This window comes from Onychomys torridus, chromosome 2 (genome assembly GCF_903995425.1).
Source record: "Onychomys torridus chromosome 2, mOncTor1.1, whole genome shotgun sequence".
Taxonomy (NCBI): domain Eukaryota; kingdom Metazoa; phylum Chordata; class Mammalia; order Rodentia; family Cricetidae; genus Onychomys; species Onychomys torridus.
Window position 1 is genome coordinate 143,658,604 of NC_050444.1, and position 138,784 is coordinate 143,797,387.

The window sequence follows — 138,784 nt, forward strand, 5'->3', positions numbered from 1 at the left end:
AACATCTCTGGCCCCTACTTTAGATGCCAGTGGCATTTCTTCTATTAAGACAGTGTCTTCATACATTATCCATGTGTGTCTGGAGGGGTGGTGCAAAACTGCCCCTCTGCTGAGACCCACGAGCAGTTAGGCAAGGTTCTTTTCTTTTCTTTTTTTTCTTTCTTTCTTTTTTTAAGATTTATTTATTTTATGTATCTGGTGTTCTATCTGCATGTGTCCCTGAAAGCCAGAAGAGGGCATCAGATCCCATTACAGATGGCTGTGAGCCACCACATGGTTGCTGGGAATTGAACTCAGGACCTCTGGAAGAGCTGCCAGTGCTCTTAACTGCTGAGCCATCTGCCTAGCCCCTAGGTAAGGTTCTTTTAGCTGCTTTCACACCAGGCATGGTGGGTCAAGCTGGGAATGACAGTTTAACCTTCTGTTACAATGGGGACTGAGGACTAGGGTTGCAGAATAAGTAGAGGTGAAATGTTTGCAACTGCCATTTCTCCATGGTTCATTCAAAAGAAGTAGGAAGAGCCCACAGGGCCAGCAGGGCTAGGGCCCAGGAAACCTCAAGGGTCTCCCTTTCCCAGCATCCATTTGCACTGGCCATCACCATGTCTACAGCTTAGCCTCCTGGGATCCAAGCTCACCTTTCTAGAACATCCAAGGTAGCCATATTGAGCAAAAGCCTGGTAATATGAGCAACCTGAAGTAAAATGCCCTGACCAGGTCTGGGTGGCAGGACCATTGCCAGTCCTTGGTCTGCTGTGGCTCTGCGAGACAGGTGGGCATTATCAGAGTGGAGCACTGGCCCTCCCCACAGGACCATAAAACTGACAGCCGGTGGTAAAAGATGGGTCCCCTGCCACAGGAACACAGGCAGTGTGAGGACATGCTGTGGCTGATTTAGGGCAGGGAGGAGCGTGGAAAAGGAAAGACAGAAACAGTCAAAGATAGAAACAGAGCAATGGCTGCACATGGTGGTGCAGGAGGAGGCACACTGAGGTGGGAGGGTCATGAGTTCAAAGATAGCCTTGGCTACAGAGTAAGACCCTGGTGAGGGTGAGGGTGGGGAGAACACGGTAGGCAGATATACTGGAGCCAGAGAGAGGCGCTTAGTGACAGAGACGAGAGGAGAGACCAAGAGGCAGAGAAACCCCAGCATGAAAGTCTGCGGCAGCGACAGGAGCTGGGGACCAAAGCTCAAAGGGACCCTGAGAAAAAGACAGAGAGAACCAGAGACGTAAGAGAGAACTGCGGATTTAGACACAGATCTGAAGGCAGAGAGACACGGAGGGTTTGAAATAGAGGTGACAGTGAGAGAGAGACAAGGAAAAGGTCACAGTGAAGGAGGAAAGAGATGACAGACACCATGACACAGGACAGAGACACCAGAGCCGCGGAAGGATGAAGAAGAGAGAATCCTGTCTGACTCAGGAGCTGTGTGTGCGTGCGTGCGTGCGTGTGTGTGTGTGTGTGTGTGTGTGTGTGTGGTGTGCCTCCTGAAAGTGCAGCTGCAGTCTATCTGGGTGCAGGGTGGACAGGATACAAGTATAACTCTCTCAATCGCTAGTGAATATCTGCAAGACACCAGGCTCAGCCGTGGTGTCCTAGGAATGGCCGACAGGATGAGTTGGAAAGCTAACATGCAGACACACACCAAAGCCCTTCAGAGCTTCCCACTTCCATGTGACAAAGACCCACGGGGACTCCTCCACCCTGGGAAGTCAGGAAGGCACTCAGTAGAGACCTGGGTATCAAAGAGCCAGCCTGCAAAGACTAGGGGCAGACCCCTCTAAGAAGAGAGAGGAACAGGTAGAAAATCCCTGTGCCAAGCCACTGTGGTGGGTCATGGTTTGGAAAGAACGTGGGAGGAAGCTCGTGGGGTAAGGTGAGGGCTGGCAGTAGAGGTTAGATCATGAAGGACTTGGTAAGGCTGGAGGGACAAAGCTTGGGGTCTTAATTTTTAAAAACTATTTATTATTATTCTATGTGTAAGAATGTTTCGCCTGCATGTGTATCTGTGTGCCTGGTTCCCATGGAGGTGTAAAAAGGACATTTGATCCCCAGGAACTATAGTTACTGATGGTTGTGAGCCACCATGTGGGTTCCAGGAATTAAACTCAGGTCCTCGGGAGAGCAGCCAGTGCTCTTAACTGCTGAGCCATCTCTCCAGCCTTCAAGATTGGGGTGTTACTCTAGGTGTAATGAGAGCTGAATGGCAGCTGACAGGCTGGGAAGCAGCTTCCTGTCTGCAGGGCTAGGGCCCAGGGTGGGGGTAATGAGCAGCAGGCAGAGCACTTGAAAGCTTTTGCTGTGGTTCTGGTAGAAGGTGCTGGTTGGTGGCTTGAGCAAAGGTGGGGACAGCAGAAGTGGATGGATGTGGTCTGTACTGTGGGGGTAGAGGTGACAGGCATGGGGGCAGGGAGGGGAGGCGGGGGCCAAGTGTAGTCTTCAGCCCGAGCATCAGAATGAATTATGGTGGCATTTACTGAGAGGAAGCAGCAGAAGCAGATCTCTGATGAGCAATCCATCAGGTGTGATATGTCTCAGGGTGTGTATGCATCTGTGCTCATCTATGCCAAAACCTAGGTGTGCATGTGTGGTCCAGGATCCCTGAGCAAACCAAAGACATCTGGGTCACTTCTGCTTGGATATGTGGGGGCTCCCAGGTCTGTCCTGGGACCAGGCTCTATGTTGGCCCTGACCCCTCCCCCAGCTCAAGGGTTGCCCCTGCCATGTGGGGAGTCCCAGTGGCAAGCTGGGGTAACAGAAAGGCCCCTGAACTTCGCCAACATCTGTGCACATTACCCCAGGCCCAGGAGGCTTTGGGAGCCCCACCCGGCAGCGTCAAGCAGGCTCCAGGGCAGCTGGTGGCGATTAGCAGCATTGATTACCTCGTGGCGATGCCATCTGGGGCGAGGGCATTGAGCCCAGTCCCATGGGATACCCTACTTGCTGATGTGTGGGGCTTTCTGGGGCTGAGTACATATAAACATGTCGGCATAACTGCATATGCATCTGACTGTAAGCGTGGTAGTGTGTGCATACGTGTGTGTGCCAAGATTCTGCAGGTATCTCTACTTGTATAGCGGACATATCTGTGTTATGTGCATGTCTGTGTGCACACATGTACACATGTCTAATGTCTACGTACATACACGTGCTTGTATATGCACACACAAATCTATACAGTTTTGTTTCTGGTTTTTTTTTTTTTTTTTAGTACTGGGGAGCGAGTCTAATCTTGTATATGAAACTACCACTGATCCAACATTCCTATTCCCAGGATATATTCTGAGAAGATAGACCTGTCGATGTTTGGATATATCCAGGAATCTAGTTCTGTAGGGGTCACATCCGTCCTACAAAGAGGTGTGCTGTGTGTGTGCTCCCGTCTGTATGAACATGAGTGCCTATAGATGCATGTGGAGTGGGCACACACAGGGGCTGAAGCAGGGTCATGAGTACATCTCTTGACTGTTCCCTAGGTTTGACTGGTCTTATGTACCCCCCTAGGGTGCTATAGGATGGTCGCTGGGCATCACTTTCTCAGGCTACTGCATCTTCAACTCTGAGAGCTCTGGCATTGGGCATGAGTGAATGAAGAGTGGGTATGGCCAGAATGGTACAGGGTGTGATCACTTCTGCTTGCTGGCCATGGTCTCCACTCTGCTACCAGAGAGTTATGTGATGCTAGGCAACTTGTGTTGCTGCTGTACTCTGGGTTTCCCTACAGCAAGATGAGGTTAGAACACTGTCCCACCTCTGCTGTAAAGACTGCCAGAGTTAGCTTAGGTGGAGTTCTTGTGACAGGCCTGACCTGCCTGGGTTCCTTCCTTTTCCTGCCGGCTCCAGAGCTGGGCAGTACTCCATTAGCTTGCCCACCCCTCCCAACAAAGCTTCTGAAAGCCCCACCTCCTGCACTTCCTGCCTGCTGAGCTCAGCACTTCCCGGGCCCCACTACTGCTACCACACATCTGGGCCCAGGCTCAGTGCTGGACCACAATGGGGCGCCTCCATGGCGTAGCAGCAGCATGGTTAGGGATTCCACTGACTCAGCACCTCCAGGGGATGCAAGTGGGAAATCCCAGGGCTGTCATGGCTCTGCCTGGGTTAGATGGGGTCAGGGACTACAGCTATGCCACCTACCCCAAAGGGGAGCCCATCCTCACAGACTGAGGATCTTTAGTGGCCTCCTTCCTAACCCCAGCATCCACCATACTACTCACAGGCCTCTTCAACCATTTTTCCATGGTCCCCCGACTTAGTGCTAAGAAATTTTTTGCTACCTCCATGAAGAGTCTATTGTTCACCCAGCCTCAAATGTTTTTGCTTCTTCAGACTCTGGATAGAAAGCAACCCTCCCCACCACTTAACGCCCACCCCCAGCCCCTGCTCACCCTGTCTTCGGCTAAGGGTCCCAATAATGAAAATAGCAGTAAGTGTCTCTCTTGTGCCAGACCACGGACCACAGCTAAGCGTTTGCACAGATGTTAATGAATTTCCTTTGACAAAGCTGCGCCCAGGAGATGCAGTCATCTCATCTCCAGATGTGCAAGTGGGATTAGAGATAAAAAGTAGATTTGAAACAGCCCTGCTGCACTCAGCTACTCAGGAGGCTGAGGCAGGAGGGTTGTAAGATCTGGGCTTGGTTGGGTGTCCCAGCATTCTGTAAGCCGAGGCAATGGGGCTCTCTGTGAGTTCAAGGCCAGCATGGTCTGCAAAGGGAGTTCTAGGACAGTGGGAAACTATCGGAAGGAAGGAAGGAAAGAAGGGAGGGAGGGAGGGAGGAAGGAAGGAAGGAAGGAAGGAAGGAAGGAAGGAAGAGAGAAGAAAGGAAATAAGTTAGGTCTACGTCTGCTCCAGCTGCAGAGTAGTTCAAGGCCAGCCTGAACTTGTGTCAAACAACAAGGATGCTGAGGAAGGGAGGTTGCAGGGGTGACTCAGTGAGTAACATGCTTGCTCTACAGGCATGAAGACCTGAGTTCGAATCCCCAGCTGGCACAGCAGGGTTCACCTGCAATTCCATCTCTGGGGAGGTGGAGACAAGTGGATCCCTACAGTTCCTTGGCCAATAATGTAGCTGAATCAGTGAATTCCAGGCTCCGTGAGAAAGCCTGTCTCAAGAAATAAGGGAGCACGTGCCTGAGAAAGACACCTCTGTCCTCCACAGGCATGTGCATAGGCGTGTGCACACCTGAACAAATTTATACAGCACACATACACACCACAAAGGCTGGAGGCGTAGCTCAGTGGTAGAGCATTAGCCTAGAGTAGGCAAACTAGGTTCAATCTACAGTTAAAAAAAACAACAACAACAAAACTCAAGGGCCATGGAGATGGCTCAGCCGGTAAAGGTACTTGCCACCAAACCTGGCAATCTTAGAACCCATACAGTGGAAGGAGATAACTAACTCTACAAGTTATCCTCTGACTTCCACACATGCAACAAGGCACTTACGACTTTGCCTGTGCACGTTCCGCACATACACACACAAAATAAATTAAGTTTTAACAAAGCTGGAGCAGGGAACAGGGATCTGAGCCTTTCCAATCTCGTGGAGTCCAAGAGGAAAAAGATTATACTTCCATAGAAATGAGGGCAGAGCAGAAGGAGTTAATTTAGCACAGGGTTGGGGGGGGGGGGGGAGTGTTGCTTGGTCTCTCCTCCCAATGCAGACAGAGGCACTACAGCGTAGGAATGCTAGGCCCAGGCACTGGAAAAAGCTGACCACTGAGGCTTGGTCAGCAGCCACGTTGCGAGTTCCACGGCTATGGAGGAGGGTCCCTAGCCCTCTCCAGCTTTCTGGGGTCCCAGCCAAGGAAAAGGAAAGGGGGGCACAAAGGAGGTCCCTTAAACCCAAGGCCTGGCTCTGGGAACGCCTGACTTGGCCTCCTTCCCGCCAGCCCGCCGCAGGCGCCCCTTCCAGGGCAGCTCTGGGCACGCAGGGTCCCGCCTTGCCCCGCTCGCCCGCGGGCTCACCTGGCTGGGGAAGCGGGACGGGTGCGCCCCGGGCGCAGGGCCAGGCCAGGAGCGCGGTAGTGCAGCCCAGCAGCCAGCGTCCGCAGCCGCCGAGCCCTCGCGGCCTCCCTCCTCCTCCAGCCCGGCGGGCCGGCCCAGCTGTGTTCCATTAGCCTCTTGGCAGGGCCCCAGCCCCGCTGGAACCGCCCTCTTCCCCCTCCAGGAGCGGCCGGCAGTCCCGGCAGGCGTGCGCTGCGCGGCACTCAGCGGAAAGAACTCGGGACGCGGAGAAGCTGGGCACAGCGCAGACTGCCAGGGAGAGATCAAGGATCCCCCTGCGGGCCGGTGGACCCGGGACCCCGCTTCCCATAGCTGGCGGCCTTGGGGCCGCCAGGATTTCTCAGTGAGGGGTTTCCGGGCCATTGGTAAGTGGGCCAGTCCTGGGCTGCTTCTCGCTGTAGGCTGAAAGGGCATATTCTGCCACTGACTGGCTATGTGACCTGGGGCAAGTGGCATCCCCTCTCTGAAGGCCTTAGTGCTCTTCTCTGCGGCAGGGTGGTCTGGAAACTCCATGCTGGTCCTGCTGTCTCTGCCTCAATCTGTGTCTGTGTTGAAGGGGGCAGGGTCTCCTTAGAAGCGTCCCTCTAGCTATCTCTACAGCCCTCCACTCAGGCTGGGGCCTGGGAATGGAAGCCAGAACATGATGAGCACATCTATGTTCACGCCTCCACATTGCATCCACATGCTGCTCACAGCGGCTATCCTTCCATTGGCTGTCAGGAAGGGAAGGCCAGGGTAGGGTTTGCAGAGTGGGAGATGAACACCCTTAGAAATGGGAGAGACTAGGGTGGAGGGCACAGTTCCATCCCAGGGAGAAGGGAGGAAGAGTCCAGCCTACATAAATATTGGGGTATGGGGTCCTTTCTGTGGTTATTCTGTACCCAGCAACAAGGTAAGTAAGTTAGGATCGCCTGGGACGAAATCCTACTTGCCTAAGAAAGTACCAACAGGAAGGGAGGAGAGGTGCTCATGAGCTGGCTCTGGACAGGAGTGTGTATGTAAACTCTGGGCTTATCAGTTCTCATGCCTGTTGGCATCCCTGCGTGCAGCTAGGTTTGACTGCATAGTCCTGGTACCTATGTGCCTGTACGCCTGGGTGTATTGTATGGACACACATGGCTTTGTGAGCTCATGATCTGCCTGTCCTGGAAGAGGCCGGATGATATATGGCTCTGCTGGCCACTTGCTGAGCCTGCATTGATTTATCTAGGCCCATCCATCAGGGTTTAATAAAACCAAAAGACGAGCATCCATCAGCCTGGGAGGTTGGCAACAAGGTCCTGGGCCCTGGTGACCTGCTCTCCCGCCCCTTGTACCCACAAGGGGAAGCTTTCTTGGCCCATACACAGCCCTATGATCTCTGCCAAGAGACTCAGTCCAGTCTTAGGCCCCTGACCTTATAGACGCCTGGCAGGGCTACCTCTGCTCAGCTGAGCATGGCTCTCCAGGTACTGGGCTACTGTATGCCAGCACAGAACACAGCTGTGCAAGCCCTGGGATTCATCCAAGCATTTTGATAAATTGTCTCTGCTCAAGGCCCTCCACTCTCCCAGCCCCTGTGGTCTTTTAGGACCCTCTAGATCCCTTCTCAATCCTGACACAGCCAGAGGGTGCCTGGGCCCTGTTCCTGGGCTTTAGCCAGCCTTCTGCTCTGGCTGGTGGGTGTCTGAGCCATACCGGTAGCTAAATATTTGTATTATCACCTCTGCCCAGATTCTTATTCCAGGCCTGTGTGGGGCCCCTGAGAGGGATGGACACCAAGCCCTGACCACTGCAGTCCCTGGTGTGTGGGTCCCACAAGCTGCTGCCACTTACACACACATGCAGTTGTCCCTTGGGCATGTTGGAGCCCACCCTCCCTGTTTCTGGTTGTCAGGTGCCAAGGCTGCAGCTGATCTCTCTGGACCAGCATGTTGGCATCCTGGGCTCCTGGCTTGTGGCTGCTCGGGCTCTGGGCCACCTTCAGCCATGGAACAAATAGAGGTGAGCTGACACAGACCTGCATCTGGCTCCCTGCATGTAGGTGGCCACATATATCTCAGTCACGTGGGCATTTATGGGCAAGTGTAGGGGCTGAGCTCATGTTAGCTTCTGAGGTGTTTGCATACTTGAGCCTGTGTGAATGAGTTGGAGTGTGTGTGTGTGTGTGTGTGTGTGTGTGTGTGTGTGTGTGTGTGTGTTTATCTCTTGTCTCTGAGTATCTCTGGGTTTGCAACTTGAGAAGTGCGGTACATTTGTATGTACTCTTGGGTCTCTGCAGGGGAAGAGCAGCCCCTCTCCACAGCACATCCCTGCACTACTTGCTGGCTAGCCAGATGGGAAAGAGTGGGCATCACACTCTCCCTACAAAAGGCAACACTTCAGAAAGCTGCCCAGCCCCTCTGTCCTTCTTATGACAATGACTCCATCCTCTAGCCATAGGCTCCTCCTTTGCACCAGCCTGGATCTCTGATGACTGCCCACTCTATGGTCCAGGCTCTAGACAGGGAGACAGTACAGTTTTCCAGGGCCCAAAGCCAAGGGAAGTTGACCAGGCAATTTGCCTGGCCTTGCTGGGTGCCCTCTGGGCCCGGCAGTTGCACCACCTAGCCAGGAAGGAGCCTAACTACTAGGCCCAAGTCCAGGCATCCAGGGTGGGTGGGACTGCCTCTGTGTGTGTGTGTGTGTGTGTGTGTGTGTGTGTGTGTGTGTGTGTGTGTGTACAGGCACATGTGTGTTTTCAGCATGTGTATCAGAGTTTTGCTCTCCTCTCCCTCACCGGGTCCCCTAGAGGGGCTGGGGCAAAGGATTTCAACATCTGTAAAGAATCTGGGCCCTTTGCCAAGGGTGAGTCACCCAGTACCGAGGCGATGCTGAAGACAGTGATGGTCCTTCCGGCCAGACTTGGGGGTGGAGATTCCAGGGGGTCACTGTGCCCAGGGACACAGGGCTCTGTCTTTCAACTAGGCTGGACAGGAGGTTGGCTATATTCTGGGGGATGACTCGGCTGGCTTGGCCCAGCCTTGCCACTAGCTTTGCTGGGAAGGCTTGTTGATCTTAGCCCCTGTCTCTTTGATTCAGCACCTCCATCAACACAGCCCCCGGGAGAAGGAGGCTGTAGCCACCAGCCTGTTCCTTTGGGGCTTCAGAGACCTGTGCCCTTGTTCAAAGCTCATACCTCTTTCATTTGCCTCGTCTGGCCTAAGGTCTCGATGGTACCTTGAGCTTGTGGCCCCCTCAACCTCCTGGTTTCTTTCTGTTGATTCACTAGCTCGGTATGCAGGTGAAAAGTCATCCTGGTAGCTCAGACTAGTGTCTGCATTTCCTACTGTGAATATGGGAAGTAGAACATCACCAGGCCTAGGACATGAGTGCCAGTGCACGTGACAGCCCTGGGGACATGGATATGCATAGCTCATGCATGCATAGTCATGTACACACAGTTGCACGTAACACCCAGTGTGCATGGAGATAACATTTCCTCATCCCTGCTCTGTTCCTCTGCCCCCACTAGGCAGAACACATGGATGAACATGGACATATCCATGACTCCCCACTGTCTGGGCTCCGAACCACCTAGGGTCCCTTTCACTCCTCATTGGCCTAGCTCCAGCTGGGGGTATTGAAAGGTTGTGGTCCTGGGGGTCTGGTCCTGTTCTGATGTTGACACTCGTTCAATGGCTTTGGAATGGGCCTCAGTCTCCCTGGCTATATGCTGGGCTCTTCCTGAGCAGCCAGGGTCAGAAGGCAAGTGTGAGCACAGCCTCAAGGCAGACTAGGTTAAAGGTCCAGAAGGAAGACTATGGACTTGTTCCCTCCTGGGATTCCCAGGAACCCTCCACCCACGCCCAACAGCTGCCCTCCTGAGTTCCTAATTCTCCAGGCCAACTCTCTCCCAGGTGAGCAGTGCCCATCTTCACAGCAAGAAGGACTCAAGCTGGAACACAGTAGTGACCCATCAACCAATGTGACTGGTAAGTGTGGCCTCAACTATTCCCTACCCCTTCCCGGAGCAGCCCCCACTTCTCACCTGCCCTCCTCTGGTGTCCCTAAGGCTTCAACCTAATCCGCCGACTGAACCTCATGAAGACATCTGCCATCAAGAAGATCCGCAACCCCAAGGGGCCACTCATCTTACGACTGGGGGCTGTCGCGCTGACCCAACCCACGCGGTAAAGGACTCTGGGTGACCATTGGGAATCCATACTGACCTCAGCCACATCCTTGCAACTCTGGATGTGAGGCCCAAGTCCAGGGCCTCTCTGGAGGCTGTTTTGAGCATCCCCCTGCCAAAAGTCTGCCCGCTGTCCACCCTGGGCTTGCAGGGTGGGGTGTGTGTGTGTGTGTGTGTGTGTGTGTGTGTGTGTGTGGTGCCTGGCAATCCCAGCCTGGCTCTCACTGGCAATGGCAGGACCAGGTTTGTATCCCATGGTAGCCACAAGAACCCTAGGATGGTTTCAAGAGCCTGTGTCTATGTGAGTATGGCCTTGTGTGAAGCCCAACTCCCAGCAGCCCCTGGGTAGTCTGGCTCCTGCTGACCTCTTTCCCTTGCTGTTTATGCAGAACCTCTTGGTCTTTTCCTCAGGATCTCTCCCCAGGTCTACACACCATGCTGGCTTCCTTGGGAGCCCCCTTGCCAAAGTTGATTTATCTATGGGTGTTATGCCTGCATGTATGTGCACCATGTGTGTGCAGTGCCTATAGAGGCCAGAAGGGGGCATTCGATTCTTCATAGACTCCAGTTATAGATGGTTGTGAGATACTATATGGATGCTGGGAATCAAACCCTGGTCTTCTGGAAGAGCAGCCAGTGCTTTTAACTGCTGATCCGTCTCTCTGGTCCCCTGAGATGGTTTCAAGGATTCTCTGTTAATGTTCCTCTGCCCCATAGGGCCCCATGAGACTTCACAGGGACAGGCTCTTCCATATTTTCACCACTGGCTTTCCCAGCAGCCAGCAAACCCTCAGCACCCCTAAGGTGCTCAGTGAATGTGTCAAGATGAATGTGTACATGGTTTGTAGGTGTGTGCTGTGTTTGTCTCAGGCGGACTCATCACCTGAGTGCCAGTGTGCTCAGTGGCTGGTTGTCACCGAGCCTCAGAGCGCCCTCTCTTCTCCATTGCAGAAGAGTGTTCCCTCGGGGCCTCCCAGAGGAGTTTGCCCTGGTCCTGACAGTCCTGCTGAAGAAGCACACCTTCCGGAACACATGGTACTTGTTCCAAGTGACTGATGCAAATGGGTACCCACAGGTGAGCCCACTCTCTCCCATCTTCACTCCTTGGGCAACTGGTTGCATTAATCCAGCTCAGCTTCTACCCACATTTGTGGTTTCTGGGGCTTCTCTGCTCCATCCCAGCACCCACTCTCAGGACTGCCCCCAGTGCCCATCACATTCTTTTAGGATGTTCCTCTCTGTGACCCCAATTGGCTTTCTCCCTTCCTGTGAAATAAGCTTGAGGCCCTCGACGTTTCCATGCTATGCCTCTAGAACTCTGAATCCCTGTCTTTTTCTCCCCCCAATTTGTCACAGATCTCCTTGGAAGTCAACAGCCAGGAGCGGAGTCTAGAGCTCCGGGCACAGGGCCAAGATGGTGACTTTGTGTCCTGCATCTTCCCAGTGCCCCAGCTCTTCGATCTGCATTGGCACAAGCTGATGCTGAGCGTGGCAGGTCGTGTGGCCTCTGTGCATGTGGACTGCATCTCAGCCTCCTCCCAGCCCCTGGGGCCCTGGCAACCCATTCGGCCTGGGGGACATGTATTTCTGGGCTTGGATGCTGAGCAGGGCAAGCCCGTTTCGGTGAGTGCCAGGTCCTGGTCTCTGCTCCCACCTCTGGGGGAGCCTTGAGCTCCTGAGAATGTGTGTCTGTGTTCAGAGCTCCCTTTGGAGCCATTGCCTTCCATATGCAGTCTAACCACGTTACCCTGACATTCCAAACCCTCCAACATCTGAGTTCTAACTGTCTCCAGCATTTTCCTTACGTCTCTCTATTGACGGCTGGGGTCGATTCCCTCCTAGTCTGACAGATCACCTATGGAATTTGCATATTTGTGCCTTCTCATATGCTTTTCCCTTTACCTGCCATGCTTTGCCTTGCATATTCATGTACAGGATGGGCCCAGTTTGGATGGAGCTCCCTCTTTCTATCCCCCTCCATCTTCTTTCTCCCTCCCTATTTCTTCCTCCCTCCCTCCCTTCCTCTCTCCCTTCCTCCCTCCCTCCTCTATCTCTGCTTTTAGCGACAGCTCTATTCTTGATGGCCTCCCTGACCTGCCTAGAAAGACCCTAAAGTCAAATCCTGGGGCGAAGACGTCTTTGAGCTTTTGTGGGGACCAGGGCAGAGCTATTTGATTGTCTGAAATAAGATGAACTCATGTGTCCCCTGCAGTTTGACCTTCAACAGGCACACATCTACTGTGACCCAGAGCTGGTGCTGGAGGAGGGCTGCTGTGAGATCTTACCGGGAGGGGTGAGTAGCTGCCCCCCAGCACGTGCTGTGTTGGAGAGAGGGCAGCCTGCATGGGGATGGCAGAGGTCTGAGAATGTGTCTGCCTCTTTACTGACCCTGGCCTTTCCCCCACATTGAACAGTGTCCCCCAGAGACCTCCAAGGCCCGCCGGGATACCCAGAGTAATGAGCTCATTGAGATCAATCCTCAGACAGAGGGCAAGGTCTACACCCGCTGCTTCTGCTTGGAGGAGCCCCAGAACAGCAAGGTGGGTGAGCAGGGAAGGTATAAGGGAGACTGTTCCACTCCTGACCTGGCTGAGGCCTGCCCCCAGACTCAGCAGGCCATGTGCCTAAGCTGAGGGAGATCTCTGAACGTGGGCTCAACTTATGTCCTTACCTTATGGAACTCAGGGAGGCAGAGAGAGAACCCATGGGGTAACCCCATGCCTGCTGCTTGTTGGCATTGCAATTATGCCACTCTAGCTCTGACTTTGGCCAGTCCCCCACTAATGCCATCTAGACCCTCCTGTGGAGAGCAGGGCCCGGTTTGCAGTTTCTCCTGTACAGGGATTTCTGGGCCCAGAGGTCAGGCTGCACTGTTCTCCCGGAGGCTCTCTGTCTCTCCCAGCACCATGGCCAGCTGCCCTGTCCACTCCCAGGTCCTTTGGAGGTGGCAGGGAAGCCCCATCCTTCCCTCAGCCCCACCCTCTGGCTGGGCAGTGTCCCTGCCTACACAGGCACCATGCCCAGCCTTTGGCTGCAGAAACACAAGATCCCATTGATTCTCTGCCTCTTTTCTACGACATCCCATGGGGGAGTAGGGGGGAGAGAAGGGGCGCCTGTGGGGGCAGCCTCAGGGGTCTGAACAAGCCCTTGATGTCCTGGGAGGTGCCAGATGCCAAACTGAGGGGGTGCCTGGCATCCATGTGCTCTGTCTGAGTGCCCTTTTCCAGCATGGACCCCAGAATTGTCCCTCTGTCTGTCCAGGTGGATGCACAGTTGATGGGAAGAAGCAGCCAGAAGACAGAAAGGGGGACAAAGGTAGAGCTAGTGGGTGGAGGGAGAGCCCATGGTGCCCTCTGTCTGCCCCGCATGCCCTCTGTAAAGCCCTCAGAGAAGATGCCACACTCCCACTCTCTTCCTGCCCAGACAGAGCTTGGCTGTGTGGTGCCAGTTCTGAGAAGGGAAGACAGACTGGGCGGGACACAGTTCTGGGCGTTCTCTAGAGAGCTGGCTCCTGCCTGCTCTTGTACAGGGGCTTGGAGCAATGCTTGGTCTCAGGTTTCCCTCCCACTCCCATGCCTCCCTCTTCCCAGGCCCAGCGGGAGACGGAAGTCGATGAGGTGAGCCTTTTGTCAGGGCTGGGAGGTGTCAGCCAGAACTAACTCTTTGGATAAAGGTTTCGAGAGGCACAGAGCCTAGGTGTGGGGGTGATGAATAACTGTGAAATACCCAACCTTCCTGAGGACCCAGCACTAGGCCCTGTCTACTCTGGATTGTAGGGTAGAAGCCCTGGAAGCCATTCCTACTGAGTGGGAAGCCAGTGGCCATGGGCAAATTGGGGAAAGCCTAGGTCTTAGCCGTGAAGCCCTTCTCCAGTGACATGCTGTGTGGCCTTGGGCTTGTTACTATTCCTCTCTGGGCTTTAGTTCTTTCGTTTGAGAAGATGGCTGTAGGCTTGTGTTGGTGGGAGATAAGGGGCAAGGCTGGCTTTCTATGCTTCTGTCTCTGTGTCCATCTCAGGTCATGCTAAGGACATGTGAGGGGCTGTTTGGACTGAGAGAGAGAGAGAGAGAGAGAGAGAGAGAGAGAGAGAGAGAGAGAGAGAGAGAATGTGTGTGTGTGTGTGTGTGTGTTATTCAGGCTCATGTTGGGTAGGGCTAATCTCAGAGGCTCAGAACTGACCTGCAGGCCTGTTCTCTTTCAGTGCCCGCCCTGTGTCCACGGTGCCCGGGAGAGCAATGTGAGCAGATGAAGGGCTGTGGGTGGTGTGGCCACTGTCTGGGGGTGATTGTAGCCTAGGGAAGACTGGAGCTTCCTGGTTGAAGACAAGGGGGCTTTGTTGACTTCCCATGCTCCCTTGCCTGATTCCCAGAGATGTGCTTAGCCCCACCCTAAGCCCAGCAAGCCCTGAAATCTCAATGGGTGTCATGATCCAGGATGGTGGCCGCCCTAGCGGGTGGGAGGGGACTCAAGACCTTGGTTGCTGATTCTAGCTGTGTGGTTGCCTCCAGATCTCAGATCCACTTTGATTGGGAGGCACCACATGTCACCTTGGAGACCTGGGGGTGGGAGGGTGAGGGTGTGGGGGATGTGGGGAGGTGGGGAGGCAGGGGGACAGGGACAGGAAGAGGGGCACAGCCCAGGGACACACAGCTCAGAGCCTGAGCATTCTCCTGTCCCAGCCTAGCCCGGCCTTCCCACTGGGAGTCTGGAAGGACAGAATTCAGGGCTCAGTGTGAGCCATTTGGTATCTACTGGGCCCCTTCTGTGGGCAGCAAGAGTTACTGTGTTTTGAGCTGATGGGCTACATTGATTCACAAAGGGACCGAAACCCCTAACTTTGGGGGAACTTAGATGTATGTCCCCCCCCCCCCCCCCCCCCCCCGCTGCCTCTCCTTCTTTCCAGTCTCCCATCAAATCTGGTAAGGCCATGGTTCCCAGATGTGCTGGGGTTACCATGGCAACTGGGTGACCGTGTTAGCCTAACAGCTTGAGGTGGGGCTAGCCAAAGGCAGGCAGGGTGGAGAAAGTAGATTAGACCCCTCTGCTGGCTTTACAGCCTAGGGGAATAGAGTCAGCATGCTGATTGGCCTGGGAGGCCGATGAGTGGTTGGGCCTGCCAACATGCAGTGTGAGCCTAGATGACTTGCTTGTCCCCTCTGGGCCCCTGGTTCCCTCTCAATCCCTAGAGTTCAATGTTCTCTTCCCTCTTCTGTTCCCTTAGGTCACACTTGGTCCCTCTGGTCCCAAGGTAAGACCTAGCAGAGAACAGAATTCTCCTCTCTTCTTCGGTGGCCTTGGTCCTTTCCATCTCAAGTGGCCCTGTGGTCATGTGTTTGTACCACAACTACCCCAGTGTGTTTAAGTGTGTGTTGGGGTGAGTGGGTTGTGTGTACAGAGTCCAGAACTAACCTTTGCTGAGGCAAAGTACCTTAGTACATAGTAGCAAGCCCTGGGTCCTGGGTGCACAATATCCATCCCAGGAGGTGAGTGTTCTCATTTGGCTTGAGGGGAGACTGAGGGCTCACTATGTCAGGCATAGGCCTGGGATGTGTCAAGGTGATTGTGTGTGGGTGTACCTGTGTATTCTGGAACACGCATCTGTACCAATGTGGTCCACAGGCTGAGAGTTGAACCCCCTATGTACCTGGGGACCTAATGGGCCTCGGGCTTGTGAGTGATGGGGTGAATGTGGTTCATGCAGGCATGTGCTGTGCTTCTCTTGCTAGCTTGTGAGTGGGTGGGCTCTGCCCACCACGCTGCTTACAGCATCCCCTGTCTTCTCTGCATGGTAGCTGGAGATGGGTGTCGCCATGTCAATCCTATTTTGTTGACAAAGAACTTGAGGCTCAGGGAGGTGACATGGGGTGCACAAGGCTGGAGCTCAGGAAACTTGACTGTTAGCTGTCCTGGGTTTATGTTATCCTGCACGTCTATGCAGCATGTTCACATATTGTGGATCTGCTGTGTGTTTGCTAGTGTGCATGCCTGTGGGTGTGGGGGAAGGGTACTCTGTGTGAGGCTGTAGGTTTGCCGAACAGCCCTTTGGTGTATGTGGAATCCATATACTGTGGGTAGTGTGCATGGTGTGTGTGTGTGGGTGGGGGGCTTGGAACAGTGGGGGGGCTTGGGACGTGTGTGTGTGTGTGTGTGTGTGTGTGTGTGTGTGTGTGTGTGTGTGTCTGGTTTGGGACTGTGTGCGTGGGTGGGAGCTTGGGACTGTGTGTGTGTGTGTGTGTGTGTGTGTGTGTGTGTGTGTGTGTGTGTGGTTTGGGACTGTGTGTGTGTGTGGGAGCTTGGGACTGTGTGTGTGTGTGCAGAGTAGATGGATGGAGGCAACCAGGAGTGGGGAGGACTTCCTGGAGGCTCCCTTCAGGCACAACCATCACTCCGGTTTCACCCACAGGGAGGGAAAGGTGAGCGAGGCCTGACTGGACCATCAGGCCCCAAGGGAGAGAAGGGAGCCCGGGTGAGTGCCCTAACAAAATCCATATCAGGACCTCTCCTACTGTAAATGAACATCCCACCATGTCAGTGGAAAGCCTGGCCAAGTGGGCATTTGGACAGGGTTCTACAGGGATTGGCACATGGGAGCCTATTTTTTAGGGGCTCCTGGCCCTTTCCTAGCTGCAAGTTTTGGTGACTCTCCTGGAAGGCCTTAGCCTTGACCCCTGCTACTTACCCACAGGGCAACGACTGTGTCCGAGTCTCCCCAGATGCCCCACTTCAGGTAAGACTGGGAGGTGTGGCCTGCTTCAGGGCTGAGGCAGGGCCATTTGGGCCACTTAACCCCTTTTCTTCCTTGTCAGTGTGCCGAAGGCCCGAAAGGAGAGAAGGGAGAATCGGGAGACTTGGTAAGCTCGGGACCTACCACAGGGCAGAGATGATGGTCCTGGCCCAGTCTCACCCATTCGTCTGTGCTCCTTCCTCATCCTAGGGACCCTCAGGACTGCCAGGCTCAACAGGCCAGAAGGTAACAGGCTTATGTTTGGAGGGGTGGGTACCTGGATGGGCCACAGGCCCTATGCTCATGAGGAGGGAAATATCTAAGGTCTTCCTAGAGGATTGTGACAGTTGACAGAGTTGACTATCCCCTCCCATCCCTTCTAGTCCTCTGCCTTGATCAAACACCCACCACATCTAGAGGGCCATGCCATGTGCTTATGGAATGAGTGGTCTGGCTGGTTTGGAAGTCCTTTCTGTTGTCTGCCCTTCTGTGGAAGGCATTCCTTTTCTGAAGAGGCAGAGTTGGGGAGGGAGCTCTGGAAGGCACTTGGCCCTCCACTAGCTGGAACTGCCTTGCTTCTGCTCCTCAGTTCTTGTCTCTTGTCTCTTCCCTCCCCAGGGCCAGAAAGGCGAGAAGGGTGATGGAGGCCTCCATGGACTGCCAGGAAAGCCAGGTCGAGATGTATGTTGCTGGGGACCTCCTCCCTAGGCCCCAAAGTGCTAGATCTAACCCAGAGGTTCATCCCCCTCTTCCTGGCCAAGGAGGTGAGGTGCTGTGTCCCAGGAGGCATGGCACAGTGGCACAGGTCCTGAACCCAGGCCCCTTGACTCTAGGTCTGGTGATATTTGATCGTCATAGGGCGAGCGACAGGTTGGGGTCTGGCATGGGAGAAAGACAGTAAGGTTGAAAGAGGTGTATATTTACTTTCCTGTCTCGGTGGGGTAGAGGCCAGACCCCTGCCTGTTCCTACCTCGGCCCTCTTCCCACAGGGTCGGCCAGGAGAGATCTGTGTCATTGGGCCCAAAGGGCAGAAAGTGAGTTGCAGGCCTGGGTGTGGGAGGGGCTGGGAGGACTAAGGTGGTAATTCTCTCATGACCACTTGTGTGCTAGGGTGACCCTGGCTTTGTTGGGCCTGAGGGACTGGCAGGAGAGCCTGGGCCCCCGGGCCTCCCCGGGCTGCCTGGGATAGGACTGCCTGGGACTCCTGTAAGTATCCCTGTACCTCTTCTGCTATCCTCTCCTGAGGACTTTGTCCCCTGCCAACCCCTCCCCCAGGGTGGGGCTCAGTTAGGGATGACCCGGTCCCAGGGGTACAGCTTAGAGGAAGGCTTAAGACAAGACCCCCCATCATGCTGTGGAGAAGACACTTGTACCACTCTGTTTCTGTCATCAGGGAGATCCAGGTGGCCCACCAGGCCCTAAGGGAGACAAGGTAAGCGCAGAGGCCATGTGGACACAGGCCGGGGAGGGAAGTGTGGTCCTGCAGTGTGCATGTCCCAGGAGGTGGCCAGGCTTTGGCCTGAAGAGGCTCAGTTCAGTTGGCTTGCTAAAGGGGGTGTCTCTATTCCGGTACTAGCTGGGGTGGGATCCTTGGCTTTGGTGAGCAGCAAGCCCTGGAAATGTCTGCCTGTCTGTCACCTCCTCCTTGTTGTAGGGAAGGACACTCAGAGCCTTAGTCATCTTGTCCTTTTCCAGGGCTAGACACCCAGGAGGACAGGCAATAGGAAGAGAGAGTTTAGCCAGAACCAAATGGAGAGATGGGAGGTTTGGCCTAGAGGGCCGGCTGAAGGGACAAAGGAATAGAGGTCACATCAGTGGGAACCTCCTCTTTAACCTTTCTTCTGGTCACAGGGCAGCTCTGGGACACCAGGAAAGGAAGGCCCTGGAGGGAAGCCTGTGAGTGACCACAAACAGGGGAGGGGCCCTTGCCCACCATTCCTGGGTCTGCTCTTCTAGGGCCTCCAGGGGGAGGGGCCCTTGCCCACCATTCCTGGGTCTGCTCTTCCAGGGCCTCCAGGGGGAGGGGCTCTTGCCCACCATTCCTGGGTCTGCTCTTCCAGGGCCTCCAGGGGGAGGGGCTTGTGTCCTCAGCTCTTTCCTGGCATGCTGATCCCTCTGCCCTGGCATTAATGCCCCTGCCTCTCCCCCCTCTACAAACAGGGGAAGCCAGGAGTGCCAGGGAATAAGGGAGAGAAGGTGAGCTCCAGGCCTGGCTGCCCTGGGTTGGGTTGGGAACAGGATCCACTCTGAGCAGCAGGGACACTCTGCCCATGGGCCGGGCCTGCCTTGGGTGACCCTCTCTTTATTACTGGGGAAGCTGTGTGATTAGATCAGGAGCCTGCCTGGGGGGTCAGCCAGACTCAGACCCTGACTCTGGCACCTGCATGGTTTATGAGCGTGGGGGTGGGGGGTGGTCTCTAAGCTTTTCTCTCGGCCCATTTCATATCTGTCAGTGGAACATGTGTCTCCCCTGGTTTGCTTTGAGGACATAGTTAAAGGAAGACTGGGACTCCTTTCCTGAATGAATGAGTCACTTGGGCATAAAGGCCCTGCAGGGTTCTTGTCCACTTTGATGATGGGGTTACCTAAAGCGGGTGTGACAGACCGTCATCTTCCCCAAGGTCTCAGCCTCACCCTATCCTCCTGTGGTTGTTCGCTAGGGTGACCCCTGTGAAGTGTGTCCAACGCTGCCTGAAGGGTTCCAGAATTTTGTGGGACTCCCTGGAAAACCAGGTCCTAAAGGGGAGCCAGGCGATCCTGCTCCAGCTGGGGTGAGTGTCCAAGGGGCCACTCAGGGACATACACAGAACAGACCCTGAGGGGCTGGGTGGATCTCAAAGCCACAGAGAGATTACAGCAGAGTGCAGTCCAGAGGGGTTTGAACCATAGAGCTTAGGGCTGGCTAGAGTGTCATCCCAGGTTTCCATGGCAACCTTCCAGCACTCCCTTCAACCCCAAGAGACTCTAGGATATCTTTTGGGCAAGATAGGGTGGAGCCATCTCTTACTGTGAATGAAGCCTGGCTCTAGGCTTGGGTGTTGTCTAGAGACAATGGAAGAAAGTGGTCATGGCCAGGGTTAAGGTCCTGGCTCAGCCTCCTCAGCTTACTCTTCTATATACCCCTCTCTTCCAGGAGGGCCTAGGAATTGTTGGACTGAAAGGTGACCGGGTATGTAAGAAACTTTCTCATGGGGACATTTAGCCTAAGTTTATTTCCTTTGTTTGTTGTATAAGTTGATGGGCACTGCCTCCAAGGTGCCGGCTTTGAATCCCACAGGACGGGGGCAGTTCAAAGGGCGTCTATGTGGTGTGTCACACTGCTGTCCTTAAATATGGCTAGAGCGTTTGGGGTGTCCCAGCATGCCTGGTCTCAGCCCACAACCTCTTTTTGTTTTTCCTGCAGGGAGATCCAGGCATCCAAGGCATGAAAGGGGAAAAGGTAGGAAGCCCTCATGTCCTGCTCTGTGCCTTCTGCCCACTTGGGAGGTTTTAATTCTTCTCTTCCTTCCCTAGGGGGATCCCTGTTCATCCTGCAGCTCAGGTGTTGGGGCCCAGCACCTTGGGCCCTCTACAGAGGTCAATGAAGGCCTAGGCTCCTCTGGCCACGGTTTACCTGGCCTTCCGGTGAGTGGCCTGCCCTTGGCATACTAGTGGCTGTCCTGACTCTTCAGGATCGCATGCTTTGGGGCAGGGACCAGGAGGTAGGCCATGAAGCAGCCTGCATCCTGGCACTGTCCTCGTCTGTGCTAGGCTGCTACTTGTACAGTAGTAACTGTCTAGCAATTCTTCTCATTCCTTTCTCTTGCTCGTTGGACACTGAGACACTGGGGGCTTGGAGGGGTGTCAGGCAAAGGCGCTGTAATTCCATCTTGTTTTATTTGTTTTGTTTTAAGGGGAAATCTGGAGTTCCCGGGCCAAAAGGACTGAAAGGAGAGAAGGTGAGCCCCAGGCTGGGTGTCAGAGATAGGCAAGGCCAGGGAGACAGCCCGAGGGGAATGTGAGGCAGAGATCAAGCTGTAACTTCACAGCAGACCGCATTCATCAGGATTGTTTTGTTTTTGGGGTTTGAGACAGGGTTTCTGTATGTAGCTCTGGCTGTCCTGGATCTTGCTCTCTATAGACCAGGCTGGCCTCGAACTCATAGAGATTCGCTTGCCTCTGCCTCCTGAGTGCTGAGTTTAAAGGCATGCACCACCACCACCCACGCCCATCAGGGTTTTTTTTCTGAGCAGAATCAAGGAACTTATTTCCAAGAACTTCATATTCTTTAAGAGAATTCCTTGGTGTTGTATTTTTAATTTAACAATAATCTAAAACTATTAAGCACATCCAAGACTACCTTATAGCAAAATAATATTTAGCTCTTCCTTTCTACTCATTATGTGCCAGGCACGGTTCCAAGCCTTGTGCATGTTACATTCTTGTTTTATTCTCCCCAGATCTGATAGAGTACATTTCTTCTCCACTATTCCCATTTTATGGATAAGGGAGATGAGACATAAAAAGGCAAAGGGAATCTCCCAGTGCTCTGTGGGTGTTTGGATACAGAATTGTGATTTGAGCCCAGGAAGTCTGGCTCCAAAGTCTATAATCACCACCACTCAGCTGGGTCTCTAGATTTCGGTGCCCATGTTAACATTTGTATTTATGATTGTGTGAGAGATAAACAACAGCATTGAACTTCTAATAGAGGGTTGCTCAAATGAGGGGTTCTGTGGGTGCTCAAGCAGGGGACACATTAGGATGTGTGTTCAGACTCACCTCTAACAGGCAAATCACACTTGGCATTTCTCAAATGGGGTTTTAGTGCCCCTTCCCAAATCCTTCCATTTGTGTGTGTGTGTGTGTGTGTGTGTGTGTGTGTGTGTGTGTGGTCACTGAGATTGAACCAGAGTCTAGTACGTGCTTTGCAAGTACTCTACCACTGAGCTACATCCCCTACCCCACAGAGGCCTGAAGAATGTTTATTTTACCCTTTATTTTGAAATAGGGTCTCACTAAGTTGCCCAGGCTGGCTTTGAACTCACAATGTACCACAGACAGACCTTGACCTTGTGATTCTCCTTCCTACCCCTCCTTAGTACCTGGTTAGAGGCCAACAAGCATGACCAGCCTTTTCCATCACAGCAAATAGCATGTACTGAAATCCCTAAAGCTTGAAGCTGGTGTCACCCTTGACTCCTCCTCTTCCATCCATCCCAGATGCAAGTCCTGATGGTTCAGCCCGAAGCTCCCTCAACTCTCCCTGCTTCTCTCCCTCTGTTCCACTGGGTTTCCATGGTCTCACTCCTGATGGTGGCCACCCCTCTTCTGGCCCTCATGTGTCCCTTGCAGCCTTTCAGCAGCCCATTCATCACTGAGCAGTTAATGTGCCTTTGCAGAAAGTTTCCAATGACAGAACTTCCTGCTTACAGTCCTTTGGGGGCTTGACTTGGTGCCACAGTCCTGCTGGACCCCATGCTGGACGACCTTCCTTCTAGCTTCTCCTCCTCCTCCTCCTCTCTCTGCCTTCCTTTGCTTCAGTCATCTGACCCTCCTTTCATTCTGGAATATGTAGAGACTGTTCCCACCTCCAGACTTCCTCCAGGTGATTCCCATAGGAGCACAGAAGACTCCCACCTTCTTTCACTGTTGGGCGTCATTCCCATCTTTCTGATAACTGTAGTGCCGTGTCTCTGACCACCCTGTATAAATGGGATCGCCTCTTGGTCTGGGTCATTCATTACCTTGTTCCCTTCATGGCACTCACTATCACTTTCAAGGTTACTATTTTAAAAGCTCTGGTCATAAAGTGCTTGCCACGCAAGCTTGAGGACCTGAATTCGAATTCCCCGCATCCCACATAACAAGCCAGAAGCCCTGTAACGCCAGCACTGTGGGTGAGAAAACAGTGAAACCTTGGAGTTCTTTGACCAGTCAGACAAGCTGAATTGATGAGCTCCAGGGTCAGTGAGAGACCCAGTCTCAAAAATTTATGTGGAGAATGTTTGAGGAAGATGCCTGATGTCAACCTCTAGCCTACCCATATGTGTACATACATACACTATACAACACACACACACACACACACACACACACACACACACACACTCAAAAAGATAGCTCAACTGGTAGAGTGCTCTCCTAGCATGCACAAAGCCCTGAGTTTGATCCCTAATACCATATAAACTGGGCAAGGTGATACACACCCGAGGCAAGAGGATCAGAAGTTCAAGGTGATCCTTGACTACATAGCATAGGGTTACCTTTTTAAAAAAGCTTTTCAGTGTGAAAGATCCATGGGGCATTTTTGTCTGTGCTGTCCAGATATGCAGTACTATGCAGTACCTAGCCTGGTGCTCAGGGCCAAAGGCACTCAATGAACAGCTGTTGAAGAAATGACTTCATGATCTCTGCTAGAAGAGTCGCCGGGGCTGGGCTTAGCTTCAAGACTGTGGCTGGTCAGGGGTTCCCTGAGGAGTCTGGGGGAATCTCAGCCTCACTTTCCCTTGCCAGTAGACATCCCGAGAATCTGCTTCTGCGCCTGGCACCTCTACCCTGTTTCCCCTTTAACTCTATACTTTCTGCTTGGCCCTCAGGGTAATTTTGGTGATGCAGGGCCGGCTGGAGTTCCAGTAAGTATTCTTCAGACGGCAGTGGCTTAGGGGAGGGCAAGGTGGGAGGCACTGCCCTCCACAGAGAACTGACAGTCTGGGGCCAGGCCTCTGCCTAGCCTTGGCTGCTGCTGGGCACCATCTCACACGGTTTCTCACACAGGGGCCACCGGGACCAATGGGACCGGCAGGTACCAAAGGGGCAAAGGTGAGTCTGGGGCTCCTGGCATGCCACCAGGACATACCCCTGAAGAAGATGCCCTTGTTCTAGCCTGTTCTACTCCAGATCCTGGGCTCCCTGCAGTCTGTGGGGTGAATTCTAGCTCTTAGCAACATAGTCTTGCTTCCATCTCTGCTTCTTCCCGTGCTCCCAGTCTCTCTGAAAACATCGGTGCTGTGTTGGAGCTGGCTATGTTCCGCAGTCCCAGATCCCAAGCCCCAGCACCCAGGAAGCCTTTAACCCAGTATCTTTGCTCTGCAGGGGGAGCCCTGTGAGCCTTGTGCAGCCATGTCCAAGCTTCCAGATGGGGACAACCATGTGGTTCACGTGCCTGGACCAGCTGGAGAGAAGGGAGAGCCTGGTCCCCCAGGTTTTGGACTACCTGGGAAGCAGGTGAATTCTGGGATCTCTGGAGATAGATGTGGGCAGGATGCAAGAAAGAGCATAGTTCCCCCAGCAGCTCTTGACTTCCTGGGCAGAAGGACAAAGTGGGGTGGGGTCAACGTCTCTATCTAGTGCAAGCCGCTTGCATCCCTCACACAGGCCTCTGTCCTTCATCCTGGGACACAGAGTGGCAGAGCAAGTTCAAGGTACAACCTCAGCAGAGCTAGGTCCCAATTCTGGCCCCGATTTTTATAAGGTCTTTGACTTGAGCAAGTCACTCTTGTTCCCTGTCCCTCGGGGTCCTTGTGGTGAGGCTCGAGCTGTGACGTGCGTGGAGCGCTGAACAGCAGCACACAAGGGACGCTAGAGAGATGGCAGTCGCTGCCGTGGGCTGATGGTCCCGGCTTTCATGGTGGCGGCAAACCCTGGCCCAGCAGAATCATCTCACAAGAACCCTTGGTGCAGACGCCTACACCACGGTATCATCCCCATTTGACAGATGAGGAAGTTGAGGCCAGATGAGGAGCTAGATGAGGTACCTTGCTTAGGTCACACAGGCAGAAATGTCTCCAATGTTAGACTGGTTCCCGAACATGAGAACAGAGGTCCTCGAATCTCACTTTCTGCCACATCCCCTGGCTCTCACATAATGCTGGGTACCCAGGGGGTCAACTCTGAGTGAATGGGTGCTGGGACCATTTTCTCCTCAGGGCAGAGCTGGAGAGCCTGGACTCAAGGGCCAGAAGGTAAGAGGATGTGGATGGGCATGGAGGTGGTGGGTACCTGGTCATCTTGGAGGCTCTGTCTCCTTTCCTTTCTTTCTTTTTTAATCGAAAATACATTTTTAATGAAATGTATTCTGATTACGGTTTTCTCCCAACTCCTCCCCCAATCCTCCCCACATCCCCACCCATCCAATTCCATCCCACCCCCTTCTCAGGAACAATCTGACCCCCTTTCCTTGATTGCTGGTACTAACCTCCACTCCCTTCTTAGCCCCCAGCCCGGGGAAGAGACTGTGATTGCCCACAGGTCTCAAAGGGCAACCTGCTCCCACCATCCTCCTTAAACCCTACCTATTCCTCTCAGGGTGATGCTGGGAATCCCGGAGACCCTGGAACTCCAGGCACCACTGGGCAGCCTGGAATGTCTGGAGAGCCTGGAGTTCGGGGTCCTGCTGGGCCAAAAGGAGAAAAGGTAAGTCGACCAGGCTTGGAGGAGTTTGTTGCATGGGCAAATAGAAATCAAGGGGCCAGTTAATGAGGGGTGGGGACTTCAGGGAGCCTCAAGGAAGCCCGGCAGCACCAGATGCCTCGGACTTGGATTATCAGGGATCTATTTTTTTCTCGACTGAGGAGAGGCAGAAGAAGGATGAGGCTCTCAGAGGATGTAGTAGGCCCCTTCGCAATGCCCCCTGGCCTGGCTACCAGTCCTGGCTCACAGGCTCCCTTTGACTGTGTCTCTGACCAGGGTGATGGCTGCACTGCCTGCTCCAGCCTGCAGGGGGCGTTGACCGATGTATCGGGACTGCCTGGGAAGCCAGGCCCCAGGGGAGAGCCAGGTCCTGAAGGTGTGGGTCGGCCCGGGAAACCAGTAAGTGCCGGTGGCTCATCCTCCCATCTTCCTCTGCCTGTGTGATGCCTTCTCAATCCTCCCAACACACCAAGGGTCCCACGAGTTCCCTTGTGCCTTTTAGGGCAAGCCTGGTCTACCAGGGGTTCAAGGGCCCCCAGGACCGAAGGGCACGCAGGTATGTGCGGGAATGGTAGCCCTGGGAGGAGGAGCATGGGAACGTGGGACTGAGGGCTTGGAACGGGGATTGAGTCAGGAGCGGTGGAAGGTGAGTGTAGAGGACGTTTCAGAGTCGTTTTCCCTCTTCAGGGAGAGCCTGGACCTCCAGGCACTGGCGCTGAGGGACCCCAGGTGAGTATCTCACCTCACCCTTGCTTTCTTCCAACACTTCCATAGCTTTGCTTGTCACTAAATGCTAAGGGCACAGTTTTGTGTCTAGGGATCACAAGCAGCGTTGGCCTGATGTTGTTCTATACAGGATTTGGCTTTTTTTGTTTTGTTTTGTTTTGTTTTGTTTTTTGAGACAGTTTCTCTCTACATAGCCTTGGCTGTCCTAGAACTCACTATATAGACCAGGTCAGCCTTGAACTTACAGAGATCTGCTAGTCACTGCCTCTGCCTCCTGAGTGCTGGGATTAAAGGCATGTGCCACTCACTGTGCCCTGCCAGAATTTGGCCTTGACCTCCATTCCTCTAACCCTTGAGTTGAGGTTGCAGATACCCTCCCAGATCTGCCAGTGACACAGGTCCTAGAGGCAGGTGGCTTTGGCCGCTGTGCCACAGACTGCCCATTCTGACTTGCAGGGTGAGCCGGGAGCCCAGGGTTTGCCTGGTGTTCAGGTAGGTCTCCAACGGCCTGGAGGCGGCTGACAGGGAAGAGCCACTTTATGGTAAGAGATAACCCACTGTGCTTCCACCTGCAGGGACTTCCGGGACCTCGGGGACCACCTGGCTTGACTGGTGCCCAGGTGAGCCCCTTCCTCTGTGGTTGTTGGGGCTGCAGACATGGGGACCTGGGACTAGGTAATGCCGTGAAAGGGTCGCCTGAGATCCGATCACCTACGTCTCACTGCTGGATTGTGCCAGCTTCAAATCATGCCTCAGCAACCTATTTGTCCTTTCCTCACAGGGACCTCCAGGGCCCAAAGGAGCCACAGGACCCATGGGACCTCCTGGTGCCAGTGTCTCCGGGCCTCCGGTAAGAGCCTTTCCTACACATGACTAGTGCTGTTGTTGGGCCCTTGCCACTGCTGCTGGGGGAGGGAGTTGACCCTGCCTGTCTCAGCAGCCTGGGGTGGGAGGAGACAAGCATCCTGGGTCATCCTCAGGGAAGGAAGACACACTGGAACTGCCTTTAAATAATCCATCACCACCGTGTTTCTCTCTCTCTCTTTTTTGGTGTGTGTGTATGCATGTGTGTGCGCACGAGTACACCCACCTTTGAGTTCTGGGAACTGAACTCTGGTCCTCTGGAAGAGCTGGCAGCATGTACTCTTAACTGCTGAGTCTTCTCTCCAGTTGGCCTCTATTCTTTTCTTTTATTAAGATTTATTTATTTTTATTTTATGTGCATTGATGTTTTGCCTGCATGTATGTCTGTGAAGGTGCCAGATCCCCTGGAACTGGAGTTAAAGACAGCTGTGAGATGTCATAGGGGTGCTGGGAATTGAACCCAGGTCTTTTGGAAGAGCAGTCAGTGTTCTTAACTGCTGAGCCATCTCTCCAGCCCCCTCTGTTCTTTTTAGAAATATGTTTTCAAGGACTAGGGAGTTGGTTCCGTGCTTACTGCACAGACGTGAGTGCCCGAGTTTGGTCCTCTGGTCCCGCACATCCATGTAGAAAGTCAGAGGTGGCCAGGTATGGGGGTGCACGCCTTTAATCCCTACATTCAGAAGGCAGAGGCAGCTGGAGCTCTTCAAATTCAAGACCAGCTTGGTCTGCTTAGCCTGTTTCAGGGCAGCCAAGGCTACACAGAGAAACTGTCTCAAAAACAAACAACTTGGGAGGCAGAGGCAGGTGGATCTCTGTTCAAGGGCAGCCTGGGCTATAGAGAAAATTACTGGGCAGCCAGGGCTATACTTAGAAACCCTGTCTCAAAAAAGTGCTACTACCACCACCAATAACAACACCACACGAAAGTCAGATGTGTTTGCTTGTATCTGTAACCCAATATTGTAACCCTAGGGCTCACTGGCCAGTCAGTTTAGACTAACTGCAAAGTCCCAGGTACTCACAAGAGCCCATGTCTTAATCCAACAAATACAAACCAAGGCAGATGGTTCCTGAGGAATGACAGCCTAAGGTGACTTCTGACCATTCCACATGCAAGCATACATACATATGTACCCACACACATACCTGAAGATACACACACACACACACACACACACACACACACACACACACTATTTCCCTTTAAAATTGCTAAAAATTTTTATTTATATGAATGTTTTGCCTGCATGTGGATGCCCGGTACCCGTGGAGGTCAGAAGAGGGCACCAGATCCTTTGGGTCTGTAGTTGCAGATGGTTGTGAGCCACCATGTAGGTGCTGGGACTCTAACCCGGGTCCTTTGCAAGAGTAATAAGTGCTTTTAACTGCTGAGTCATCTTTCTAGCTCAATATTTTGCTTTCTCAAGTCAGCTTGTAGTAACTATCCATGTTTACAGAGCACATTCACACAGGGTATTGTGAACAAATCGGTGATTAGCATTTCATCTTCTGATCATTTCTTGGTGTCCTCTTTGCTGTTTGTAAACTGAGGTCACCTTCCTGTTCTGTAGAGGACTAGAAATTGTTTATCCAAACTAGTAGAGATTTGGTCGCCGTTACCCAGCCCCCTTGGTTTCTCCCTCCCCTCTGCTGCTAGGAATCACCCACTCACTCCCCTCTGCTTGAAGATGTATGTTTTTCAGCTTCTGAAGAGAGAGAACACAGTCATCCTCATTTTTAGATTAGTGGCCTGCTGAGTCAGAAATGTGCTTCCTCAAGACAGCCCTTTAGAGGCTGGCGTGGTGGGACACGCCTTCAATCCCAGCACTCCGAGGTAGAGGCAGGATCTCTGTGAATTCAAGGCCAGCCTAGTCTACAGAGCGAGTTCTAGGACAGCCAGGGCTACCGAGAGACCCTGTATCGAAACACCAAACAAGCAAACAAATTAAAAAGGACAGCCTGTAGAGGAACTGCTGTTATTATTATTAGTGGTGGTTTTTTTGTTTGTTTGTTTTTGTTTTTTGAGACAGGGTTTCTCTGTGTAGTTTTGCACCTTTCCTGGAACTCACTTGGTAGCCCAAGCTGGCCTCGAACTCACAGAAATCCACCTGGCTTTGCCTCCCAAGTGCTGGGATTAAAGGTGTGCGCCACCACTGCCCTATTATTGGTGTTTTTTTAGAGACAAGGCCTAACACTCTAAGCCAGACTTACCTGGAACTCAACTGTATAGCCCAGACTTGTACTGAAATCTTGGCACCCTTCCTCTCTCTGCTTCCTCAGTGTTGGGACTGCAAGTGTGAGGCACCAAAATGGGCTAGGAGCTGCTGTCCCTTTCCAGTTCCATCCACAGGGAGAGCAAAGACCAGAGAGCAGGGGGTGGAGCCAGGAGCTTGAAGCTCACCCCTTACCCCAAGCTGGAGCCCGTAGGGAGCATCCACTGAGTGTCTCAGGGGGATGAAGAGGTTCTATTCTGTGCTGCCCAAGACAATGACTCCCACACTTAAAAGACCTGTCTATTGAGCAAATTGCATAGATTAAGTAATAATAAGTGCATTTTCTCGTTTTAGTCATCAAAGACCTGTCTAATAGTCAGCTTCTACTCCACGTGAACCCACTAGAATTTTACAAGATGATAATTTTAGCTTGAATCAAAGAAATGCCACCTTTCAGCCAGCCTATGCCATGCTGGGCTGTGGGCAAATGTATAATTTTTCTTGAGCTTTTGGTAATGTTGAAAATAGCCTGGTGAGGCTTATCCTTTTCCCCATCCTTTGTAGATCCCTAGAGAAATTGTTGTTTGAGTTGGTAGAACATTGATAAATTCTTTCTGGTGGTGTGCCAAAGCCTAGAGGGACAGGGATTTCCCAGAGCCCATGTGGCTTTGCCCAGCAGACCTCGATAGTCGAATCCCTGCCCGTCTCCAGGCATAGGAAAGGTGGAATTGGGGATTTGTCCCAGGATAGCTTTGAACCCTGGATGCAAAGGTTGGGCAGCCCCCAGGAAGGCAGTCATGGGGATATCTGCTCTGCTTTAGCATATCTGTGTGCTTGCTCATGTGCTCCTTGTCAGAAGCAGACAGACCCCTCCTGTCCCAGTCCCATGGGTGGGGGAGGCTTCCTGGTTCCCCTGACCCCCCCCCCCCCACTCACTAGCTGTGTGTGTGACTTTAGGTAAGTGATAGTGTCTCAGAGTTGATACAAGGTCTGAAATAAGGTCTGAAATGCCATTCTCCCAGCTCAGTCCACAGAGCGACTAAATAGCAAGAGTGTGTGCAAAGAGAAAAAGAAGGAAGGGACCTTTTGGCCCTGCCCACCGATCCTCAGGACAGGCTTGGTCCTGTGACTCTGAAATTTCTTCAACCTCAGTTTCCTTGTTAGCAAAGCAGAACACTTTCCTGCAGGAGGCGGGAGTGGGGCCCCCATTCACTGTTCTCTGCTTTAGTGCAGGGCCTGGTGCTGGGGGCCATGCCCTCTCTCCTCCCTCCTGCCTTCCCCTTACCTCCTGGCCACAATCTCCCCTCTGGAACACGGGCACTGGAGAGCCTGGGGCTGCCTCTGTGCTGTTCCTCTCTAGCAAGCCAAATGACTCGCTGCTCTCCAGCTCCCCCTACTGACTCTGGGCCTTTTCCCTTTAGGGCCAAGATGGGCAGAAAGGACAGACTGGGCTTCCAGGAGCCAAAGGGACACCCGTGAGTATGGTGGCCCGGGCAGCAGGATTCCGTGGCTTGGACCTGTCTCCCACTCACACCTACTCACTTCCCGGTGTTTTTTCCTCTGCAGGGTGAAAAGGGATCTCGAGGAGAGAAGGTAAGTCTCAAGGGCCTGGGTCCACCGCTCTTTGGGAATGGGCTTCTAGAATCCCATAGCCCCATAATTGCTGCTCAGGCTGGAGGATGGGTGGGGTCGCCTTGCTGTTCACAAGCTTCCCAGTTCCAAGAACTCTGGGCACCACACTCACTTTGTGTAGGCTCAGAATCCAGCCATGATCTCAGGAGTCCAGAGAACTCCAGGGTCTCCACTTTAGTAGACAGCTGCACTTTCACATGGAAGCTGAGTCAGAAGATGAGTCAAGAAGAAAGGAGAGATGAGGGACCAGGATAGAAGGGCACAGAACCAGGCAGAGCCTTGGGGTGTAGGGCTGTTCAAGATGAAGCCATGACTGCTACAGTGAGGTTATATGGGTGCATGGTGAGGGGCTGATGGAGACCCTGAGAAGGATAGGACTGGGTTATTCTCCTGGTTCTCAGTTAACAGTGGCTTAACTAAATGGCCACCACACACTGCATACAACCCATCCCCTGGTAGATGAGGAGTCGGAGGCCCGTGGGTTGCCTGAAGACATGATGTAGGAGGCTGACCCAAACCTTTCCATCTCCAGAGCCCATGCCACCTCCCAGATGAGGTTTCCAGAGGACCCTCTGTCTTTGCCACTTCAAACCAAGGCTCTTGTCTTTCCAGGGTGAACCAGGAGAGTGTTCCTGTGCTTCTCGGGGAGAGCCCATCTTCTCTGGCATGCCGGTGAGTGGGGCTGAGCTGCTTTCCCACCTTCCCCACTGGGGGAGAGGTCTGGATCCTGGCCTCACCTGGTGCCAGTGGGCAAGAGCCCTTGCCAGGCTTTGTGTCCCAGCCAGCGCCCTTCCCATGCAGCTCTGTGCTTGGTGTAGACGTTGCCTGTAACCTCTCCCTTCTTTTGCGGCCCCCACTCCCACCCAGGGTGCTCCGGGACTGTGGATGGGCAGCTCTTCGCAGCCGGGCCCGCAGGTGTGTGTGGCTTGTCTCCTTTGTCTTGCCTCCTGTCGCGACTTTTCCCACCGGACCACTGCCGTCCATGTGGCAGGGAGCTCTCTTCCCCCTCTGATTTTTGTCTTCTCTCCCACAGGGTCCCCCAGGTGTCCCTGGACCACCAGGTCCTCCCGGAATGCCTGGACTGCAGGTAAAAGGTTGAGAAGAGAGTCTGGCATTTGGGGGGAGCAGGGCCCAAGCAGTCGGGGGACCTCCTCCATGCTGGACCCGAGTGCACTGTTTCCCTACTCACACCTCTGTCTTCTGTCATGATTTCTCTCTGCTATGGCTTCCCAGCCTGGCATGGGAGGCTCACAGGTCCCGGGCCAGGCTGGTGGACTCCTAGCCTTATTCTGAGGAATGTCCTGTTGTGTTTTAGCCCAAGCGCCCCACTATTAAGATTGAAGGCCAGGCCTAGCAGGAACCCAGGCTCCGAGGCAGAGCTTTATACTGGTACAGAGTATAAAGTACAGCCCCCTGTTGGGGCAGGGGGTCAGCATTTGTTGGTGTGACATGCGTTTCTGCCTGTATGATCTTTTCCAGGCTCTGTTTTAGATGCAATGGACCAAATGTTAGAATCCCTGCAAGAGAGACAGGCAATAAGCAAAGGAATATAAACTCTAACCTATTAGAGAGTGGTCTGTGCTAAGGAGGGAGATAAAGCTGGATGTGGGGATGGATAGCAGGAGAAGAACAGGGAAAACCCAAACCTTCAGTATTTTGTGAAAAATACTAAAGAAAAAAGGTGCATTTGAAGCTGGGAAGATGGCCTAGTTGGCAAAGGGCTGCTGTACAAGCCTAAGGACCTGAAGTCAGATCCCAGATCCATGTAAAGAGCCAGACATGGCGACCTGTGCCCATAACTCCAGTGCTGGGGAGGCAGAGACAAGAGGCTCTTTGGTCACCAGTCTAACGGGTGAGCTCCAGTTTAAGCAAGAGACTCTGTCTCAAAAATTAACGTAGAGTGCTAGTGAGATTGTTCTACCAATAAAGGTGCTCACATGTAGGCCTGCTGACTCGACCTCCATCCTCAGATTCCACAAGGTGGAGGCAGAGAATTAAATCCTCAGCTGTCCTCTGAACTCCATATCCTTGCTGTGGCAATTGTGTGCCTGTGTGTGTGTGCACACACACATACACACGCATTGACTCACACACATACACATGCACACATACACACATAAATGAAGTTAAATATAAGATGGAGAGGGGCTGGAGAGATTCATCACTCAGCAGTGAAGAGTACTAGCTGCTCTTCCAGAGGACCTGGGTTCAATTCCCAGCACCCACATGACAGCTCATAGCTGTCTGTAACTCTATTTCCAAGGGATCACACATAGTGTATACAGGCAAAACACCAGTGCACATAAAATAAATAAATAAATCTTTAAAAAAAATTAAGATGGAGAACAACTGAGAAAGACATCCAGTGTTAACATCTGTCCTTAACATACACATGCACACATAGGCACATGATTCTGCACACATATGCCAACATACACATGAACATGTATACACATACAAATAAAATAAAATGTGACTTAAATCAAAATGTAAAGAAATACAAGTGAGTCTGTTGGGAAGGGAACACTCCTAGGGAGGATCATCCCTGAGGAGGACCCCAGGAGGAGCATCCCTGGGGAGGAGCACCCCTGGGGAGATACATTCCTAGCAGGGAAGGCAGAAGGTACAAAGGCCTAGAATGTCCATGATATCCTTGGAAATAGCACAGAGGCCAGAGCTAGTAGGGAGAGAATATTAGGAGGAGCTGAGACCCATGTCCACTTCAGTTCCCACAGCCAGGGCAGCCTCAGTTTGAGACTCATCTCCGCCATGTGCTCTGTGATACTAGGCAAGTTATTTAATCTCGCAGTATCTCCATGCCTTTATGTATTCAATGTGGATAATTATAGCACCTGCCTCAGTGGGCTTCTTGTGGGTATTAAATAAGCTTGTGTGTGCAACGTATGTGCAATCTTTCCTGGCACACAGTGATGCCCTGGGGGCATTAGCTATTGCCACAGTGCTCACTATTATTATTTTATAGCCATTCTCTCATTCATGTGAACCCCAACCCCAGAAGGAAGGTGGTGTTACCCCTAAGTCACACCATCTTAAGCCCCGAGAGGTAAGATATCTTGTCCAAGGTCACCCAGCCAGCCAGGTATTAAAGAGCCAACTCGGAGCTTTCCCAAGTGGAGCCCTTTCTCCTCCTTCCCTCTGCTTTTCAGGACAATCCCCAGGGGTCCTCTCACCAGGAACCAGTCCTCACCACACATTTGGCAGTCTCTGCCTTTGAGGAAAGTGTCCGAGCTTCCCGCGCTGTGCCAGCATTCAGTGATCTGTCGGCAGGGGGGCATGTAGTTTGCTTGCGGTGGCTGAGTCATTCCAGAGTGACCCATTAACCAGGGAGAGCTAGCATAGTGTGAGCTGTGCCAAGCCACACTAGGGGAACAAGGGCAGGAAAAAGTGCTGAGTGTAATCCCAGGACCCAGAATCATATCTGATGGCCAGTACCCATGACCAACCTGAGGCTGCCACACACAGGCACCTGCCCTGCGCCAGGCTTCTCCATGCAGAGATGGGCTTAGAGGTGGATGGCGTTTATTCGCCCAAGGCTGCATCATCTGCAATGCCTGCAGGTGTCATTTTATCCTGATTCGTTTTCCAGATGAGGAGCCCAAGGCACAGAGGTCAAGAAATGGGCCCAAGGTTTTTATAACTGGAAGGTAGTAGTCAAGCTCAGGCTGCACCTCCCACTTGTAGAGGAGAACATGGATATGTAATTCTATCAGGGTAAGAAATAACGGTGCTCTCAGACTTGAAGTAACACAGCAGCACTGGAGAGTGGGGAACAGGAGTGAATTATAGGAACAGGGGGCGTGGTTCAGTTGGTAGGGTGCTTGCCTAGCACACAAGAAGCCCTGTGGATCCCCAACACCCCATAAATTGGGTGGGGTGGCATATGCTTGTAATCCCAGCCCTTAGGTGGTAGAGGCAGTGGGACCAGAGTTCAAGACCTACATAGTGAGTCTGAGACCAGCCTGGGCTGCATGAGACCATTTCTAAACAAAAACATTCAAAGCATTACCCACGTGTTCTGGACCCTGTGGTCACACTGGGTGGTGACCCAGGAGTGAGAGAGCCTGCTCCATATAGGAAGGAACTACTCAGAAGCAGTTGGCCTGTTCCAGTGCTGGGAGTTGGGTCACGAAGGGAGGCCAGATCTCAGGGTAAGCCCAGGAAATCCTGTACCAGGAGGAACAGGCTGTGCAGAGATGCATTCATCCAACACTAGTTAATGTGCACCTCCTCTTTGTGGAGTGTTGGGGGATGCAAAATGGAACATCCTCCCTTCCTCAGCAGGGTATTTAATATGCAAATGTGCATTGTGAATATGCAAGAAAGCCAGAGGCTGGGAGGCGCTTGTAACAGGAGTATCCTGCTACATCCCACATCCGGGCTCAGTGCTGTGTGCCTCACAGCATCACCTCCTCGAAGCCACACATGATGATTGTTTTACAGAGAAGGAAACTGAGGCGCAGAGTCGGACTTCCCACTCTTCCAGCAGTTGCTGGTGCATTTAGATGGTCTGATTACACTATAGGGATATTTTCAAGGCATGAGGTGCCATCAGTGGATTAAGGAGGGTGGGGGCCAGTGGTCCTCACTCTGAGTCTCAAGTCTGTCTTGTTTAACCTGTGACCTTTGGCAAATGAGCTTCCCTGAGTCCCTTTGTCTATAAGGTGACAATAAAATGCTTGTTGCCTCCAGGAAACTATGATGATGATTGATGAGAAAATACAGGGAAATGACTTAGTATAGACCACAGAGTTACCCTATAGAAGACCTATAGAAGGCATGGGGCCCACACTGTCAGTCCCAGCACTCAGGAGGCAGAGGCAGGCAGATCTCTGTGAGTTTGAGGCCAACCTTGGCTACAGAGCGAGTTCCAGGACAGCTGGGGCTACTCAGAGAAAACCCTGTCTCAAAAAAACCAAAATACATAAATAAGAAAGAAAGAAAGAGAGAGAGAGAGAGAGAGAGAGAGAGAGAGAAAGAAAGAAAGAAAGAAAGAAAGAAAGAAAGAAAGAAAGAAAGAAAGAGAAAGAAAAAGAAGACCCTCTGTCCAACTTCTGACCTGTGGTACAAGGAAATGCTCCCAGTAGAACTGCTTTTGAGGACACCCCCCCCCCCCCCGTGCCTCCTTGGCTCCCCCAGCCCCCAACTGTGTGAGACTTTCAGAGCTCTCACCCATGCAGGTGGGGGGAGGGGGAGGGGGGGACAGGTGGCAGGGCTTGAGCAGGGAGCCAAGGAGAGTGCTAGACCAGGAGAGGGGTCTGATCTGTTTCTTTTCTGCTTCAGGGAGTACCAGGACACAACGGTTTGCCAGGGCAGCCTGGGCTCACTGCCGAGCTGGTGGGTATCAGCCAGGACACACTGGCCATCGTCCTTCCTGTCCTTCTCAGGGCTGAGCTGGCCACCCAACCCCCGTTAGCTCTGGTGGGGGGTCCTCCTTCGCTCCCGATCGATCTTGAGGCTGGATGCTCCTCTAGGCTGTATAAACCTCCCCTCGCGGCCTGCTAGAGCTTACATTTGTCTCTTACAGGGATCCTTACCCATCGAGCAGCAGCTCCTCAAGGTAAGAGGGCACAGGGAGGTGCTGGCAGGTGTCGCCAAAGGGGATTCTCACAGCGGGTGCTCAGTTGCCTGCCACCTAACAGATAGCAGCAGATTGAGCCTGCTCGTTCCCTGCTCACAGGGGAAGGGTGTTCTAAGCATCTGCCTCAGAGGGTCTGGCTGGGCTCTGGCTTGTAACAACCCTCTAGGCAACATTTGCTGAATGAGTGCTTAAAGGGATGCTGGGAAGGTCCCCACCTGGTGCGTGCCTGGTGGCAGACTCCAGCCTAAAGCCAGCTTGCATCAGCTGGCAAAGAAGCACCATAGCTTCTCTGGATCATGCCAAGGCAGGGCCCCAAAGCTTCCACAGCAGAGTGCAGGGGTGACAGCACAGTGGTAAGGGGCTGGGGTGGGTCAGGTCAGTTTGAAAAGACTTGAGCAGGAGGAAGGACTTGAAAAGCAACTGTGGAGGAGAGTCAGCCTGCAGTTCTACCAAAGAGCTGTGTGGCCTGGTCTGGCTGACCAAGTTCTTGGGGACCTCTGGAAACCAAGGTTTCTGTACCCCTCCCATCCTGTGCCCCATTCCCTTGCTCAGTCACCTCCTGCAGTGACAATCCAGCTGGGTCATTCCTGCAGGCTGGCTGAACCTCTCTCCAGGAGCTAGCACATCCTCAGAGTTCCTTTCCCATCCTCCTCCTCCAGACACTCTCTTGAGCATTGGCTAGTCAGTGCCATGCACATCATGACACCCCAGTGAGCGTTGGTCAGAGCACAGTCTGAGAACTGCCGGCCCTGCCCCTCTCTGAGCCACAGATGTTTCCAGAAGCAGCTGGTGGAGGCAGTTGAGTTAACCTGGCAGCAGCCATGAGTTGGAGCACAGTGGGGTTGTGGCAATGAGACCCCGAGCTTTCCTAGACTCGGCGGAGCCTGAGTCCCCCCAGTCTGCCCTCCAGACAGTGACGAGGATGTGACTCTAACCCCAGATGGGACACACTTCCAACATTTCACAAGCTGGCTTTGTAATCATGTGTCCCACAAAAGGTTCCACCCGGGAACTGAATCAGCCTGTCGGAGGGGTCAAATGGCAGCCTGGAGAGCCTGCTGGGAGTCCTGGCAATCACCATGTCCACAGCTCAGAGGAAGTGCTGATTCCACATAGACAGGCAGGGACCAATCCAGGCTTACCTGGACAAATCACACCACCTCTTTTGAATACCAGCTTTCTCCACAATGCTCATAACATAATCGACCTCGTTGTACCCCGGGGGACTAAATGTGCTATGTACCAAGGCCCATTACAGTCTATGGCCTTGTGGGTGCTGAGAAACGATGGCCATTATCCTTGGGTGTTGCTGTGAATAGTGAAGGTGAGTGTGGGGCTCCTGTCTGGGGGACCCAGCTACCATGCCTGGTAACTCGGGAGACTCCAGGCTCCTGAGGCCCCTGAAATGAGAGGCTAGTTTCACTAGTTTTGAAGGAGAGGACCAACAGCTTCCATTGGTCCCTCAGACAGTCTGTGACCAAGAAGGGCAAAGCCTGAGTCACAGGAAACCTTTCCTGTAAGGACAGTTCAGACCCAGGGACCTGTGGAGCCTGTGGAGTCAGTGAGCTTCAGGCCCGCCCCGGGAGTGTCCACAGAGGGCCTGTTCCTCTGGCTTGCCCCTGGTATCCCTAGGCAGAGGTGCTGGCACTGGGGTCCAGTCATTTCATCCTGGATCCTTGGAGGTTGTCCTCACTGCGGGTGCAGGTTGCAGGAACAGCCGGGACAGATGGTCCCTCCGCGGGGTCCCTCCGCCTCCTCCCACACGCCTGTCTGGAAAGCGCTCTGGCTCGGCCCTACCTGAGTCTCTTCCTGGAGGAAGCGCAGAGCCAATTGCTGGGATCGGGGTCCCCTGAGGACAGAGCACTGCTGGGCAGGGTGCCCAGGCCTGGATTCTGAGAGGGCATCCCCCATAGGCCCTTCCTGCCCTTCTCTGACCCAGGTCCCTCTGTCCTTCCCATTGCCCCCATCAGAGCATCTGTGGAGACTGTGCCCAGAGCCAGACAGCCCATCCAGCCTTCCTCCTGGAGAAGGGAGAAAAGGGAGACCAGGGCATCCCCGGTGTGCCAGGCTTTGACAACTGTGCTAGGGTAGGAACTGGGCAGAGGCGGGCTGGTAGGGAGGTTTCCCTGGTGAAGGAGGGCTCCCTGGTGCTGGTCCTGACATCTCCATCTGGTAGAGGCTGGGCTGGGGTAGCTGGCAATCCTGGCGTGGTGCCATGTGCATACCAGAGGCCTCCTGACCAGCCTTACCCAACAGAGCCTCTCTTGTCTACCACAGTGCTTCACAGGAAGGGAGCGCCCACGAGCAGAGGAGGCCAGGGTGAGCGAGTCCTCACCTTCCCTGCACCAGTCCCTCTTGCCTTCTCCTCCTCCCACCCACACACTCACCCCTGCTGTCTCTATCCCCCACCCCAGGGAGACAACAGTGAGGGAGAACCTGGCTGTCCTGGGAACCCTGGCCTACCTGGTCCTCCAGGGCTGCCTGGCCAAAGAGGAGAAGAGGTAAGACCAAGGACCGGGCCCTCAGCCAGGTAGGCCTCAAAGATACAGGGGTCCACATCTGCCCAGAGCACTCCCTGCTCCTCTGGGTTTCCCATGGCCTGGAGCCCCTCACCACTCGACCTCCTCTGCTTCCCGGCCCCCAAGCATGCTGGTTCCTCCTAGCTGCCTCATCTCCTGGCACCCCTCTTCTCTAGGCCTGCTTTGGCCCTCAGCAATCAGGTCACATGTTTCCTTCTCAGTGGGGCCTTCCTGAATCACTCTTTCTAAAATGGAAGCTTCCCCGCAACCCCTCCCCAAGCTCCCACTAAGCCCTCCTGAAGCTTCCCCATACCCTCCCCCAAGCTCCCCTCACACCCTCCCCAAGCTCCCCTCACACCCTTCCCAAGCTCCCCCCACCCACACTTCCCAAGCTCTTTTGCCTTCATCATACTCACACCATCCAACATTCTGTGTGTCTACTTCCTTCTAGAATGTTCCACAGGTGTGGACTGAGCACCAACTATGTGCCAGCTGTGTTCTATTTGTTAGTGTTCACCTCGCCTCTAGGACATAAGCACCACGAAGCAGAGATTCTAATGTTTTGTTTATGGCTATGTTCCCAGCCCCTGGGCCTGTGCCCGGCACATAATAGCTGCTCAATAAATGTTTGTTGGATGACTGAATGAACTGCATGAAAGGCCATTTTAACATCAGCTAAATGGTTCTATTTTGACATCAGCAGTCTTGTCCGTCTGCAGCCTCGGGTACTGTAGCACAGCCTCAGACTCCCATCTTGTTCCTTTGGTTCTTCTGCAGGGTCCACCTGGCATGCGGGGCTCTCCAGGTCCTCCTGGCCCTATTGTAAGTATCTTTGATGTTCTGGTCTGTTTGAACGGATCTCAGGAAGTCCTAGCCCAGACACCGTTCTGGTGCCTTGTCCCGAAGAAGCCAGGCAGGGCACCCACTACACTTACCTGCCTGTCGTGAGAGCATCTTTTGGGACAGTGCCCCCCAACCCCCGCCTGGAATGCCCTGCTCTGCCCCCACTGTCTGTGGACCCACTTAGGGAAGGCCCTCAGGGGCACGCATCTGGGCCCCACTTCTTCCTTGCTGTATTTAATACCACACTAGGGACCCAGGTAGCCCCACAGCCGGCAAGGTGTATATGGTTGCCCAGGCAGATCTCTCTACTTAACTTAAGGGCCTGGGATGGTGTCCTCCATCGTTCTGTGGGGCCATCTCTGGGAAAGTCTACAAAGCCCAGGCTGGGGGGGGGGGGTCTCCACCCAGAATCCTCAGGGATATTGGTGAAGCAAGAAGGATGTGACTAGACAAACAGGAAGTGCTGGCAGTGTGTTCTTTGGAGAAAAAAAAAATGGCTGGTGGAAGCCTTGGAACTACTCACCTGAGGGATGTTGGTGGTCAGGTGGTGGGGGAGGAGGGCAGGATCAAAAGGAACAGGCTTTTTACTCCACTGAAAGCAGACTTGGGGAGCCCTGGGAAGGGTTTTCAGGCTGGGGAGGCTGCTGTTATTTGCCGGTGGAGGTCCCTTCTAGGGGAGCGGCGGCCATCTTCTGATAAGATTCCTTTCCAGTGACCTTGAAAAACTCCCAGGACCACTTCCCCCCAAAGCTCCCAACTGCAGACTGTGCCTCCAGGCCACCCCAGGGTGACTGTTCTTGTGAGATGTGACGTACCTGTTTCTCCCACCAGGGCCCCCCAGGTTTTCCTGGTACTGTTGGCTCCCCCGGATTGCCTGTAAGAACCTAGCACCACTCCGCCTCCCCCTCCTGGCAGCCAGGTCTCTGTGGCTTCGTTTGTCCCTCCTCCTGTGGTGCCCTGTCCTCCCGTGTTCTGGTGTTCTGTTCGTTCCCCTGCAGGCATGGTAGTAGCTAACGACACAGGTTCCCTTAAGTCCCAGTGGCTTGGAGACCATCCCAGCCTCTCTCTGACTTCTTTCTTGCTCCCTCATCCTGTCCTCCAGAGTTCTCTCTCCCTCTCACCTCCCTGTTTCCCTCTCCCTCCAAGCCCCTAGTCACTCCCCTTCTGCCCCCCCCCCCCAGGTCTCTTTTACCTTCTTCCTGGAAGCTGGGGCCTCTGTGAAGGAGCCCCTTTATCTCTCCCGGCTCACTCTGGCCTCCCGCTTCCCACCACTGCCGTGTGGACTGAAGATTTGCTGAAAGCAGTTCTTGGGACCCTGCCAGGCACCTGGCTCTGTGCCCGGCAGAGATGCCAAAGCTTTAGGGCTTCACACTGCAGGCTGGCACAGGTTGGCTGCCCTGCTGCCTGGTAGGACTGTCCAGAGGCATCCTGGGGATTTACAGGCAGCCCTGTGTGCACCCTTCCCCACAGCTAGAGGAAACCCATGGCCTCCTCTTCCTCCCTCTTCCTTGGCTCCCGGCCCAGGCTGCTCCAAGGCTGGGCATGCAGTCCCAGCCAGTTGGGTTTCTGGTGTTAGGGCCCTGCCCCTCTGTGCCCAGGGCCTTGGGCTCTCCCTTCTGCCAGGTGTCGTTAATTGCTCTGCCTCGTCATCGTCGTCTGTTGCTCACTCCTGGGTCATGGAAGCTAAACCTCTTGTCTGTTGGATCCGTGTTCCCGGGGCTGTCTCCTGCCCTCCCAGGCCTGGTGGTGGAGGCTCATGGACCAGGGCCTCTCCTTGTCGTATTTCCCATCTGTCCCCATGTTTTCAACCCTGGCCGGGCCATGTCTGTTTCTGCTTGCTTGGGTGAAGGGGCCTTCTGTCTGTCTAGCCATCTGTCTTGTGTCATGGAAAGGTTTGGGTGCCATTTCTAGAGGGCATGAGGGATAAGGGGGGCAGAAAAGATGTTTGTGATGGTGAGCTGGAGCTGTGGAGATCAGGGTGCGGAATGAGGGGCTTGGATTGTAACAGATGTCCCTCTCCATGCTACCGAGTGACATGGAATTGCTCTGGAGAGAGCCCTCTTGTGCCTGTCCCTTGCATCCCTGAAGATGGTGATTTGGGGCTTGGGTGGGGACTGGGGCAGGTAAGTAATGTGAGAACATCATTTGTGGGACCCCCTGCCCTAGCAGCCTCCCCCAAGAAGGAGGACGCATCTCGTAAAGGTGCATCCCAGACAGCCTCCAGTCACTCACTTGGAGGGGTGTGTCTCTGCTGCTGCTGCCTGTCTGGAAGCTGCCTCTTGAAAGGCACCACACGTTTGGATTTACACATTCACTCACTCTTCCAGAACACACTCACGACAGTCACTTCGCCAGGGACACTGGGTTGCCACTCGTGACCTTTGTCCAGAGTGCAAAGAGGCAGGCATGGAGCGGGGAAGAGTCCGGGCTAGGTAGGCTTACCCTCCTCTGCAGTTCCTCATGAGTTCTCTCTCTAAGGGCCTTCAAGGAGAGCGAGGCCTCACGGGCCTGACAGGCGACAAGGGGGAGCCGGTAAGAAGGGGCCCCAGGAGCCCAGTGGAGCTGGCTAAGGGGTGGCCACTGAGTGGGAGGCAGATGCTTTTGTTTGAACTCCTCAGCCACTCAGCCCTGACCCAGAAGGGCTGGGGGCTTCACAAGAAAGGACTTCACATCCCTCGGAGCTGGGTGTCCATGGGAACACGTCCAGCTCCGGCTCCTATCTGCCATTTTTTTGGGGGGTCCTCTCCTTCCCTCGTCCTCCAGCACTGTGCGCCCTCCTGCATGCCTGGCCCTCTCCACTCATGCTGGGCCTCCTTTCTCACTCTGCTCCCAGGGTTCTGGTGAGCCTGGGGCTTGTCACCTAGCCAAGAGAACCTGGGCTTGGGAAATGGCCCAGAATAGTAACTGTACCTGGAGGGGGGCGGAGGGTGGAGGGGGACATGGGCACCTGCTGGCTAGCCGAGCCAGGTGTTCAGGCTGGGGTCACTCTCACACAGGGAAGGGGTAACAGAAATGTTGAGGGCCAGTCCATCATCATGCCTGCCTTTCTTTGCAGGGTCCTCCAGGACAACCTGGCTACCCCGGTGCCATGGGACCCCCAGGACTACCTGTGAGTAAGAGGACTGTGTCTCTGGGGGTGCTGGAGGTACAGTCTGGTGGTGTGAACAGGGCCAGGCAGGGTGTCCCTCAACCACGTCCCCCCTTCCCCAACGTTCGGTCTCTGCCATGCCATCCCTGTAGACCCCCCCACACACACACTCTGCTTTGGCTCCCTTGGTAATATGGCTTGCCCCCACCATTGCAATGGAGGGAAGGGATAGTCTCTCAGAAGCCCCTATGAGTCCCAGACTCAGAAAGAACTGAGATTTGCTGCCCAAAGGGTTTCGATAGAGTGAGGGAGACATCTGAGAGTTGCTACTCCTTACAAAGGCATCCTCAGGCCTTTCCAGTGTGGGTCGCCCTAGGGTGGGTGGCCACACTGGCTATCGTCTCCCCCTCTAGTCCCCTGCTTTGGTGTCCTCAGCCTTCAAGTGCCCTTCTGGGCACCAGCTGCAGCCCAGCCTCCTGCATTAGCCCCCACCACAGGCGGCCCACAGAGCTAATTCTGCTGTCCTTTGTCAGGGCATCAAGGGAGAGCGAGGATACACCGGCCCTGCAGGGGAGAAGGGCGAGTCGGTAAGTTGTGGCGTGGCTATGGATGTGAGGGTCGCCCCCCAGCCACCTTCATCAGCAGGGCTGGAGACTTTCCTGTGAGGAGGAGCCTGTGACCCCTGCTGCCCCCGCCCCAGAGTCGCTCCAGCTGCGTCTCTGCACCAGCTGGGGGCTGCGGAGGCGGCTGAGGCTGTGAGGAGATCCCAGCAGGCTTCTTGCAGAGAAGGCAACTGAGGAGAGGAAGGGCCCAGTCAGCTGGCAGAATTCCCCAGTCCTGTCAGATCAGGGCCAGGAGCCTTTTTTTCTATCGAGGCCACCTTCCTGGGGGTCGTACACTGAAGGAGGGAGCTGGGACTGCTAGCACATGAGGTCACGGGCTCCCGAGTGACGTGACTCACCCAGTGTCCTGCAGCCAGCTAGGGAGTTGGTGGAGGCGCCTGGGCTGGAGCCCAAGTCTTTCTGGTGAGGAACCTCAACCCTCATGTCTGGGACCCGCCAAGCTCAAGCCGGAGCCTTACCACTCCCCCTCACAAATGTCAGCGAGGCCTCATGGGACTCAGCCAACACTGCCACACTTTTAATCCGCAACGAGATTGTCTCCTAGGCATGCTGCGTGCTGCGAGTCCTTCTGAGGCACCGAGCAAAGCAGGCCCTGGGTGCCTTGCCCTGCAGTGGGAAACAGCCAGAACATGAATAAATAGATATGATGAGAGCGGAGACCCCTGGGCAGGCAGAGTGGGGGTGGGGAGGGTCGGGAGTAGTATGAGGACCCTGTGTAGAAGGGAGAGAGGGGGTTCTCAGGGAGGACTCTGAGAGCTGAGCTGTGAATGGGGGTGGAAGGAGCTCTCTGGGTCACGGGAGGGTCCTGGCACGAGCAGCTCGGGGCCACGCATCGGTTCCGGAAGGGCTAAGGAAACAACACGGGAGGGATGAGCAATGGTCGGCATTCCAGATAGAGGGAACAGCGATGTCCAGGCCTGGGGATGTGAACCCACAGAGCGTGCTCAGGGAAGAGCAGTCTGGACTGAGCAAGACACAGCCGAGGGAAGAGGAGAGAGAAGAGAAGCAGGGAAGGGTGCCTGCTGACAGGTTACAGGATGCCTGTAAATCCAGCAGGAGTGGGAAGCACATGCCTCATTTATTAGACAGAGGGGAGCCATGGAAGGCTTTTGAGCAAGAGTCGGAGCTGTGCCTAAGAGAGATCAGCTGCTTTTTGTTGGCCGGGCTGGAGTGGACCAGGAGGTAGCAGGGATTAATTAGCAGGCTGGTTCCAGGGAACCGAGGGGCCCAGGCGGAGAATCCTATCAGCCCACCGCGGACCCTGCCCATCCCCAGGCCTCGTGTTTCTGAGTGATTGATTCTGTTCCTTTGAGTCCTCAGGGCCCACCAGGATCTGAAGGCCTTCCAGGTCCCCAAGGCCCAGCGGTGAGTGAGTGAGCAGGCCAAGGAGATGGGGGTGGGGAGAGGGAGGGGAAGGGCGCCTCCTGGCCCCTCCCTGTGGCCTGAGGACTGGAAGATTGGGTTTCAGTTACAGTCTTCTCTGTGGTGACAGGGTCCCCGAGGAGAGCGAGGCCCCCAAGGGAACTCTGGTGAGAAGGGTGATCAGGTGAGTGATGCCTGGGGGCAGGGCTGAAGGCGCTGATCACTAGGTCCAGTTTTTCTACCCCCTCTACCACCCTCCCACCTTCCACCTACTGGCCATCTCTGGAACATGAGGACAGAGCCTGGAGACTTGAGGCAGCCCTTCTTGTTCTTCTGTTCACCTGAGTGGCCAGGCAAAGGGGTGACCTCCTCACTTCTTCCCCTAGGGATTTCAAGGCCAGCCAGGCTTTCCAGGCCCACCGGTGAGTAAAGACAAAAGTTCCCTGTAATGTGGTCCCATTGGGAAGAGCAGGCCTGGATGGTTTCCCTGGATGAAAATGAACCTGGGGAGGGGGTCGAGAGATGGGAGCGGGGGGGGGGGGTGCGTGTTGATGGCCACCGCAGATTCTGGGAGCCAGGCCCGAAGAGCGGGCCTTGTGGGTGACCACAGAGGGCCAGACAGAGAGATGAAACACACATAGAAGGGAGATGGAGGCCTATTTTTATTTCTGCCTGCTTCTTTGTTGCTACAGGGTCCCCCAGGATTCCCAGGCAAAGCTGGAGCCCCTGGCCCACCTGGCCCCCAAGCAGAGAAGGTGAGTCGAAACCTACATCTGCCAGAAGCCCAGATCTGAGCCAGGAAGTTCTCATGACCTTTCAGGCCTTCAGAACATTCACAGACAACTCCATTGCTCTAAGGCTGGGCTCAGCAACCAATGGCTCTGTGGGTGGCCCCGCACCTTGCCCTCCCCTTGCCCTCCGGCAGCCTCTGCGTGTCCTGGGCTCCCATTTGCCAGGAGAGTTGGTGAAAGCAGTGTGGAGCAGGAGGCACGGGGCGGTAGAGGTGGACAACTAGACTGTGACAGGCCAGCTGCGGCCAGTTCATTTCTCAAGAGAAAGCAGAGAGGGCAAGGAGCCAAGGGAAAAGAAGGGATCCCCTGAATGAGGGCATACCTGGAGGAGGAGGGCGCCTCTCTCCTTTGGCTGTCTCCAGGGATAGGGACAGCAGCCTTGGAGCGCCACACTGGTTGACTCCGGGACTGCCTTGATAGATTGGACACACAGCCCTGCTGTGGTTTGGAGAGGACACCCCTGGCTCTGCAGAAGCCAGGGTTCCCTTGTGTACTGGGTGGGAGCTGTCAGAGACTCCAAGCTTGATTTCTAAGCTTTGGATGGAGGAGGGGATCCACAGGGAGCCGTGATGTTCTGTAGTCTCCGGGAGCCTCTTTCCTCTGAAGCCGCACATTAGCCTCTCACTGTGAGAAAAGCAAGTAAGGAAAAACCAGTTGGGCCCCCCCCCCAAAAGCAGGGAACCCTCAGAGCTGAGATGAACACCCACTGTGAGAGAGGACAAGTCCACTGTCCCAAGCCAGTACCCATCAGACATAGGATCTATGGTGGATCTATGATGGCTGACAGCTCCCACTTATCCCTTCCCTATGGAGTCCTCCTCAGGCTGATCATTGCAGAGAACCCCAAACTGCAGGCTGCTGCTCCATCACAATGCTCAGTGGGGCTGACATTGGCTAGAACTGTGCTGACCCCTCCTGGTGGATGGTGGTATTGCAACACCCCCTGGCTTTCCCGGCCTGTAGCTGTCTCCTCTCTTTCTGCAGCCCCTCCCCTTCCCCCCCAGACACTGATCCAGGACACTGCCTCTCCCCTGCCCAGGGGAAGTAGCAACCTTTTCTTAAGCTTCTTACCTCCCAATCCACAGTCTGTTCTCACCACTGCCCTGCTTTGGGCCTTCAGTGGCTGCCCAGGGACTATGGCTGTGTTTGTAGGCCATTTTACAATCCCTGAGCCTCTTATTAGACAGCAGTTCATGTAAAATCTCATATAATACAGACACAAGGGAAGGTGCTCTGTTTGAGACCTGGAAGAAGGTTCTGGAGTCCTGTCCTCTGGACCAGAAACCTACTTCATGCTCCCAGCTTCTAGGCTCCCCCAACAACCTCCCGGGACTCTGGGATGTGACTTAAAAGGCACTGGTCTGCTTGACAAAGAGCAGCATGTTATTCGGGGACCCTCCCGGTCAGGTGGCCACCTCTCCAGCCTCCTCTCCCAATCCATCTACCATAAGGGTCCCGACACCCAGGTCAGGCGGTCACGTGACCACGTCCACATCTTTGTGTCCATGGTTCCCTCTAGCCTCCTCCTGCCTCATCCCAGGCATTCTTCAGAGGTCACCATCTGGTGACACTTCTGTGACATCTTCCCTGAGCCCTGGTCTCCATGAACCTCTCCCCCTGCCCGTGAGCTCTGCAGCCCTATCCTTGCAAAGCAGATGGAGTGTTTGCAAAGCATTGACCCCAGCGGGCCTGCAGCACATGAGGGATCATGATCCCCTGGAGTACAGGAGTCTCTCCACCCTTTTCACCTCGAGGTTCAAAGCCCACATACATGGCATGTCATTAGAGTGACATAAATTAAACACATCCACCCACCCACATGCTGGCTTCCGAGAAGAGGCCAGTGCGAGAGAGTTCTACCTTTCTCCATAAGGCAGTGAGGAAAAGGGGGCCCTCAGCAGATGAGGGCATGTGCTCCCAGGGAGACAGCAAGTGGAATCCGTGAGGTCCAGACAAAACTAGGCCTGGAAGCCGAATACCTTGACTCCTGAGGGTCCCTAGTCTCCTGAGCCCTGATTTCATTGGGTGTTCTGGTTTCAGGGCAGTGAAGGGATTCGAGGTCCATCAGGCTTACCTGGTTCCCCTGGGCCACCAGGCCCTCCCGGGATTCAGGTGAGTGTGTGCCCTCAGGGCCTAGCAGGTCTGAGGGATGGAGTACCTGTGTGAGAAGTATATGCATGTATGGGTAAGGATGTGAGTTGGGTAAGAGGTGGAGAGAGCCAATGTGGGGCTGGGTCAGACTTCCAGAGATAGCATTCCGAAATGCCTTTTTCCTGTCTGCAGGGCCCTGCTGGGCTGGATGGACTGGATGGGAAGGATGGCAAGCCTGGCCTGAGAGTAAGATGGGGCTGTGTTTGTGTGTGTGTGGGAGGGGGTGGGTGGGCAGGAGCCCTCTCCTTCTCCTGATGACGTGAGCTGAAGAGTCAGCCTTTTATCCCTTCCTGGGCTGCTCCTCCTCCCAGCTGGCATCAGGCTCCCTGGGTCTCTCACTCCTTCTAATAGACTTAGCCAAGTTAGGCGAATTGGTCTTGGCAAAGACAGGATGGTGACAGAGATGCCATTTATATCCCAAAACTTGGGCAACTAGAGAAAGTAGGCTAGGTTCTGGGAAGAATCAGGCTGTAGCCATGACAGGCCTGAGCAGGCCCTGGTTTCTTGGTTGAGTTTTTTTCTGGGAAGTCTGAGAGATGTGGGAACATCATGGTATATGGAGAATATCAAGGTTAACCCCCATACTTAACCAAAAGAAAGAAAATGAAGGCCCACAGAGGGTCTGGGACCCATTCACAGTCCCCAGCCAGTCAGAGGCTGAGGCAGGCCGAGTTCCCTCTGCCCCACATGATGTCCCTACCTAGGATGAGAGACACAGAGAAGCAGAGGCAGTGGGGAAGGAGTTGGGTCGGAGCTGGACCAGACTTTCTCAACGTTCCTTCTCTTTCTCTAGGGGGACCCAGGCCCCATTGGCCCTCCTGGACTCATGGGACCCCCGGTAAGTTGAGCTGCAGGAAGGAGCTGGGAGCTCTGGGCCTTCTCTCAGCTCTCCCCCATCTCCAAGGCCTCACTCTATGACAGCAACAGACTCCATTGCTTTGGCCTGAGCAGGAAGGTGTGGGGAGCATCTCAGATGGAGGTGAGAGGAACATCTCCCTGCGTTTCCTTCCAGGGTTTCAAGGGGAAAACAGGGCATCCTGGCCTCCCTGGGCCCAAGGTAAGGGGGACTTCTGGAGAGCGGGCTTCCCTATTCTCCTCAGACATAGCAACCCAGCCTGGGTTTAGGGTGCCACCTGGCCTCTGGGTGAGATGTTACTCCAGCACCCTAGCTTCCTGAGGCCATTAGGGCCTACCAAACTAGGTCAGGACTCTGCCACCTACCAGCCAACTGGTGCCAGAGACCCTCTGATCAAAGCCATGACAAGGTGGCAGAGTCCCCTTGATCCAGGCTCAGTATGGGGGTGGAGACACTAAGATACACTGTCCCCTCTCTCTTTTAGGGAGATTGTGGAAAACCAGGTCCCCCTGGCAGCAGTGGCCGGCCAGGTGCAGAGGTAAGGACTGGGGTTCTGGGCATACCGCTGTCACGCAGCCTTGGCCTCCACTAAGTCCCACATGGTAGGTAACCTCTTCCTTCCTCTCAGTGGCAAAGTGGCTGCCTTCTCTCCTTGGCCTTCTGATGGGAAATTTTACTCCACACTACACATCTTGATCCTTCTTCATCTTGAGAGTTATAACTGGTCCCCTCCCTAGAAAGACAATTGGACAACCCAAAAGGCCCTGGAAGGCTGGGGTCTAAAGCTCAGAGCTCTGTCCATCCCTCTGGCCATTGCTCCATGCCAGTACCCACAGCTCTGGTCAGCCCTCTCCTCCCAAGCAGCCATACATATACAGGTCGGCTGGTTTCTGTGTCACCTCTTTCTTTCTGTGACTCCTGCAGGGTGAGCCTGGTGCCATGGGACCCCAGGGACGACCCGGACCCCCAGGTCATCTTGTGAGTTAAACTCCTTTTGTCTCTGCTTCTATGAATGCACTGGGGGATGAGTAAGCTGGTAGTACCCCAAGAGCTGTCCTAACCAGGCAGAGATATGAGGGACTTTAAACTCATCCGATTCAGTGGTTTTTGCTTTTCACCATTGTTGGGGTTCTCTGTGCACATTCACATCTGCTTATCAGACACAAGAATCAGTAAGTAATTATTGACCATCTGCTCTAAATCAGAGCCACAGCACAGAGCCAGCTAGACAAGGGCTCTTATCCCACAGGACTTCCCCACAGGCACAGGAAACAAGTGAATGAAAGGTTCAGGTGATGAGGTGATGTTACAGGGAAGAACTGGGAGGGGTGGCTTTAGGGCAGCAGTTCTCAACCTGTGGGTTGAGATATCAGATATCCTGTGTATCAGACTCATTACAGTTCATAACAGCAGCAAAATTATAGTTATAAAGTAGCAGTGAAATAATTGTATGGTTGATATATAGCAGGCTTTTTCTTTGGGCTGCACACACACACACACACACACACACACACACACACACACACAAAACCCACAGAGACTTACCATTAATTATGAAAGCTTGGCCTATAGCTTAGGCTTGTCCCACTAGCTCTTATAACTTTAATCCATTTCTATTCATGTATGTGTTGCCACATAAGTTACCTCTCTTCTTGCATGTCTTGTTCCCTCTGCATTGGACTGGTGACTCCTTTCTTCTTCCCAGAAGTCCCACCTGACCTTTTCCTGCCTAGCTAATGGCTATCCAGCTTTTTATTAAACCAGTCACAGTGACACACCTTCACACAGTGTAAAGGAATATTCCACAGTATTTCCCCCTTTTGGTTTAAATAAAAAGGAAAAGTTTTGCTGGGCGGTGGTGGCACACGCCTTTAATCCCAGCACTTGGGAGGTAGAGGCAGGCGGATCTCTGTGAGTTCAAGGCTAGCCTGGACTACCAAGTGAGTCCCAGGAAAGGCGTAAAACTACACAGAAAAACCCTGTCTCGAAAACCAAAAAAACCAACAAAAAAAAAAAAAAAAAAAAAGGAAAAGTTTTAACTCTAACATAATAAAACTATAAACAGTGAGAACAACTGTCAGGTAAGAATTATATTCACAGTGTCCAATCCATTTGCATTTTGCAAATTTAAAGAAAATATTCCATTATTAATCCTATTTTGGTGAGTCCAAAGTTTTGTATACAATTTACCTTCTATTATAACTAAAGAAAACTATAACTATCTAGTCTTCAACTCCATCAAAGACCTGAGAAGGTCTCTGAAGTGTTTGGAGACCATCTATCTATTTAAAATATGTCTCTGATTGACCTTGAAAATATATCTAACATGACTATAAGTTTGATTGTTATAGATGACTACTAACATGTATTTCTTTATTATTCTAAATAGTTTTCAAGGACTAGAACTTTACATTACATTTTTAAATGAGCTGCCTAGGTATAATAATACCTTAAACAAGAAATAAAAACATATAATACAGTATAACAAAAATAACCTTAAATTTGTATCAATATACAAAGATCCATACCAATATAAAATATTTGAGACTAGTAGTTGTTCAAAAGTAGACTCAACAATCTACCCTTTTATCCCATCATTTCTACACTATATCTCCCTTTGTCCCTTCAGAAAGAGATCCCTGAATCTTATCTCCTTCGTTTAGCTTTTTTCTTGACCATGACTAATAACAACTTGTAACCAACCCCCTTAAATGATGACAAACATTTATAACCTACCGAATGACTAAAAACTACCCACCCCACCTTTTGGGAATGTGGGTGTCATATTCTCCAGACTGCTTCCTGTTGTCTGGGGTAATAATGTCTTTGGGGGATCCTGAGAAAATTAGGATAATGGTCAAGTCCTCGGAGAGGTAGTTGTAACATTTGTTGTCCAGTCTCTGTGCAATGGGAAAGTGCAAGGCTTATCTGAAGTCCTGGCCAGAATAGTCTGTGAGACTCAACCATCTTAGCCAGCAGCGTTGAAGCTGTTCTGGATGCAAAACTCTGAGAAAAATGCAATACAGGCATTCTGAGAGGCTAGATCACTTGGGCCACCTCTGAAAACACACAAATTTTCATAGGTAACATACATATCTGCATTAACCTAAGTACAGATTGTGCATTGTACACAAGTCAGCCAAAGATGATTTTTTGTTTTATGTTTGAGCAGGTACAATATATGTAACCTGTCATATAGGTTTTGTTGTTGTTGTTGTTTTTTGTTTTTTGTTGTTTTTTTTTTTTTGGAGCTGAGGATCGAACCTGGAGGCAAGTGCTCTACCACTGAGCTAAATCCCCAACCCTAGTTTTTTTTTAAAGGTTTATTTCTTTATGTCTGTAGTCAGGATTTTCAGGGTCTCCCCCAATCAAATCTGATCTCTATCAATCTTGAGTGAATCCACAGCCTTTTGTTTTCTGTGGAATCAAAAGCATAACCTCTTCCCCAATGCAACATATTTTTTTTACTTCCATTTTGAAGTTAAGCCATTTTAAAAATATATAGGTTAGTTTAATTTAGCAGTTTCCACAATCCAGTGTCTTTCAGTAGGTATTGTTTGATCATCAGCAATAAAAAAACTTAAAGTCAACAAGACACCATATTGGATCCAGACTCTCGGTGTATTTTCCATCTTTACATGGCTTATCCTTTTTATATTATCTTATTCTCTCCTTAAAGACTTTATCTTATCATTTATAAACTATTTTTTTCTATGACTGTTTATACCCATTTTCTTTTCTTATTTAAGCCACATACATTTTTAAACACACTATAACCTGTTTAGAGATTTTTTTTTCTTCCCCATCTAGATCCATCTTTACTGAGCATCTTCATCATTCTCTGATCACATGAGACAAATCTTAAACTGCTATGTCAACCGCCATTGGCTCAGCTTGGTGCATGGTGCTGGTGCATGGTGCTGGCAGCTGGCTTCAGTCTAAAGTGGGTAGCTGTGTCTTTGTATGCTGCTAAGAGACTGTGGTCACCAGGAAGCTGCATCTGACTCTGTGTTCCAAACTTCTTTTTAAAGCTTTTTCAGGTCTTATGTGGATATATGTGGCCTCCACATTGGATGCTATATGTAGCAGACTTTTTCTTTGGGCCTGTAGCTTACAAAAAATAACACAGAGACTTATTATTAATTATGAAAGCTTGGAAGATCTTGCTGGGCATTGGTGGCACATGCCTTTAATCCCAGCACTTGGGAGGCAGAGACAGGTGGATCTCTATGAGTTCAAGGCCAGTCTGGTCTACAGAGCTAGTCCAGGACAGACTCCAAAGCTACAGAGAAACCCTGTCTCGAAAAACAACAACAACAACAACAACAACAACAACAACAACAAGAAAATAAACCAATCATAGTGATACATCTTCACACAGTGTAAAGGAATATTCCACAACAGATTCAGTGGTTTTTGCTTTTCACCATTGTTGGGGTTCTCTGTGCACATTCACATCTGCTTATCAGACACAAGAATCAGTAAGTAATTATTGACCATCTGCTCTAAATCAGAGCCACAGCACAGAGCCAGCTAGACAAGGGCTCTTATCCCACAGGACTTCCCCACAGGCACAGGAAACAAGTGAATGAAAGGTCCAGGTGATGAGGTGATGTTACAGGGAAGAACTGGGAGGGGTGGCTTTAGGGCAGCAGTTCTCAACTTGTGGGTTGAGATATCAGATATCCTGTGTATCAGACTCATTACAGTTCATAACAGTAGCAAAATTATAGTCATAAAGTAGCAGTGAAATAATTGTATGGTTGGGGGTCAACCCCAACATGAGGAACTGTATTAAAGGGTCACAGCATTAAGGATGTTGAGAACCACTGCTTTAGGGGAACCCTTGCTGAAGAAGTGACTGAGCTGAGCCCTGAAGGAAGGAGCCAGCTATAAGAAGCCTTGGAGAAGGGACACAGATACACAGAGAACTAAGAACAGCCAGGAGCTTGATGTGTCTGAGGGACCTCAAGACCATCACACTGGGTATGGGGGTAGCTTGAGGACTGCGTGTGGCACCCAAAAAGATGAGCTTCAAAAAAGACACCTCACGGGTGGGTTCAAGAGCCTGGGGCAGGCATCCTCAGGGAAGGGCTGGTAAGTGACAAGTGGGTGGATGGGTGATGGGAAGGGAGAGGGAACAGAGGTCTCAGGAGATCTGACTTTGAGGTGCGGGGCTTGTTCCCTTGGTCTGAAGCAAGAGAGGACTGAGTGGAGGAAAGAGAGGAACCAGGAAGTTCAGCTGGGCAGCTGGGTGGGCAGGTGGTGTTTTTGCTGTTAGGGTGAATTGGAGAGCGCATTTGTTAAGCAATATTGCATTTCCCATCCACTTTTCTCATCAGTGACACAAATGACTGCCAATCGGAGCCTTTGATCAGTGTGACGGCATCACACCTATTGATAGGGCTCCAGAGAAAGCGAAGCCAGTGGAGTGCTAGTATAGCATTGCTGTCTAATTTTCAGGAGGCATTTGGGAACATTAAAACTAGTTCATGACAGAAAAAAAGGAACTCTCAGGTCCCCATTTTTATATATCTCAAGGAGTTCAGAGGCTCTGTTCTGGAGACTTTGGTCTCCCCCAATTCCCTACACATTAATTATCAAGAGTCGTACACTGATCGATGGTCCTGGTAGAGATTGGGGGGGGGGGGCTATGGATGAAGACCTACTGGGTTCCTCCTGACACTGCTCTGTCCAGCTCTAGTCCCCTGCTATGTGCTGGCCCTAGTTATGAGCATTCCCCCCTTAGGAGTCTTACATGAGCAGTATAGGTGCCATGGCACCAGAATGTTCTGGGAAGGGGTGTGGAGGAATGTGCTCCGGGAAGGAGCTGAATACTCTTGGGTTCAGAGAAGGTATCGCTCTGATGAGGGAGGTGACCTCTGGACTGTGGGCATTTCAGATACAGCCCCAGCAGTGTTAGGAGGGGACATCCCCAGGGGTTAGAGTATCATTGCTCCCCAGAATGTGGGGTTACAGAGCTTTCCCATGTGGATATTGGGTCAGCCTTTATGTTCTGTCCCCAAAGATCGCCCCTTTCTAGGATATGGCAAAGGACTTTGGAGATAGCTGGAGTTCCTTCTGTGGCTGTGGAGGGTGGAGGACATGGTCTCTGGTCCATATGGTCCCTGCCCTTTACCTCTGCTGTGTAGACCCTGGCTGCTGACTTTTCCCCCTCCACAGAACAATCAGATGCTGGGCTACCTTTAGGAAGCACAGGGGCGCGGGAGATACCCAGGCTCATTCTCTCCTGCCTTTGGCCTCTGCACCTCGCAAGCCTAGGTGCACCAATCAGTGAGCACTGGGCACAAGGGTCCTTATAGTCAGCCCCTCCCACCTCTGCTCCGGAACCAGAGCTCCTGGTAGAAGTTCAAGTGTAAGATCAGAAAGGAAGGATGGATTCCAGGAAGAGAAGAGAGCTAACACAGTATAGGAATGTTCCTGCTGCCGCCCACACCCCCACCTCCAGCCTGGGCTTTTTGTTAAAGCTCTTACCCTGCCTTCACTCCCCTCTCCTTAGGGGCCACAGGGGCCTCCGGGACAGCCAGGTCCACCTGGGATCTCCACGATGGTGAGTGACTTTCTTCTATGCCTACCCTCAAGGACTATTGCCTCTTCCGCTGTGGGCTCCTTCCAGACAAAGCCAAAGGGGTAAAGAACGTTTTTGCCCCCCTCCTTCTCAGCATCAGCCTCTCACTTGTCCTAAAGATCTCCCTTCTGGGATGAGGCAAGGGTGGCTCAAGGTCATCCTCGGGCCACACCATTGGTTCAGGCATGCCATCTGCCCCTGTGGGGCCTGGCCCCTGGAACATGGTGTTGGGGAGGGGTCTGCTTCTGGCTTTGTAGACTCTGCTTCTCCTTTTCTCCACTGACCTTCATCCTATTTTTAGGGCCTGAAAGGAGACCGAGGAGCCCCTGGAGAAAGGGGCTTGGCGGGCCTCCCAGGCCAGCCTGGCACACCCGGACACCCTGGCCCTCCGGTAAGACTCCACATCTTATAGCCCAGCTCAGGGGAGAGGATTTGGCTTTGCACAGCCCACCTAGGGTCTCTAGGGACAGAGAGGGTATTAGCATGGCAGGGTGGCAGCATGGGACCTGTGTCTAGGGATTGTATTGTATTCAGAAAGACAAGCCCTGCAAGCCAGCACTGAGCCAGCTACACGTAAGGGCACTGCCTCTGAGGATCCAACCTGATGCAGATCCCTTGACGAGGTGCCAGAAAGAGAAGGCTTGGTCCATGTGTTGCCCCTGCCCCTGCCTCTCTCCCTGCCCCTGTGGAGCTTGTCAGCAACCACAAAAAAGTCTTTGAAAATGTCAGGAACCAGAAATACTGTGCTATTACTGTAACTTTCTGAGCTCCTCAGAAGCCAGACTTGATCTCAGCCCATTTAGCATTCAGAGTGATGCTATATTGGTCACTGACTGTGCTGGAGTTAGCCTTCCCTTAGGTTGGTGTGTGTTTTGTCTTAATATGTCTGCAACACTATTTGGAGGTCCAGTTGTCCCTGAGCTTTCAGGAAAGGGAAGGAGGGTTCAGTATGGCTGAGTAGATTGCTCTGAGTCCCACAGCTAATAAATGGAAGAGCTGAGACTTGATCTCCAGCCTGCTCTATTGCCCATTTGCACCTCTTACCCGACCTGCGAAGCTTCCCCTCTATAGAGGTCTAGACGGGCAAACCACATAAGTGGAGCTGATTGCTAGTCTCAGGGGTGTAAAGTTTTTGGGAAGCCAAGGAAGGGGACTCAGGTCTCTCTGACGGGGGCTTTCCCACCAATCCGACTTTCCTCCAGGACACAGCAGCAAACTAGGGCTGGTAGTTCCGGATGAGAGGGACGACTCCAGTTATGGAAGCATGGTCACGGGACCTATTTCCCAGAGGACCAGGGGTCAGCACTCCTGCTCACTGGGGACTCTGCCTACTGTCCCTGGGCATATCTCCCTCCCTCCCTGCAGACTCAGGAACTGCCAGGGCTCTGGGGGCATCTACCCCTTGTCCTTCAGTCGCAGATGTCTCTTCTCCAGCTGCCCACCAGGAAGGTGTAGGCAGCTCAGGGGCTCAGGGGCGGGACAGCTCCTGCTGTGTGTCATGAGGAAGGAAGGAAGGTCAGCTTGTCCTGGCCAGTCTCACTGAGGCCAGAGGCTCACAGTTCATGTGGCCCTTCAGGAAGCATTTAGTGCACACTCAGAGCCAGGGAATGCATACAGTTCTCGAGCAAAAAGACATTTCTGCTGTAGCTCAGGCAGGCTGGAGGGGAGGAGGGAGGAGGAGAGGGAGCCTCAGGATCAGGACCCATTGGTGGGATAGAGGAGACAAGATGTGAGGCCCATGAGGCGGAGTCGGATGACAGCTCATATGTTTCCAATGCTCTCTGTTCCCCAGGGTGAACCTGGTTCAGACGGTGTGGCTGGCAAAGAGGTATGGTTGTGCTCTTTTCCCTTCCCTTTAGGGACATTTCTTCTTGGTCCTCATCTTGTTCTATCCCTCATTCACTCAGTAAGCATACCACATGGGCACAGACTGTCTCCTACAGCAACTATACCCATAGTTTCCACATCCAGAAAATCAATCTGAGATTGATTGAAAATATTTAGGGGAAAATTGCATGCATACTGAACATATACAGACTCTTTTTTATTTTTATTATTTATTTATATATTTATTTATTTATTTGTTTGTTTGTTTATACTATGTACCCAGGCAGGCCTGGAACTTTATGGCTCACATTTATGATCCCCCTGGCTCAGCCTCCCTAGTGCATAGGTGTGCACCAGCACTCCTACCTCACTTTTTCCATTATCGTGATTCCCTAAACAAACAGTATGACAACTCTGCATCATTTACACTGTGGTCACTGTTGTTAAGTAATTCAAAGGTGATGTGGAGCACGCAGGTTATATAGAACACACATAGGTTAGAGCCAACTCTCGTACCATTTTACAAATGGGACTTGAGACAGACTTGGGGATCCATGAGGATCCTGGAGCCAGCCCCCTGCAGATACCCACCGCCAATTACATGCAAGAAGCTGGTAACTCTTGTTGTTCAAGTGGAATTAGAGGATCCTGTTTCTGATCAGAAAGAGATAGTAAGGGTAACAAACGGCAAACGAAGGCTCCCTGGGCCCCAGGTCCTGCCAAGCCCTCTGCTATTTCAGACTGTGACTTCTTGTCATATCAGTTCATCTGTGACGAGGGACCAGGCCAATGCTATCAGACAAGGCCATGCCCCAGGGGACATCATCTTTCCTCCCAGTCGGCAGCTCCTCTGGTTGTCAGGGAAGCTGTCGTCCCTTCTCTCACACAGCCCAGCTGGGCACAACCAGAGTCCTAGGGAGGAAAAGGGAGGTCTTCCCACTGCCCCTTCCCCACCCCACCTCAGGGAGCCTCAGTGATGCTGCCCAGACTTGACCCTGACTTCTGCTTTCTTACAGGGACCTCCTGGAAAGCAGGGGCTCTATGGACCTCCAGGCCCAAAGGTGAGCAGCCACCGGCTGGGTTTAAAAAACATGGTACTCGGGAGCTCCAAGCTGCAACTCTAGCCCCAGAGGAGGCCAGGGTGGCCAATAGGCAGGAAAGGGAGATGTGACCTCACCTGGGACTGTCCCATCTATGGCTTGAGAATGGAAATCTTTTTAATCCCCTAATTATTGCCCGCCCTGGCTCACTCCAGGGCCTCTGGGTTGGTCTGGGGGTAACAGGAGTGCCTGAATGGACACACCCTGTTCCAGTCTCACTGACACTGGACTCTGGTAAGTTGTGAAGAAGACTGGATACAGTGCTGTGGGACTCCAGGAAGCACTTCTAGCTCTAACTGAAAGTGAGGGAGAAAGGCTGCATGAAGGCCAGGAACATTCCAGCAGAGGAGAGGGGAGAGGTAATCATTGGGGTGCTGAGGCCGGGGAGGAGGCATTCCAGACAGCAGACTCAAGCAACATGGTAGAACCAGAGAGTGGCAGACAGCTGGAGCTGGCAAGGAGACAAGGCTGGGAAAGGTGTGAGGAGGATGTTATGGTCTTGCCTGGGCAAGGAAGGGGATCTCCCTATGCAGAGTACGTGGGAGCCATGAGCATTTCCCAGCAGAGAGTGACACAAGCATTGTCTCCCAGAAGCTCTGCTCTGGGAGGTGCTGAGGCAGTGGGACCACTATCATCATGTCCACAGCCCAGCCGGAGATGCTGGGCACCTGGGGAAGGGGTAGGTTGCTGACACATCGTGACACAGACTTGGAAACAGTTGGTAATGCTGCACTGTGACTTGCTGTCCTTGTAGGGTGACCCAGGACCTGCAGGACAGAAAGGACAAGCAGGGGAGAAGGGAAGATCTGGCATGCCAGGGGGGCCTGGCAAGAGCGGCTCCATGGGACCTGTTGGGCCACCAGGTCCTGCAGGAGAAAGGGGGCACCCTGGATCTCCAGGGCCTGCAGGCAACCCTGGATTGCCTGGTTTGCCAGGCTCTATGGTAAGGGGAGGCCAGCAACCATGGGCACTATCCCATAGTGCAGGTACATGTTCACTTTAGACCCTCCTGCTGACATTCTGTGGGAAAGAGCTTGACTACAGGGTAGCTCCTAGTTCTTCACGGGGAAGCGGGGAGCTACAGGTATCCCTCCCGCCCCAAACTGCATTTCAGTATGAAATGTATTGTACTATTTCATGGTGGGCAGCTCTTTGGATTAAGCCTCTGTGGGAAGCTCCCAGGACCTTTGCCCTCCGCTCTATCCTTTATTTCTGGAAATCAAATCTGTTCACTGGGAAAGTGCCAAGCTTGGACTTAGAACTGAGGCCAGGTTTCTTCCCTTTCCTCAGGGAGACATGGTGAATTATGATGACATCAAGAGGTTCATCAGACAAGAGATCATTAAAATGTTTGATGGTAATTGGCAGCCGGCTGGGTGGTAGTGGGTAATGTTTGCCCTTCCCAGCCATTTCTTCAGCCGGCCCTTTTGCTTAAAGCCTCAGCGTCCTCCCCTTCCCGCCCCCACACATTTACAGACAGCAGGTGACAGGCATATGTTCCCTATCCATCAGACCTTCCTTGTCACCTGCTCTGTTCAGGGATAAATCGGTTCTCTTCTGCCCTCCTGATCCCCCCATGGGAGCAAAGGAGGTTAAGAAAGCCAATTTCAAACAAGTCTGTGTGGAGGGAGCTCTGAGGAGAAGGGTGAGCAGACAGAAGAGGCTGCTGGGGTTGTTTTGAAGCCCCTTTTCCTGCCCGTGTGCTGTGGACTTGGGGGAACGTGGATGCTGGGCATTCTGCTTAGGAAAGAGACCTGTCTGGACCACATTCTGAAGCTGGTGCTGAACCAGGGGTGGGGGTTAGAGGCCCAAATCAGATCTGTGCTTCTGAAAGCTCTGTGGGAAGGCACATAGGGACCACAGCACAAGACCTCCCTCAGGAGAGCAGCCCATCTCCCCGTGGCGGCATGTCTGCAGTATCGGTAGCCACTCTGAGTGCCTGGTCTTTGCTTGCAGAGAGGATGGCTTACTACACCTCCAGGATGCAGTTCCCCATGGAGGTGGCGGCAGCCCCAGGCCGGCCAGGGCCTCCTGGGAAAGATGGTGCACCAGGCCGGCCAGGTGCTCCAGGGTCACCTGGGCTCCCTGGTCAGATAGGCCGGGAAGGACGCCAGGGTTTGCCAGGAATGAGAGGTAGCTCTACCTTCGGGTCTCTGGGGTGTCGGGCACTGCAGCTCTGTGTGGGCTGTTGTGAATATGGTGTGTGTGTGTGTGTGTGTGTGTGTGTGTGTGTGTGTGTGTGTGTATGTATAGCAATTCACATAGCTGTCATCTTTCTGTTTAGGGATAGGACTTAACTTCGTTTCTCTTGTCTCAGGGTTACCTGGCACCAAAGGTGAAAAGGGAGACATTGGTGTTGGCATTGCAGGGGAAAATGGTCTTCCTGGCCCCCCAGGTAGGAGAACCCAGCCTTTGAGACCATGAATCCAGAACAGCAGAGTCCCCCCCGCCTTCCCCCACAACTTCTTTACAACATAATCATTAGAACATCAAATAATGCCAGGCTAATTATCACTTGCAGAAATGCTCCTAGTTCAAGATACTGTGCTAGGAACTGAAGGGGAGGAGTGGGGAGAGGCAGAGTGTCTGCCTGTCCTAAGCTAGGCTTGCATGATACGGAGTGTGTGTTGGGGGATTGCATGCAGTAGGGACCAGAAATCCCAATCGAAGACCTGTTTGGCATTTTACTGGCCCTGTGGTGTTGATGAGGTGGCTTAATCACTTGGACTCATTCTCCAAGATGAATGATTAGAAAGTTTAAGAGTGGTTAAAACCTGATGAGCGAGCTCGGTGGCCCAGCTCCACTACTTACTCCATGGGTATTACCCACGTGGGACTTCTCTGAGCCTGTACCATTTCCCCAGGAAACTGTTTTGTGGGTGCAATGATGTACATATTAAAAGCTCATGGTAGACAGACACTCCCAATAAAACTAGCCAGAGGTGTGGCTCTCCTTGTAAAATCAATGTGAGGAGCAGGCAGGTCTCCCAAAAGTGTGCTTCAACCTGGCAAATCTGAAATGAAGGCGTGTTGCTTGTCACAGCTGTTGTCTCTTGTCATCCGGGTCTCCTGATTTCCCTTCTGTGGCTCTTCCCTCTGTAGGTCCCCAAGGACCTCCAGGTTATGGCAAAATAGGCGCAACAGGCCCCATGGGTCAACAAGGCATTCCAGGCATCCCTGGCCCCCCAGGTCCTATGGGGCAGCCAGGGAAGGCTGGCCACTGCAACCCCTCGGACTGCTTTGGGGCCATGCCAATGGAGCAACAGTACCCACCCATGAAAAATATGAAGGGGCCTTTTGGCTGAAATGGCTACCTGCGTGGAGATGAAGGACTCCATTAAGAATGAGTGGGCAAAGCTTACAGGGGCTCTGACTGGTTGTGAATGTTCATGCTGTTCTTCTGTTTGTTGTTGTTGCTGTTAATATTTTTTTTTTTAACAATAAAGAAACAAAACTATTTGTGACCCCACTTCCATGGGGTTCCCCTGGTGCTGCAGCCACATCTTCTCTGTCATTTGGTCCCAGGGTTATGAAAGGGTGTGTCTCTCGTGGTCTGTACCCAGCCTGTAGGTTTGTGTTGTGCTATGCACAGGCTGTCCACTTACCCTGCTCCCTCTCCAGGCACTGCCAGGGTACACTTTCCTTGTTAGGGAAGAGGTACTGCTCAGTCTCTGGAGTGAACCAACAGCAGGTTTGGAGATCCCCCCGAGACCTGCTCAGAAAGGCTGCTCCCTATTTTCTTTCTGAATGAACCTGGTATTTGGCACCCCATTCTCCTTTGTGTAACCTAAAGCTGAGCCAGCTTGTACCTGGGGAGCTGTCCCCCAGTGCTGAGGTGTGCTTATCCACCTGGACACCCCTCCATGCATGCAGACACTTCTCAATGCTCCAGTAATTTCATGACTAGAAAACCTGCACAGACTGGAGGAAAGATGGCCTCAGCCCCTGCCCAGGCAGCCAGGGGGTGCTTCTCTGGGAAATGAGATGGAACTTCCTGCCTGTGCCCATGCTGGCTCTGTCACCAGCTTCCCAGCTCCAGGCACTTTTTAGACTGCAAAGAGTGCCTTTTGTGATTCAAACATGCGTGATGTACATCTCAGGCTGGCCCTTCAGAAATAGCTGGGGTTAGATCATTGAGAAGGGGTCCCAGGCAAGCCATGATTAGATCTAAGCTTGTGGTCCACCAAGTCCACCAGGGGTTTTCTTTCTGCTGTGCCCTCCCTCCATACGTAAAAAGGGCAGGAAGAAAAGAAGACAATGAACTGAGTATTACAGGAGCGCTCTGTCTCGGGCGTCTTTCTTCTTCCGCTCCTCAGATGGCTGGTCCTGATGGGCCGGCTGCCCTGGGAAGAAGCGACAGGGCACGTCCAGGGGGACTTCCAAAGAAAGCCTATTTTACTGGCCCTGGCTTTCTGGAGGGTTTATTCAAGTTGGATAAACTTCAAAGGGATCACAGAGCAGGCTCAGAAATGTACTCAGAGTCTAGATGTTTATCCAAACTGCCAGAAGCCTTCAAGCTGGCCTTCACATCTCTCCAGAGCTGGCATTTCAGCACAGTTTTGAACATTCCCTTCTCTGGGTGGGCACCAGCCTATGGGTGGCTCTTCAGAACCTTTGCCCTATTTTTTTTTTCTGGCCTGAGACAGAGGTATGCCCATGGCCAGACAAAGCTAACAGGTAGGCTCCTGAGCCCTCCAAGTGCTTCCCATGCTGTTCTTAGATACAGAAGGAGAACTGGTTCTCTCTTCATCTCTCACCAGCAATTCTCAGTTAACTCTGGTTCTAACAGAAAACATTAAAAAGCAAATACATCATCACTGTATTGAAGTACACCCAGGTTTTGGACAGTGGATGAGGACAGATGTTAAAGCGCTCCCATTGGAAGGGCCAGTTTCCACTCTCAGCCCAGCCTTCGAAGCAGACTGGTGATGGCCCTGTGACCAGGAGCCTGTTGGCGCAAGTAGAAAGAAAGAAAGAAGCGAGGACCAGCTGTTGAGCCATGCAGGTTGGCTCTGAAGGCCGGGGGGTAACTGGTATGGGAGACAGCACACGCGTACCCTTTGAGGGTCATGGGGAATTGATCCTTAGAAACAGTGCTTCCTTCGTTTTTTCCTTCCTGAGTCAAATCCATGCCGCTCTTGAGGGATTCTGCGACAGGCTAGGTTTAAGCTTTCCTGATTTGAGTGCTTGTCTCCCTGGAGTTTGAAATTGCTGTATTTTCTTGGACCATGAAGAACCAGATGGGAAGCTGAATTTTATAGTCCCTACTTCTGTGGTCAGCAGAAAAAAAAATCTGTGCATCTTGCTCATCAGCTCAGGAGCCGGGGAAGCTGCTGGGAAAATGAGGAGGGGTACTTTCCACTCTCCTTCCGCAGCATCTCCACTTCTCAGTCTGTTCCAGACTTTCAAGGCAACACAGAGATCATTCAGATTGACAGAGTCTAACTTGAAGAGTCTGTTTCCTCTTCCTAGTTTGTGCCAGGAACTGTACTAGGCTCTGGGGATCCTGAAAAAACCAGACAGATACGGACTCAGCCCCTATGACAATGGAGACAGCAGTTCATTAAGCTGTTATAATGAAGTGGGATGGTGGGACAGGACCAGGTGGCTGGGGAGGGGCATCACTGCGGGACCTCACTGTCTAGACAGAAGTTGATCCCGGCACAGGGAACAGCATGTGCCAAGGTCCAGAGATGATTGAGCACAGCAGGCTGGGGGTGGGGGGGGCACCGGCAATGGTGCTGCAGTGCTGAGCCTGAGAACCGGCACACAGTGGGTAGCCGCTGGTGAGTTTTAAACAAAGGTTTGCCTAACGGGGAGTTTGCGGATTGTAGTGTGGAGAATGGACTGGAGAGCCCTTAATTTGAGAAGCCCAAGGCTATTGCATATTTATTGTGCAAAGAAAAAAATAATCCCGTGTTGGAAGCCTTGGGAGCTGAAATCTTCCCTTTTGTCATAATATTTTCCTTCCACCACACTTCAACACAATCCACTCACATTCTTGCTCCACATGAGGTCTGTTAAGCCCTTACAAGAACAGCTCTTTCCCCCTCCGTACTGTTCCCATGGTGCCAATGTAAGGGGCCAGAAGCCAGACACCTATATGTGTTATCATTTTACAATGGGTTCTATGGCAAGCTCCAGTCCACAAAATCCAAAAGGAATCCAAAGTTCAAACCTGGATCTAGTTGGAATCAAAGAGAATTCCATAATGAGGTGGGTGTTGGTGTTCTTTCCCAGAATGCCACACGGGAGCTTGGCATCCAGCCAGGTGGCATTGAGGAAGAAATGTCTTTCTCTAGGGGAGGAAGGATTTTCCAGTGTGGGCCCTTCCGTTATTAAGCCCTGCTTCACCTCTAGTGGTCAAGCACATGCCTTCCGGGACCACTGGAAAACCGGCTTCCCCAAGAAAGGCAGCAAGCCAAGCTTTCTCTCCCCTCCCGCCAGAGCTGGAACAGGAACAGGAACACCCCACCTGCCACTGTCTGCTTCAGGTGGTTAAGGGTTGGAAATGAGCTGCTTGCTTTTCAGTCTCTTTCATCTGCCTCTCCAAAATAAACACACCTGGGCCCCCGTTGGCTTCGGTTGGTGTCTGGCTGCTTGAGAGAATCCTTGGATGCTCCTTCTGACCCCCAAATAATGCAGACCTCCGGCTGTGAGGCCTCCTCAGCCTTTTACTGGAATAAAAGAATGAAAAGAATTTTCGTGAGGTGGGCGAGATGGCTCAGTGGTTGCTGGCAAATCTGATGATGGTTCCATCCCTGGGACCCACATGGTGGAAGGAGAGAACTGACTCCCTCAAGTTGTCCTAAGACCTCCACACACTAGATTGGGCATGCCGGCACAGACACAGACACAGACACACACACACACACACACACACACACACCCCACATGCAAAAATAAAAGGATTGCCATAGATAGTGAATCCTCAGCACCTAAGGAACTCAGACTAGAGTGTTTATGGAATCAGGGAAGGTGAGTCACATGACCTCACTTCGGAAGGCCAGGTGTCACAATATTCTTTCTGGGTTAATATTCTTGACCTTCAGCCCCATACCTCAGAACTGCTTCCTTTTTGAGATTTACAGTTCAGTCCCACCAACAGTCTTTGGAAGACACTGTCGGATGGACGAGAGGCTGCGTCTGCTAAAAGCATCTTCTTCACTGGGGCCTGCTGGGTGACTAAGAGCCGGATAAAAGCTGGATGTCCACTTTCTTTTTACGCGTCTCCTTTTGCTGCTTCACACTTTGGGTCTGGGGCCCGGATGGCTCAGTAAGGAAACACACCTGCCACCAAGCTTGATGACCTGAGTTTGACCTTCCCAGCCCCACGTGGTGGAAGGAAAGAACTGATTCCAAAAGGGTGTCCTCTGACCTCCACATACGCATGACAGCACTTGTGTGAGTGAGCTCATGCACACTACAAAAATAAATAAAATGTAATAAAACCATTGAGTCAGATCTCTGCTCATCTCTGCACGTAGGCTCGGTAATCATTTAAGGAATGTTCTGCAGAACTGGTGATCTTCCCCATTCAAGATCGAAGACAGCAAGATAAGAGTGACTGAGGTATCTTCAAGATTTGCAGAGATGCCATAATTATTGCTGCTGGTGACAGCAAAGAGTTAGGGGATTGGGAGAGGAGCCACACACTCCAAGAGGCAGCTTAAACCCATCAAATGAGGACATTTCAGCCAGCAATCTTCTGCTTGTAATGCTTCAAAATGAACCAGAAGAGTTCCTTGGAACTTTAAACTGGCCACAAAGCTAAAGGGTAAACCAACGACAGTCATTATTCGGATCAGCCCAAACTAACGGAAGCTAGGGGGTAAACCCACAGCCACAGATGCAGGAGCTGTCACCTGCCAGACACCCATCCTGAGCTTCAGGCAGCACAGAACTGTGAACAGTGGCTTTAACTGATTGCAAAGTTAAAGTAACTGCAATAGAAAGTGGCTGTTTCCCCTCGGTTGGCCAGAAGAGTCAGAACACATGCTTTGAATCTAAAGTTCATCTCATTTTGGGGCACTCACATTTGGACATTTAGACAAGGACTTGAAGTGACCGGTTCTCTCCATAGCTTGTCTGTTCTGTCCTGCCCCACCCTAAGCTTTTTTTTTTTTTTGGTTTTTTTTGAGACAGGGTTTCTCTGTGTAGCTTTGTGCCTTTCCTGGAACTCACTTGGTAGACCAGGCTGGCCTCAAACTCACAGAGATCTGCCTGGCTCTGCCTCCCAAGTGCTGGGATTAAAGGTGCGTGCCACCACTGCCCAGTTTGCTTATTTTTTATTTTGTTCCTATGGATGTTTTGCCTGCATGCCTGTGCACCACGTGGATGCAGTGCTTTCAGAGGCCAGAAGAGGGCACTGGATCCAGTCAAACTGCAGTCATAGACAGTTGGGAGCTACTGTGGATGTTGGGCACTGAGCCCAGCTCCTCTGGAAGAACAGCCAATGCTCTTCACCGCTGAGCCACCTCATGCCTTCCCCTTCATGCAGAGTGCACTGCCCTTCCCTTGTGTTCTGGTTTCATTAGAAGCTCCCTAACCTGGTCTCTGAGTCTTGGTCTGGAAAAGTGCTCTTGGGAAAATGTCCCTACCTTGAGGCTACCCCATACAAGGACTGGGGGTGGCTTTCCAGTTCTCCAGTAGACTGCCAACTGCTAGTTTTTTGGTTTTTGTTTTTAGACAGAGTCTCACTACGCAGTCCAGGATGGCCTCAAACTTGGGATCTTCCTGGAGCAGAGTGTTGCATACCTTCAGCACCTGGAAAGTGGAGGCAGGAAAATCAGGAATTCAAGGTCCGTCTTGATGACATAGAAAGCTCTAAGCCAGCATGGGATACATGAACCCTTAAATGGGGGGAGGGGGAACACCCAAATCATCCTTTTACCTCATTTTCCCAAGTGCTGGAGATGAGGCTATTTATTGTTTGTTTGTTTTTGAGACAGGGTTCCTTTGTGTAGCCTTGGCTGTCCTGGAAATAGCTCTGTAGACCAGGCTGGCCTCCAACTCAGAGTTCCACATGCCTCTGCCTACCAAGTGCTGAGATTAAAGGGGTGCACCACCACTGCCTGGCTGGCAGCGGCCCTTACAATGTCCTGTTCCAGACCACAAGAGCAGCGCCAGGAAATCTCTAATGATTTACCTAAAGCTGGAAGGGGCCAACTACTGATCTGACTCCACCTTGTCCTCCTGACTTATCCGGAGTCATGCTTTCTTCCTGTTACCCTGGATTCCAGGAATTACAGGTCTGATTGATAAACATTGTGTGCCCTGAGCAGCAGCAACTTTGATACTACCCCAGAGGCTCTGAACCCACCCTGAGGTAATGATTACCTAACCCCAGCTGGAGCAAGACCACTTGGCCATGCATCTCTTGCCCCCAGCTTTTGTCTGTTCCTTACATAAACTCAGAGCTCTTGTTAGCATCTCCAAGACAGTTCGGAGGATGCTGGTTCCTGTTCCCGGCCATGATGGCTGGGTGGAATCAACTTCTTTCCTGGGTTTATCACTTTTTTCTGTTTTGTCTTTTGAAGTAAGTGGCCAGGCATGGTTTATTGAGTCCACCACACCCAAGTCAGATTCCTGGACTAAAACTCAACATGACATATTAACAACAGCGCTGAGTTGTTAAAATATTCTGAATTGGGCCTGGATTCCTGGCTTCTCCATTAATTTTTTTCTAGATTTATTTATGTGTATGGCTGTTTTGCTTATATGCAAATGTACCACATGTGTGCATGGTACCCAGAAGACGGCAACTGATTCTCCAGGAACTGAAGTTATGGATGGTTGAGAGCCATCATGTGGGGTGCTGGCAACAAAATCAGGGTCTTCTGCAAGAGCAAATGCTGCTAACTATTGAGCCAACTCAGAGATATCCACCCCCATAAGATCTTGCTATGTAGCCCAAGTTCGCCTTGAACTAGTGATCCTCCAGCTTCAGCCTCCCATATACTGAGAGTACAGGCATGCAAGACCATGTTCCAGCTCACCATTTATCTTTTTTATATTAGGGAAGTCATTTAACTTCTCTAGTCCTCCATTACAAACAGGTAATGACATTTATCTCAAAAGACTGTTCTGGTAATTGAACAATATTGCAGAACTTAGTACAATGTCTCATAGTTAGTAAGCATTCAATGCATGTGGATGATAACAACAACCATTAATTCCTACTGGATGCATGCCAAGATCTGTTCTATATAGTAAGTGCAAACAGAAGGGCTAGAGAGATGGCTCAGCAGTTAAGAGAGTCTGCTGTTTTTCCAGAGGACCCAAATTCAGTTCCCAGCACCCAGCAATACAACTGCCAGGAACTGGCACCCTCTTCTGGCCCCCACAGGCACCTACAGTCACATGCACATACCCACACACAGATACACACAAATACACATAAATTAAATAAATTTTTTACAAGATAACAGGATAGTCCTGCAATATACATGTAAATCCTAAAAGGGGACAAGTTAATATAGCACGTTTTTTGACAAACTTAAGATACCGTGGTATGTCTGATGACTGGGATGTGCTTGGGAGACAAGGTATCTCAGATGTGGTATCAGGGCTGCTACCTATCCACAATGTAGTATTTCAGCTGGATGAGAATGACAACAAAGAAAACCATGGAAAGTTAAGGAAAGAGGACTCTAATAATGAAGGGGGAAATCCACAGATCTGGAGATGGGATGAGCTGTTTGTTCTGGGGTGGTGGCCAGGCCAGCATGGCCAGAGTGAACTGATGAGGGCAGCAATGGCATCAGTGGGGCTGGTGTCACAGGCTGGATCTAGGCCCTGTAGGGCCGTCACATAAGGGTGAGTTTAGATTTTATTTTATTTATTTATTTTGGTTTTTCGAGACAGGGTTTCTCTGTGTAGCTTTGCGCCTTTCCTGGAACTCGCTTTGGAGACCAGGCTGGCCTCAAACTCACAAAGACCCGCCTGGCTCTGCCTCCTGAGTGCTGCTGGGATTAAAGGCATGCGCCACCCCCACCTGGCCGAGTTTAGATTTTATTGTAAGAGTGTCTGGAAACCTCAGAGGAGTTTAGAGAATGGCGATATTGAATTCACTTTTTCTGTTTTGTTTTGTTCTTTGAGACAGGGTTTCTCAGTGTAGCCCTAGCTGTCCTGGAACTCCCTCTGTAGATTATGCTGGCCTTGAACTCAAGAGTTTCTCAGCTTCTGCCTTCTGAGTGCTGGCACTAAAGGTGTGCATCACCACCACCCAGCCCAATTTAATCTTAAGGTGCCTCATCTGGCTTCTCAGTGGAGAAGGGAGTGTTGGAGACAAATAAAAAGACATTGTGGGGAGTTGGGGATGTAGCTCAGTGGTAGAGGCTTGCCTAGCAAGCACAAGGCCCTGGGTTCAGTCCTCAGCTCTGGAAAAAAAAAGTAATGTTAAAAGACATTGTGAGTAAGCCAGACTGCAGAGGGGTCTTGGATCAGTGATAGTTGGAACATGTAAAAAAACAGATGTGATATATTTTTGAACAAAAAAACAAATGGAGGTGGGGGAATGTGTGGAAAAGACACATAAGAACGATCTTAGGTTTTTGGCCTGAGCAATTGTGCAGATTTTCTGAGATGGAATGGATGCGTTTTGTGGAAATGATCCAAGAATTCTTATACAGGGCTAGATTGTGACACAGCAGCCATACTAGGTGCAAAGGGAGACTGGGAGATGTGGCTAATGAGTTGGGGACCATGAGGGACCAGATATGAAAGGGCCATTGGTCCTTATGGATGAGTGCTGTGGCCCTAAGCCTGAGCATGAGCGGCCATAACAAATTCACTTTCAAGTTAACATTGCTTTAACTGACATGTGAGAAAATTGAGACTGAGAAATAAAATAACTTGTTCAAGACCATACAGCTAGAAACTGATTTTTTTTTTTTTTTAAGAAAACAACATCTGCTCAACTAAAGTATGTTGAAGGGGGAAACTGAGCATAGAGAGGGGACACAGCCTGGGTACAGGTCAGATTAAGAGCCCCAGAATGAGAGGATTTGTCTTCCTTTGCAGATACTGATGAGAATATGAACCGCAGGTGGTCCTTCGGTCAGTACTATGATCAGCACTGGAGGTTTAGAAAATGCCTGGCTAGATGGTAAGATGGCCTAGGTGGATAACAGCTCATAACTCTTTTTCATTTTTGTATTTAAAAGTATAGTGTTGCTTCTTCCTGTTCTCATATGGTCTTCATTTATCATGGTCTGTTATTCCTTGTTCTCCCTTTCTGTTCTTGATCCAGCTGGGATCTCCTGCTCCCCTAAGCTCTCTTTCCCTCAAACCTTGCCCATCATTACTCCCACTGTCCAGGTTGTTCATGTAGATCTCATCCATTTCTCTGTCATTGGGTGATCCCTAGGTCTTTCCTAGGGTCCCGTTTTCTAGGTAGCCTCCCTGGAGTTGTGTAGCAGTCTAGTCATCTTTGTTTTACATCTAGTATCCTCCTATGAGTGAGTACATACCATGTTTGTCCTTCTGAGTCTGGGTTACCTCACTCAGGATGATTTTTTTCTAGATCCATCCATTTGCCTGCAAACCTCATGATGTCACTGTTTTTCTCTGCTGAGTAGTACTCCATTGTGTATATGTACCATATTTTCTTTATCCATTCTTCAGTTGACGGGCATCTAGGTTGTTTCCAGGTTCTGGCTATTACAAACAATGCTGATATGAACATAGCTGAGCAAATGCCTGCCTGGAAGGAGGGGACTGAACCTGCCTGTACTGGATCCACCAGGTTGAATTGAATCCCCAGTGGAGTCTTGGCCCTGGAGGAGATGGGAATGGAGGGGAGGGGCTGGGGGGAAGATGGGGGAAAGAGCGGGAGGGGAGGAGGACAGGGGAACCCATGGCTGATGTGTAAAATTAAAACACAAATATAATAAATAAAAAGGGAGAAAAACATTAGAATGCAAGGGGGGAAAAGTATAGTGTTGGCACTGTAGATACTGGAGCTACAATGACAAGCAAACCAGACACAATTCTTTTCCACGTGAGAGTTTTTGTTGAGTTTTGAAACAGGGCCTCATCCACTATGTAGCCTTGGCTGGCCTAAACTCTCCATGTAGATACACTTGCTTCTGCCTGCTGAGTGCTGAGATTAAAAGTATGTGCCTCCATGCCTGGCCACAGGGGAATTTAACCAAATAAACAAGCGTAGAACCCAAACCCCAAGAGACAAGTACATGGTGGTCACTTAGTAGCTGAGATTTGATCTATGAAGGGGACAAGACCTCCTTGCTGAAACCTAGCTATCCATTGACAGTAATCCTAGGCCATATTTTGTTGTGAACTCATTGTGAATTTAGGCATGTAAGTCACTGCCTTTCTGGACCTGTTTCCCCATTAATGAAGAAAGAAGTTCCAAATCATCCTAATTTTTCTTATACTCTGGCAGCTTGACCTTTCTCCACGGTACAAAGACCTGTTTAGCATTCAAGTACTGAACAGTACCTGCATTCTAGGAGGAGGTTAGTTCCCAGTAGCCATGGCAACCACTTGGGCATAAAATTAAAGTGATCCCAGACAGTGACGTAATTAACATGCGTTCCATATGCCAGGTTATAATATGGCCACTGCAGAGACAACCGACCCAGTCTCCCCATTAGAAAAACCTAATGTAACCAGCCCTGAAGGCTGCACACACACACACACACACACACACACACACAAACTCGCCCCTACCGCCACCAACACTTCCGGACACTCAAACCATTCCCTCCGCTCTCGCTGTCCCCTAGGTACCCGCCCTCTACCCCGACTGTCACTTCCGTTTGTGGGCAGTAAGATTGACAGGCTGTCCGCCGTAAGATTGACAGTCTGTCTATCCAATCAGACGTGTCTCGCCTCCCAGCGTGAACGAGGAGAGGCTTAGGGACAGGAAGCCCCGCCTTCCACAGCTGTATGACGTCATAATCGCCATGGCCAGCTATCCCTACGGGCAGGTGAGTTGTAGCGGACCCTGCATCAATGTCTGGGCTCTGTCTAGAGGCCTACGCCCGTTCTTCATCCTCGGCTCTTTCTCTCTACTTTATCCGCGCCCTTTCTATGCAGAGGTTTACCTTAGCAAGGTCTTGGGTGAGCGAGAAACAAAGAAGTCCAGTCTGTCGCGCTCGTCTTACGTCACCGAGGACCACTCGAGAGGTTGTGTCGCGTCCCCTCTGACGTCGCGCACACCAGGCTTTAGGGGCTTTGGACTGCATAGATCCGGGCTGCGCCAGACCAGGGCACATACCTCCCGTCTCCGGTGGGGCGGGGTCCTCCGTGCTGACAAGGCGTTTAGAGCTGTGGATTTCTCGGTATCATTCAGGGCGTGGTATAAAAACAGGTTTCCCGACTCACCCAGCACGTACTGAGACAGAATAATCAGGACAATCAGTGGTAGTAGGTGCCAGAAGTGAGATGCTTACACCATTCACGGTAGTCCAGCGTCATTTCACACGTAGGAAAAGTGAAACCCAAAGTTAGACACGGAGTTTATCTGGTCACCAGGTAGTTAAGCCTCAGGGCCTAGGTCAGAACCTGGATTGTCAGCAAATGCGTCTTCCTCACTTGCTAGCCTGCCTCCAAACTGCCAGGAACATAACAGTGTGATTTTTGTGGCCGGAATTCTTTGGTAAATGACAGAGTGGTGAGGTGATTGAATGCAGTGTTGAGGCAGAAGTAGAGTCATGTCTTGGCCACATTATTATTATTATTATTATTTATTAATTTTTTTTGAGCTGAGGATAGAACCCAGGGCCTTGCACTTGCTAGTCAAGTACTCTACCACTGAGCTAAATCCCCAACCCGACATTAATTTTTGAGTCGTTTTTCTGAGCCTATTTCCTTTTATAAAATAGGTCTAGAGGCTGGAGAGATGGCTCAAAGGTTAAGAGCACCGACTGCTCTTCCAGAGGTCATGAGTTCAATTCCCAGCACCCACATGGTGGCTCACAACCATCTGCAATGAGATCTGGCACCCTCTTCTGTATACATAATAAATAAACAAATCTTTAAAAAAAATAGGTCTAGTAGTAGACTCCACCCCTCACAGTTATTAGGAAGAACAATGTGATTCTTGTAGAGCATGTGCTTACAGTAAAGTGCAATATTACTTTGTAGGATTTTTCAAAGCACAGAGTAATTTGAGAGATTAATCTCATGTAAGAAAAGTGGAAAACAAAATCAAAGGGATATTAGCAAGCCTTGATTGGTCATATTCACAGGCCAAAAGATGTGTAGCCTTGTACAATTAATACAGAATTTGTTACATTTATGTGAGAGAGGAAGAGAAGAGACTAAACATGCACCTCACAGGAATGGCTTTTTCTCCTGTCTTGTAGGTCTTTGAGATCAAATTCCCTGGACCTGACATCGAACACCATTAGCCACTGAGTCATCTTGAGGCCCTTACACAGCCATGGAGCTCCATTATGCTCATATGAGGACCCTGTAGGCATGCAGCAGGGCTGACTGTTTTGATTTATAGCTGAGGAACAAACCCAGAGAGGCCTATAGGTCACACGTAGCAAGTGAGGGTGAGGCCAGGATTAGAGCTTTGAACTCCGTTCATTGCATTCTTAGCAGAAGTGAGTAAAGAGGCTAGTGGGGGCTGAGATTAGAAGTGTAACAGCAGTGTTCCAACTCCATCCCACTTGTTGGGTTTTGTGAGATGTTAATGGGTGCTGTCAGCAGAGGAGGATTCTGTGGGTAAGCGAGTCTGGGAAATACTGTGTTAAATACAGTCTGGTAATGTTCACTAAATCTGCCAGAAAGTCATAAAATAAGTCGTATTTCTTAAAATAACTTAACTATGAAACACCCCCTCCCCCCTTTTTATTTTTATTTATTTATTTATTTTAGTGGCTGGTTTGTATCAGAATTACCTGAGGGCTCACCTAAATAACAGACTTGGGTCCCACCTAAGACTTGCCCTGAGCTCAGGATGACACAGATTGCATCCAAAATCATGAGGGGTGAGAATCTGGAAGCCAAAGGTTGGCACTGAGTAGCTGCCTCAGTGCTCTCCACTGTATTTTTTGAGACAGTTCTCTCATTGACCCGGGAATTCACTGAGCTGGGTTTTCTGGCCAGTGAGCTCCAGGGATCCTCATTGTTCTGCCTCCCCAGGCGTGCTTTGATGCTGGGGATCCATGCAAGTAGGTCTTCATGCTTGCATGGTAAACACTATACTCATGGAGCCATCCTCCAAGCCCCAGTAATCTACATCTTAATAAGCTCTGGCTAGATTTGTATACACTCTAGAAGCAGTGGTGACAGACAGAACTGGGCTAGAATCCCCAACACTGCCCATTTAAGGCTTCTGTGCTCTTGGATAGACCATTTAAAGGCTCTGGGACTTAATTTCCTCCTCTTAGAAAGGGAGAAATAGCACCAGTGCAGAGCATGCAGGGAGGATGGGCTGCAGCACAGCTTGGGGGAGCTGTGCACATCACTGGTGCACAGGACATGGCATGTGGGTGGCAGCACTGGCTGGCACTGCCGCGATGGTTGCTTTGCCATGCTGCCTGGGCTTATGCTCAGGGCAAAAAAAAAAAAAAAAAAAAAAAAAAAAAAGAACACTAGGGGAAATGTCTGGAATAGAAGAAGAAACGGTGCTTTTATCCCCACCTTACGGCTGTCCGCCTCCTCATCCCAGGTGTTCTAAGAAAGGGAAGCTGGTTGTTTGAAGTCATGCAAAGGCTCAGGCAAGGCTTCCTCCCTCCCACCCACTGCAGAGTTCTGGAGGGTTACAGCCAGTGGTGGGAGTCAGGGTTCCTGTAATCTTCCGCTGTCTCTGGCCCAGGGCAGGCAAGCGGTGCCTGGGCTTTGGAGTAGAAGAAGTCAAGCGCCCTTTGGTTCCGTGGGGGAACCTGCTTGAGGATCTCAGTGCTTAAGAGCTTGTTCTCTGAGCCCAGAGAAATTGGTTTTCACATCCCTGCTCTGCTACTTGCTTACAGGAATTTGTTGTAAAGACCCAAAGCTCAGTTTCCCAGTCTTTAGAATGGGATCATAGCAGTCCCTACGCCAGACTTACTGCAAAGATGAATGAGATAATTAGTGTCAAGTGTGGTATGGATGTAGTAAGTACTGCAAGTGGAAGAGGAATGCACATATGTAGATTGTGGTAAGTGGGAGTGGGATATAAGGTATTAGGGTAGTGCAGAGGGGCCAGTCCAGTAGGGTGTAGCAGGAAGAATCACCAGGAGGTGTAAACTTGGAGAAGAAAAAAATTATATTCCAGCTAAGGAAATAACTTCACGAAGACCAGGAGGCAAGTAAGAAAGTCCATCCATGGTTCCTTTTTCTTGTGCCTGGTTTTTGTGTCAGATTTACCTGAGAGCTCACTTAAAGATCAAGAAAGTCCAATATTTGGGGGCAATTTTAAGATTAGCCTGGTTTTAATGGTGAGGGACCAGGAGTCAAGAAAAGAAGATCAGAAATGTAAGCAGGGGCCAGATTCCAGAGGGTCTTGTATGTCATTTTGAGGGGTCCGATTTCCTCCTAAGGGTACAGAGGGAGAGGAGGTGGTGAGGGGTTTGTTGCATGTGTCCTGCAGAACTGTAACTCCGGCCTTGAGAGAAGACATTGAAGCTGGAGAGGTAGAGACAAGGTGGCTAGTTTCAAAGCTGTTAAATACTCCCGGCAAAGGCTGGGGTGACAGGCTGTTGGGGGAAAGAGTTGAGGGAACCTGGTGTTCAATTGAGGTGACAAAGGAAGTCCTCGGGAGGGCACTAAGGCTGTGATCGGATGACTGGGTGGCAGAAGGCACTAGGAGGCGGGAACAAAGAGCTGCATGAGATGGGAGGGAAGGTCAGGAGGCTGCAGGGTATGTATGTGGTCTGCAGCTCAGGGGAGGCAGAGCTGGAAAGAAGGATTTTGGAGTGTCAGCACAGAGGTGGTAATTAAAGTCTTGGGACAGTTCTTGGCTCATTGTTCGACGTTTGCATGTTTCTGCCCTTTAAATATTTTAGAAGGCTCTGTGGGTGATTGTCCAGACCATTCCTTCTGTCCTCCTGTGGCTCTTTAACACCACCACCCCACCCCACCCCCACCGCTTAGGCCCTTGCCTCTTCATCAGGCACTTGAAAGGCAGCTCTGTACAGCTTGTCTTTGCAGTGCGGTCCCCTCCCTCCTCCTCATGAGTCAGTTGGACCCTCTTTGATACCTCCGAGCTTCCCTTGGGCTTGGTGGTAGAAGGATGAGCCCTTGGAGCTAGGAGAGAATGCAGAGATTTCTGAATTGGATTTCTGTCACCTGCAGGAGGGCAAATAGGGACTGTGAAGTTGAACTGAACAAATTGGGATCTGGATGCTACAGTGAAAAAAAGGGTGTAATTTTCTGAGACTCTGCTCTGGATGTCGGAGATGAGCTCCAATCTTTCTGTCTACCTGTGTCCACCGTGGAAAGCCATCATAATTGACAGGTGTTTAGCACAGCTCCTGGCACAGGCTATGCTAGGCACTCCTATGTGCAGGTACTATTTTGAATCAGTTTCCCATTTTAGCTGCACAAACTAAAGTATATTAAACTCTGGGCATCTTCATTTTCTCATCTCTAAATGGGGGGGTGAGCATTTAACTTTTGGGATCAAGGAAGCTGTGAAAGCTGAGTGAACCTAAAATGTCTCACAGAGCCTCTTAGTTATGTTCCTGAACCCTGAAAAGTATCAAATATATCTGCTAAGACCTAGAGGTGGTTCTTCTGTGATGCTTTAGAAACCATGGTTATTGAACTCCTGTCTTTTGCCCTCCACCCCAGTCTGAAATGCTGTTAGAAAATGTCTGCAAAGGTTTGGCAGCAGAACACTGAGTCAAAGATCTGGCTCTCATTTCTGGTTCAGACCTTAACTTGAGACTCCATGACCCTGGGACTGGCCCAGTGCCTTCCACATGCTTCCTCCCCAGCCTGTTCCTCCTCAGTTGATGGCTGTGCCTTCTTCATTATGTGCAAGCTAGACCCCTGAGTCATTCTGAACACTTCGCTTTCTTACTCCTCCTCCATCTCTTGCCTAATCCAATTAGTTACCAAGCCATGTCTAGTTTCTCTGAAATAGCTTCAGAATTCACCCCGTTCTTCCTTCTCATCCCTGTGCCTGCTGTCTGGTCCATGCCCTGCCTGCTCAACACCTGGACTGCCCCGCGCCCCTCTCCCCCCAGCTCATCTCCAAACCCACACTGGCTAATTCTTCAAAACAAGGCTCAGAGCACATTCCTCCTCCATTAGAAACCCTTCTGTGGTACTCTGTTTTCTCCAGCATAAAGTCCTAACTCTGCAAAGCGGTGCATATTTATGGAGGCTTATAGGTACCGGCTCTGTGCTGGGTCTGGGGATGATGGTGGTAGTGTTGATGATAAAGAAAGAAGCTCTGCCGGGCGGTGGTGCCGCAAGCCTTTAATCCCAGCACTCGGGAGGCAGAGCCAGGCGGATCTTTGTGAGTTCAAGGCCAGCCTGGGCTACCAAGTGAGTTCCAGGAAAGGCGCAAAGCTACACAGAGAAACCTTGTCTCGAAAAAACAAAACAAAACAAAACAAAAAAAGAAAAGAAAAGAAAGAAGCTCTCCGTCTGTCCCTAGAGAACTTACTGTTTCGTGAGGGAAACACTGGACAGGCATGCATAACTCACCCACCAACTGAAGAACAGTAAGAGAGGTGCTTGGTTGAGGAAGGTGTGGGGCCTTCCTCTCTGGGTTCACAGCATGCCCTCGCCATTCCCTGACCACACCATGCTCACTCATAAGTCCATCTTGTGTCTACAGTGTCCCCTCTGACTTCTTTGGTGGGGGAATACTTCTGCATCTTTCAAAGACCAGCATGGCACTACTAGCTTTAGTTAAAGCAACTTTTTGGGGAGAGGGATAAATACATTAAAAAAAAAAATACATATGTTTGTTTGGTCTGTGTTAGCCAAACCCATGTAGGGATGGGAAATGGAACACTCTGAGCCTCCAGAGCCCCTGACTCATAGTGAACAGAGGTGGACAAGACAGGAGTGTTACTAAAGTCTTGGTCTTCAGGAGACCTAACTTCTGGACCTGACTGAACTCAAGTTTCCTCCTCTGTAGAGGGACACGTCACTAATAGTTACTGTATATCAAGTTCTTGTTCCATCAGGCTTTGTGTGACAAGCCTGATGTCATTCATATAGCAGGCAGTGTGAGGCAGGATCCCGAGGCTTAGTGAGGGTGAGTCATTAATTCAGTTAGTGTGGTGATACATTTTTGAAAATACCTCTTTCATTTGAAGAGACTAAACTTTTCCCAGACCTAGCAGCGAAGTTAATATGCCTTGAGACCAGTGAAGACTACTCGATCTGCTGTCCTACCGTGTACTCTGTCTATGCAAGCTTAACCTGCCTTTAAGAGAGCAATGCAACCAACCTTACTTGCCTTGGATTCCCTATGCAGTCAGCTTTTACAACCCATGGTAAACGCAGAGCTGTTTTACTCTTAAGTTATATACTTTTCCATGCCCTGACTCAGAATATGTGTATGTGTGTGTTTGTGTGTGTGTGTGTGTGTGTGTGTGTGTGTGTGTGTGTGTGTGTGTGTGTGTGTGTGTGTGTTTTACTGAAAGCAGCCAACACCTGTGTGAGGTTTTGAATGCTGTTCTGGGTCAGTGAAGTAACTTCTTCTGCTAAAGATCTCTGTAGGAAATTGTCCCTTAAGAGCCATGTGGTGGCACACGACTTTAATCCCAAGCTGTTGAGACGAAGAGGCCGGTGAATCCCTGAGTTTGGGGCCAGCCTGGTCTACAGAATGAGTTCCAGGATAGCCAAGGCTACACAGAGAAACTGTGTCTTGAACCCCTCCTCCCCCTCAAAAAAGAAAGCAAGTGTCGTTCATGCCTGTCCTGTGCCATTTTTCCATGCTGTTTGAAAAACAGAGCAAAGACCTTGGTTAGAGTCCAACAGCAGACACGGGGAAGCAGAGAAATCACATGTGGGCCAGCTCCTGTCAAATGACTCCAATAGGAGCGGCTTGGCTTTCATTCCTGATTGTGTGTTCTGTTATTATTGTTGTTGTGTTGTGTTTGTTTGTTTTGAGACAAGGCTTTTCTATATAGCCCTGGCTGTCCTGGAATACTCTCTGTAGACCTGGCTGGCTTCGAACTTATAGAGATCCCATCTGCCTCTGGCTCCTGGTTGCTGGGATTAAAGGTGTGTGTGTGCCACATACTGTGCTCTTTATTATGTTATTGATAAAATTTTGGTGAGGAATGATTGATTGATCTGAACTCACATGAGCATCTAAAGAGCCCTAGGAGAAAGGGATTTTTAATTTAGGACATCTTGGTCACCAGAAAGGACACAGAGCAACAAGAATCTCCGCCAAAGCTCCTTCCCTGTCCGCCTGCAGGGTGGAGAGGTCCCGGAAAGAGGGATATCAGGACATCTCAGATTGGCTCTTGGTAAGCAGCTCCCAGGAGCAGGGGACACATACACACTCAGGCTTACACTTCTCTTCTTTTCTCTCTATCAGGCTCATTTGCCTCTACTTCTCAATGTGTCTCAAGCAGCAGGCAGGCTTTCCCAAAAGCTGTTGCCTCTAACGTCTCATCTTGGCTCTCAAATTGCCCTTACTATGGGGAACTCCCTGTCTCCTGAAGCACACTTGTGCAGAGCATTGAAAGCTTTGGGATTGGAGCTAAAGTGTCATTAAGACAAAGATATTGTCTCTGGTATCCTAACCATAGGACACTTGATTCAGGAAAAGAACTGCTGACCTGCTGCATGGCTCTATACAGCCAGTTCAACTAAAACATTTAGTCCTTTAACCAGGTTAGTTGAGCCTACAGCCTTTCCAAAAGGAAAATGGATCTCCCGGGAATGTCTCCTACTGAATCTCATGCACCTCCTCTGCCTAGTCCTCTGCCAACGGGTAATATAATAAATTATCCACACCAGATCTTGGCAGTGCTGCTGCATGCCTTTAATCCCAGTACTCAGGAGGCAGAGACAGATGGATCTCTGAGTTCAAGGCCAGCCTGGTCTACAGAGTGAGATCTAGGACAGCCCCAGGATTACACAGGGAAAACTTATCTCAATCAATCAATCAATAAATAAAAAAATTTAATTATTCACCTCCATAAATTGGCCTTAAAGAAGCAGGAGAATCAGTGGCTGCATTTCCAGTCATTAGAGAAGTAGAACCAGACCCTGCCCGAGAAGGGCTCCACTCGCCATATACTAAGATCTCACAAAGTATGTCACAAAGAATGAGGTTCAAACCATTTTACTAGAGGAATAATAATGTTATTGCAAATGCATATGAAATGATACCTTTTGAATGACAAACCCTCATAAAATCAATATAGTCTGTGGCCCCCAGAATGGATGGACAAATGCCTGTCCATGCTGATCACAACCAACGGCAGCAGCCCCCATAAACGTTACTTAAGATCAATTAATCAGACAAGGAAACTCTGAAGCTGGGGCTCAGCAGCTTGCCAGCCTCAGCTACTACAAGGGCTGGGACCAAAATTGCTGATCCTAATACTCCCTCAGGGTCCCTTTCCACCATCAGACAAAAGTCTGCAGAGCCCCTTGTGGACTTTGTTGATTGTCGGCACAGCAAGCTGTGGAAAGACAGATAATAATAAAGAAGCTGCTACCACCTTACCTTTCATTAGCTCAGAAAATGCAAATTCTGATTGCAGAAGCACCTTCATCTGTAGTTGCTAGTCCTTTTCATACCATGCTGATCAGTAACAGCCCACCAGATCATTGGCACAGAGGAACTGAAGGCTCAGATTCCAGCAGCAGCCTTGTGGCCCTCTGTATTTCCAGTGTGGGAAGAGAGGCCATTTCAAAACAGTGTGAACAAAACTTACTAATAGACTTCAGTAAACCTTTCTAAAATACAATGTAATGACGGTTTCACTGGGCCAATCAGTGTCCATCTAGAGCTGAAGTGAAGGCAGTCCAGTTTGGGGGACACAAGAATGAGTGCCAAGGGTGGATGGATGGTACCAGCAAACCCCCTTTGGGGCCTGTCTGTGGTCCCAGGCCCTGGCCCTTGCTGCCTCTGCAGGAACGCAGCCTGGAACCACAGATCCCACACCTTGTGCCTCTGCCGCATGCCACCCAGCTCCATCCCAAACCTAAGACATTAAGAGGTTTGATAACTAAAGGTAATTCTTTACTAGATGTATCTGTAATTAAGGATATAAAATTAGATGTATTAGGAGAGGTGAAGAGGCTCCCACAGATGTGTGGGAACCCCTTCCAGTGAATGTTTTGACTTGGTTTTAGGTATATCAGACTGGAGTATAAAAGTTTTGTTTGCCAGCTCTAACTCAATTGACAAGGTTGATTATTAATCCTTATCCAACCCCAGAGACCCTGATAATGGGCCAGGCAAGAACTTGATTCCACAGAGCACACTGGACTCAGTTGGTGTTTTTGTCAACCTGATTCCCATGAAGGGCATTGGAGACACAGCAGCTGGTGTCTACATTATAGTGCAATAATCCTGGCTTTCTAATGGGCCCACTGAGTCCCCAGTTTCAGACATTCAGGAGTGACTAAAGTAATCCCCTCCTTTGTAAGAACAGAAACCTTCTGTGCAGTTTTCCAAACTCAACTGACCTTTGCACCTCTTTGTTTTACCCTTATCTTTCTCCCCTGGGATAGAGACCCCCTGTCTCAGTGGGCTTGTGACAACTTCTGAATATCCTTTCCCTCAGGGCCATGAGAAACACCTACCCAAACATTCTTGGATCAAAGACCCCCGATTGGGGAGGTCAGTGGCCAACTAATGGAGGGAAACTATGTCAGCTAATCTAAGAACAACTTTAGCCAGACCATATAGAACCCATTGCTCAGTGCTATTACCTATCTCCTGTATTCCCAAAAATCCAAATTCCCCAAAACTACAAGATCTCCATGCCCTTAATGCTCATCTAGCCTGCAGTTCCCTCTCCTACCGTGGGCCCTCAAAACTACTATGTTATAGTATTGATGTAAAACATTGCTTTTTTACTATCTCATTACACCCTGATGATCAAGAATGGCCTTTTCAGCACCTCCTGTCAATAAGCAGGCACCTGTATCTCACTTCCAATGGAAAGTACTTCTCTGGCTGCCAGTGGTGGGTATATAGTACCTACTGCTAAAAGGACAATACACTCTGCTGAACAAAAATGTCCAGATACGTATTTCACTATAGGGATGACATCCTATTAGCCTCTTCTGCTAACGTGTGTGTCTGTTTTAAAGATTTAGACTTTTTCACTTACAGCTTGCTCCAGCAGAGTCCTGCTAGGTGTTCCACATATCTGTCTTACAGATTGTCCATCCTTCTTCCATTAAACCTCATCGATTACAATGGTGTGTTCCCGAAAAAATAATGTTCAATCCCTTTCATTAGCTCTTGGGCAATATCACTTTGCTTTGCCCTTCCTTGGGAATTCCCAAAGTGGCTTCCCCATCTTTTTGCCCCTCTTAAGGTCTTGAACTCATCTCCCCCGTTAATTCCTTTTGCATTACAACAATTCCAGCGAGTGGCTTGAGCCCTTGAGTGAGGACAGTGTAGATTTACCCCTCTGTATGAACACTCCTCTCTGCCTCGAAGCAGCCGTTCCCTCCCTTTTCAGCCACTCCACAGTGGTTCTTTCTTCCCAATATACCTAAACTTTGTTTGCTTGTTTGTCTTAATTCCAAACCCACAGTGACTCCTACTCACCGGGACTGAACCAGAGCTGTCCAACCCTGGTTTTTTCTTTTTGTTATTGTTGTTTGGTTTGGTTTTTCAAGACAGGGTTTCTCTGTGTAACAGCTCTGGCTGTCCTAGAACTCACTCTGTAGACCAGGCTGGCCTCAAACTCAAGAGACCTGCCTGCCTCTGCCTCCCAAGTGCTGGGATTAAAGATATGTCACCACTGCCCAGCGACCCTGATTTTTTGTTTGTTTGTTTTTGTTTTTTGAGACAGGGTTTCTCTGTGTAGTTTTGGCACCTTTCCTGGATCTCGCTCTGTAAACCAGGCTGGCCTCAAACTCACAGAGATCCACCTGCCTCTGCCTACCAAGTGCTGGGATTAAAGGAGTGTGCCACCACCACCTGGTCCTATATTTTCTTTAGCCTTCTAGATCTCAAAATAATTCCAACTTCCTTTGGCAAACCTCAGAAGAATGGCAAATAGCTTTTTGCTTGATTTTTGGGACAAAACTCCTTCCAATCCCTCCTTTACTCTATAGGGTTCCATTACAGGGCTTTTCTCCAACAAGTACACATCCTATGTGTAACGTACTAACTGTTCTTCATTAGGGCCAGGCAGAGGGAGAGGAATGGAGAATTCATATTTGGGCTGGCTCTTGGTCAAACTACTCCAGAAGGAAGTTACTTCATTTTCCTTCCTTAGTGCATTAGTGGGTGACAACCTGAACTGGGGTGTTTGGGCTTTGTCCCTAATGCCCTGGGGATAAGCTCCCCACCTGCCTAATGAGGAGTAGGGAATATTTGTGCATCATCAGCTAGTATAGGTAAGGAAGAGCTGCTGTGGAGGGTCCATGCTGTGGCTACACCCCTGGGGGCTGATGAGGGACAGGGCTTTATGGCAAAGACTGTCCTTGTGCTGTGAATTCTGCAGGTGGAGGTGGAGGTCCCGATGGGTGAGCATTCCACTGGGCTTATTTGCCTATTATATAATACAAGAATTTACTGAGCATCCATTGTCCACTGGAAGCTAGGGATAAAGCTGCTAGCCAGACATGACCCCAAGGCCTTGTAGGGCCCTTGATGTGCAGGAGAGAGGAGTCTGGAGGACAAGATTGCAGCCTGGACTCTGTGTGACCTTGGGTAACTGGTAGCTTCCCTAGAAGCCTCAAGGCCACCTGAGCAGAGCTGGAAGTCCACCCTCATCTGTGGTATCAGTCATCAGAGTGACAGGGCAGATGCTCTGTAGCTGTCCAGTGCTGTGCCTTCCTTCCTCACCTGCTCATGCCTCTTCTTCCTGCAGAGTTGCCCAGAAGCTGCAGGACAGGCACCTGGAGCACCCCCGGGTGGCTACTACCCTGGACCTCCCCATGGTGGGGGCCAGTATGGCAGTGGACTCCCCCCTGGTGGTGGTTATGGAGGTCCTGCCCCTGGAGGGCCCTATGGATACCCCAATGCTGGGGGACTCCCCTCTGGAGCTCCAACTGGACCATATGGTGGTGTACCTCCAGGGGGCCCCTATGGTCAGCCACCTCCAAGTTCCTATGGTGCCCAGCATCCTGGACCTTATGGACAGGGTAAGTAGAACCTTCAGCTCTGGAACCCAATCTAGGACCTCTGACCTGGTCTAAGCTATCCATGTCCTATCTTCTTCCTGAAGATGTGCACCTACCCTGGTCTCCGGCACTGTAGCCCCTTGCTTCCTGCTTTGCCTAGACTGGTAGAATGGGCCAACATTCTCCAAGTCCTCTTGGCTTACAACACGCATGCATTTCTGTTGCTTGCTCGCTCTTGCTCGTGTGTCAGCAACTGCAGGTTGGCAGCTGAGTTTCTGCTCCATGTGTCTTTTCATTCTGGGTTCAGTGCTGAAGGAGCATCCCCTTTGGGGGCATGTTGTCCTTAGGGTGGAGAGAAAGAGTAAGAAGCTAGCCAGGCTGGGCGGTAGCTCTTCAGGTTCCTCTCTGAAGTACTGATGTCTCATCTACTCATGGTATTTTGGCTGAAGCACATCCTGTTGTCCAGCCTGACCCCAGCAGGAGATGATGCTCCTCTCATAGGGAGCTCCTAGAGCTACCAGGCAGTGGGAGAGGGTGTACCGTGCTTGTATTGGAAAGGGAGATCAGCCGGTAATTGGAGACAGCAATGTGGTAGTCCGCAGGAAAAGAACCTCCATTCCTGTAGGAGAGTGACTGACCAACATCTGTGGAAAGAAAAGCTTTTCACTGTCACTGGTGAAAGCTTTTGAGATCAGACACTTACTGACCTGCCCAGACTGCTTCTTTATGCCTCAGTGTCCACCTCTGTAAGATAGGGACAGTGTCACTACCTCACAGGCTGACTCATCCAGATTAAATGTGACGCTGCAGCTTAATACTGGGTACAGCCTCTGGGCTTAATGGACAGCACTGTGAGAGACTTGTTATAGCGCAGAAGAATATTGGCGTTTAATGATGGTGGCTATGGCAAACAAGGGTGGAAGAGAAGGGGAAGAGAGAACAGCCTGGAGAGGAGGCGCTGGACAAGACAAGGAGGGCAGAGATTGAAGAGCCGGGGCTGGGGAAAGTGGTGCCAGTCCTGCGTTTCCTGGCCTCCCTTCAGTTAGCTCCTTCACAAGTGGCTGTTCGCAGGAGCCCAAGCACCAGCTAGGCAGCCAGGAACTGCTTTGGCCCATGAGAAGGGCCTCTAGGGAATGCTATGCTTAGGAAGCAAGCAGCATCTGAATGGATGTACCCAGGCAGGTGGCCCTGGGGAAGATGCCCAAACCTCTGGGGTTCTGAGCACAGCCAGCCAGTGGTATTGATCCTCTCAGAACCCAGGCATCTGGCTGTTGGCTTCCGGCTCAGCTCTGCGGTGGATTTCCATGTCCTCTAAGACCTTGTGTCTGAGCTCATAGAAAGTCTGCAGGGGAAGGAGCCTGACACTGAGCCCTGTTCCCCAGGACCTGAGAGTAGCAGGAGTCTCTAGGGCAGAGGAGGGAAGGAGGGACGTGCCTCACATGCCTAGCCTCCCTCTGTGGCATCCTGCATTTGGCTGCGTTGCTTCCTCGCCAGAGTGGCTAGCAACCCTGGGAGCGGGACTGCATGCATCCTGATCTATGTGGCACTTGCCTTAGTCCTGGGAAGTCCCACCTCCAAGTTCAAGTCCTACTACTGTAGGTGACAGATCTGACTATTGGAGGTTCTCCTCTGTTTGCGGAAAGATCCCAAAGGGCCTCTGGCTTTGCATTTGCCATCAGCCCTTGCCTTCCATCCAGCAGAGATTGCTCAGAGTGCTGTGAATGCATCCTGAGCCTCTGATGCATTCTCCTCCCCCACAGTTCCTCATTCCTTCAAAAACAGCTGAAATACCCCTTCTCTGAAAATGTCTCCCACCACCCCATCCCAGCCTTTGCTGAGGACTTTATTTTGCTATTGTTTCACATAATCGTTCCAACCACCCTTGGAAGTGATTCCATTTATAAATATGGAAGTTGGAATTCAAAAGAGTTACTTATTTCACCTGAAGTAGCACAACTGGTAAAAACCAGTCAGGACTGAAATCCAGAGCTACTTTGAATCTAAAGCTGAATTCTTCTGTGTGAAGCACACAGGCACACACCTGTCACAGAAACTTCCTCCCTCCCCAGTGACCCTGTGTGTTCTAGTTTGGTTTCTGTAGTGAAGAACACCGTGACCAAAAGCAGGTTGGAGGAAGAAAGGGTTTGTGTGGCTTGCAGGTCATGGTCTGTCATCGAGGGAAACCAAGGCAGGAAGCTGAAAGCAGAACCAAGGTGGAGCCCTTGCTGTCTGATCTCTTGCTCACTCCCGGGTTCATGCTCAGCTGGTTTCTCTCTTCAGCTCAGGCCCACCTGCCTAGGAATGGTACTGCCCACAGTGGGCTTCTCTGTCAACCACCAATAAGACTGTCCCACAAACCAATCTTAATGGAAATCCCCCACCCCCAAACCAGGGCCATAAAATGGGCCCAAGACTTCAAGAAACCTGCAGCCCTTGGAGTTCCAGAGAGTTAGCCCAGGAGCCCTAGGTCTCAGAAGCAGGAGTCTGGCTTCTCTCCCTCCCTGCAGTTTAAAAAACAGCTTATCTAGACAGAACAGTTTCTGTCTGTACTCTCCACTGCAAAAGCTGATTCTCAGACCCTGAATGGAGGGCGTGTCTTCCTGGACCCTCAGAGGCCAACCTACAGGCTTTGGAGGCACTGCCTCTCAGGCCAGTAAAGTCTGCAGTGTGCTGTCGCTATTTTGAGGTCACATGGAGTGTCTTCGTTTCCCCCACTGACCTGTGTCTTAGAGCTCTGATCTGAGCAGTCCTCAGCTGAGTTTGTGCCAAGTTGACAGTAAACACTAACCAGTGCGTTTGAAGGTGGGCAAGCCTGCCTGGCTCTCCTACACTGGACCTTCAGTCAGGCAAGCCTATTTCCTAGGCCACACCTCTGGGTCTGCCCTCCGTGCTGCCCATGTCTGTTTCTGATGCCTTCGTGTGTGCAGAAGCCCCTTTTGTGCCCAGTTAACCCTGCTTCACTAGGCCAGATAGATGACTCTGCTTCTCCGCCTTGTTGGTCCATCCCTCATGCCATTTACAGAGCGTTCTCGCTGTACTGGAGGCGTGGGAAAGGTAAAATCATAGAGAAGTTATAGGCACACTGCACACAGTTTTGCAGGACTCTGCTGTAGGAATAACTGCCAGCCCTTGGGAAGTGATGTGCAAGCCTCCCTCGGAGAAGGTGTGGCTTGGTGGAGGCTTGGTGGGTAGGTGTTCTAGTTTGCTTTCTGTTGCTGTGGTAAAACACTGATCAAGGGGAATTTAGGGCAGGAAAGGGTTTATTTCAGCTTATAGGTTGTAGCCCAACACTGAGAAGTCAGGACAGGAACTCGGAAGTGGAAACCATGGAGAAACACTATTTGTTGGCTCCTTTGCAGACTTATACTTACTTAGTTTTTGTAAACAACCAGGGACCCCCTACCCAAGCAATGGTACCATCCACAGATTGGACCCTCCTACATCCGTTAACAGTCAAGACAATCCCCCACAGGCCAGTGTGATCTGGGCGATCCCATCCTTCAGTTGGACTCCTTTCTCAGATGACTCCAGGCTGTGTCAAGGTGGCAGTTCATGATAACTAGGACAGAAAAGAAAGCCTGTGGCCAGGGAGGTGCCCAGAATGGCTCCTGGAAGTTCTTCGGCCTGGGTCTGACTACCATGGTTCACACCCCTTCCTCCAGGTGGTGTCCCCCCCAATGTGGATCCTGAGGCCTACTCCTGGTTCCAGTCAGTGGATGCCGATCACAGTGGCTATATCTCCCTCAAGGAGCTGAAGCAGGCCCTAGTCAACTCCAACTGGTCCTCGTTCAATGATGAGACATGCCTCATGATGATAAGTGAGTACCACCCTTCCAAGAGTATGCAGACTTGAGCTGGTTCCAAGCCACCTGATGGGTGACGGAAGTGGGCACGTAGTCAGTCTGAGGAGAACTCTAGCCAGGGAGGAAACGGGCTTCAAGATGCAATCTCCTTTACCATGGATCGTTGTCAAGTTCTAGGTTGCTAGGTTTCGGGCTGGTCCAGTTTCCCATTCTGCAGCCAGGCATTCCCTCCCCTGTTAAGAACCTGCAGGAAAGGGGTCAGCATGGACCCAAGTCTTGGAGCTAAGCCACCAGCCCCGCAGAATCTGGATGGGGCAGGAAGACCCAGAGTGGCCATGGGAAGAGCTAGTACTGCAGTTGGTGCTTTGTCTCAGGCATAGGCATTTGTTTCAGCCTGGGAGAAGGGCTGGCTGCCTCAGGGGTCCCTGGCCCCCAGTCTTAAAGCCTTCCTCCGCCTCTTCCCTCCTCCCACTCAGACATGTTTGACAAGACCAAGTCTGGCCGCATCGATGTCATGGGCTTCTCAGCCCTATGGAAATTCCTCCAGCAGTGGAAGAACCTCTTCCAGCAGTATGACCGGGACCGCTCTGGGTCCATCAGCTCTGCAGAGCTGCAGCAAGGTAAGGGCCATGGTGGGCACGGTGGGCGTGGCACACCTAGACTCCTTTTCGTGCCTTAAAATACATCCTGAGTGCCTACCTATGCCCCTCATTCCACCTGGTCTGCACCCAGGCTGGGGCTTTGAGCCAAGACCCCAGAGTCAGGCAACACTGAGTAGTCTGGAATCAGTGCTGGGCTCCCGGTAACAGGACTGAATGGGACAGCCCCTTTGGCATCAGAGAGCTGGGGACTGGGAGAGCAGTGTGGTTCCTTCTTACTGTCCCTGCATGCACCGTGCAAAGAGCCCTGCTTCTGGGCTTGGCCAGAGGTGGCCCTCAGAGTTGTGACTGGGTACGAGGACCTGGGGCCCAGCTCCACATCTGCCTCTAACCCGACTCCATAGGTCAAGCCTACAGCCTGGGCTCAGGCCAGTAGGTTACTAGGACAGGTGGCTGATGTGGCTCGGAGAACCCAGTGAGAAGTTTCATCACCTCAGAGGGGAAAAGGCAGCCAGAGAGTCCGGGTCCTTTGTCCAGCCATGTGTCTCATTCAGACGAAGGTCTGAGAGTGGGGGTGAGCATGCCATGTCTGCCCCTGCTAGAAGGGAAGGTGATCAGGACTGAACACTGCTTTGGCAGCTTCCTTCACTGATGTTGGTGAGGTTGATAGCAGCAGCAAGATTCGCACTTAATGAGTGTTCGCCATGCCCTAGGCACTGGATTAGGCATTGCTGTAGGTTCCTGAGATTCATCTTCCCAGGGCTGGATCCTGTTGGCCATCCCACACAGACGGGTGAAGGATCCCCACTGGGCTCCCTTTTATGAGTGACAAAACCCAAGGGCTCACAGAGCAGAGAGTTGAGATTGCTCCTGGGCAGGCAAGGAATACAGGAAAGGCAGAGGCCTCTCAGTGGAGGTAGGAAATGGCATGCAGGCTATGGCCTCATGTGGGGATAGGACTTTTATTTAAAGCAGGATACTGTGTGGGGGACACTGTGCCAAGGGCCTCCATGACTGCCTTTAATCCTTATTAGAAACACAGGTTAAGTATCACCCTGCCTGAGTGGCAGTGAGGGGCTAGAGAGGCTATGGAAGGGGACCAAGAACTGCCTGCCTCCAGGACAGTTGGGACCTTCGTGCTGTGCTGCTCTCTGTGACATCTGTCTCTCCAGTGTGGTTAGTGGCTCACACTTCCTTCTGAGATGGTCACAGGGAGACCACTGGCCTCTCGGGATCTCATGAACCTTGACAGTGAAGAGATGGGGGGTGGGGTGTCCAAAGAGACCTCCTGTGCTCCTGACATCTGACTGGGTCCACAGGACTTCTCCGTCCTCCTCATGCTTCTGAGCTGAGGCCCCCAGGTCCCCTGCTCTGCTGCACTCCAGTGCGGCTCAGTAGTGATGTGCTCACAGCAGGCCTCTGCTCCTGTGCCCCTCTCTCCAGCTCTGTCCCAGATGGGCTACAACCTGAGCCCTCAGTTCACCCAGCTCCTGGTTTCCCGCTACTGCCCACGCTCTGCCACTCCCGCCATGCAGCTTGACTGTTTCATCAAGGTGTGCACCCAGCTGCAGGTGTTGACCGAGGCCTTCCGGGAGAAGGATACCGCCGTACAGGGCCACATCCGGCTCAGCTTTGAGGACTTCGTCACCATGACAGCCTCTCGGATGCTGTGACCAGCCTACCCAGCGGGAGTAGATGTGGCCTCTCTTCCTTTCCTCCTCTCCTGGCAAAGCCTGGCCTAGGGAGGACCGAGGTTGAATACCCTGGCTGTGGAATGGCAGCCTTGGAGGAGGGGGTGCTAGTGATGGCAGGGGAGTCAGTGTCTGGTCCACTGCCCTGGCCTCTGGCAGTCTGTCCTCTACTCCCTGATGCCAGTACTAAGTGTCCCTCAGCTGCTACTCCTGTCATCCCTCACCGAGGCCACCAGGTCAGATGAGCCCAGTTTCTGCAACGTGAAATCAGACTGAACTGAGGGAGATTTGCTGGGACCAGTGCCAGGGTTCCCCAACTCCTACAATCCCTGTGTGTTAGCATTAGTTTACCTGAGGCTTTGCCAGCTCAAGAAGCTTGGACAGTCTGCCATTTTGGCCACATCTGATGAGGTTCCTGCCCTCTCCAACTTGGACCCCTCACTGGCCTGCCATGTTCCACTCAGCTTCAGTCCCCAGGGGACAGTTGTCACATCTTACTGCCAATGTTTTTCATTTGCTTTTTTTTTTTTTTTTTCTCCATGTGGGGCCAAAAGTCCAGGAAACTGTAAATTCAATAAAGTCCCATGTTTTCCGCCGTGACTGCTCTCTTGTGTGTTCATCCGTTCATTCACTTGTTTGAGTGTGGAAGAATCCACTGCTTACCAAGCCAGGCAAAAGCAACAGTGCTGGGGCCTGGGCAGACCTGCTGATCATCTTACTTGCCAGGGGGACCTGGGGGCCTGGCCAGGTTCCTCTATGCCTGGGATCTGCCCAAAGGCTGACTGTTTCTTAAAGTTTTAGGGTTGCCATTCTGGGCTGGAAGCTGCCACCCCAGACTTCTCACAGTGTGCTCTTTTTATTATCTTAGGCCTGAGTTTTATCTCTCAGACAAACTCCGTTTATGAAGTCATAACTCCCCCCACACACTTTTATTAAGCACAGACACCAGTACCTGCCAGTTGCATTTCAAGATCAGCGTGATACCCAGGCTGCACTGTGCCTGTAATGAGCTGACAGAATTTCAATCAAAAGCTGAAGACACCAGACATTCTGGTTTGCTAGGGGGCCTTATCACAGATGATGGTGTGATTATCCTTTGGCTTTGGGAGGTGGAGATAAGAGCTAGAGGCTCAGAGGCCTTCAGCAGGGCTGTCCTCCCTGCAGGGTGGGGGTGGAGGGTGGCTGTGGCATTTTCCAGGTCATAAAGGCCAGGGGGCCTGTCAGGCTCGGCCAGTTCAGCTCCTCTGGGCTGCAGTGGCTGTGCAGGCCTAGAATCAAGAGTCCAGATCCTAAAGGCCAGCCCCATCCACTTCTGGATCCCAAGATTCCCTCCCCTATTTTCCAACCTCTGGTAACCAAAAGAAAAGGGGAACAGAGACTTTCCAGGTTGCTTGTTTTATCTTTCGACTGGTAGCAGTTCCTACCTTCTGCTTCGGAAACACCATCCACTGGCCCTAGTTTTCTCTTGGACTGGCCAGAGCACAACCCCCTCCTTCCTGCATGCCATTCTTCTGGACAGTTGAGCCTACCACCTCATCTCCTCCAGCCCACCCCCAGCCCAACTTCCTCATAGACCAGTAGCCCTGGGCCGGTCAGGTGTCCCTCACTGAGCATTACTCCCCTTGGCATCTTGGCTACTTCCCCAGAGTATGCTTGAGTGCATCAGAGCTCCCCAGGCAGAAGTCTAAGGCCCCCACCCCACCCCACCCCCATGCTGGCTGGCTTCCACCAGCAGAGTAAGGTAGGGTGTGCCCTACAGGAAGCTGCTGTCGTCTCTGCTCCTGCTGAGCCATGTGTCCATTGGAAGGCATCTTTGTTTTCTTATGTGGTGCCGGGATGGAACCCAGGGCCTCCCATGTTAGACAAGTACCCTACCACCCAGCCACATGTCTAGCCCCCAAACCCATCTTTACAATGGTGCCAACAACAATCTACCTTATACTGGGAGGGGGCGCTGAGAGCTTAAGACCTGGAGGATCCAGCCCTTGTGCCTCATCCCAGGCACACTGCCCCTCCAGACCCGCCTTCACACTTGATTCGGATTCCAGAGGCAATGGGAGCACAGAGTACTTAGGACTGCCCGCTTTGCTGGCCAGCTATGGCCGCTGAACTAATGAGTCGGTAGAGCAGACGATCTGTTTAACACCTGGACAAAATGAGATGCCTACAAGGAGCCGTGATTTCTAGGCTCTCCCTGGCTGGGCCCCACTTCCTGACCAGAGAAGTCAAGGAAGCCTGTGGATCTGTAAACACCTGCTGGTGTGCTCACCCTCAGTGGCCTCAGCCCGGTGTCCCCTGCTCCTCACAGTGGAGTGGAACTCCAGCGGGTGCTTTCATTCTGCTCCAGCCACAGGTGTTGGGGCCTTTACGGCAATCTCGTCATCAGCTCGGTTGCAGCCGGATCATGGCTAGCCAAATCTGTGGCTTTCTCTTTGTATTCTGCGAGTTCATAGAAAACAAGCGAAGCCCTGATTTCTAAGAAGGTTAGGAACAGCAAATCTATCAACCCCACTGTCTGCCCACCTGCCTCCTTCCAGTCCAGAGGCCCTCGGGCAGGGAACAGAAAGTATGTCAGAGATCCGCGTCCTGGGCACCAGAGGCTGGGCACTGCCTGGGCAGTGTGGCCTGCAGTCAGTTCATCTGGGGCGGGCGTGGGATTGCGCAGATAAGAACATTCCAGAGCCTTCGCCTCTTGCCACCCCCCAGCCGCCCACCTTCCTCCACTAACCTGAGCAGCACAAATTTTGTGTAATGACAAGGAAAGGGAACATTCTGTGCCAGGCTTTTAATTACAGTTGCTTCGGGCTGCTGGCCTCCATGCTGAACGGCCACATGGAGAGTGTTTAAGTACTCTGAGATGCCAACGAGATCCGGCCTGTGGCGCGTGCGCTCCACACCTGGAGAGGGTGGGCTGTGCTTCAGAGTCCACTGAGAAGGGCTGGACCCGAATTAGTTCATAAGGACATCAGAGCAGCCAGGGCTTCGGGTGGCCTCCAGGCCAAGCGACTATGCCTGTGGGGACCTTTGGAGCAGAGTCCAGCCAGGGAAGGCCTATAATTGAGTAGGAGACAGGTCTTTGGGAGGAAGCCAAGCTCTGAAAGGGTTGGGTGGCACTGCAGGGTCTAGCCACAGCAGGCAGGAATGGCAGTAAGTGTCCCCAGGACTAGATGGTTTACAGCGTTTGCTGCTTTCTTAGGGTGCTTAAGCCTCCCATCAACCCTCCTAGGGGACACAGCCTCAAAGGGGGAATGACCCTGGCTGAGTCACTCAGGCGGCAAGCCAGGACTGGAGTCACAGCCCCTCACTCAACAGCGGCAGTCTTCATGAGTGCCAGGGCGGATCCCAAGCAAAGGATCAGGCTGTGCCTCCCACAGCCTGGGCCAGGCCCCACTTAGGACAGCACTGTGGTGACGCTGGTCAGCACGACATGCTCAGAGACTCTGGACACAGAACACCGGCTCTGCAAGGACTTGTGTCTGGCAGAGGAGCGGGGACCCAGACCAGGCAGGCAGCAGGAGAAGGCATCCTTAAACTGCTCCCGAAATTTGCCTTAGTTGGGAGACAAAAGACACAGCCATAAGGGGACCAATGTAGCAGGAAGGGGTTTGAGCTCAAGGAACACCCCGCACAGCTCCAGTCAAAGCTGTGTGGTGGGGCAGAGAGGGAGGGGTAGGGCTGGCATGGAGAGCCCAAGGCCACCTCAGCCCTGCCAGCCAGAGAGGATGAGAAGGCCCCAGCGGGTTCCTGGAGCAAAATGCAATTGTCTTGATTCCTTGACTGCACTCTGGCTGGGAGCCTGGCTTCAAGACGTGGTGTCTGGCTCAGGGGCCTCAGGTCACCTCTGTTCTCTGTGCCGTGTGTGAGGAGGGAGCTCAGGGTTCACACTGTGGCTAGCCTCTCCCAGTGATGTCCAATGGTATTGAAAGGAGAGCAACATCCTGTTCAGGTGATAGTCAGTCACACTGCCCCAGAGGCTGTGCCAGTACCTCAAACTTCATCCCCCAGAGCATCCCCCACACCCTGCAAGGCTGTGTCTCACATCACAGATAAGAGGTGCAGAAGTGTATATATATGGTTTGCCCCAGGCCAGCCAGCTGGAAATTGAACCTGGGGATCTAACCCCAAGCCCATCTCTTAAAGGGAGGGCAGAGTGGGAGAGGAGGGCACTGTGTTCAGCTCATGTGTATACATGGGATGGTGGGGTGCAGGGGGGTGAGGATTTTTGGAAACCAAACCCTCCCCAGTCATGTCTCCAGCCTGTCATTCTCTAGTATCCAGCTCAGGGCAGAGCACACAGAGAAACACTTGGCAAACACTGGCCAGGCAAGTTGTGTGCATCGGGCTGGCTGCATGTTCTTTCCTCTATAGGTTCCACTCTCCTGTCCTGTCCTCTGAGCTGGGAAGCAGCTAGGCAGCCTTGGTTGAGTAACTCTTGAGTCACAGTGAGGGTTAAACTAGGGACCTCTGACCCCTTCTCAAACATCTTAACTACTTTTGAAAGAGACTGGGAGGTAGAGGACATGGGTGAGAGTATAGACAGCATGGTGTGGATAGGGTCCAGGGGCCTAGACTCCTGGAAGACAGGGTGAAGATTTGCTTTGAGGCTCATGGATCCAGGAGTAGCCAAGATTCTGGCCACCCTACCCTCTGTCTGGCTGCCTCTCTGCTGCTGACTGTCCCTCAGCTAGATTACACAATCTACCTCAGGCAGGGCCTCCAGGGTCCTCTTCTCAGGCCTGGCTCCCTCTAGAAACACAGATTGCTCTGTCTGCACCAGCCAGAGAGGAACTAGTCGGAAGTCTTGGGGGATGGAGGTCCGGGCCCTGTCCTTCCTCATAGGCACTGGTCAGACTCCATTCTGGGTACTATTTACTGGTCATAGCTCAGATCAGGACTCCTGGTAAGGGCAGGATATTTGAGTCTCCCCTATGAGTGGAGGGTTCCCAGAGAGAGCTAGAGAGCAGGTGCATCCATGGCCACCCTGAGTCACTGCATGCACGGTCCACTTACCACTGAGGAAGTTGTAGATGATGGGGTTGGCGGCACTGTTGGCATACACCAGCCAGTGAGAGAAGGTAAAGCAGGCATAGACGGCTTCCCGGTCACTGGCTTGGCGGAACATGCCGAACACTCTAGTGCCAGTGGGAAAGATGGTGAGAAGTAGGGCAGATGAGCAGGGGAAGGGTGCCCACAGAACGCTAGCTGGAAAGTGTAAGGGTCCCAATGGCTCACTACTGTCCATTTGGGTCACTTGGTTTGAGATCTTGACCATAATTTTCCTAAGCATGGATTTTGACCAGGATGGGCCTTGGGTCAGGGACCAGTGTGATCTGCTCAGTCTCCAGCTTTCTGATCACTTGGAGCCACCCCCATTTACCTTCTCAGCCATCCCAACAGAAACAAGACGTCATGGACAGCATCCTTTTTTTTTTTTTTCCAGCTAAAGAAACAGGCTTAGAGAGAAGTACATGGCCAAGACCACACACATGATCAGGACACGACCAAACCCAGACTGGCTGCTGTCCACTGCTCCATGACCTTCTACTGACGACCCATGACCCCTCATCTACTATGTCCTTGTGTCCTTCTGCCTAAACTGCTGTCCTCCCATCCCATGTTGCTTGCTCCTGCTAAGTCTCTTCTCCGGGGTCCCAGTCTCAGAGGCTGTTTTGAGAGAAGTTCTCACTGTGAAACCTAGGCTGGCTTTGAACTCAGGATCCTCTTGCCTTGGCCTGCTGAGTGCTGAGATTACAGAGCACACCTCCCAGCTTCACAGAGGAGCCTTAAATAACAACAACAATGTATCTATCACACACACACACACACACACACACACACACACACACACACACACTGCCACCCTCCATCCCTCTCTGTCCTCTTCTGGTATTTCATTTTTCTTTAAAGTCCTCACTCACTGCCTGATGCACTCTGATTTTCCCTTCTCTCTTGCTGGAGTGCAGGCTCTATGAAGACAGGGATTTTGTCTGTCATTTGTAGCCAGTCACCACAGAACTTGAGAGCCAAGTGCGTGGGGGAGCAGGGTTTTCCTAATTGCCCTTGGAGGCAGGCCTGATATCCCCATGCAACACTAGAGGAGATGGGAACAGCAGAGCAACCCCTGACCCAGGGTGGAGAGAGTGGAGTGAATGGTACTCTTCCGGGGGTTGGGGATTTAGCTCAGTGGTAGAGCACTTGCCTAGCAAGCGTAAGGCCCTGGGTTTCGGTCCTTAGCTCTGGCAAAAAAAAAAATGGTACTCTTCCTCAGACCCCAAAGCCCCTCCCCTCCCCACAGGCTCCCCTTGAGCCCTCACCTCTTAAGGACATTGAGGACACTGATGGGCAGATAACAGAGTGCAAAAACCAGCAGAACCACCATTAGCATCTTGGCTGTCTTCCTCCGAGCTCGAATCTGCTTCACCTCGGCCAGGAAGGCTCGGGCACGGGGCTGCGGCTCTGTGCACAGGCCCTGGCGCTGAGCCTCTAGTCGCTCTGAGGACCGCTTCCAGTTCCGCACCAAGGCTGATGTGGTACCAGGGATCTGTCTCACACAGACAGACAGACACAGACACACACACAGACAGACAGACACACACAGAGACAGACAGACAAATAGACAGACACACAGACACACACACCACACACATGACAGCAAGGGATGTTATTCCTTGAGAGACAGTCATTCCCTTTGGCTGGGGACACTCTGGGCCTGGTGGGCAAGGTAGGCACATACAAGGAAACTGCCCCACTGTGGGGTCTGGACACGTCCCTAACTGCTCTCCCATCCTCCCTAGATCCACAGCTCCATCTTAGGGATGGGTGCAGCTGAGTCCTGAAGAGATGTCCATGTCACACTGTGGGGAGGCCTGGGAGTCAGGCCATAGCTCTCCACCTAGGTGGATGCCCAGAAGCCTGAGCAGTTCTGGACTCCTGGAGCCAGCACATCCTGAAAGCCCCTCCCACCCCTGAACATTGCAATCACCCCACGACCAAGAGGCATGGAGCCAGAATTCAAGAAACTAGAGTTTAGAGTTCACGCATCCACGAGCTGTGTGACTTCTCCAAACCTTTGTTTCCTTATAGACCAGTCAGGAAAGGCTCTAACAACGTTCCTGCAAGGCAGGTCCTGGGTTTAACTCAACCCATTGCCCTGCATGGTCTAGGCGTGGGTTAGTGCTGTGTAGAATGTACGAGACATCCCAGAATGTTGGTGTCATCGAGACCAGTCAGCCTTGTGGCCCACGTCCTGTCGCTGCCCAGATACTGACCCAGGACCTGCTGCCACCAGTGCCAGCAGCTCTTAGCACCTATACTCCCATGAACACCACCCCAGGACACCCACTGTGGGTCCGTGTAATGAGGGGAAAGTCATGCCTGGAACCAGCTGGCCTCTCTGGCCTTGGCTGTCAGTCAGCTCTCACACTCTGACGTTGGCAAGAGTGCCCTTCCTTAGCTGTCAGACACTGGCTGTGAAGCCCAGCTGGGCAAGTGATTCGGAGCTGCAGTGGTTAACATTCTGCTGCTAAGCCGAGCATTGAAGCCTCAGATTTGGGTTCCAACTCCCGCTTTCTTTCTACTCACTAGCTTTGGGGGACATTGCTTGCTTCTTGGGGTGTTTTCTCACATATTTGGGGCAGGGGACACAGCGGAATATAGTGGTTAAAGCTGACTCTGTAATAATAGCTGCTCAGGAGGCTGAGACAGGAGAATTGCAAGTTCAGCCTTGTCAGGTCAACGTAGCAAGACCCTGCCTCCACATTTAAAAAAGGAGGGTCAGGGGTCAGGGAGAAAAGGTCTAGAGATACTCTTCAGTGGTAGAACACTTGTCTAGCATAGGCAAGGCCCCAGATCCCCACTATCAACAGTTAATTAATTAAATGAGGCTGCAAATGAGGTCACTTTGGAGCCTTTGGCTCCCCACGTCCCTGGACCTGGCCTCTGTAGTCACAGTATGGATAACATGTTCTAATGTCAGGGTCCATCTTAGAACAACAGCTTCACCCTTTGTACCCCGGACAGTGACACCAGGGTTAGCCTCACCTGGCGGCCCCAGAGCTTCTGGAAGATCTGGAAGTAGGCCATGGCCATAAGGCCCAGCGGGGCCAGGTAGGTAACAATGAAGAAGCAGCTGTGGTAGATTTTGGGGTAGAGCTCATCTGTAGGGGTCATGAGATGTAAGGGTCAGGTTTATCCCAGGAGCCCCAGTCTGCTTCAGCAATGCCACCCTGTCCCAACAAGGACCATAGCGAGACCTGGGGGCAACTGAATTTCACATAGGCATCATGGCAGGGAGAGAGCCTAGAATTGCCCAGTCTAGTAGTATCATCCTGGAGGGACCCCTAGCAGATGCCCACACTAGAGGAGATGCCTACCCTGGGAATACCCACCCTGAGAGTCCCCTGTCCTAGGGGTACGCATCCCTGAGGTGCCCGCCATTACCTGCCCAGTGTTCATCACAGACAGAGAAGAGCCGGGTGCGATTGGCTAGCTCGGGCAGCACACTGCTGCACTCCATGACAGCAGCCTGGGGCACCATGACAGCCAGCGACACAGCCCAGATGCCCAGAATGGAGCCACGGGCCCGGCGGGCTGTGCTCTTGAACAACAGCGGGTGGCAGATGGCATACCAGCGGTCCAGGGCGATGAAGCTGAGGGTCAGCACCACCACTGACACAGACACGGCCTGCCCCATGGGGACACAATGTCAGAGGTGTGGAGGGGGGCACTTCACAGCCCAGAGCTACCAGGGCAGCAAATTCTGACTCCAACAACTTTGGACTGTGTGAATTCGGGCAAGTCACTCACCCTCTCTGAGCCTTATCTGCAGAATGGGAATATAGCATCTATCTGGCAGAATTCTGGTAAGAATAAATGAAATCATGTATGGAGAATGTCCAGTTGGAGACCTGACGCACACACGGCACTACTCTACTGTGAACAATGGCACTCTGCATGGCAGGTACTCCTCTCCCTGTCCTTACAACCCCATGAGGTGGGTACTGTGTTACAGAAGAGAAAATGAGACATGTGATACCCTCACACTTAAGCTCAACAGACTGGGTCGGTTGAACAGAAAGCCTCAAAACAATGAGAAATCCAGGCAGCATCCCTGTCACCCTGGAGGTCGTCCCTTCCCTATGCTGTTGGGAAAGCCCTTGTTCTGAGAGACATAGACAAGTGGGCAGGTAGCATAGGCAGGCATTGCCTCCAGGGTGTCTCAGTTTCTCAGGGTGCAGGTAGAGGACTGGGGGCTACTGAGGGCTGGTATGTGTGTGTGTACGCACACTGAGGAGGCTCTGGCAAGTCTAGTGGGTGGAACCTGGATCTTCAGTATCTCCCTGAACCCTTTCCCCAAACCCTAATTAAGGCTTAAGAACTGATTCAAGAGAGAATAATTGCAATTGGGAATGGATTCCTTTCCTAAATCTGTGATGGCTGGAGGACGCAGGCAGACCTGGATTGGCTTTGTGACCTTGAGCAAGGGTCCCAACCTTTCAGCTTCCCATTTCTGGCCAGCCCTCCCTCCAGTCTGCTGATTCCACTGGCATCCTGGTGTCCAGTATTGGGGAAGGAGACTAGAGAGGAGAGGAGAGACAGTTCGACTCTCTCAGTTGGGCCCCACTGGGTTCAAGGACCAGCCCCCATGAGCATTTGGGAATGTCACCATGAGCTGGGCTCCCAGCTCCCCTCTATATGTGCCCATGCACGTGGAGGTAACTGTGTGTACACACATGGCCACGCTTGCACCTGTCACCACGCTTGAACCTCTTCCCTATGTGAGTATTTGAGACTGTGTCTGTGTTCCTGAGTGCCCAGTCTGGTGGTCTGGGTGAACCTGCCAGAGTCCTAAGCCACTGTGACTTACCTGAAAGGTGATACTTAGGGTCACTGATACCCATCAAGGTGTTAGACAGGTGTGTTAGAGGCCCCTGAGGGGTATGGGGGAGCTAACCTGTAAGTAGGGGATGACCTTGCACAAGGCATGGCCGAAGAGCCACGATTCAGTGATGTCCACTAACAGGCTGGCAGGCAGGCAGATGGCAGTCACCAGCACATCTGCCAGGGACAGGTTGACAATGAAGTAGTTGGTGACTGTCCTCATGTGGTGGTTCCTCCACACAGCCAGGCAGACTGTAGAGAGCAGCGGGGCGAGGTAAATCAGCAGCAGCCATGCCCATTCAGGCTCTGCTGGGATACTGAGCCCCCATCCCCCACCTCACCAATAGGAAGGGGTATGAAGGCTCTCTCTAATCCTCCGAAGACAGACACCTACCCAGGGTATTGCCCACCAAGGCTATGAGGAACACAGCCACGTAGGCTACGATGAGAACCCATTCGTACTGCTTCGGGTAGAGATAATCCCGCCACAGGTAGCGGAGGAACTCATCTTCATAGTCTGGAGGAAGGTGAAAGGGCTCCCCGCTGCCAGTGGGGACTCCAGGCTGGGTCCCGGGAGTGGCCGAGGGTTCCATGAGCTCTGGAGCCGCTTCAGCTGAGGAGCATCCTGGGCTCTGTGAAGGAGGAGGAGCTCCCACAAGCCCTCAGGGGGCTCTGATCTTACACCCAGATCTTTGGGGGCCCAGCCCAAACTTCTGAAGGAGAGATTAGGAGGGGAGGAGACAGGGAAAATGGGGGGCGGGGGAAGGAAGGGAAGGCGTGGACATTAGGGACTTTGCCTACCTTTCCTCTCTATTCTTAGTCGTGAGCTGGGAATGGTGGAGAAAGGCACCTCCCTCATTCAGCCTCAGTTTCCCCATCCAACGGAGTAATAAAGACACCTACCTCTCAGGGCCACGATGAGGAGTATTGAGCTCAAAAGCTTAGGGACTACCTCACCCAGAAGCCGGCCTCCCAGTCAGTGTCCGGTATCATTATTAATGAGCCCTGCTGCGCGGATGAAGAGATGGGAAGCTGAAAGGTTGGGACCCTTGCTCAAGGTCACAAAGCCAATCCAGGTCTGCCTGCGTCCTCCAGCCATCACAGATTTAGGAAAGGAATCCATTCCCAATTGCAATTATTCTCTCTTGAATCAGTTCTTAAGCCTTAATTAGGGTTTGGGGAAAGGGTTCAGGGAGATACTGAAGATCCAGGTTCCGCCCACTAGACTTGCCAGAGCCTCCTCAGTGCGCGTACACACGCGCGCGCGCACACACACACACAAACACACACCCGAGAAGAAGAGTGTGGGAAGGGACTGACCACCTCCCTGAGAGAAAGGAAATAGTCCCCGGCCTAGAAACGGAATTCTCCGGACCCCCTCGCCAAGTCTCCTGGAGTCACCGGGGCCGCGATGCTCCCCGACGCCCGCCAGGGGTCGCTGAGCCGGCGCGCAGGCCGCTCTCCATTCATAAATCCGGCCTCGCTCAGGCCGCTCCCTCCTCCCTCCCTCAGACCCCTCCTTCCTCTAGCTGGGTAGGGACGACCCTAGACTGGTGTAGGAGGGTGGACGGTCCCCGGAGAGCCCTAGGGGAGGGGGCAGAGACGCTGGCCTACTGATTTCCCAGATGGACCTCCCTGCTCCTTAGGGGGTCTGGGAGGATTCCCAGCAGGGCCAGCAAGAGCGCTAAAGGGTTACAAGGGAGACGCCCGGAGGTGAGAGGAGTAGGTGGTGACGCAGCCTTCCAGCACTCAGGTCACCCCCAGAGACTCCAGGCTCCCTCGCCCCGTCACCTGCCACTGCTCCTCTGGAACCCCTATGCCAGTCCTGATGGCCCCCCCATACCCTGCACCTGTTGGCTCCCGGCCCCGAGCATCATCGGTTGCTGGTACCTGGACCTTGCTCGCGGGACTTTGCCTTGGTGCTGGGGAAGGCCAGGTCTGGAGACGCGGCGGGGCAGCCCCTCCCGAGGCTGAGCTGTCCGCTCGGTGGCTGCGTGGCCCCGGCTCCGCGCCAGTGGTAGCTCGGGAGGGCTCGGGAGGGCTGCGCGCTGTGGGGAGGGGAGCGGGGCGGGAGGCTGGGCAGGGAAGGGAGGGAGCCCCAGCCCGTCTGCGCTCCAGGTCGCCCAACTCGAGCCCCGCTTTGTACTTCAAGCTTCCATCCACCTCCATTCACGCGTCCACTGGCTCATTCATTCCGTGCGCATCCTTTCGACACTTACACCCTCCATCCTGCGTTCAGCACGCACCTAGTGTGTGCGTGTGTGTGTGGTGGGGGCGGCGTCGGGGGACACAGTGCAGGGGTGGACCGACCCCACCTCTGCTCGCTGCCTCACCTGACCGGTGAGGATGGTAGCACAAGTGGTTGTCACAGAGGTGAAAGGATGCGGGTCCCGCCTCCAGACAAGCTCTGGACACGCTGGAGCAGCTAGTGTCCAGAGACGTCAGAAAGCCCGGATCTCTCCTGGGTCTCTCTGCCCCAAATCCTTGTTCGCACCTACTTCCCCTTCCTAAAGCAAGGACGTGAAGTGGAGGCAGAAGAGGGGAAGCTGGAGGCATTCATTAATTCAATAAATATTTCTCAAGCTCTGTGACAAGCAAGGAACCTATAATAAGGCCGCCATTTCCACAGGCTGCGATCTCATTTAATCCTCACGTCAGCCTGGTGAGGTAGTTGTTATTGTTCCCATTTTACAGATAAGACCTTGGATGTACACGGTTCAGGGCTTTGCCCAAGGTCAGAGGCAGAGCTGGGTTTCAAACTTGTGTTCCACTCAGATCTACCAGCGCTCCCAACCCCCAAGGCTCCCAGCCATGCAGAGGATCTAGCCATCCGGAGTAAGGCATTTCCCTATGGTGCCTACAGGGCTGGGAGAGGTCCCATGGGGCTGAGAGATCACAACAGTACAGAAGAGCTCACCCGGGGCTTCCAAGAGCAAAAATACCTGCTCAGAAACTTGAAGAATGATGAAGTGGCCTAGAGGTTAAGGGAGAGTATGAGAAGAGCGGTCTTTAAGCTAGAGAGCAGCAGGTGCAAATGATTGCAGGTTAGGTCACCTGGGAATCCTAGGGCAGGTGGAGGGGGGACCTTCTGGGCTTTCAGATAGTCACCTTGCCCACCTCCTTACAGGACAGGACCTGTAAGTCTTTCCCTCACACCCCTCCTCCTGGGAGTGTAACCACATGTTCCCTTTGCAGCCAGAACTCTCTTGCAAGGCGTTAGAGATGCAGAAAGGGAATCTGGGAGCAGAGGACCGGGGAAGCACCCTTATGGGTCTGGTGACCTCTACTCCTGAAGAATGGAAGTGTCTGGACCTGAGGCAGAACTTTGTCCTTGGGTAGCTGTGGCATTTGTGTGCAAGATGATGGATCATAGAACTCTAGGATTCTGTTTTGTGTTTTTTGTTTTTTCCAAGACAGGTTTTCTCTGTGTTGCCCTGGCTGTCCTGGAACTCACTCTGTAGACCAGGCTGGCCTTGAACTCACAGAGATCCACCTGTCTCTGCTTCCCAAGTGCTGGGATTAAAGGAGTGCACCACCATCAACTGGCTGTGCCACCAGCAGCAGCTGATCTTTAGGATTCTCACAGAAGGGTTATTAGAATGTCTTTAGGGAATTCAGTTTGTTGTCCTGTGTATTTGTGTCTCTCTGTTCATGAGAGTAGGCTCTTGGGTGATGACTTGGGTGATGACTGGGTCTGTATGGATCTTGATTTGTCCCTGTGTTTTGGGGGTCTAAGGACTGGGGAGGCTGTTGTCTGTGTCTGTGGGGTCTCAGCGTGTTATCTGTAGTTTTGACCAGCACTGGCCCCTCAGCTTGTTTCCCTGCGAGTTTGGGAATGTGAGAGTGGGCATTCCTTTGTGTCTACAGCTTTGCAAGTGTGTGAATGTGGAACTCAGCAGTCTGCTCCCATGGTGATGACTCACCCTTCCACATTCTGCCCACCCCACCCCCCAATCTGGAGCTGCAATCATTTACCACATAGGGGTCCCAGAGGAGGCTGCAGCATGGGGGGGATGGGAGGCTGATCATGCAAGGACACTCAACTAACAGCTGCTTTAGGCAAGGTGCAGCCAGGGATGCGGAAGGTACAGATCCCTGCGTGGGCAGTGGGCAGCTCAGGCTCTACGCTGACTCTTTAGCTCAGAGCTGTGGATTCCAGGGCCCCTAGACACTGTGGTTTGCAGTGAGCAAAGAGCTTCCATCCTCCCAAGTCAGTGGACACTGGGAGTGCATTTGCCCTTGTGTGTGGAGGAAACCTGATTGTTGTTCCCTTAAACCACTGAGACTATCCAGTGTTTTAGTGCCAGTTCCAGTCCCATCCCCAGGAATCTCCAGTTGCCCACTTCTCCCCCTTTATTTCTCTGTACCCCAGAGATGGCTGCTTCCCCAGACAAGAGTCAGGAGGGACTCCTCAAGGTGACAGATCTCTGTTCTTCACCTATAGGTCCCTGAGCAGCAGGAGACTATGGGCCCCAAGACCGTCTGCTCCTGAGTTGGGTACCCCAATTCAGCTACAAGTGGCTTATCATTGAACCTAGACTTCCTCCTAAGCAGGAGAGGGAGAAACCTTGAATACCTGCTTAAAAGACATCGGAGCCAGGCATGGAACACACACACACACACACACACACACACACACACACACACACACACACACCACCTCCAGCTGCAGTTGTTTTTAGTTCTTAGACACAATGGCATTGGCCTCTGGGAGCTCCTGGCAAAACACCAACCCCCAAGAGAGACCAAGGACTTCAGGCTTTCCGTCTCTGGCCTGGGCCATCAGCCCTGGTGCCTCCTCTGCTCGGGGAAGGCCAGCCTGAAACCTTGGCTGTGCTTGAGCTGCCTGTCAAACCGTGTCCACATGACCTTTTTCCTGGAACCAGCCAGCCCCAACCTTGTTGATCTAATCCTGAGCCTCCAAGCCACAGGTCCCTGTCACATCCATCTTCAAGTGTCAGCCCAGGCACTGTCCTCAGGTGCTGGCTCACCCTCCCTCCCTCCTTCCCTCCCTCCTTCCCAATTCCGATGTGACTTACAGTAACCTCTGTCTGGCTAGGACTAGAGCAAGTGAACAGTAATTGGCTTTGCAATGTGTGGATGCTGAGGGCCTGGCTGTGGGTGGGCGACTGTGGCCAGGGGACAGAAACGCTGTTTAGAAGGCCCTAAATCAGGAAGCAAAGGGTAGATTTGAGTGCAGGACTCTATTGTACTCCAGGAAGGAGGCTTCAAGGACTGGGACTAGGGAAGTCACTGAGATAGCTGTGAGGCTTTGGGTCCCTGGGTTCAGTGGCAACGACTTCTGGGAAAAGCCAGCCAAGTAGTCAATGCTCTGGAGTGAAACCTCATCCTTTGGAGGAAGAGCTCCCTATTCAGGCCTGGAGGCTTAGAAGGATCAGTGTGCATGGAGAAAGGAGGGGCCCTGGGTCTGGAATCAGGGCCCTCTGAGACTTAGAAAGCATCTTCCACACAGACGTGGGGCAGCAGAAGGGGCTGCTCACCCAGCTGCTCACTCAGCAAACCCTGAGGAGACCCTGCAGCTCAGGCTGAGGAGCCCCTTAACATAGAGATGGTTGGGTGGAGTCAAATCCGTGGGGTTATTGTGTGGGGACAAACTCTGTGCAATGAGTTTAGGACCCACAATGTGAGTTCAAGCAGAAAACCAGAAAGGCCTGGCTTAGCTGCCAGCTCAGTACTTCCTGTTATATGCTCCTCAAGAGTCACTTATGCATCCCTAGACCTCTGTAATAGGTTAGGTAATAGCTCAAAGGGGGCTGATCTGACACAGAATTCAGTGGTTGAGCAGCTGTGAGCATGTGCAAGGCCTTGGGTTCTGTCCCTAACCCTGAACAAAAGGGGGGTTGAGAACTAAGGTGGTGAAGCCTGAGAGATGGAGTCTGAGGATGCAGTTCAGTGGTGGGATACTTGCTTAGTGCACAAGGCCCTGGGGTTCTACACCCAACGCTTCAAAAACAAAAACAAAACCCACATCACAACCGCCCCTGGAACCAGACAATGAGTCCCACAGCCAAGACGATTTCGTAGGCATGTCTCCATCATGAGGCTCTTGGGGTGGGGAGATAATGCTAATTACCCAAGTGGCTTCTAAGGCGGAATCAGGAGCCTTAGGCAGAGGCCGTGGGAAGGAGGCCCAGGCTCAGTGATACCAGTGTGGGAAGTGGCCACAGCTATACACCAAGGACAGCCTCTAGCCTGTGAACCTGGAGGAATGAGTGAGTTAGTCCCCAGAGCCTGGAGAAGCCCTGCAACCCTGCCCATCTCTTGGTCTTCCTCCTCAAGAACTCACTTGGCTGTGGGTCTTCAGCACTGAAGAGTAGCTTACATTGCTTTAAGCCAATACATTTGTGATCACCTGCTGGAGCACATGCATCACACACACACACACACACACACACACACACACACACACACACTCATGCTGCTGGTTAAGATGAAACAACAGAAGCTCTTTCCATAGAGAGTTTTGTGGGAGGACTTCCTGAGATCAGGCGGTGTGTGGAGGAGCGGCAGGGCCGGGCATCAATTTACACCCTTGGGTACATGATCTTTCTGCATTAGTTCCTCTTTTTAAATTCCCAGTGGACACGGGGGAAGAATTAACTCTGCCAGACATGCTTATGCCTAATCTGTGGTTTGGTCTGCTTGGATGTGGAGCACGTTAGGGCTTGGGGCTGTGAGAACTCTAAATTAGGAAATAACTAATGGTAATGTCTTCGTTAGGGTTACTATTGCTGTGATGAAACACTATAACCAAACGTGACTTGATCTGGCTTACAGCTCCTGAGTCAGTCCACCGAGGGAAGGCAAGGCAGGAACTCAAACTGAGCAGACACCTGGAGGCAGGAGCTGATGCGGAAGTCACAGAGGAGGCGGAGGAGAAGTAGTGCTGTTTGCTGGCTATTCAGCCTGCTTCCTTTTGGAACCCAGGACCACCAGTCCAGGGATATCTCCACCCACAGTGAGCTGGACCCTCCCCACTGATCACCATTAAGAAAATGCTCTGCAGACCTGTTTCTATCCCCATATTCTGGAGGCGTTTTCTCAGTGGAGGTTCCCTCCGTTCAGGTGACGATGGTGTGTGTCAGGTGGACACAAAACTAGCCAGCACAATCAATGAACAATAGTCACTGTAAAGGTGTATAGAAAACAGGGGGACAAAAGCCAAGAAACGTCCTGTTTTTCTGGGATGGTCGGGGCGGGGTCAGAACAGGTGAGGAGTAGGCAGCGGGGTGAGGGGGTGAAGAATGATTGTCCAACCATGACCCGAGTTACCAGATATTTGAGAAAAACCTTAAACAGGGTAGAAAGAAAATCTAAAGACCAAAATATCCCAGAAGCAACTTGGGCTGGGTCTTGGAGGCTGAATAGGAGTTTTCAGGTGGTTTTTGAGTATGATGTTGTGGTGGTTTGAAGGAGAATGGCCTCCTCAGGTATGTGAATGTTTGGGAAAGGTGAAGAGGCGTGGCCTCATTGGAGGAGATGTCACTGGGGGTGGCGGGGGTGGGGATGGGCTTTGAGGTTTCAAACATCATTGCCGTTCATTCCCAGTGTCTCTGCCTCGTGTGGTCGTTGTCTCAAGATGTGGGCTCTCAGCTACAGTGCTGTGCCTGCCAGCCTGCCACCATGCTTCCTGCCATGAGGATGAAGGACTCACCCTCTAAAACTTAGGCCCCCAATAAACTTTTTCTACCCTAAGTTGCCTTGGCCATGATGTTTTGTCATGGCAACAGAGAGGTAACTAAGACAGAAGGGGTGGGCAGGAGTGAGACAGGAAGAGGGGGAGGTGGTCCAGACACTGGGGACAGCATGAGCAGAGGTGGGGACAGGGCTGGTTCAAGGGCTATCAAACTAGCATTTACTTTGGCCCCAGGGTGTTCCCAAATTGAGCGATGAGAAATAGTCAGGCCTTAGTCCCAGTTCCCAAGAGGCAGGGGCAGGTAGATCTCTGTGAGTTTGAGGCCGGTCTGTTGTACGTGGAGAGTTCCAGGCCAGCCAGAGCTACACAGAGAAACTTGAGGGGTAGGGATAAGGTTGGTAAAGGCCTGGCCTCCAGCATGGGCTAAAGAGTTTGGACTCTGTCCACCCCAGAGGCAGTCCAATCCCTGCACGGCTTCAACGGGGTATGATGCAGACAGATCGCCAGTCTTGCCCTGCAACTTCAGGACATTTGAAGTGAATAAACAGTACATCCTCCTCCTTTAAAATAAACCACTCAGAAGAAAATAGAGTAAAATCATTTTTAATTGTGTAGAGTAGCTACGGATCCCTGAATACAGCTACCGTAACAGATGGCGTTGGTATAGAAGGATGACAGTGTCTCTCTCTGTAGGCCATCCAGGGCTGGTAAGGCAGCTCTGCCGTTACCAGGACACCAGCACTCAGCTAGGAGAGAGGGAGTCCAGGTTGTGTGCAGAGAGACTGGAGCCACGCTGTATTGAAATCACAGATCAGCTGTTTACCTGCTGTGTGACCCTGGGACGCTGCTTAACTTCCCTGTGCTTGGGTCTCATCATCTTTAAACCAGAACAACACTGTATCTGGTTGTGGTGGGAAGACCAATGTCTACCCCCCTAGCCCCCCCCCCCACACGGGTGTCTACATCCTGATTGCTAGAATCTGTAGCAAAAGGAATTTGCAGGAACGATCAATATTTTTTAGAAGACTGCAGATGTAGGTCATCTGGCAGGTCTTTGCTCAGGGTGCACAAAGCCCTGGGTTTGATCCCCAGGTGGCATAAGTTGGGTATGGTGACACACAGCTGTTATGCCAGCATTTGGGAGGTAGAGAGAGGAAGATCAGAAGTTCAAAGTCATCCTCAGCTATATAGCAAAATCAAGGGCAACCTAGACTACGTGAGATCCAGTTTCAAAACAGATTTCCATTCATAGACCACGCTGGCCTGGAATTCACAGAGATATGCCTGCCTCCACCTGTCAAGTGTTGCAATTAAAGGTATGACTACCATACCCTGTGGTGGGGGTGGTGGGCGTGAGGGGTGGGTATGTTGGATTTCCCTGGTGACCCAAAAGTCCTTACAAGGGGTTGGGGATTTAGCTCAGTGGTAGAGCGCTTGCCTAGCAAGTACAAGGCCCTGGGTTTGATCATCAGCTCCGGCAAAAAAAAAAAAAAAAAGTGGCGGCCGGCGGGGGGGGGGGGGGGGGGAGGGACTCCAAAAGTCCTTACAAGAAGGCTGGAAGTCGGAGTGGTTAGAGTATGGGATGGGAGCACATGGGTGTGGAGATCCCAGGGAAGGTTATCATGAGCTGGGGAGGGAGGCAAGTGATTCCCCCAGCTAACACTGTTTTCAGTCATCTGCCCTCCAGACCCGTTTAAACCACTGCAGAGACCAGCGAGATGATTAGTGGGTGAAGGCACTTGCCACCAAGCCAGATAGCCTGAGTTCAATTCTCAGGACCCACACGAGTGCCAACATACATACACAAATACACAATAAATACATGAATGTACCCATATGCCATAAGCTTGTAGTCTGCCATAGGGAAGAACATATATCAGTAGGTTAGGTGAGTTAAAAATGTGCAAAGCCCTCAGGAAAGTGTCTAACAGGTAGTCTGTGTGTGTGTGTGTGTGTCTACCATTACTTATGACAAAACTCAGCTCAGTCAGAGGTTTGTAACATTCCTATTCAAAGTAATGAAAAGAAGTGTCATTTTCACATATATCTGGGTAGCCTGAACTTGATTACCTGGATGAATAAAGCTGCAAGGGATGCTGGGAAATGAGCTTTTTCTCCAGAGAGATTTTTCAACTGATACCCAACTGCAACATGTGTTCTGTGACTCCAGGAAGTTGGAGGTGGTTACTGAAGAACCAGCAGTGTCCAGCATTGTGACAACTTTCTCAGTGGTAACTTCCTCCCAAGTTCAGTTACATACACGTTTGCCCCACACTTCTTTCTGGTGCATTGATTTTGTTGTGTGCTGGACATGAAACCTAGAGCCTTTTAGGTGCTAACCAAGTAGTCTCCTGTACAAAGTTTTTTCTTTGGGGCCACCAACCAGCTCCCAAATCCCACAGAGACTTATTACCTGTTTTGAATGTTCGGCCTAGCTTAGGCTCATTTCTGCCTAGCTCTTTTAACTTAAATTCACCAGTTTCTCTACATTTTGCTTTGGGGCTTTTTACCTTTTCTTTCTGTATGTCCTACTTTCCTGCTTCTTCCATGTCTAGGTGGCTGGTGGCTGGTGGCTGCCTGGCTGGCTGGTGGCTGGCTGGTGGCTGCCTGGCTGGCTGGTGGCTGCATGGCCCCAGGCATCTCCCTCTCTTTCTCCCTTGTTCTCTTCTCCTTCCTCTCTTCTCTCTTGAGCCTAGATTTCTCCTCTTACTTATTCTCTCTGTCCACTATCCCTCTCCTGCCTAGCTATTGGCCATTCAGCTCTTTATTAGACCAATCAGGTGCTTTAGGCAGGCAAGGTGAAACAGCAACACATCTTTTCATAATTCAACAAATGCAGCAGAAACAAATGTAACACACCTTTCCACAGTTAAAGTAATAGTCTGCAGCATAAACAAATGTAACACATCTTTACATAGTTAAATATTCCAGAACATTCTCCCACAGGAGCACATCCTCAGCCCTCAGCGCCATTAGGTTTATGTAGTGTTTCTGGACTCCCATGTATAAAATGAGCCATCATTCATCACTCTCCCCTGCCCTCTCCCTTCAAGCCCTAGTGAACTGTGTTTGCATCCTGTTCTATATAGCCATAGTTAAAATGTCTATCTCTATATTTCAAATATTGAAAATCAATAAAGCCTTTAAAAAGTACAGTTGTGTAAACATGGTCCTCTCTGTGGAGTGGAGCAGCACATGGGGACTGTGGGAAAGGAGCTCTGATCTTACGGTGTAAGTGCCCCTTGAAGGGACAGGCTCAGGGGTTGAGTTCACGGGTGCTCACCTACATTCCCTTCAATACTCACAGTCGTGTGGCTGGTTAATTCCTTCTATACTTGCACCATGACTGCCTTGCACAGCATCTTTCTCTCTCAGAGTTCCTAATTGTGTTTCTCCTTGCTTCTTTAGAGAGGAGACATTTGCCTTTGAAATCAAGTCACTCAAACTTTCCCACATCTTATTTACATCACTTGTTCTGTGAACCCCACTTCTGTCCTGAAGACTTTCTTCTCTGGATCTCCAGACTTCTGTTCTAAGTCTGACGGGAGCTCTGAGGACCTCTGGTATTCCACTGATTTCCACTGGTCCCGGTGCTTCGGAAACGTGGTAAGTCTCTCATTCTTGGAGCACATCTGTTTTGCTAGGTGCATCTTCAAATAACATTTTTTAAAGGCATGCATGGAAGGAGGAGGACTTCTGAATCTTCATGTGTGAGCAAATTCTTTCGTGAATCCAAGTGGGGAAGGATCCCTAGCAGGCCGGGGCACAGGGCATCAGCTCGCACATGGGCAAGTACCAGAATCCCTGTGGGTCAGGGTGAAGAGGGACCCATTGTAGATACCAGTGCTCACACTATGAGAAAACAAACACTCAGGGGCGGGGGAGTGGGGAAGGAGGGAGAGAGGAAAGAGAGGCAGAGGAGGGGGTTCCTGTCCCTGTCTCTGTACATGTGTTTGTACTCTTGTGTTTGGAGCAGGGGGATGTTGAAGGCTCATGTTGACTTGCTAGGACCCTTACATGCTAAACAGACCTTTACAAAACAGTTTCCCAAACTTTTCTCTTTAAAAAGTATTTGTATTATTTATTTGTTTGTTTTGTGTGTGTATCTGTGTATGTATATGTGTGTAAGCATGCCCTTGCCACAGGGCACATGTGATCAGAGAACAACTTTTGGGAGTCAGTTCTCTCCTTCCAGTGTATGGGTCCTGGGGGTTGAACTTGGGTCTTCAGGCTTGGCAGCAAGCACCTTTACTCTCTGAATTATTTCATCAGCCCCCAGACTTTTCTTACTCTCATACCATGTCTCAACATTCGTCACAATCTTTAAAGTGACTATTCCATAATTTGTACATTTGATGTTATACTAAAACCATGTCTATGTAGCTATTCTACTTCTTCCTTCCTTCCTTCCTTCCTTCCTTCCTTCCTTCCTTCCTTCCTTCCTTCCTTCCTTTTCTTCTCTCTCTCTCTCTGTCTCTCTCTCTGTCTCTCTCTCTCTCTCTCTCTCTTTCTTTCTAGACTGTCTCATATAATCTATGCCAGCTATGTAGCTGAGGATGACTGAACTCCTGATCTTCTTGGGTCCACCTCAGTTCTAGGATTGCAAGTGTGTGTTTACCAGAATACCTGACTATAGCTTTGTTCTCTGTGTGTGGGGGTAATGCCTCTGTCCGTGTGTATACACACATGTGTGGGTGTGTGTGGGTGTGTGTAGATGTGGCTGTCTTCTTCAGTTTTTTCCATCTTAGTATGAGACAGGGAGTTCATCTATCCAGCTAAATCAGCTGATAGGAAGCCCCAGCAATACTCTGCTCTCTGTCTTTCCAGCACAGGAATTATAAACATATACTGCTGTCTCTGCTTTTTTACATAGGTGATCGGAAACCAAATTCAGGTCCTTGTGTGGCAAGAATCTACCAACTAAGCTATCTCCCATCTTCCTGGTTTATATGTATGTATATATGTATGTTGGTATGTATTTTCTTAAAGTATTTATTTATTCGATGTGCACTCATTTGCCTGCATGTATATCTGTGTGTCAAAATCACCTGGAACTGGAGTTACAAGCAGTTATGAGCCTACATGTGAGTAATGGGAATGGAACCAGGGTCCTCTGGAAGAGACCAGTCAGTGTTCTTAAATGCTGGACCATCTTTCCAGCCCCCAAACTCCTCTTCTTTGAGACAAAGGATTGTGTACCCTAAGTTGGCCTTAAATTCCCTATGCAGGTGAGAATGGTCTTGAACTTCTGATCCTCCTAATTCCACTGGGTCAATATACCTGGTTCACACCATGCTGAGGATTGAACCCAGTACTTCCCCTGTGCTAGGCAAGCACTTGACCAACTGAGCTAACCCCTGGCCCTCTGGCTCTCTCTCCTAATCCACGTTCAATAATAATATAGCTCTCTGAATAATAGAGTTCGTTCATCTACCACTAAGTGCCATCCTTACGCCGTTCTCCTCAGGGAATGTCTCTGGTCGTTCACTGTGTGGATCACCTTCTGATCAGTTAACTAAGCAACAGATTTCTCTCCTCGCTGGCTGGTGTGAGCACCACAGAGGATCTTCTTTAAATAGCCTTTCTCCTTGCCCAGATTCTGACACACTGGGAAATAAAGTGAATGAGTAATGACAGAAGACAATATGTCCCTTTTGTTATCACTGTTCTAAAGCGAGAGTCCAGGCTGACAGAGAGAGAACATGAGGGCGCCTCAGTCACAGGCCTGACTCGTTCCCTCCTGCAGTGAGCCGTAGTCTCTGCCACATCTCCCACCCACTCGGGCTGTTCTGGTGCATCTGCCCATGTTAGGGAAGTGGCCAGCATGACTTTAGGAGCTGAGAAGCCTACTGGGAGAGAGTCCTCCCACGGACCAAGCAAAGGGACATTGAGAACTTGACCTGGTGGCAGATCTTGTCATCAGAAAGGAAAGGTTTTGGAGAATTGCATGTAGCTATGACAACCAAATGCCATGGACTCGGGTACATATTCAGGGAGCAGAGAGCATCCATATCTTACACAAATTGCCTCAAATGGTAGAAAAAGAGGGGAAAGTGCCTGCTGTGTTTAACGTGGTGAGTGCACCCTTGATACCTGACCTAGATGGTGACAGCATGGGACAAGAAGGTTGTAGGTCAGTTTCAATGAAGAATATAGATGCAAATATCCCAAACTACTAAAAATGCATAATGACCAGGGGCTGGAGAGACGACTCAGAGGTTAAGAGCCTGGCTTCCAGAGGTCCTGAGTTCAATTCCCAGCAACCACATTTTGGCTCACAACCATCTGTAATGAGATCTGGTGCCCTCTTCTGGCCTGCAGGGATACATGCAGGCAGAACACTGTATACATAATACATAAATAAATTTTAAAAATTGTGTAATGACCAAGTTGGACTTCTTCCAGGGGTTCAAGAAATTTTAACAATTAGGAAATTGTCACTTTAAGCTATGACATAAACAGAATATCAAACATCCTTCTCTTACATAGAACAATTTGGAGAAAAAAACATTTAGGAAGAAAGCTTTTGATAAAATTAGGAGTCTGGGTGTATGGCTTAGATGGTAGAGTGCTTACCTAGCACAAAGCCCTCAACTGGATCTCCAGTATCACATAAAACCAGGTACAGTGACACACTCCTGGAATTCCAGCACTGAGGTAGGGGCAGGAGGTCAGAAGTTCAAGGTCATGCTTGTCTACAGAGCAAGTTTAAAGCTACCCAGGGATACCTGAGGCCCTGTCCCAAATACATTGGTTATTAAAATTAATTGATCATATGACCTACTTAGAAAACCTATGGACTTCTGCAACAATTGATTGGAACCCTCATTAAAATAAAGGGAGGAGACTGAAATGTGACTCAACAGTTAAGGGCACTGTCTGTTCCTCCAGAGGACCTGGGTTTGATTCCCAGCACTTACAATGTGGCCCACAGCTGTCTGTGACTCCAGTCCCAGGGGAATCTGATGTCCTCTTCTGGTGAGGCACACATGTGGTACCTAGACGGAAAAATACCCATATACATAAAATAATAAACATAAAAGATTCAAATTTTAAAATAAAAATTACTGGGCTTGGTGGCATATGCCTTTAGTCTCAGCAGGCAGCAGGCAGAGGCAGGGAGAACAAGAGTTCAAGACCAGTCTGGTTTACAGAACAAATTCCAGGCCAGCTAGAGTTACACAGTGAGACCTTGTGTCAATAAATAAGTAAGTAAGCAAGCAAATAAATAAGTAAATCAATCAAACCCGGAAGGGTGAGGGGTGTGTCTCGGGGGTAGAACACTGTAGCAAGCATGAGCCCTGGACTTGGTCCCCAACACTGTAGAGGAGAAGCTGTGCTTGGGGATTTGAAGTCACTACCAGGTTTGTTGGCCCATGCTTGAAACCTCATCACTCAGGGAATGGATGCAGGAGGTTCAGGAGTTCAAGGCCAGCCACAGCAAACTCAAGGCCAGCCTGGGCTACATGAGACCCTGTCTCAGAAACTAAAGCAATTAACAAAGAAAAAGAATTTCAAGTCGGGTACATCATCAGGCTGGGCACAGGAGCCTTCTGAGGACGGAGCCCAGAAATCCAGCCGTACTCGGAAATGGCATACATAGCCTCGCACCTGCTGAATTCTATTGGACAGAACGAATGGTGAGGTCTAGCCAGCTAATCCTGGGAGAGGGAGGGGCACAGCACACCAAGCTCTCCTTTGTTTGTGTCTGGCTCATTAATGACTGGATTTTCTTCACTTCCTTTCTCTTTTCTCTGAGGGTTTAGAATGCATCCTATCCCCTCTGCCATTGGTCATCCTTAGGTCTCGTTTGCAAAGTGTGGGGCCACCTCCACAACAGCTGCAGAATGCCTTTGAAGAGCCAGGTGTGGTGGCACATGCCTTTAATCCCAGCACTCGGGAGGCGGAGGCAGGCAGATCTCTGTGAATTCGAGGCCAGCCTGGTCTACAGAGTGAGATCCAGGACAGGCTCCAAAACTACACAGAGAAACCCTGTCTCGGGAAAAAAAAAAATGTTTTTGAACTCTGGCCATGGTTTGGTTCCCACTTCTCATTTTATTATTTTCCAGACTTTTAATTTTACTTAGCTTTGTTTTTGTTGTTATACCAGGGTCTGGCATAAGCTAGGTGAGTGCCCTAGCTGAACTGCCCAGCCCTCTCATTTTGATTGTTACTTTGAAACAGGGCTCACTGAGTGAGTGTAGCAGGCTAGCCTTGCACTTACAACCCTCCCATTTCAGCCTCTGGAGTGAGATGACACTACACGGGCAGATAACACCACATAGTCTTCTTCTGTTGTTCCAAACAGTCTCACTGTGTAGCCCAGGCTGCCTCAATCAACCCAAGATCTCCCTGTGTCAGCCTCCCACGTGCTGGGAATACTGTTCTCCTTTGGACAAGCCTTTAAAGTCCGAACTGGCTTGACTCTCTGAAGTTCAGTAATTCCTTGCTCTCCATCTCTTTCTTCCAGCTACTTCTTCTGACTGTACTTCCTGGCGTCTTCTTGTTCTCTGATATCTTAGGGCCTCGGGTCCCCAGAATGTATTCTAGTGATTTTTGCAACAATGGTTACATCCCTAATTATATGCTTTCTTTCAGTTCCCAACAGCTTGAGTTCTGAGCTTGTGATTTGTTTACTTTATTAAAGCTTTTAAAAGAATAGACTCAACTTTCTGCTGTTTTCTACATCATCACTTTCTGTTTTCTCTTTATTATTTTCCTTCCTTCTACTCTCTTTGGGTTCTCTGATTGTCTCTTCCCAGTGGCTCGAGCTGGTAGCTTAATTCATTTGTTGCCAATTCTTTGTGTTTTTAATAAACATATCGAGGGCTATAATTTTTCCTCCAAGTTCCACTTTAGCTTATTGTTATTCTGTTTTAAACATCTTGCAGTTTCCATTATAATGTCCTCTTTCCCCATGCATTATTTAGAAATGATAAGTTTGTAAGTTAGCAAACATATTGAAGTTTTAATGTTGATTTCAAATTTTATCATATTGGGATTAGAAAATGTGACCAAATGGTATTGATTCTTCGTGTTTATATTCTTTTCTTTTGTTTGCAGTGCTGGGCATTGAATTCAGAGCCCAGAACATGCTAAGTAATGCTAAGCCATCTCTCTGCCTCAGAACTACACCCTTGGCCCCATGTTAATAATCTGATTTGTTTTCTACTTCCTTAATTTCTAAGTATCCAGTGTTGTTTGGTTGGTTGGTTCGGCTTATTGAGATAGTCTCCCAGTTCAAGGCCAGCAGAGTTCCCAAATGCTGGGGTTACAGACACGAGCCTCCAAGCTGGGCTCTTAAGGGGTCAGTACCTAAAAAAAAAAAATGTTGCACTCATTGAACACATAAGTGATAAGTTTCCTGCTGGATGTAAATGTACCGGATAGATCAAGAACCTTCATGACAGGCCCCAGACTCTTGCACTCCTCACTACTGAGTTGCAACTTGACCCATTAGCTTTATGAAAACCCAACTGGCGGTTCTGCTTTGGAGGCTCCTGACCTTCCCCTTGCAGTTCTGCCAGATCTGCTTTCTATGTCTCACCAAGCTAGACTTGCTCTGCCAGATCCATATAAACCCATGATTATTACAGCGTCTTGGCTGCTGCTGTTCCCCCGTTTGTGTCTTTGGCTAAGGCTGCGGGTTAGGCTATCAAAGGCCTGAGAAGAAGCAGTGCTTTAAATGAACTAGAAATGTACTTCTTGGAGCTGGACAGGCGGCTCAGCTGTTAAGAGCATAGCATGAGGACTGGATCCCAGCACCAAGGGTCAAAGTTGAGTGTGTCCCTGCACATGCCACTGAAGGGGGTGGAGTCCAAAGGATGGCTAGGGCGAGTGAAAATATATGAAGGTTCATGGAAAGATCATGCCTTAAGGAAACAAGGTGGACAGTAATAGACGATGATACCTGATGTCATCTGGCCTCTGTGTGCATGCATACCTACATACACACACACACACACACACACACACACACACAGACTTTATTTCCTGCTCCATTTATTGGTCCACAGACATAGTCCCCTGCCCTCCAGCTTCCTGTGAGATTTGAGATTTAGTCATGAGGACCTCAGCAGGAAGTGAGAGGAGGGAAGGGAGATTGTGAAATGTTTACTCCCCAGCTCCTTGAAGGCAGATGAACTCCGCTTAGATTGCTCTTTCAGAGTCCTGACGACACCTCCTCCCTTCTGTCCTGCAGTTCTAAGAACACGGCTACTGTTAGTCTGAGTCCTGCATTCCTACCACGACTCCAACACCCTGCTTTGTTGAGATGTTTTGAAAGTAAATTCTGCCCAATTCTCCTAATTAGACCTCACCATCTGTTTCCTGCTGAAGTCCTGAGTGATATGGACTGGCTGGGTATTTTTAAAAGTCACCCGCTTTGAATGCCTTTGGGCAAGTACACACTCTGTGTCAGTCTGGATACAGGTTTCACTACTCCCTGCTCCCACCCTACAGCTCATCAGTGTATCAGCCTGATTCCCAAGGCATCTGAGGCTGAGATCCTTGCTTAGAGAACCCGCCACACCCAGGTCTCCAGAGCTCCATCCAGCAATGAGGAAAAGAACTACTCAAAGCCCATCAATAGTCTTTCCTGCCGGGTGACAGTGGCACACACCTTTAATCCCAGCACTTCGGGAGGTAGAGCCAGGCTGATCTCCGTGAGTTCGAGGCCAGCCTGGTCTACAGATCGAGATCCAGGACAGGTACCAAAACTACACAGAGAAACCCTGTCTCAAAAAAACAAAAACAAAAAACAAACAAAAATAATCCTTCCCTGTGTCCATCAAAACCAAGACCCTTCATGGCCATTGTTCTGCTGGCCTGGAATGCCGCTTAGTCTCTCTGGATCCCAGTGATTAACCTTTGTCACAAGAGGCTGAAGATGGGCCTTCATCTGCAGCTCTGCTGGCTCCAGAGTTAGCGTGGCCCTCAGGGTGACTTGATCCATTTCTGACTCATTCTCTATTGTTGTAATGGCTGGATAGCCCAGGCTAGCCTGAAATTCACTCTATAGTGGAGGATGGCCTTGAACTCCTGATCCTCCTGCTTCTATCCCATGAGTGCTGGGGCTACAGGAGTGAGCACACCACCATGCTGGGCTCCACCTTCTTCCTTTGAGTCCCATTTCGCTAACCCTTGACAGAAGCTTTTCCAATTCCCTCATCCTCAGTCAGGGTCACTGTCAGGCAGGGACAACAGAAATGCCGCTCTTGCTTTGGTGACCGGGAATTGGGAGCGGGGAGTGAGCCTCAGGGAGTCCAGTACAACCGTAATTGCAGCACGGGTCTGCCGAGAAACCGAGAGGGCTTCCTGTGGGACATGCAGAGGACAAGGACGGGGACACTGAACAGAAGCACAACAGGACAGTGCCCTGAGGAAGGAGGAGCCCTCGTGGCCAAACAGGGGTCTACTCCTGGCCAGGTTGGGGCACAACATCTTAGCAAAGGCAGCAGAGTAGGATCTCAGCAGTGGCCTGCCTCTGGAGCCTACACAAGCTGAGACTCATTGTCCACACTGTTCCTTCCTGTTTTTCTCCTGGGTCAGTACCCTGGCCTTTGAGCAGCTATGACTCAAGCAGGAAGATGTGTAAAGCATGGTAAACAGTCAGACCTCAGTTCTGAGACCCCACACAGGTGACCTCTCTGCTGTTCCGCTCTGCCGTGGCAGTGAGGTATGGACTTGGTTGCCAGAAGGCACTCACTGCTGTGGGATCACTCGGCTGCCAGTGCGAATCTCGTTCTCTCCTCTCTCCTATTCCCTTACACAACAGTGCTGCTGTTAGGGCTGGAGAGATGGCTCAGCAGTTATGAGCACTGGCTGCTCTTCCAGAAGACCCAAGTTCAAATCTTTACACCCTCATGGAAGCTCATTACAATCTGTAACTCTCTAGACCTAGGGGATCTGATGCCCTCTTCTGGTCTTTGAGGGTACCAGGCACACGCGGCACACAGACATACTTGCATGCCAAACAATACCCCATACACATAAAAATCCCTTAAAAATTAAATTTATACAAAGAAAACACTTCTGCTGTCTTAAATGGTACTGAGAGCAGAAAGGATGGAACTGGCTTGTGTCCCAGAAGTCATCAGGAGGGCGCTGGAGGAAGGCAGCTCTGCTATGATGGAAAAAGCCTGGTACGTGTAGCCGAGAATGGATGACAATTGGTGTGGGGGTGGGGTGGGGGGATGCTTCTCGGAGGAGGGGGCTGTTTCAGCTCCCAGCAGCTCCAGGTCAAGGCTACTGCACCTTCCTTCAAGAGCACTTAAGTCAGCTGCAACCCTGAGTCCCAGATTTCAGGCTTTGGAATCTGCACAGCTGGAGGCCAAAGCACCTGCTTGGTCCAAACTGAACTGTAGCTATGTCTGACTGGGGGGTGGTGGGCGGTTCAGGCTTTGAAGTCTGACAAATGAGATTCCCCTACTATAGAAATAACAAACTTGGGCTGACTCAGTTTCTCCTACTGTGTACTCACAGCACAGCAAGCAGCACAGGATTTCTGTTGGTGGACTTTCTCTGTCCCTCCAGTCAGCTCTGTCCCACCAGGCGGCTCCTAAATAACCACACAGAGACTTAGTATTAATTATAAATGATCAGCCAATAGCTTAGGCTTGTTACTAACTAGCTCTTACAACTTAAACTAACCCATATTTCTTTTCTCTTTTTTCATATTTCTTATCTACCCTCTATCACATGGTGGTTCCTTTTTTTCAGCTTGGCATATTCATCTGCTTCCTCTGCGTCTGGCTGGTGACTCCACCCTTCTTCCCAGCATTCTCCCTGTCTGGCTTTCCTGCCTAACCCTCTTTCTGCCTAGCTATTGGCCATTTGGCTCTTTAATAAATCAATGAGAGTAATAAATATCCACAGTGTACCAAAAAATTATTCCACAGCAAATTTCTGTAATCTCAAAGGTGGGGTGGTGGGATGAAGAGAGACGGGTTTGCTCTTGCAGAGGATCCATCTTTGATTCTTAGCACCCACATGGTGGCTCACAGCCATCTGTAACTCCAATCCCAGGGAATCCCATGCCCTTTTCTGACCTCCACAGGCACCAAACATGCATATGGTACACATACCATACATACAGGCAAAATTTGCACATAGAACAATAAAATAAATAAATCTAAAAACTTTTTTTAAAGGTGTGGGGGTTTTTGCCTACCAGCAGGGAAACTGCTCTTCAGCAGAGACACTCGGAGTTCTCTGATTCAAGTCTGACCTGTCACCTAACAGAAAGTGTCCCCTCCCATAGTTGGAGAGCATAGAACCCCACTTTAGATGTTTATCACCAGCCCCAGGTTGTTTTACCTGTACTTCTGGATTTTTTTATTTGTTTGGACTTTGTGGTTTTGTTTGTTTTGTTGGTGTTTTTAAAGTGGGGTCTCATGTAGCCCAGGCTGGCTTTGAACTCACTACATAGCCAAGAATGACCTTGAATTCCTAATCCTTTGTTTTCCATCTCCCAACTGCTAGAATTACAGGTGTGGGCCACCATACCCAGATTTGTCTGTGCTTTAGTTGGATGTGCCCTAAAGGTTCCCACGACCCCATCCTTGTATTCACTTAATCGGCTTAAGAGGCTCACACAGCAGAACTGGATGGCATACATCTGTGATATCGGCACCCAGAAGTCTGAAGCAGGAGGCCCCCTGAAGTTTGAGGCCAACCTGGTCTTCATATCAAGATTGTCACCCAATCTGAAATGTAGCTCAGTGTACTTGTATAGCATGCCAAGACCCTGAATAGCAAGACGTGTGCGTGTGTGTGTGTGTGTGTGTGTGTGTGCGCGCGTGCGTGCGTGCACACGTGCGCCAGAGTCAGGTATCTTCTTCAACTTCTCTTTGTCTTACTTTTTGAGGTAGGGTCTCTTGTTGAGCCCAGAGATCATGGATGGATTCAATTAGGCTGGCTGACCATTGAACTCCAGAGATGTACCTGTCTCTGCTTCTTCAAATGCTAGTGCTCAGCTTTTTACGTGAGTTGTGTGGATTTGAACTCAGGTCCCCAGGCTTGCACAGCAATCACTTTACTGACAGAGCCATCTCCCCAGACTAGGGGACACATTAATCAACCTGTCACAAATGCTGTCACAGAGGACATGAATGAAGAAATGACTGGGTGAGGCATGTAAGAACCCCAGGAGGGAACTCTCTAGACCCCTGACCTTCCAGGTTTCTGGAACCTTCACTGCATATCTAATGATGGGCAGACCATGTTCTGAAAGGCAGCCAGGCCTGATTGCCTGTGTGTGTGTTCTTGGCCCCTGTGTGGCATGTCTTGCTCCAGAGTTTGAGGCAGGAATGTGAATCTTATGACCTATTTTTGGATAAGGGTAGATTAGAGACTCTTTAAGGCTAGCCCCAAGACCAGAAGGTGGAGAAGAATTCAAGAGTCTCCAGGAAGAGATTGGTTTCTATGACTAGTTTGTAGGGCTCAGGTCATAAACCGGGACAAAAACAAGATGTGTCATAACATCGCATCCCTTCCTTCTAAGTTATGTGACCTTGGCAAATCACAGCACCATCTCCTACTTCCAACCCTGCCTCAGTTTCCTCCATGTGCAGAAAAGACAAACAGTCTCAACCATAGCACAAGACAGGAAGCACATGACCACAGGAAGCTCCACCCACCCCCACCCCAGTGGGCATACTTGACACCATCTGATACCCACCTCATCTCATGGCGGAAGACCACGGTGCAGGAAGCAGGATGCTCCCGCAATGGCTGCTCATCCTCAGCCTTGCTTGGGAGGGTTCCCGCACTGACTGTTGGTGCCTGAGCCACAGTGATTTCACCAGGTGGGTGGAATTCTAAACAACATAGCCATCATGGGCCAGGAGAAATTTCTAGGAGAAGCTGAGAGAGGGCTCCATCTTCGGCAGAAGGCAGGCAGTGTGACCTGTTCCTGGCTCCATCACTTCTCAACTGTGTTCTGCCAAGTCATACTCTCCTGAGCCCCCATCCCATCTCACCAAGTTGTTGTGGCTGTTGTGGATGCACTCTGTCCCTTGTCCAATATTCCAGGGGAACTGTAGACTCCTCTGTCCTTGGGGATCTCTCCTTCCCACAGTGCTGATTTCCTAAGGGTCTGTGACCTCATTCCTTGCCCTTGGGTGATTGGCCTATAGGTAGACACCCAGCTAGAACGGTTTCTTCTTTCTTTCCATGAAGAACATGTCTGGGCTAGAGGCTTGGGAGCCATCCCTGGCCTCATGCCTTCTTCCTGGAAGACTGATCTATAGAGAGAGGAGAAGGGCAATCAGTTGCTGAGTGGCTCAGCAAGAAAAGGTGCTTGCCAATCACCACCAAACCTGTTGATCTGAGCTCCAGCCCCAAGAGCCACACAGGACAAAGGAATCAACTCTTACATTACAAGTTGTCCTTTGACCTCTGTAGGGGCACCCACCCACCCACATTACAAAATCGATACATGAAAGGCATAGGGGGAGAGAGAAATTGAGAATCACCTAACAATATTGGGGCCCTGTGGCAGCCATGCTAGCTAGGTTCTTGGAGTTCTTGGCCCGTTGGCTTTGGGTTTCAAGAGCCATGCTTCCTCACCAAGCATGGATGGAACCCAGGGAGCTAACAGGACCGTACTTAATCCCAGGCCTGGCCCACTGTAGCTCAGACCACATGAATTCCTTTCCCTAAATGGACACCAGGCAGGGATAGGGCTTGGCAAGCTATCAGGAGGATCTGGAGCCTCACTTCTTATGAAGTGACAGAGCCACTGGCTGCTGGGATTAGAGTCAGGTGCCTCGGAACCCTGCGGCGTCCCTCAGGAGACCAGAGGGAAATCCAAGCGCCATACTGGGAGCTGGAGAGGACTGAGCTGAGGGAATAAAGATCCTGCCCTGTTGTGTTGTGGGAAAAGTGGTCAGCAAGTACATCCTCTGTGTCAGGGAGCTTATGCCAGACGATGGGTACAGGCACAGAAGGTGGCTGTCAGGACAGGCATTGCTGAGTGGGGAGGAGGAGGAACATGTTTTCAAGGATGAGCAGGAGTTTTCCAGGCAGGAAAGGATATTGGACTATTGATACTCTGCGTATTTGTGTGTGTGGGTGGGTGGGGGGAGTTGTATATATGTAGTGTATGTGTGTGGTGTGTGTATGTGTGTTTACGTGTATGGTATGTGCAGGCCAGAGGCTGACATTAGCCCCCTTGCTCTATCCCTCCTCCCTAACGCTAGCCAGTTAGGCCCCTGGGATCTCTGCCTCCAGCCCTGGAGAGCTGGGATTACAGGCAGGCTATCATGCTTGCCTGGCTTTTATGTGAATGCTGGGGATCAGAATTCTAGTCTTTATGTTTGCATGGAAGGTGCTTTGGAACTGAGCCGTCATTCCTCCCCACCCAGCCCCTCTCTGTCCATCTTAACCGCTACCATTAGTCCAGATCGGAAGACTGAGGATTGATGTACCCCTAACTGGATCCTGTCTCACCTATGTACTGAGCTTATGACCGTCAGTAACTTCCCACTCTCTGTTTAAATGCAAAAGAAACCTTTAAAATACTTATTTATTTGTGTGTGTGTGTGTGTGTGTGTGTGTGTGTGTGTGTGTGTGTGTTGTATATGTCACATGTGTGGTGTCCAAGGAAACCAGAAGAGAATGTTGGATCCTCTGGAGCTAGGTTACAGGTGGTTGTGAGATGCCTGGTGAGGATGAGATGCCTGGTGAGGATGAGATGCCTGGTGAGGATGCTGGGAACAGGACTTGGGGTCCTGGGCAAGAGCATCAAGCACTTCACCCTCAAGTGCTAAACCATCTATCTAGCCCCCAAACTGTTTATTTTAAAGACTTAAATGAAGTAATAGATGTAAAAATATCCCAAACAGCTTGTTTGCAGACATCTGTGGGCAAAGCACTCAACAAATGTATCTATAGCTCATTATGAAAATCTTTTACATGATCACGTCCAATTCTGTCAAGTGATCATGGCTGTTACTGTTTACTGAGCTCTGATGCTCAGTTGGTCAAGTGTTTGCAGAACATACACGCAGCCGGGGCTTTGAGCCCCAACACCACATTAACTGGGTGGAAGATCAGAAGTTCAGGTCATTCTTAGCTACATAGAGAGTTTGGGGCCAGCCTGGGCTACATGACACCCTGACCAAAAACGAAAGGTTCTGAGCACTGAGCAATGTGACCTCTATTATCTCCGCTGAAGATAGACAAACCTGACCTAAATTACACCAAGCCATGTGGATCAGACAGTCTATTTGTTTAAAGCCGTTAGGCCAGATCAGAGAGGATGGGATTAACCTCAGAACACACAGCAAGGGCAGGGGCATGGAGTGGGAGGGATTTCTTTACTTTTAAGAGGCTCACTTTTAAGAGGCACCCCTCAGCGTGGCAGAGAATAGGGGTGGCTGGGAACTGAGGGGCACAGGGCACCTGCTGAGGCCTCTCACCTCCATTCCCACCCTCCCCCAGTTCAGAAGAGGTGCAGGTAGGACGGGGTCGAATCCTCAGGGGTCCACGGGGCACAGCGGGCACAGATCGGCCGCATCCGATTTCCCTCTCTGGTCTCCTTTCCTTCCCCGCCGGCCGCGCTTTCCGCCAAAGGTCCTGGTAGAAATTTCCAGCTCTCCCGGGACGGGGTTTTTCCATCAGGGTGCGTCTTGGGCCGCAGCCGCCGAGGGGAGGACAGGGCCCGCGCGCCCCCTCGGAACTCCCTGCTTGCGCTGTCCCAAGGTCGCCCTGGGCTTTGAGTCCTGGTTACACGCTGACCGGGGCTCGGCTCGGGACGTCCGGCAAACAGGAAGTGAGACAAAGGCGACCGCTTATCGGGCCGCCCCGAATTCCTTTCAGGTGATGCCTGTGGGCTGCCAGGGCCCCACGGTGAGGACCTCCCTCTGCTGGTGACTTCGGGGCTCCCTTCTCCCGTAGCTCCTTGCACATTACTGGCATCTGCACTTAGAGGGACCCACAGCTAGCCTTCAGAGGGAAGGGGGTGAAAGACCAGACTAGAAGGCCAATAGGGTGTGGTGGTGCTTGCCGCTGAGTTCCGTATTTGGGAGGTGGAGGCAGGAGGATCCGTTGAAGGTCATCATCAGCTACATAGAGAGTTCGAGGACTGCTGGGGTACTGGCTATATGAGACCCTGTTCATGGAAGAACAAGGAACCAGTTTTTGATGGACTCTGGGGGCTTCTAGGTGAAAGGGCAGGCAGAGGAGAGCTGTGGGAGGGGTGTGTGTGTGTGTGTGTGTGTGTGTGTGTGTGTGTGTGTGTCCATTGTACAGCATCTTACATATCAGTCACCCTTTACAGGTACCACGTGAATGAAGAATCCAGGACCTGACTGAATAAGAGTGGGGCAGAGGTGAGTGGCAGGGGAGGGCGTCTGGACTGAGGACCAGAAAGTCCTTGTAGTCTGGGTATGTGTTCACCATTTGAGGAGCAGAGAGGCCCTGGGGCTGTCACATTCTGACAGTCTCCTGTAGTCCAGGTTGGCCTTGAACTTGCTCATTAGCCTTCTGCATCCACCAGGTGCTGTGACTGCAAGTGTATCACCCAGGCTCAGGGTAGGAGGTTCCTTTGACAGGTCTCTGGGGCCTTGAAATGAGGCTGAGGCCTGAGATGGGAGAACAGCCCTGACTATATATGACCCTTACTGAAAGGGAAGGAGGGATAAAAAAGACAAGGGAATGGGTGGAAGAGAGGGAGGGGATGGAAGGGGAAGGTATCACTGGCTGTTAGGCACCGGGAGTGGGCTGCCAGGCAGGCCCAGCTTGTCTTAGGCGTAGGGAAAGAAGAGGGTCCTGCTTCTCTGCCTGCTGGGTGGCTTCTGTTTATCGGAGGGCTGGGCCCCACCTCCCCCCCCCCCCCCTGTTTTTTATGCAGTGCTGACTCAGCATCTGGAAGGTCCTTCCCAGGCCAGGGCAGACAGTCTCTGGAAGTCAAAGGCCATGTTATCGAGGCTCCTCCTCCAAGTGGCTAGGCACTGACAATTATAACTAGAAGGTCACTAAGATTTCTTGTTCACCCAGCCCTGCCCACCACCCAGTAATGTGCGCTCCTCCGCTCCTCATCCTCCCCCTTCCTCTTTCTGTCAGGGCCTCGTGTCCTCCAAGGCTATCCTCAGATTTGCTGCCTAACCCAATGGTAACCTAGAACTCAGGTCCTCATGCCTCCATCTCCCAAGTGCTGGGATCCCAAGCCTGTGCCCTCGTCCTCAGCTTTAGGGCAGTTCTTTCTGACATCAGCTGTGGCCACCCCGGCTCTGACTTGGCTTTCTCACCTTGAAGAGTCCAAGACACTGTAAATATCAATACTTTGGTTTTATTTTAAAACAGTGAAAAGAAAAATAAATATATTTAAAGACTAAGAAAACAGGTACTGGGGGATTTTGGAAAGGTACAGCCAGAATGGAGGCCAGGGAGATGAGGCAGAAACAACCACAAAGAAAAGGATAAGAAAATGGAAATGAGGTTGGGTAGTAGGAAGAAGGTTGGGGTGTCTTAGCTCCTGTGGTCTTGGGCTGACGGACCAGGGCCCTGGGATCTATACTCCCTGAAGTTTCCAAACCAGGCCCTATCCAGTTCCAGCTGTGATGTCTGGGATCTCCACCAGCCTCACTCATGCATCTTTGGCTCCCAGGCGGGGTGCTGCCTTAGCGGATCTGTGTGTATGTGGATTAGCACCTGTTCCCCTGACTGCACCCAAGGCTTCATCGGGGGGTGGCCCCTAAGGCTTCTTCCACGGTTGTGGATCCTGCCCAGTGGCTGCGACTCATTAATGCCCCATGTCCTCCATTCCCACACGGCCCCAGACGCCTAGCACGAAGCTCTCAATGTCACACTCGTTGGTGCCACGCACGATTCGGAAGTGGCCCCTCTCACCCCACCAGGGCCCCCATGAGTTGGCAGCAGTCTGGAAGTGAAAAGGGAAGAGACATGAGACAAGGGATGGGTGAGGGACCAAGAGGGCAGGGGACGTGGGGCTCAGCCTTGCACCAGGGACTCACCCAGTACTTTATTGTCCTTCCGTCTGGAAGCTTCTCTTCCCCCCACCTAGTGGCAAAGCAAGAGGGAGGAGGTGCTGATCGCTCAAGTCTCAGCACCCACCCTCCAGGAACAGAGCATCCCTCACCCACCCGTCACTTCTGAAATCTGAGTGCAGCCGGCGACCTGATGAGTGTCTGCCTCTCTTTGAACAGCCTCAGTCACTCAGTGAGTTGGCCAGAGTTGGGACAAGCACTGAGCAATCCTTGAGAGTTTTCCTGGTTTTGTTTGGTTGGTTTTTTTGAGACAAGGTCTCACCTAGCCCCGACTGGACTTGGGGTTGCTCCATCAAGACTAAGTCCTGGCCCCTCCTCTGCCACCATCCCCCAGTGCTGCAATTACAGGGGTGTTCCCTGGCTCTTGCATTCTCGTCTCTATTTCAAGGGGGCCCAGAGACCCGGTTAGTTGTTCCCAGACACTCTTCAGAGCTTCCTGATGTCCATGCACCCCTGGAACCAGCCTCTCCTCCTCTCTGTGTCTGTTCTCTCTTTGGCAATGGGATGAGGGGAGGAGCAGCCTCAGCTCCACAGAGAACACAAAGATTTACAAAGAATTCCCAGTGTAAACCACCCACAGCTCCTAGTCCTGTGTGCCCACAGGAACCTCACCCTGTGATCTTGACTGAGTGAGTTCCATGTCTGCGGTACTGCTGTGGCCTCCCCTGGCTTACAGGTGTGTGGCTGTAGACACCACTCTGGTACAAGAAGAAATCCTCGTGTACTTCCATGAGTGCTGTGGACAGAGAAAGAGAGAAAGAGATGGCGCCCAGCCCATTAGTACAGGCTCTGGTGTTGAGCATCTGGACACCAAGGCCTCATGTTAGAGATTGATTTCTCCAGGGGCTTCCTGCAAGGAATGGAGAATGGACCCTCCACTCCTGTTCCAACTGCCCCAGGTGCCTAAAGCCCGTGCCCAACCTCCAGCAGGAAGTTTTTGGAACCAGAGGCTAGGGGTATTTACCTTGAACGGGGCCATTCTCCATTAGCTCCTTCATAATCTCCTTCTCCTGCGGAGGAAGATCCATCAAGGTAAGATTTAGCCGACCAAACCCCAAACTCTTGCATCTACCCTCTCCCCATGTTTGTTTTAGACTTACATCGGAGCCCAGGCGGTAGGCAGGCGTGACCTGGTAGATGTCATTGGAATCAACCTGACTATTGGGGCAGCGGGAAGTGGCCTGGCGCTTGCCCCGCCCCATGGCGCGACTGTGCATCATACATCGAGGAGAGGTACTGGCTTCGTTCTGCTCACGGCCCGAGAATGGGTAACAGTTGTCAGACACCACCCTGAATAAGGGAGCAAAGGCCGTGATGCTGTGGCACCAGAAAGCCCGGGCTCTGCAGGGTGCCTCATCTTCTTCCAGCCTGTAACCCCTGTCACATACCCTCGACGCCGCAGGAACCACCAAGCGCCATCAAGCCGCCCACCGCGGCAGCCCTGCTGGTGGTGGGTATCACAGGACAGCAGGTTCTGTGGCGACAGGATGGGTGTCATGTGTCCCAGAGAATGGATGGAGACCCGGTCAGATGCAACAGCTGTTGGGGAAAGTCAGAAAGGGCTGTCAGAGGCCAGGCCACGGCCTCCTCTCTGGTGCCAGCTCTGCCTCAGGACACACCTGCCGTGGAGAAAGCCCAGGAGCCTGCGCAGTTGCCCTGGTCCAGTGGCTCATGGATCAGGTTGGGCCACTTCTCGGAGGCCTCAAAGGCAGTGGGTAGTACTTCCCCTTGACCCAGCACCGTCTGTAAAACAATAGTGATGCCACTTGCTTCCTAGCCTGGCCCTGCTGCCGCTCGAGCCCAGGCTTTGGAGGGCTGTTGGAAGTCCAGAGCCTCCAGCAGTTGGGTCTGGAGCTGTCCAGGGGTGCAGGAAGGGTGCTAGTTACATCCAACTTTGGACTTGAATGGGATTCCCCCAAAGATCACCCAGGGGTTATGAGGCCTGCTCAACAAATGAGGCAGGGATGCCCAGGCCAGGGCCGCCAGCTTCCCACTCTCATCTCCTGCCACTTTTCTTGGTACCTTCTGATCAGCCACACCCTCCTTCCTGCCATGGCAGTGGCCTCCAAACCCCAAAGGACTGGGGCTGGAAGAGAAGTCCCGTGACCAGGCAGGCAGCCAAGACAAACAGCAGAAAATAGCAAGCAGCCCCAGGGAGAAAGGCAGGGCCAGGGGCTGGTCACCCTGGCCTTGAACAGAAGTCCCCTGGCCTCTCTCATCTCCTTTGATGGACAGCACAAGCCCCACCCAAGCCTGCTGCAGGGAGTCTTCACTGCCCCCACTCCCCCTCTGACAGGTGGGGTCTGGTGAGAAAACCCTCCTCCTCCCTGGGGGCTTCACTGAGTCGGCATTTTTTCCGAGAATTGTTGCTTTCTGGCCAGAGCTGGAAGAGTGTCCGTCCCTCTTTTCCTAAAATACCAAGGTGACCCCCTGACCCCTTGGGTCTTGACCCAGCTGTACTGGGACCAACAGCATTTTTCCCAGGCTGAGGAGGCAGGAGGGGCTGCTACCAGAACCAGAGAAGGCACTGATATGCCCAGGGACACACAGCCTCGTCCTAGGGGATAGGCCCTTGGCAGAACAAGATAAAGTACATCATCCCTGCTGTGCTAAGCCATTGGGAGAGAGATGGTGAGGATGTGGGCAAGGGAAGACTTACATAAATCTCATTCATATTCATGACAGAGGAAGATGGGCGGATTGTGCCCAGGCGGTACCGAATGCCCTCATCCAGGGTCATGCCCCAGAAGGCACTATGGTTGCCAGCCTGCCACCTGGAGGAGAGAAGGTGAAGAGAAATCACAGACCTGGCAAGGCCAGAAGATGGCTTCAAGGGACAGAGAAGTAAAATCTAGTGTGTGTTTGCTAGCACAATGACCATGTCTGATGATCATATGTGTGAACATGCATGTGCACTCCTATGCCCACGAATGCCGTGCCCAGAGCCTCTTACCCATAGTTGCCCCGATTGATGGCATTTATCATGTCTGGGTCCACTAGACATGGTTCCTGGTCACACTCCCACTGCCCTTTCTCCTGGCAGGTGCTGGTTAAAAAAAAGGAAGGAAGGAAGAAAGAAAGAAAGAAAGAAAGAAAGAAAGAAAGAAAGAAAGAAAGAAAGAAAGAAAGAAAGAAAAAGAAAGAAAACATGAATGTTGGGAGTCCCTGAGGAACTTCCAAGGTCCACATGGGGCCTGGGATTCTGTACCAGCAACTTTAGTCCAGCGCCTGAAGGATCCCAAGCAGCCTGGTGGTTTTGTAACTTAAGTTTACAATTCTTTTGTTTGTTTGTTTGGTTTGGTTTGGGTTTTAGAGACAGAGTTTCTCTGTGTTGTTCTGGCCATCCTGGAACTCACTCTATAGACCAGGCTGGCCTGGAACTCACAGAGATCCATCTGCCTCTGCCTCCCGAGTACTGGGATTAAAGGCATGCGCCGCCGCCGCTGCCGCCACCACCACCACCCAGCAAGTTCACAGTCCTTAAATTCATCCCCGCTACCCAGAATCTCAATGCTCCTCAACATCACTATCCTGAGGATGTAGCAACAGTTCTACTTAATGTGGGTCAAAGTGAGTTCTAGCTTCTGTTACTTCCTGCATCTCAGACTCAAAACCTGGAGTCACCTTTGACCCCTCACCTGCTGATCCAGCCACACCTTAACACAAACTCAGGATCCAGACTGTGTCCTGTTCTCTCCACAGTCCTCCATCCAACCACCTTTCACCTGACTATGCTGTTCCTCGTCCTGGGCTCCGCCCTCCACCACCCCACATCCCCAAAGTATATTTTTAAATTGGTGGCCACAGCCATCCTGTTAGGCCTAAGTCATGTCATTCTGCTGCTCCAACCCTCCGTTGGCTTCACACCATAGAATAAGAGCCAAAGTCCTTCACGGTGACAAGCCTTATGTGACCTGTTCTCCTGTCCCATCTGACACCTACTCCTCCCAGGCCTGGATTCCAGCCACAGTGGAACTCCTGCCCAGGGCCTTTGAGCTGCTCTTCCAACCATCTTCCATGGCTCCCTCTCATTTTCTGTGATTCCTCCTTCAAATGTCACCACCCAGAGACACTTTGTCTGGTCATCCTGTCTTAAAACTCAGTGTTCTACACACTCTGCCCACTTCCCTGACTTACAGTGTCCCTTAGTCACCAGTAAGTACCTGGAGTCCAGCCAGTATTTATACTGCTTTCATTTTTTCTTTTCTTTGGACAGCGTCGATCACGTAGCTGAAGTTGGCCGTGAACTCACTATATAGCCCACAAACGGTCTTGACCTTCTGTACCACCATGCCAACTTTTATGTGGTTTCTTACCTGCAAGGCCAGCACTGTGCCAACTGAGCCCCAGCCCCAGCCCACTTATGCCCAGTTCCTCATAAACTCTTAGGACATTTGCAGGGGTTGGGGAGTGGGGAAATGTAGTGCATGGTGAGCATCCAGTAAATATTTGTTTTTATTGTCCTTCAGACTAAACCCAGGGCCTTATGGATGTTAAGCAAATGCTCTTCCCTGGGCCACACCCTTGGACCCCTTTTGTTGTGAAAGGGTGTCACTAAATTGTTCAGACTGGCCTTGAAATTACTCCGGAGTTCTGCTACCTTTGCACTTGGCATGCTCCTGCCTCAGCATTTAGCATAGCTAGGATTATCGGCCTGCATTCTAGTAAATATCTGTTGAGTTAAAAGATGACCTAGGCAGCACAGCCCAGTGGCTAAGAATGACTTTAGAGCTCAGCTCCCGAGTTCTGGTCCTGCTAGTCTGTTTTGTGGCCTTGGGGAGGTTATTTTAAAGCTCCACCCCCTCTATCTGTGTTCTTATCTGTGAGGACAATATGTAGTGACACTTTCCAGGGATTTAATGGCAGGCCTCTGAAGGGCTTGGCCCATTGTGGGTTCTTTTGGCTATTGTTCATGCTTCAGGAACCCTGCCCCCCCCCTCTCCTGATCATGTCCAGCTGCCACACCTCTGGATGTGTAACAGCATCTCAGATTAGAGCCTGGTCTGCTCCTCCCACTGTCCTCATCTGAGAACATGGCACTCAGCTGTCGGGTGCCGGAGTCTGTGGGGAACCTTCCATGTTCCCCATCAGTGCATGCCAAAGACACACATCATGAACCCATCTTCCTGCCTTTCCTCCTCTGCTGACACCCCCACTCCAGGCCAGCTCTCTCAGCCATCCCTTCCCCAGATGCTCTGAGGCCATACAGACCCATGAGCGATGCCAGTTAGTCTTGAAGGAACTTCCCTTAGACGTACAGAAGTTGGGACACAGCTGAGCCTTCTCCAGTCTCTGATGCTTGAGGGTCTCACTCAAAAGACCTTATCCTACCTCGGCCTTCCCCAAAGTGGTGTCGCCCCACCCTATGCACAGGCCCCTTGTTTGTCTTCGACTCACTCCATCATAAAGCTCCGAGCTCCCTTCCTTCTGTCCTCGTCCTCTCCTCACCCCAGACCGGGGATGCCCCCGTCTCCCCTCCTATATAACACCCATAGCAACTTGTCATAACATTGGTGTGGCTTTTGCTTTTCCACGTCCTTCACTGTGAACTACAAGCTCCCGTGGGTCAAGACCTCTGCCTGTCTCCTTCCAGCTGTGTACCTCCTGGGACCAACACAGTGCCTGCGACACAGTAGGTCTTCAGTAATTAGGCATCAGCTGGAGGCTTGAATTCTAGGCATTCTACAATGCTTTTACAAGCTCATAACTCTGCTATTACAAGATTCTAAACAGCCTCCTTCCAGGCAACCCAGGGCACCCGCCTACAGTGCCACCTTATAAGGAGCCTCAAGGGGAGCCAAGCCCCAATATGGCTGGTTCTCTAGCTCCAGAACCAGCGGGCGGTGCTCAAGAGAGCTGGAGGGGCCTGTGGGGGTAGGGAGGCCCCTCTTCCACCTTCCTCAACAGCCCTTGGGCCCTGCAGAAGCATCGCTGGTGGTGAGATCCGAGTTGGAAGGCGCGTAGACAGTCTTCCACTCTCAAGTGGGATACGCAGGGCATTCAGCCACCAGGACCTGTCCTGAAGGGGTCAGCCAATGCTTTCCTGCCCCCATCTCTTGAGCCCCAGGGCCATTCAGCAGGTCTAGACAAGACAGGAGGCAGCAGGTCCCAGCATTCCAGAGGGGCCTGGGACAGCAGTGGAAATGTTAACCCCTTGGCAGCCACCCTATCAGAGCAGCAGAACTCTGCAGACACGCCCCGCCCTTCTGAGCACACACACACCCTTCCCTCACCCAGACACACGCCAGCACCCACATGTACAAGTACACATGGTCTCCATTCCCACAGTGACCCTGGCACCCCTCACCCAGTGAGGCAAAGGCAAGAGCTATGTGCAACGCATTCCGAAAAGTTTCCTTTTCCCTGGGGCCTCCCAGTCCAGGCAGAGGGAGGGGTGGGGCAGGCTCAGGGCAGCACAGACCCCACTGTTTCCAGTAAGGTCTCCGCATTTCCCACCTGCTCTACTTCCCAGCTCAGACTGAGGATGAGATATCCATGTCCCCTTCTTCCTGCTGCCAGGAACAGGGGTTCGAGGGTGGGGAGAGAGCACATTCCAGGGAAGGCCCTGCTGCAGGCCACTGGCTGGCGGCCAGCTCAGTCATCCCTGACCCTCAGCCCGCCCAGGACAGCGGATGCTGCATCAGAGGTTTCCTTCCTGGCGTCCCCTTCTTGGACGCTCCCTTGACAGCGGGACAAGCGGGGAGGGAGGCAGCCCAAACCAGGAGGGGTGGAGAAAAACTCCTGGCTTAGGTGTGGCACCCAGCAGGACCACCATGGCTGACCATTCCTAGCCGTGTGACTAGAATTATATGAAATGGTGTGGTCAGTTTGAAAGTTTCCATATTACAGATGAGGACACTGAGGCCCACAGCACAAAAAGGACATCCTCAGGAAATGGGTGACAGACAGGGTCTGACACCAAGTCTGCTGGGCACGTGGCACTCAAAGAGAGCCCACCCCAGTCTCCTGAACTCACCATCGATTGCAGTTGTCCCAGTAGGTTCCAAAGACTGGGTAGATGCGGCCCCCATGCATGCACCCTACGGGAGGAAGGGCAGAGAAATAGAGCTGAGAAAACCAGGTCCTGGAGGCCAGGTAGCCCAACACCTTCCCAGCTCATCTTAATCACACACCAATCCCTACTCTCACTGAATCTAAGGACAAACTGTATCTTAGGACCTCCGCAGGTCCCCACACCAGCTGCCACATGGGAGCTGTTCAGGAACTCCAGCTTGGGTCCATGTTGTTTCACCTGGATGCCAGCCATGACATTCCTGGTACCCTTTGTCACTCAAATGAGTTGAGACTTGCACGTGGGGCATGGAAGGAGCTTGAGGAAAGAAACTGAAACCCAGGGGAGGTAAGCAGCTCCCTGAAAATAGCACAGCATTTTTGAGTTAGCAACCCAGACAGGGGTTCTCCTTAGCCCAAAGCCCAGCGGGCTGTGGGAAGGACTTGCCCTTCATTCTCCTACAGAAGCAGGGTAGTGCAGGGAAAGATCACGTTCAGGGAAAGGGCACGTGCAGGTGAAGGGAGGAGCAGATTTAGCCACCCGACGATAGCACGGCCAGTCTTCAAATCCTAAGCGAAGGTAAAAATTGCCTGGCTAAGACAACCTGGCCAACTCCTGTATGCTCTATCAGCCCCAGGGTGAGTCAGCAGGCGTGGCTCCACCTTCCCTATACCGACTGGGAGATAGGGCTGAAGCCTGCCCTGCCCTTCAGCCACCTTAGTCCCCACGGGATCTTTTTCTCAGTGTTGCTTGAGAGAGTCAAGGAAGACCACAGGAGGGACTTCTAAGGGGGAAGGGAATAGCGTGAGGATTTCTTTCCCAGACTTTTCGAAGCCTGGAAATATCCATTATCAGCTTTGTTCCTGAGCTTGCTGAGACTGCTGTTGACAAGGTGGCCACCCTCTTGGCTGTCCTGGGGCCCACCTTGGATGGGAGGGAAAGGGGGTGGCACCCCGAGGCAGAAGTCCCAGAAGTCAGGGCAGCAGTCTGAGACCGTGCGGTTGCAGAAGAGGTCGCAGTAACAGGTGGCTCCCAGGTAGGGTAAGGCGCAGTCGTCAGCTCGGCCACGACAGCACATGTCTCGCTCTTGGCAGTACCGGCCACCGGCGTCCCGGATGCCCCGCAGGTGCAGCCCTGGCGCCAACTCCCTGCGCCAGCGACTCCGCCTGGCTTCCAGGGCAGCCTGGCCAGCCAGCAGAAGCAACAGCAGCCCCAGCCGACATCCCCACATGGTGCCTCCTGGCCTGGGAGAGGACAGAGGTCAGGGGTCAGAGGCGTTGGGTTTGGAGACTCCCTTACACACTTTAAGGGTGGGTCTCCCTACACGTGAACCTTCCCAGGAGGCTCAGCGAAGCGAACCATGGGACCCTGATTCCTGTCTCCCCCGGGAAGAACTCAGTACTAGGCGTCAGTCTGCTTCTGGGGACAAGGGGACATGCAAGAAGTGGCCCCCTCCCTGACCTGTCCAGGGACTGTCAAGGACAAGGAAATGGCGTGGCATTCCCAACACACATTCTTCTCTCCTGCCCTTGGTTCCTCTACCCCTCTGACGAAGTTGACTTCGATTCTTGGCTCCATGTCTTCCTGGTCCCCTTCAGCCACCTTCTGATGTGTCCTGTCCTGTCTTCTGTCCTCTGTGTCCCTCGGACCCTCTCTTTTATGCCTCTCTACCCTGAGTTCTGCTCCCTCTGTGTGCCCACTCCTCCCTGCTCCTTCTCCCGATGCCCTCTGCCCTCTGAACGGGGAGAGTCCCTACCTGGTGAGGGGTGTGGGCTGGACCCAGGCTGCCCTGCGCGCCTCCGCCTCCAAGCTCGAGACTGCCAGACCGAGGCAAGTGAGGAGCGCAGGGCGGGACGCTTTTTGTACCGCCCTGCCGGCAGCACCCGCCCCAGCCAGGGACTGCGGGAGGGCGGGGCCGCCTGCTGGTACCTGAAGTAGCCCTAGGTCTCGAAGCAGGCAGCTTAAGGACAATGAGCACATGATTACCTTCCTTGGGGGGCAGGGGAGTCTCTTGTCAGTGGAAACCTCTCCTTAAGGAGCAGAACTGCACCTCGGGGGAGAAAGGATTGTGGACCGACACTAGGAAGGACTCTCCAGCCGATTACGAGGCAGAAAAGGTGTGCTGAAGGGGAGCTAAGAGGCCACTGAGGTCAGAATTAGGACATGATAGGAACTGGGAGCTAGGGGCAAAAATCTCTAAGCCACCCCCTAGGTCCTTCAGGAAGAAAAATAGCCATAAACATCCTTGTTCCACTGACCCTGGGCTGGGGGCCACTCCAAGCCACAGCAGCTCCCAGGAATGACAGGAATTCCCAGTGGATGATTCAGGAAGCTGCCTAGGTTCAGGGCACCCGGGGCAGCTCCGCCCTAGGAGGTGGGTGCGGTGGGGAGGCTGAGTACACCCAACCGTCCCTCGTGGGGTCTGCCCTCCTCAGTGTGGTGGGCACCTTGCCCAGCACCGCCTCCTCCGCCAGACCCGAGGGCATCCTTCTTGGCACAAGGCGCCTTGAAGGGCCTCACATCAAGGGCCTTGGCAGCTGGGGCCCCCTACAGAGCCCCCTTCCGTTTCTGGCCTAACCTTTGCCTTGCCCTTACACAATGGGGCTTCTGTCCCTTGAGGCTGTCACTTTGTGCCTCCCCATTGTGCAAGCTCCTTCTTCCGACAGCTTGGGCTCAGGGCCAGAGGACTCTCTGGGTGGAGGGAGGACACCACACCTGGACAGTTGTTCCAGACTGCTCAGGGGCAAGCACGAGTCTCAAGGTTCCCTTAGTTCTCACAGACAACTCAACTCAGTCCTCCCCCTTAGCTGGCACCTCTGCAGAGGGTGGGAGAGCAGACAAGGGGGTACTTGTGGCTGAGTTACCCCCTGCTGTGGGGCACTGGTGTGTCCTGGTGACTAGGGTGCAAGAACCTGAGAGGATAAAATACATGAGGCTGGTGGGGTGTTTCAGTGGGTAAAGGTGCTTGCCACCAAGTCTGATAACCTGAGTTCAGCCCCTGGACCTGATTCCATAAAGCTGTCTTCATACTTCTAATGCATCCAGACTGCCCACGGACCTTTTGGCTTGTTCTTGTCCTGCTGGTTCTTGTCTGTCTGGGTCTACCAATTTGCTTGTCTGCCTGTTACGCTCCTGTGTATCTGTGTCTCCATAGCTGTGTGGACAGTGTGTGTCCCTGTGCCTGTCCTGGGTCTGTCTGTCCGGGTGTCCAGTGCCCATTTGTGTAAGCTGCTGCTGTTGGAGTGTGGTTGAAAGTCTCCCTTGCTTGTGAACACCTGTCTGCTAGTGCCTGTGGACTAGCTGGGTCTGAATGGGGTTTGGCTGTTTGTCTGCGTCTGTGCACAGGAGACAGGAACTTGAAGCAGGGAGGAGAGCAGACCGGATCACCCCTCCACCCCTCACCCCTGTCATCACAGAGTTTGGCTCTGAGCCCACCACAATGGAATCTCATGACTCACTAGATTCCTTGGCCAAGAAGCAGAGGAAAAGGGCAGGGTCTGGGGGTGCCGGACACCCCACTTTCCTTTTCTAAGGAGCCACCCACCCTCATGACTCATTCTCTAATTCTTTCTCAAAATGATGCCTTGTCCCTGAGCCTGGGACAGCAGGCAAGGGACACCAGCAAGACCCTTTCTGTTGTCCTCTAGTCTTCCCAGGAGGCAGGGGACCTGAGATTCTGTAGTGACCCTGTCCTCCTTCAGAGGGGACCCTACACAGGCTGTCCCTCTCTGGGCCCTGATTTTCCACCTGATAATACAACCTGGCACAAACCTTCTGAAACTTTCTTCTTCCTGCAGGGGAGGGGTAATAACATGTCTGAGGACCCACAGCAGAGGCCTGGCCTCCTTTCTCCCCCATAGAAACA

The 138,784-nt window shown here is 51.7% G+C and overlaps 4 protein-coding genes and 1 long non-coding RNA gene across 11 annotated transcripts; 2 read left to right on the forward strand and 3 right to left on the reverse strand.

Moving 5' to 3' along the window:
- The first annotated feature begins 5,759 nt into the window (after positions 1-5,759).
- Positions 5,760-61,560, forward strand: Col16a1 (collagen type XVI alpha 1 chain). 5 transcript variants are annotated; one of them, XM_036177364.1, is made up of 72 exons: positions 5,761-6,378; positions 7,890-7,996; positions 9,892-9,966; positions 10,047-10,164; positions 11,118-11,241; positions 11,523-11,789; positions 12,379-12,459; positions 12,581-12,706; positions 13,428-13,481; positions 13,757-13,783; positions 14,368-14,403; positions 15,388-15,414; positions 16,570-16,632; positions 16,852-16,893; positions 16,973-17,017; positions 17,101-17,136; positions 17,509-17,571; positions 17,880-17,924; positions 18,001-18,096; positions 18,284-18,322; positions 18,742-18,786; positions 19,051-19,086; positions 19,551-19,661; positions 20,024-20,059; positions 20,294-20,329; positions 20,404-20,514; positions 20,784-20,828; positions 23,469-23,504; positions 23,647-23,691; positions 23,965-24,096; positions 24,798-24,833; positions 25,177-25,284; positions 25,558-25,680; positions 25,784-25,837; positions 25,969-26,010; positions 26,464-26,499; positions 26,583-26,627; positions 26,789-26,857; positions 30,506-30,559; positions 30,651-30,677; positions 31,329-31,388; positions 31,584-31,631; positions 31,750-31,803; positions 36,018-36,071; positions 36,262-36,294; positions 38,286-38,402; positions 38,593-38,634; positions 38,730-38,816; positions 39,612-39,656; positions 40,509-40,553; positions 42,156-42,209; positions 42,733-42,786; positions 43,299-43,352; positions 44,709-44,753; positions 44,881-44,934; positions 45,137-45,172; positions 45,443-45,505; positions 47,582-47,653; positions 47,825-47,878; positions 48,486-48,530; positions 48,705-48,749; positions 49,033-49,086; positions 49,473-49,526; positions 55,069-55,119; positions 55,439-55,528; positions 56,930-56,965; positions 57,981-58,025; positions 58,819-59,007; positions 59,355-59,421; positions 60,021-60,197; positions 60,382-60,459; positions 61,167-61,560. In XM_036177364.1, exons 2-72 carry the CDS (start codon positions 7,924-7,926, stop codon positions 61,367-61,369), a joined length of 4,869 nt encoding a protein of 1,622 aa, XP_036033257.1. In that variant the 5' UTR covers positions 5,761-6,378; positions 7,890-7,923; the 3' UTR covers positions 61,370-61,560. The 5 variants fall into 5 exon arrangements, with proteins under 5 accessions (XP_036033260.1, XP_036033259.1, XP_036033257.1 ...); XM_036177367.1 differs by lacking the exon at positions 31,584-31,631 and having other exon boundaries at positions 5,760-6,378; XM_036177366.1 differs by lacking the exon at positions 26,464-26,499 and having other exon boundaries at positions 5,760-6,378.
- LOC118577248 lies at positions 57,237-72,385 on the reverse strand. 2 transcript variants are annotated; one of them, XR_004944183.1, is made up of 3 exons: positions 72,137-72,385; positions 64,629-64,741; positions 57,237-63,570 (listed from the first exon to the last, which is right to left on the reverse strand). It is a non-coding gene; the product is annotated as an uncharacterized LOC118577248 (long non-coding RNA). The 2 variants fall into 2 exon arrangements; XR_004944184.1 differs by lacking the exon at positions 72,137-72,385 and adding an exon at positions 66,665-66,732.
- Pef1 (penta-EF-hand domain containing 1) lies at positions 71,968-90,959 on the forward strand. Its single transcript, XM_036177369.1, has 5 exons — positions 71,968-72,019; positions 84,014-84,287; positions 87,929-88,084; positions 88,546-88,689; positions 90,112-90,959. Exons 1-5 carry the CDS (start codon positions 71,996-71,998, stop codon positions 90,339-90,341), a joined length of 828 nt encoding a protein of 275 aa, XP_036033262.1. The 5' UTR covers positions 71,968-71,995; the 3' UTR covers positions 90,342-90,959.
- A 2,174-nt stretch (positions 90,960-93,133) lies between these two features.
- Positions 93,134-102,506, reverse strand: Hcrtr1 (hypocretin receptor 1). Its single transcript, XM_036179133.1, has 10 exons — positions 102,458-102,506; positions 102,129-102,286; positions 101,138-101,246; positions 100,633-100,948; positions 100,312-100,490; positions 98,799-99,042; positions 98,400-98,515; positions 96,674-96,900; positions 95,370-95,491; positions 93,134-93,908 (listed from the first exon to the last, which is right to left on the reverse strand). The coding sequence occupies exons 4-10, from the start codon at positions 100,829-100,831 to the stop codon at positions 93,751-93,753; spliced, it is 1,245 nt and encodes a 414-aa protein (XP_036035026.1). The 5' UTR covers positions 100,832-100,948; positions 101,138-101,246; positions 102,129-102,286; positions 102,458-102,506; the 3' UTR covers positions 93,134-93,750.
- A 24,686-nt stretch (positions 102,507-127,192) lies between these two features.
- Tinagl1 (tubulointerstitial nephritis antigen like 1) lies at positions 127,193-136,729 on the reverse strand. Of its 2 annotated transcripts, none has more exons than XM_036178882.1 (12): positions 136,676-136,729; positions 135,844-136,158; positions 134,884-134,947; positions 130,861-130,953; positions 130,567-130,681; positions 129,527-129,650; positions 129,296-129,446; positions 129,008-129,197; positions 128,872-128,917; positions 128,520-128,643; positions 127,875-127,920; positions 127,193-127,780 (listed from the first exon to the last, which is right to left on the reverse strand). In XM_036178882.1, the coding sequence occupies exons 2-12, from the start codon at positions 136,148-136,150 to the stop codon at positions 127,643-127,645; spliced, it is 1,398 nt and encodes a 465-aa protein (XP_036034775.1). In that variant the 5' UTR covers positions 136,151-136,158; positions 136,676-136,729; the 3' UTR covers positions 127,193-127,642. The 2 variants fall into 2 exon arrangements, with proteins under 2 accessions (XP_036034775.1, XP_036034774.1); XM_036178881.1 differs by having other exon boundaries at positions 135,844-136,163; positions 136,676-136,728.
- Positions 136,730-138,784: the final 2,055 nt, after the last annotated feature.

What these genes read in the sequence shown, in the direction of transcription:
- Col16a1 (XM_036177364.1), top strand. Translation starts at nt 7,924, where the DNA reads ATGTTGGCATCCTGGGCTCCTGGCTTGTGGCTGCTCGGGCTCTGGGCC. An exon ending in TTGGACTGAAAGGTGACCGG is followed by an intron (nt 20,060 to 20,293) that starts GTATGTAAGAAA and finishes TTTTTCCTGCAG; the next exon opens with GGAGATCCAGGCATCCAAGG. An exon ending in AAGGACTGAAAGGAGAGAAG is followed by an intron (nt 20,829 to 23,468) that starts GTGAGCCCCAGG and finishes CTTGGCCCTCAG; the next exon opens with GGTAATTTTGGTGATGCAGG.
- Pef1 (XM_036177369.1), top strand. Translation starts at nt 71,996, where the DNA reads ATGGCCAGCTATCCCTACGGGCAG. An exon ending in TCCTGGACCTTATGGACAGG is followed by an intron (nt 84,288 to 87,928) that starts GTAAGTAGAACC and finishes CCCTTCCTCCAG; the next exon opens with GTGGTGTCCCCCCCAATGTG. An exon ending in CTCTGCAGAGCTGCAGCAAG is followed by an intron (nt 88,690 to 90,111) that starts GTAAGGGCCATG and finishes CCCTCTCTCCAG; the next exon opens with CTCTGTCCCAGATGGGCTAC.
- Hcrtr1 (XM_036179133.1), bottom strand. Translation starts at nt 100,831, where the DNA reads ATGGAACCCTCGGCCACTCCCGGGACCCAGCCTGGAGTCCCCACTGGC. An exon ending in CTGTGATGAACACTGGGCAG is followed by an intron (nt 98,516 to 98,798) that starts GTAATGGCGGGC and finishes TGACCCCTACAG; the next exon opens with ATGAGCTCTACCCCAAAATC. An exon ending in GTCCTCAATGTCCTTAAGAG is followed by an intron (nt 95,492 to 96,673) that starts GTGAGGGCTCAA and finishes CACTGGCACTAG; the next exon opens with AGTGTTCGGCATGTTCCGCC.
- Tinagl1 (XM_036178882.1), bottom strand. Translation starts at nt 136,150, where the DNA reads ATGTGGGGATGTCGGCTGGGGCTGCTGTTGCTTCTGCTGGCTGGCCAG. An exon ending in CCCTTTCCCTCCCATCCAAG is followed by an intron (nt 134,948 to 135,843) that starts GTGGGCCCCAGG and finishes TTCCTCCCGTAG; the next exon opens with GGTGCATGCATGGGGGCCGC. An exon ending in ATCAATCGGGGCAACTATGG is followed by an intron (nt 130,682 to 130,860) that starts GTAAGAGGCTCT and finishes TCTCTCCTCCAG; the next exon opens with GTGGCAGGCTGGCAACCATA.